General features: G+C 38.0%; 3 protein-coding genes across 5 annotated transcripts; 2 read left to right on the forward strand and 1 right to left on the reverse strand.

Annotated features, from left to right (window-relative positions):
* The first annotated feature begins 3,713 nt into the window (after positions 1–3,713).
* On the forward strand, positions 3,714–8,447 carry arpc5b (actin related protein 2/3 complex, subunit 5B). Of its 2 annotated transcripts, none has more exons than XM_079374911.1 (4): positions 3,714–3,977; positions 4,887–4,960; positions 5,332–5,508; positions 5,598–8,447. In XM_079374911.1, the coding sequence occupies exons 1-4, from the start codon at positions 3,839–3,841 to the stop codon at positions 5,658–5,660; spliced, it is 453 nt and encodes a 150-aa protein (XP_079231037.1). In that variant the 5' UTR covers positions 3,714–3,838; the 3' UTR covers positions 5,661–8,447. The 2 variants fall into 2 exon arrangements, with proteins under 2 accessions (XP_079231037.1, XP_079231038.1); XM_079374912.1 differs by having other exon boundaries at positions 3,714–3,958; positions 4,862–4,960; positions 5,598–6,755.
* LOC306843417 (hemicentin-1-like) lies at positions 7,346–89,547 on the reverse strand. Of its 2 annotated transcripts, XM_079374909.1 has the most exons (107): positions 89,028–89,547; positions 74,393–74,463; positions 71,820–71,978; positions 71,434–71,556; positions 70,215–70,386; positions 70,015–70,121; positions 67,666–67,786; positions 66,813–67,076; positions 66,562–66,706; positions 65,754–65,875; positions 63,224–63,493; positions 57,385–57,526; positions 57,168–57,295; positions 56,854–56,967; positions 56,588–56,746; positions 56,083–56,277; positions 55,666–55,761; positions 51,983–52,110; positions 51,709–51,853; positions 50,774–50,886; positions 50,282–50,441; positions 49,927–50,104; positions 49,060–49,187; positions 46,859–47,125; positions 46,670–46,765; positions 45,881–46,075; positions 45,653–45,783; positions 44,686–44,833; positions 44,442–44,568; positions 43,774–43,928; positions 43,388–43,666; positions 42,963–43,244; positions 42,296–42,404; positions 42,045–42,214; positions 41,713–41,867; positions 41,063–41,186; positions 40,548–40,649; positions 40,260–40,436; positions 39,985–40,136; positions 39,743–39,866; positions 39,182–39,357; positions 38,789–38,885; positions 38,567–38,689; positions 38,286–38,441; positions 37,707–37,982; positions 36,167–36,334; positions 35,071–35,184; positions 34,803–34,889; positions 34,522–34,713; positions 34,273–34,446; positions 33,968–34,081; positions 33,715–33,860; positions 33,468–33,618; positions 32,932–33,114; positions 32,683–32,796; positions 32,370–32,557; positions 32,071–32,167; positions 31,800–31,961; positions 31,558–31,671; positions 31,203–31,405; positions 30,986–31,067; positions 30,628–30,759; positions 30,397–30,546; positions 30,157–30,316; positions 29,890–30,014; positions 29,589–29,772; positions 28,869–28,966; positions 28,433–28,711; positions 28,153–28,349; positions 27,917–27,998; positions 27,689–27,825; positions 27,072–27,213; positions 26,822–26,966; positions 26,606–26,733; positions 26,221–26,377; positions 25,929–26,050; positions 25,682–25,846; positions 25,482–25,589; positions 25,141–25,278; positions 23,835–23,969; positions 23,478–23,747; positions 23,055–23,245; positions 22,755–22,968; positions 22,486–22,620; positions 22,195–22,385; positions 20,524–20,605; positions 20,092–20,361; positions 19,836–20,006; positions 16,309–16,479; positions 16,056–16,226; positions 15,694–15,864; positions 15,435–15,605; positions 14,489–14,659; positions 14,046–14,192; positions 13,693–13,830; positions 13,486–13,607; positions 13,137–13,374; positions 12,670–12,732; positions 12,442–12,561; positions 12,208–12,342; positions 11,943–12,056; positions 11,720–11,845; positions 11,420–11,548; positions 10,157–10,519; positions 9,158–9,277; positions 8,900–9,026; positions 7,346–8,813 (listed from the first exon to the last, which is right to left on the reverse strand). In XM_079374909.1, the coding sequence occupies exons 1-107, from the start codon at positions 89,275–89,277 to the stop codon at positions 8,447–8,449; spliced, it is 16,872 nt and encodes a 5,623-aa protein (XP_079231035.1). In that variant the 5' UTR covers positions 89,278–89,547; the 3' UTR covers positions 7,346–8,446. The 2 variants fall into 2 exon arrangements, with proteins under 2 accessions (XP_079231035.1, XP_079231036.1); XM_079374910.1 differs by lacking the exon at positions 10,157–10,519.
* An 18,573-nt stretch (positions 89,548–108,120) lies between these two features.
* LOC306844377 (influenza virus NS1A-binding protein homolog A-like) lies at positions 108,121–119,217 on the forward strand. The gene is made up of 15 exons (XM_079376464.1): positions 108,121–108,259; positions 112,662–112,913; positions 113,150–113,274; positions 113,675–113,844; positions 113,955–114,030; positions 114,111–114,284; positions 114,374–114,499; positions 116,449–116,556; positions 117,376–117,502; positions 117,587–117,814; positions 117,899–118,020; positions 118,102–118,228; positions 118,404–118,535; positions 118,696–118,869; positions 118,944–119,217. Exons 3-15 carry the CDS (start codon positions 113,164–113,166, stop codon positions 119,198–119,200), a joined length of 1,932 nt encoding a protein of 643 aa, XP_079232590.1. The 5' UTR covers positions 108,121–108,259; positions 112,662–112,913; positions 113,150–113,163; the 3' UTR covers positions 119,201–119,217.
* The last annotated feature ends 3,959 nt before the right edge of the window (positions 119,218–123,176 follow it).

Below are 123,176 nucleotides of genomic sequence, written 5' to 3' on the forward strand. Positions count from 1 at the left end.
AAAGAAAAGTTGTTAATCCTCAAACCAACACTTCGATATCAGGATGACACATATGCACCTTTTTCACACAGTACAATGGTAGATCATGACACTGACTTTATAAAATTGACTCCACTATACCTGCTGCAACTGTGAACTTGGTAGATGATATAAACTATTGAGGAATGACTGTTTAAGATGTAAATGTCCTGCTCTGTCTTACTATGGAGCGTATTTTAACCTTTTTTGGGATTTGTTGACAAGGTCATCAGCAGTTTGTACGTGCAGACTCGCTAAGTATTAATTTAGTGTTTTATTTGTATAACCATGAATTCTTATGTTAAATGTGTATAATGTTTTATTACAAAGCATTTGTATGCATTGTTTACACTTAATATAACATCTTAAGATGGTGAAGGAATAATAAATCAGGCTTTAAATAAATGAACAATGATTTATTTTTTTGTCCTCATATTATGTTTTGAGACAAAATACCTTTGCAAAGGGTTAAGGCATTATAATGTCCTATATAAGAGGATCTGTGTTTAGTTACATTTTAGGCTAAATGTTAGAAAAACATCTGAATACTTTAGCAGATTCACATATTCTCAGCACTGATATACTTTAGTCTCATCTTTCATGATCACTTAAAATCATTCAAAACATACCATAGTAGTAATATTATGTTTCAATACGTATATGGGCCATTCTACAGAATTGGTTCAAAGTTAGAGTTGGAAACATCTTGAAAAAAATAGTGCATGCAAATTGTATAATTATATACCTAAGCTACACATTTCTAGTAACTGTGCAGTTAATTCACATTTTGTATTTTCAGAACGTTTTGGAATATTTTTCCTCTCCCCAAATTTGTCACTACCGAAACACAATAATATATAATTTATTAAGAATATTTCAACAAGACATTTTCTTTTAACTGTATTTTCGATCAGACAGAGACCATTTACTGGCAGTACTTGTTAGGTTTTAACTTAGAAACATAGCAAATATGCATTTCAGAGTCTAATCATGGCACAGAAACTATATAGTCATTCTTACTGCACAACTCTCAAGGTTTCATTATTAAGTAATCATATATTGTATAACTGAAACCACAGTATATCAGTGTTACATCCATTTTCCCTTCTACACTTCCCAAAAAGCACTTCAGCACACTGTTAGTGACAAGCAGGCCAATAAGAGTTATGAGTCTCTGCCGTCAGAGAACTAAATTAACCAATCTAATGAGTGTGCTTCTGATATTAACTTCCAGTTTTCCACTGTTAAAATTCTCAAATAATAGCCCATGAGAGAATCTATTATACGCTCCAACACACTAAAATCATTCTCATCTTGGGTTGTACCATGAGTCAATGAAAGTGTTGACATATATCAATAGCAAGGTAATTAAAAGAGAGCCGATGACCAACTTTTATAGCCTAACAGACATAGAAACGTGCAGATAAAACGAGGGTTGTTTATTAGGACTCGTGATGTTTTCTTTTAATGAAAAACATCATAAGGAATGCCTTGTGTTTATGTATGTCACAGCCCACATAGCAAACGGACTTGGCCCAAATGTGGCCTCAAGCTGGCACTGCTGGCCTCCTGTCGGCAATGGCAGATCAGTCCGGTGATCATGTGGGCCAGATCAGGCAGTGACCTGACAGCATATTATGAGACCCATGAAAAACAAGATAAATAAAATATGATAAAATGATCACAGAAATTTTAATTAAGTGTAGTATTGTTTTAATTTAATCTTTGAAATAGGAAGTCAAAACAACAACATAGTGTTGGCCCAGATCCGGCCCACATTTGGCCTGTGTGAAATCCATGGGGGCCAGATGTGGGCTGGATCTGGGCCAACACTGCTTGCTGTGAAAAGCAAATCAGTAAATCAGTCAACTGCATTAAACTGCACTTAATTATAATTTGATTATATATTATTATTCTCAGTACAAATAATCTTAGATATCTTTACATAAAGAGAGAGAGAGAGAGAGAGAGAGAGAGAGAGATCATTTAATCATTATCATGTTATATTTATTTGGTTTACCATGGGGCACATAATTATTAATATACTGAAATATCAAATATAAGATTTCTGTATTGGATCTGGGCTATATAAGGCTCGGGTATGGCTCAGATTTGGGGATTTTGGTTTACTTAAGGCTGAGAATTGGTACCAAGAATAAAATCTGTTTTGGCCCAGTTCAGGGCCAGTTAAGGGTGAATACTGGCTGAGATTCGGGCCGGTTATGGCCCACTTGTGGCCCTTGTCTTTAATCCAGTTCTGAGCCACTTCAGGGCCGTCATTCTTTGCGGTACTTGGGCCGAGGGAAAAGTGATTGTCTGGCCTGGAGCTGGGCCAGAAAACATTTGCTATGTGGGAGGAGGTGAACAGTTTGTAATTAGAAGTATGAAACATCCGCTGCCTACACAGTTATTGCATCACAAACACATTACGTCCTTGTGTCACTTGCAAGGAATATAATAGGATTCTAAAAAAAGAAAACAATACACTGAATTCCTCGTGTCTTTGAGATTAGTCTTAGTATGCGGATGAGTGAGTCTTCAAAAGCTTTTTAACCTTTTGTGTGCTTGTCCAAAACAGCATCAGATCAAGTTTTAACCCTTGGGTTAAGCAACATTTCACACTTGTAATTCTGAAAAGAGCCCACACTGCTTTTACCCTTGTGTCAATTACAGTGTGATGTTGGGATGCTAAAAGGAGGTCTTTAGCAACAGACAACCAATAATGAACTGCCTCAGTGCTTACCTTAGGCTATTATCCATGCTGTGTCTACGGTTGCAGAAACATGTATTCACGCAGTTTAGTATTCAAAACTGAGGTGAAAATGCCGATCAGTTACCAATAACAGCAGTGCGAGAAAGTTACATTATTATTATTTTAAGTTTCCTAAGGCTTAATTCTACCAAAGTGAACTTGGCGATATTTTCAAACGGACCTGCAGTTATTAAACAGGTCACATGGCATGCCAATCAGGTATTAAACTAATAAATATGTAAACCTTGGGTTTACGTTTACAGTGTGGAATATCAAAATAATTATTAATTGCTAACCGAGCAACAGCGTGAAACATGGGACAAGATAACCTAGGATTCAGTTTACCTGCGGTTTTGAACGGGTTAAAGTTCAGGTGTGAAAAACGACAGCCAATGAAATTGTGTTCTGTCGCCCTTTACCGTCACGTGACCAGCACTGCATATTAAAACATTACATCTAAAATCTGATTAAATAGGCAGACAGACTTTTTACAAATATCAAGTAATTTGAAATAATTATATATTATATAATACTATTTTAACATAAAATTATTACATTTTAATATTGGACAGAAGCAGAAAGATTTTGATACTCAAACTTTTTATTTATTTATTTTATATGCTTTTTTTTTTTTTTATCTTAAAAGGCCCCTCATTGTTGATAACGGAAAGTGAAATGAAAAGTGTTAATAGCCACAACCACATCTAAATTTGTTATTACAGAAATTTCAAAAACTTTTATATCAACAGATATTTGTGGCCAAATTGAACATTGTGATTTTGTAGTAATTGAGTTTATTTAATTATAAATTACTTTAAACAATTTTAAGCTGTTTGCTGAGGCCCCCCAGTGGTTGAGAATCGCTGGATCCGGATTGGAGCGCTTCAGTTCACCGGTGTTCCCGATAGAGGGCGCGCTATGCGGAAGTGATGGAAAACCACCACTGACTACCAGACAGTACGCTGCAGGAGTCGCCAGCCTGGTTTAGCAAAGACGACTGTTAAGATTGTGTTCATGCAAGACATAGCGTTTAGCTGAACATCAGACGGGGAATAAATAGCCTTCATCATGTCAAAGAACACGGTGTCCGATCGTTTCCGTAAAGTGGACGTGGATGAATACGACGAGAATAAGTTTGTGGACGAGGAAGAGGGAGGAGAAAACCAGCTGGGTCCAGATGAGGCAGAGGTGGATTCTCTCATCAGACAATATCCTTCTTTATTCACCAGCCGACATGTGCATGATCTGAAATAGGCTTGCATTTTCAGTGGCACTAGCTCATATAAATAATTTCCGTGTGCTTTATGCTTGAGTGGGTAATCATGACATCAGCAATGGATATAATACGGCTAATTAAATATTAAGTAAAAGTGCTTATTAACAATTGGAAGGAAAGACGATTTCATTTTGTTCGCAGCCAGTTTTACGTCAACATTATATGCACTGATTTGCTGTTCATAATTCATGAGTAGCCTGATACACCAGCTGGCCTGCAGAAGACTCCACACAGACACAACTGGCTTCTTTGCACTATTCCACTCATTTACATTTATTTTACTGGACAGGCACCGATCCAGTGTCATGTAATATTGACGGCGTTGTCTATTTTTAAGCTTTTATAGTTTAAAAGTGAAGCGAAAATCGTCCCAAACATGCTTGTCTAGTTTCGTTGTCCGCTCGTGCTGCATTAGGAACATGCATTAGCGCATATTCAGTCCTCTGAAATGTCCAGGCCTGTCGTAACATTCCAGACATTCCTTTTAACAAAACTGTTTGTGAAAAAAGATGCTGATTACTTAGAATTATGCTGATGGTGATTGTTAACTACAACGCACTAGTTTCAAACGGCGTGGGGGTTGTAAATATTAGGTTCTTCTGTCATTTGAAACTGTTGCATTATTTAGTATAAGGAAGTTGAATTCATGTCCTTATATGTCAATTTTGGAGTACCCAGGGCCTTATTTCCTGTTTCTAATTTTTCCCCCTGTGGTTGCCTTGTAATATGTTTTCTTAAAGTGCAGCATGTCCGCAGCATTTGGATATTGTAAAGCGGCATGTATTCATGCATGCATAGGTGTTTAAATTGTGCAGGTGTTTTTCTTAACTCCACTCTTCAAAGGGAACCTTATGGGTGCACTGCAGGCAGTGTTAAAAAACCCACCAATCAACACAAAAAATCAGAACGTCAAGGTGAGTCATGCCACCTTTTTCCCTAAAAAGGATACTCTGATATCATAGAAAATCACAAAATTTAGTTGTCAGATTCAACATAATTTTGGATATAAAATTGTATAGAGAATGTTGCATTGCTGCACATGGTTTTCCTTTAATTAATAATTTATTTTTTTTACATTTTGCTTATTCCAAGATGTCATTTAATATAGTACAACATTCCACAAAAAGGATAGCAATGAATGCACATGCACAGCTGTCCACTGTAATAACCACAAGGAATTTCACTCGCCTAACTGTAGTGGGCTTCAAAGTCGAAAAAATACACAAAACTACATACAATTGCTTTGATGGATCAAACTTGCATTTTTCTGACATTCTGGATGTAGGATCGCGCTGAAGGTCTAGTGCTGAAGGTGCTCAGCTCCTTTAAGAGTACTGACATAGAGAAGGGAGTTCAGTCTCTGGATAAGAATGGAGTTGATCTGCTCATGAAATACATCTACAAGGGGTTTGAGCGGCCTTCTGAGAACAGCAGTGCTGTCCTGCTGCAGTGGCATGAAAAGGTAGGGTTACTAGCAATGGAATAGCAATGTTCTAATAGCAAAGCATGTGGGAGGTCAGTAGTTAAATTCTTGCTCTGTATTCTCCTCAGGCTCTCTCTGCAGGTGGAGTGGGCTGCATCGTGAGGGTCCTAACAGCCAGGAAAACAGTGTAAACTGCAGTGGGTTAGCATAGCGCACAAAAAACACAACCCAGCAGCGGGAAATCCTGCTGAGACACTCAGAACAAAGCGATGACTTTCCACAGGGTACTGAAGAGGACCTCTCATCAGATTTCAATGCGTTTTACCCTCTTCTGTTATATCACTCTTCACTCACATAGTCAAAAACGCATAACCATGCCATCAGTTGTATGCTAGATTTACAGTAGCTTCTCTCAGGAATACTTTTCTATGCTCTTCTGTATTGTATTCAGCAATCTGAATACAAGAGACTTGTTAGAGTTTTATAAAATCTTGCTTAAGTTTATTATAACCTTTTTATTATTAATAGTAATTTACTTGCCGATCTTCATGGAGAGAAATGCATCCTGTTATTTCAGTCTGCATGTGTGAGAGGCTTAAAATGAACAGTCACAGATTGGTCGGTGTGTCTTACTGGCACTATGTCTGTCCACAGTGACTGTGTCGGATTATGAATAATACTCTCCGGTGCTTTAAACCTTCCCATCACTGATCCCTTCTCATTTATTCTAAATCACCAGGCGTTATCTCCATAGTATTTATTTTTTCATAACCAAAGCGCATTAGCTTAAATACTCCTATAAGACATTGTTACAACGCCGATCTTATGCATCATCTGAAACATCTGTTTGAATTTCTTGGCAGATGTAGCCATCTCACTAATCATGACTTTCACTAATGCTGTTATAAAGTATTAATATCTTGTCTTAATGTATCTGTGTCAGCATTCCAAAGCACTTATTGAAGTGGACCATTGTTATTGTGTGTGTCAGAATGCATATGTCTGTATCCGGTCTACGTCAGGAGGCATTTTTAAGCCAATCATGTTAAATACTGCCTCAAAGCAGACCGTTACTGTACCAGTCCGATCTGAGATGTATTGTCTGATCACAGGGACCTGCCTCTACAATGCAGTAATACAGAATACAAAGTGTAAGCACTCAATAAACCAAACCGGTATAACGACTGCCTTACAAAATATTCATTTTTTATGTTTGTGCTTTTGTGATTGATTAATAAAATATGTTAAATATACTCTTGAGGACTTGAGCTTTATATTTAGAATTTATTTAGGAATATCATCTATTCACGGCATCTGTGGTAAAAATGCCGCACTATAGATGTCAACTTTGGTTTTCTTTAGTTTTTTACAAATGTTGGGTCAAAATTATTGTTTCTGGTCACTGATATTGTCAGCATTTAACCTACAATATTTCCTTCCAATATACACTACCATTCAAAAGTTTGGGGTCGGTAATGTTTTTTTTTTTTTTTTTTTTTTTAAAGTCACTTATGCTCACTGTAATCAGAAATACAGTTACAATATTGTGAAATATTACAATTTAAAATGTCCATTTTCTATTTTAATATTATTTTAAAATGTAGTTTATTCCAGTGATGGGAAAGCTGAATTTTCAGCATCATTACTCCAGGCTTCAGTGTCAATGGATCATTGTAATACACTAATTTGTTGCTCAAGAAACATATCTTATTATAATCATTGAAATTAATATTTTTTTGTAGAAACCGTGATACAATTTTCCAGGATTCTTTGATGAAAATAAATCTTTTGTAACATAAATGTCTTTACTGTCACTTAAAACAAAATGTACTAACCCCAAACTTTTATGCAGCTCTTAAGTGAATATGTCATAATGAATGGATCGTACAATTTATTGCTTTTTTAAAAAAGGAATACAACATAGTATTACAAATAAAAAACCCAAACACTTATATACATATCATTAAAATAGAATACACCTTGATTACTGACACAGTTACAAAAAATACTCCAAATGTGTATGAACCTGTAATGATAATGAGACATTGCTATTATGTGCATAATTACTGATTGACAGTACTCTCTTCTAGAGCAAAAACTAGGGCTTACCTGAGGTGGATGTCCATTTCATTTTTACTGCAGATGTGGCTCAAACCCAAACCTCATCATGTTGAAAAGCACGAAATTTCAACCAATAAAATGTTCCCCGTCTCATTTCATAGAAAGCAATGGAGGGAATTGAGTTTCTTTCATATATTCAAGCAATTCCCAATAAGTTAATAGGTAGACATATACGCAAATGTATTCTATTACACCACCCATAGTCCTGCTGTACATTCTGATGAAGGATTCTTCTGGCCAAATCACTAACCCGCCAGCGGTCTTACTACTGGTTTCATGTGAAGTCTCTTGAAGCAGGACTCTGCGAAGGCCTTTTACATGTCTACATGACCTGTGAGAATCTCTTCAAGTGGCGGATCTGCACTCTCACATACACACTCTCACAAAAAGACCAATATAGCTCAGTCACACTTGTACAAAACTGCACCATTCTCAGAGGTTGCGCTATAAAGGATGTTATCTGGATGGATTGCAAATTTTCCATCATCCTCTATTTTTATCTGTCAGTAAAAATTATCTTCTGTGCCAAGAGCTTTTTAGACTTACATCTTTGACTTCCATAATGTGAAACAGACGACACTTGTTTATCTCCCCAAACCTCTGTCACATCTCTGTCCTGGTTTATTTTCACAGGGATGCTTTGAAAATTTATTGTTTCCCCTTTTCTGCATTTCTAATCTTGTTTAGAAACCCTTCATGTGGGAATATTTCTAGCATAGGGAAATTTAGGAAACTGGATTTCTTGTTTATCTGTCAAAACAATGGAAAACTACGATTTCAAATTACTGATTTCTTTTGTTTAGCGCAACCTCTGATCATTCCCTCTCTTCATAGGCTGTGGGATGTAGTAAAGTGCTCAGTAGGGATAGGCTGAGACAGCGATGTAGACAATAAAGGTGGTCTGGTACTCTATGCCTCCGTCAGCGCTGTAAGACAGGGCTCGCACCTTCATGCGGTACGTGTGAGGTTCACGCAGTGGCCGGGTGGTGAACAGAACACCTTTGAGGTTTTCGTCCCGGAGGGCAAAGGGCAGAGTCGTGTTCTCGTCGACCACTAAGAAGGAAGTGCGTGGGTGGACGACTCCATCCTGGGTGTAGGCAACCAGCCGGATCAGGTCCTGATTGGCAGCGATGCCGAAGGGCAGGGACAGCAGTTTGTACTCCAGTGCATAAGGGCTCAGGGCGCACTCCAGATCATTGGGCGGACAATTCTTCAGGCAGAACCTGAGAGGAAAGGCAGAACTCAATTTATTTTGAACAATCAACTTAACAAAAGTAGATAATTGCAAAGAAAAGAGTGGCAGTCTCACCCTGTGGCTGGATCTCTCTGATAGTTAGGAGGGCAAGGTGTGTCGATGCACTGGTAACTCCCTCTCATGTTGAAACACATCCTGTTTGCACCACACTGAATGTTCTGCTCCAGGCATTCATCTATGTCTATTCATACAAAGAGCAAAAGTGAGCAATGCACAAACCTCTTAAACTTAGTATCTTTAGATTTTTCACCCTCTAGAGAAGTTAGCACATGTATTGTCTGTGTTTCTTATTGAATGTCTTAAGTTTCTTACCTTGGCAGGTTTTGCCGTTGGTCATAAGGTGATAGCCGCTGGGACACAAACACCTATGGCTGCCTGGTGTGTTCATACATTCGTGTTGACATGTATCCCTCTGTTCACACTCATTAATATCTAAAACACAAGACAGGTAAGTAAGTAATTCATTGGAAATGGTGCAATTTGTGTGTCCATGTCTTACTGATATGATAAACAGGACATTAAACATCCTGTATTGACATTACAAAATTTTTATATACTATTAAATAACTTTTAAAATGAAATATTAATCAGGACTACAGGCAATTTGTATGCACCAATTCATTACTCTTATGTCTGAATAATAATTTTAAAAAAGTATACATTTAAATAAATTATTGCTTTTACTAATTCCTTTTTTCTAAAATGATTGATGCAACTTATTGTTTCTACGGAGCCCCTAAAGGGAAGGTGATGGAAATAGAAAAATGTTTGTGTTCACTTTGTTCACTTGCAAAACATTTGCATTTCCCTAAGAAAGTTTGTGTGCAAGTTCAATAAACTTTTGTATCCAATGCAAAACTTCTCAAGAAAATACAAAACTTTGTTGTGTGGACACAAAGAATTTAGAATTTATTGCCATTTGCACAGGTACATAAATTCAAAATTCTTTGCGTCCACACGACACAGTTTTGTATTTCAAAATTTCTAATTTCAAAAACAATGAAAATTTCACATTTTCATAGCTGTGTCCCCTTGGGGGCTCTTTAGTGTTCAATCCCATTTCCCTGCTTAAAAAAAATAATAAAAATATATATATATATTTCTGACATTATATATATTTTTCCTGAATTCTTCTGGCACTTACCGCACTATTGTCACATAATATTACAAAAAAAACATACTTTATAATCCATTAGATTATCAGTGTAATAGCTGCGGTTCTATTCTTTTAAGAGCAAGAGTGCTATATACATATACATCTGGCCGTGCATATAACATGAAACCCAAATTCTACAGCTCAATAGTAGTTACCTAAACACTGGCCATTGTTTGCCTTAAACCCAGGGGGGCAGGAATTAGTATCCCTACGACTGCGTGATTGGGTATTGTTTGGTCTGTTGGTCATGTGACGCCCCCCGATGGGGAAATATGAGTGGAAACTCTGGGAGGTCAGGCTATGGTAACGCTGCTGGTAGGAGCTCCGATCAGAGGAGGACTGGGATGTTCTGTACCCATATGAGAAACTCTCATAGCTGGGCAAGCGCTCTAGTCCGGCACAGGACTTGCCGTCGCCCAGCAGGTGGAGCCCCGGTGGGCACAGGCACTTGTAGCTGCCAGGGCTGTTCACGCACTGATAGGCACAGGGCACCGGTACCAGCTCGCACTCGTTTATGTCTGCTCTCACAGCAAGGCCAACACAGGGAAAGAGAAACAGGGGGAAAATAAAGCAAAGGGGGAAAATAAAGGAAATACAGTTGAAATGAAAATAGCAGGTCAAAAGAAGAAAATAAAAAAGAAGGGGATGAGAAAAAAATACTGCACATAATTAGCTATCCCTCAAAAGCATGTTTCTTATGCAAAAATACGTATTGTATTTTTGTTGTAAAATATTAAATATAGTATTTAATGATTCATCACAAGGAGCATAATTTCTATTAATAAATTTAATTCAGTTAACCCAGTTAATTTATTATCAGCATTGAAACTCAATGGGAACAACTGAGAACTGAAGAAAAATTCCAAATGCCAAAACGGCACTTCTAATCCCAACTGAATGTCATTAGAGGACATTCAAAAAATGCCACCGCAAAGCATAGCACTTCAGGGGAGAATCCCAAGCAGAAGGTTGAAGGGTAAAGACACAGATAGAGGAAGGTCATAGTCATGATAGTCGTGCTGGCCTTGCTGTAAGAGTGAACCTGCTTACCGGTGTAATACTCCAAAACTCCTGTCACTCTTAACAACTTGCAACACCTTACTGACAATTACATCTGTAGCAGCTTAGAAAGACTTGGCTCCTCGATTTGGTATCAGTGACTGACTTCTTTGTTTCTTAAGGTTATATGTTGGTTAGTTTTAAAGCGCTGTGGCAACATAAGCAAGCTGTGCGGAAGGAAGTGACATCACAGGTTCTGAATGCTGTTTAGGTAAGAGTTGGTTCACAGAAATGAAATGCAGCAAAAGAGTGAAGGAGATGAAAATGAAGGCAGGGATGCAGGTTGGTGTTTGGCAGGAGAGCAGCCTGGGATGTTGAGAGAGGATTAGAGTTAGGTGTGGGCGAGTTAGACTACGTACCAAGGCAGGGGCGGCCCACACCCTGAGAGCGGTACCCTCTTGGACAAGTGCAGTGGTAGCTACCTCTGGTGTTTTCACAGATTTGGTTATACCTGCACTGATGTGTGCCGTCTTGGCATTCATCAATGTCTACAAACAGAATAAAAATGCATTCCTCTTTGATCATAATGCAATTATGTAACAATAAATGTATAAATAAAAACACACACACACACACACACACACGCATAGCACAAATATATATATATATATATATATACATAGTCCTCAGCCCAAAACATAAACAACAACATTACAAACCTATGCAAGTGCCATTGCCTCCTTTGGTCATGCCAGTAGGGCAGAGGTCAATGCAAGTGTATCCACCACGTGTGTTTTTACACTGCTGATCTGAGCGACACACTCTCTGTTTGCATTCGTTTATGTCTGAGGAGAAACAAGCAGCACTTCAGTTGCACAAGTGCATAGTTTTACAGACCTAGCAAGACTGAGCTATATGCTACGTGACAGGTTTTAAATGTACCAATACAGCGCCGATTCCTGAGTTGGTACCCTGGCTCACAAGCACAGCGGAAGCTACCGATGGTGTTTAGACAGTGCTGATGGCAGGGGTTGGATTCCTGACACTCATTCACATCTGCAAAAACAAGATTAAAACAATTCAAATGTATGCTAGAATGAAGATACTGATAAATAGAGAACATTAATATACATTACAATATGTCATATACAAATATACATGTAAAAAATATGCAAACAAAGTTATAAAACTAGGGACAACTGTGCACCTGAGCAGCTGAGCCCATCTGCTGTCCTCCTAAAGCCCCGCCCACAGCGCATCACACAGCGATAGGAGCCAATGGTGTTCTCACAGTCTTGTCCATCATGGCACATGTGACCACCCAATGAACACTCATCAATATCTAGGGTAAACGTAAAGGAAAGCAGTTGTTCAGTTGAGATTACAGAAAATCAAAATCATACACTACTATTCAAAGGTAAACCTTTTTAAACTGTCATACCCTGACATGTTCTACCATCAGCTGAGATGGTGAGTCCTCTGGGACAGGAACAGTAGTATGTGCCTATAGCATTGTGGCAGGCATGTGAGCAGGGGTTTCCCTCCGCACACTCATTCTCATCTTCCTCAGCAAAAAAGCACAAAATCTCATCAATGAAACTTTGTATATTCACAAATGAATAATATTATCTGTATCACAGTAAAAGCAAGAGATACGGTCTGACTATACCTGAACAATATGGCCCAGTAGGGTTCAGTTGAAAACCACTGGGACACTGATTACTGCGCTCTCCTGAGGACGAAAATACATCATAATTGGAGAGGGATAGTTTTTAAAAAATTATATAAACTATTAAACATAACAGTTTGAAATGAATAAACAATTAAATCATAATGATATGCTACAATTTTGTTTATGATGTTTAGGGATGCATATAATGTTTGCATTAAATTGAATTAATTTTAAACTAGACATTAAAACACTGTAACAGACAGAAGAAAAACTGAAAACAGTTTAGTATTTTAAAAACTTTGCATTAAAAATGCTTTTTTTTTAGCCATGATATTTGCTTCCAATACCAGCTTAATCAGATGCTGTAAAATAAAAAAATAATTAAATTAAATTAAATAAGTGACTGATACATCATTCATACCTAATGAAATTTTTCCCTAATGTATCCTGTATGTGTATTGTACCTTTAGCAATGGTGGCATTGATGGTAAACTCCAGCATCTCTTCTAGTGGACGGTACAGAGCGCTGATAGCCGAGGCGTGGAGAGTCTGCACCAGATAGGGCATCTTTCCTTTGGAGGATCTGTATGTTATGGTATGATTCCAGGAGTAAGGCACGCTCACCCTGTCTATACTGAACATACGTGTAGACAGAGCATACAGCTGACCAGGACCAGTCTGGATGTAGTCTTCAGTGTAGTCCTGGAATTTAAAAATTATATTTTAATGTGAGAAAGTTTATATTGTATAACATCACATTTTCAAAGTATAAAAAGGTATAATATTCGATGAATTCAGTGATGAAGGTTCTACCTTAAGACTGATGTCAGCATTGGTTGGCAGTTGCAGTATGTGTCCATTTACTACAATGTCCAGCAGAAGTGCTCCATCTGAGTCCAGCCCTCGTGCCACATGGGTCATTCTGAGAATCTCTCCTTTAGTCAAAACACAAATTTAATTAGGAAAACTTAGAGGATTTTTTTTAAAAAGAACTCTGTACATCAATGTGATGCCTCATACCTGTGGCAAACTCCACCTGAGTCTCACGTCTGAAGATGCCATCTGTGAGAGTGTAACCGTTGACGGCTTCACCCAGCTCCTGTGCTGTGGTCCAGTATATGGGGTTCAGGATGGAGATCAACTTCCTCATAGCAGGGCCTGGATGATTTAGCAGAATATATACATACAAGCATAGACTCAAATTAAAAAATGTTCAAGTTCTTGATGAATAGTTTGAGAACTACAGCCTCACTGCCACAAAACAAAATAATGAATATACTGACATATACTATATAGCATGGATTTATAACATTTTGGAATAGAAAATATGATACATTGCTGCTCATAACAAAAACTCAGTAGCAGAGACTGACCAAGACTTCTGGGTATGTTAGTGATGGTGGCTTGTATAACTCTCCCTCCAGTGGGACTGCTGGAGATGGTGGCATTGAGGATGGCAATGCCAAACTCCACATCATTAATGTTCCCGATGATGCTTCCTCTGGCTTTCTGAGGGCCACCTTAGAGAGGAGTTTAGACAATCTACACTCATCAATCATATCTTGTGCAGTTAACTTAAGACCAAGGTCAGACATTAACCAGTGGTTAGGGAAAGTTGTATAAAATGTGTCGTAAAGTTCTCTCATTATACTATATGCTTAATAAGATAAGGGTTTATATTGTATTTGATTTGATTTTATAGGTAAGAGTCATCATCTAACTGAAAGTAAGTAATACTGAAAAATAAATAAATTAAAAAATATATATTATTTGATAAAATTTCTTGATTAACAACCATACATAGCTGTAAATGTACCTGGACATGGCTGTATATTACATCTTGATAACTGGGTGGAGTCTCCTGGGCAGGGACGGCCGTTGTTGCTGGGTGATGGATTGTTACAGAGTCTGACACGTGTCTGTTCTCCACCTCCACAGGATGCTGAACATTCACCCCAGGACTCCCATGAACCCCACTTACCATCAACTTCACACACACATACACATACACAGAGCACAGAAATGTGTGTAAGCAGTTATAATAAAAATGTATCCAGAAAATGTCATTCAAGTTCTAATTAAAATAATCTTGTAAATCATAACCTAAAGAGTACTGGATGTAGCATCTCTTGCATATTTATTAATGTATAGGAACTATGTGTTTGTGTATTGTACAATATATACTACCATTCAAAAGTTTGGGGCGAGTAAAATGCATTAAATTGATCAAAACAAAAGGTGACAGTAAACACTTACACATCGTTATAAAATGTCTGTTTCAAAAAATTATGTTCTTTTGAAATATTCTATTCATGAAAGAATCCTGAAAAAATGTATCACTGTCTCAACAAAAATATTAAGCAGCACAACTGTTTCCAGCATTGACAATAATAAGAAATGATTCTTGAGCACCAAATCAGCATATTAGAATGATTTCTGTAGGATCATGTGACACGGAAGACTAATGGCTGCTAAGAAATTCAGCTTCGCCATCCAAGGAATAAATTTGAATATGTTTTAAAACATTTTAAAATACATTTAAAATAGTATAATATAAATAGAATAAAATAGTATATATATATATATATATATATAATGTTTTAAATTGCAATAATATTATGTCACAATATAATTTTTTTACTGTATTTTTAATCGAATAAATGTAGTCATGTGAGAGCATCAGAGACTTCTTTCAAAAATATTATTAAAAATTCTCCCTGACTTCATACTTTTCAACTGTAGTATTTGTATGAGTGCCATACCAGGGCAGTTGGCTGTGTTGCACTTTTGGATTTGGGAGTCTGATCCAGTACATGCTCTGCCTCCATTCGCTGGTCGAGGATTGTCACATGTTCTGTAGCGACGCATCTGACCACCGTTGCAGGTTCTGCTACAACTGCCCCAGCTGTTCCATGGGCCCCAGTTACCATAAACTATGAAGAGAGATTATTTGTACTTGCTGCTTTCATTATTACACTAATATGTCTGCTAGTTCACCATATATGAAATGTGTTTACTCACTGGGACAGGGTTCATTGTTGCAGAAATCAATGTGGATGTCATTGCCCTCACATTGCCGTCCTCCATGCTGGGGGGCAGGGCTTGCACAGATACGTGTCCTTTGCCTTGTACCACCTCCACAAGAAACACTGCATGCCCCCCAACTTACCCAGGACGACCACTTGCCATCCACTGTTGAAGAAGGGAAGATAAGATAAGCCAATGCTTGTTAAACCTGGATTTGAATAATCATGAAATAATGGATGTGCGCAGCCTAATAAAGTTAATCTAGTACCAAGATCCTTCAGAAGAAGGCTATTATTTTTTTTTTCACCATTTATTAATTTACCTGTATCTATTATTACTTTGACCAAGATGCTTACCAGGGCAGTTCCTCTCACTGCACACTTGCGTCTGTGTGTCAGGTCCTTCACACGATAGTCCTTCAAATGAGGGTGGAGGGTTGTTGCAGAGTCTCAGCCTAGTCTGCATCCCTTTGCCACATGTTTCACTACAAGGGCTCCAAGGCAACCAGGCACCCCAGTTCCCTGCCACTGACACATAAGAAGCCAGTCAGACTGATAAAGACAAGATATGTCCATGCATAAACAGGAGCAGGTATATTCCTCTACTAACCTGGGCATGGCCTTATACTACACATGATGGCCTCCACTGCTTTGCCCTTACAGGCTCTGCCCCCATGCTGGGCAGGAGGATTACTACAAGTCCGCACCCTAGTTCTATTACCCTGACCACAGGTACGAGAGCACTCTTCCCATGAAGACCACTCAGACCAATTACCATCCACTATAGGGACAAAGAGATAGATGAAAACATGACAAACAGTTTAAACATGTCTCTACACTATATTTGTTGTTAGTTAGGAAAACGAGTTTGTTTATATATATATATATATATTTATTAGGGGTGACCCCGAATAGTCGAAGACTCGATGCTTCGATAGGAGGAGCCTGATTCGACTCCCAATCTCACAGTCGAATGTTCGCTGAGGTGTTTTGATCATGCCATTTTGGCTAAATGGGGGTGCTCAAATCTTTGATTTCACATAAAACTACCAGTTTTCTCCCTACAAGTTAATATACAGCCTATTAAAATAATGCTGTAAATAAGAATCTGAAAAGAAAGAAGCTTCAAATAAATATTTTAACGTGTGTGAATAAATCCAATCACCCCTATAGATTTAAGTTTCACTTTTCATAATCCGTGACTGACAGAGGATCTTGGCGGCAGGGATTTAAATCTTTAACAAGACTAAAATTGACACAGGCATGTGAAACGCTGGATTTTTTTGATCAGGTAAGGTACAACTTCCCGATTTCAAAACATTTCAGCTGGTTTATGTGTATATCGTTTATATATTATTTATCTCGTATAAGATGTATTTGAGTTACGCTGCAGTAAAGTGCTTAATTGTAGTATAGGATGATGATCTCTTCAGCGCACGCAGCGCGAGCAGGACAATCAACAATGAATGCAGAATATTAATAGAACACTATCATAATAAAACGCTGTGAAGTTTTAGAGTTTAGCTGCCGTGTTTCTACACTTTGTTGCGTGAAGAACACGTCCACAAAAGGAGTTCATTCAGATCCGCGCAGACACGTTCACTTATGCATTCAGGGCATTTTGTGCAGATAGCCTATAAGTTGTAATATAACGTTATGTTGTATAAATAATGAAGCGCATTCGATACGAGATAAATGATTAGTTAAATCCATTGATTAAAAACCTGCTATCAAAGGTTTCATTCTACTGGTCATCTTCAGCGCGCAGCTCAAAACAGAAATGTAGAACATTAATAACTGTCATATACATAACGTTATAATGAGAGCACTATTGTAAAAAAAAAATGTTGTGAATTCGTTTCGCTGACGTTTAATGTTAATTATCTTTTAATCAAAACACAAAACATTATTTACCCCGCTTGTATCTGCGAGTCGTCCATTACACATTTTCCCTGTGTGTTAACGTCAGTAATTATGACTGTCTGACTGTCTGACTTGACTCATGGTAATGTATATTGACCACGCCCCCAAACATATTATTCGACTGTGAGTCGAAGTCAAGTCAAGTCAAGTCACCTTTATTTATATAACGCTTTTAACAATACAGATTGTGTCAAAGCACTTAACAGTATCAAATTGGAGGATAGAGTGTCAGTAATGTATAATAATAAGACTAAACACTCAATTTTCAGTTAAAGGCATTTCATTATTGAATTCAGTGATGTCATTGTCTAGCTCAGTTTAGTTTAAATAGTATCTGTGAAATCAAATTGACGATAATCGCTAGAAATCAAGTGTCTCCAACTGAGCAAGCCAGAGGCGACAGTGGCAAGGAACCAAAACTCCCTATGTGACAGAATGGAGAAAGAAACCAGGCTCAGTTGGGGGGCCAGTTCACCTCTGGCCAGGATATTATTGTTTAATTATTGATTTAATTAAAATTTTAAATGTATAAATGTATTATATTGCTATTTTTATATTGTTGCAATTTCTAACAATAATAGTATTATGTAGTTAGGTATTTTATTATATTTTGTTTTATTTTTAGTCGAGATATGTCCCCAGATATGTATAACAGTGTAAATTTGCTGTACCCTCAAAATAACTCAACACACAGTCATTAATGTCTAAACCGCTGGCCACAAAAGTGAGTACACTCCTAAGTGAAAATGTCCAAATTGGGCCCAAAGTGTCATATTTTGTGTGGTCACCATTATTTTCCAGCACTGCCTTAACTCTCTTGGGCATGGAGTTCACCAGAGCTTCTTCCACTCCTTCATGATGACATCACAGAGCTGGTGAATGTTAGAGACCTTGCGCTCCTCCACCTTCCGTTTGAGGATGCCCCACAGATGCTCAATAGGGTTTAGGTCTGGAGACATGCTTGGCCAGTCCATCACCTTTACCCTCAGCTTCTTTAGCAAGGCAGTGGTCGTTTTGGAGGTGTGTTTGGGGTCGTTTTCATGTTGGAATACTGCCCTGCGGCCCAGTCTCCGAAGGGAGGGGATCATGTTCTACTTCAGTATGTCACAGTACATGTTGGCATTCATGGTTCCCTCAATGAACTGTAGTTCCCCAGTGCCGGCAGCACTCATTCAGCCACAGACCATGACACTCCCAGTGGCTGAATGAGTGCCGGCAGCACTCATTCAGCCACAGACCATGACACTCCCACCACCATGCTTGACTGTAGGCAAGACACACTTGTCTTTGTACTCCTCACTTGGTTGCTGCCACACACGCCTGACACCATCTGAACCAAATAAGTTTATCTTGGTCTCATCAGACCACAGGACATGGTTCCAGTAATCCATGTCCTTAGTCTGCTTGTCTTCAGCAAACTGTTTGCAGGCTTTCTTGTGCATCATCTTTAGAAGAGGCTTCCTTCTGGGACGACAGCCATGCAGACCAATTTGATGCAGTGTGCGGCGTATGGTCTGAGCACTGACAGGCTGACCCCCCACCCCTTCAACCTCTGCAGCAATTCTAGCAGCACTCATACGTCTATTTCCCAAACACAACCTATGGATATGACGCTGAGTACGTGCACTCAACTTTTTTGGTCGACCATGGCAAGGCCTGTTCTGAGTGGAACCTGTACTGTTAAACCACTGTATGGTCTTGGCCACGTGCTGCAGCTTAGTTTTAGGGTCTTGTCAATCTTCTTATAGCCTACGCCATCTTTATGTAGAGCAACAATTCTTTTTTTCAGATCCTCAGAGAGTTCTTTGCCATGAGGTGCCATGTTGAACTTCCAGTGACCAGTATGAGAGAGTGAGAGCGATAACACCAGATTTAACTCACCTGCTCCCCATTCAAACCTGAGACCTTGTAACACTAACAAGTCACATGACACCAGGGAGAGAAAATGGCTAATTGGGCCCAATTTTGACATTTTCACTTAGGGGTGTACTCACTTTTGTGGCCAGTGTGTTATTTTGAGCTTTGTCACATGAAAAGATATAATAAAATATTTACAAAAATGTGAGGGGTGTACTCACTTCTGTGAGATACTGTATATATATATATATATATATATATATATATATATGTGTGTGTGTATATGTAGATGCATATGCAGATGCTCACAACGTAGAGACCTGCTAAAGTAGCAAAAGGGATGACAAACTAATTTACCAGGGCAAGGTTTGCCTTGACAGCTGCGTGTTTCTGTTGCTGAACCTATGCAGTGGCGGCCTCCATTCGCAGGAAATGGTTTATTGCACTGTCTGAGCCTCTTCTGCACTCCTGTGCCACAGGAAACACTGCAGGCTCCCCACTCCATCCATTCAGAGAAGCCTCCGTGAACTGCGAAACACACACAATTCAATCTCTCATTACAATACATCTGACTGCATACTCTCTATAAATGTAAATGTGCAGTTTAGCTCACCTCGCACTGTGAGGGTCACGCGCACCAGCACAGAGCCTAACAGATTTCGGGCCACGCACTCATACTCAGCTGTGTCCTCTTTCTGAGCACTACTGAACCGCAGAGAACCATTATTCAGCATGGTGATGCGCTCATTACCCAACAGTGGCCGTCCCTGACGGGACCACTCGATAACAGGCGCAGGCTCTCCCTCTGCCTGGCAGTTTAGCACTACTGTGGAACCGGCGTCAACCACCGTCTCCACTGGCTCTACAGTGATGGTTGGAGAACCTGTGGAACAGCACTGATGTTATTACAGTAACACAAGTTATTGCTATTTTAGCGTTTTTATTGCCTGTGTGATTATTCTTTGTGACTTTGACTGCAGATTACTAACTTTAAAGGATAATTTTACCCTAAAGTTTTCATTTTTGGTTTGAACTGTAGACTTACGCTGTAAGGTCAGTGTGACTGTTCTCTCCACCACTCCTGCATCGTTTGTGGCCACGCACATGTAATTTCCAGCATCTTCGCTCTACAACAATACAAACAAACAACACAAACATTAATTATTTATGAATTTTAAATTGGGGAAAATACAAAAAATTAAGGAATTTTGGGTAACACTTTATTTTAAGGTGTCATAATACATAGTAATTACCTAATTAAGTACTTAGTAGTAGCCGTTGTACTTACATGAAACAAAATGTACTTACCATGTAACTAAGTTATGGAACAGCCTGTAATTACAGTTTGTAATTATGTAGATGTAATAGGCAGCTACTGATATGTAACAAGCAGAGTCTGTTACACAGCTACGCGTACACTTAAGTACAATCTTGATACACTTTATTTTAAGTATCTTATGCCTGTGTAATGTTCTGTAATTTTAATGTAATTAGAAAGGTATTACATATATTTAAGCTGTGTACTGGTGGGTTAAATAAAACTAAGGTGCAGCTGGATAAGGTGTACAGTATATATACACATGAGGTACACTTAAGTACAATCTTGATACACTTTAATTTGAAGTGAAGTGAGGAAGTGAAGTGACATACTGCCAAGTATGGTGACCCATACTTGGAATTCGTGCTCTGCATTTAACCCATCCAACGTGCACACACACAGCAGTGAACACACACACACACCGTGAACACACACCCGGAGCAGTGGGCAGCCATTTATGCTGCGGCGCCCGGGGAGCAGTTGGGGGTTCGGTGCCTTGCTCAAGGGCACCTCAGTCGTGGTATTGAGGGTGGAGAGAGCGCTGGACATTCACTCCCCCCACCTACAATCCCTGCCGGCCCGAGACTCGAACCCGCAACCTTTGGATTACGAGTCCGACTCTCTAACCATTAGGCCACGACTTCCCCAAATTTAAGTAGCTTATGTCTGTGTACTTCCATTTAAAATTACGTTGTATACAGTCTGCAGCACATATGTAACAATCTTTTGGTTACATAAGTAGCTGTTTAACAGACTCTGTCTGTTACATATGTGTAACAGTAGCTGCCTATTACATGCACATAATTACAAACTGTAAGTACAGGCTGTTCCATAACTTAGTTACATGGTAAGTACATTTTGTTTAATGTAAGTACAACGGCTACTACTAAGTAGCTAGTAACTAGGTAACTAGGCAATTACACTGTATAATGGACACCTTAAAATAAAGTGTTACCCAATTTTTGCATTGAATTTTGTATCCAGGATTCATAGCAAAAACGTTAATAATAACTCTTGTTTTATTGTAAAAATAATAGCCTGGTTTTACAAAAGTCTATATCCTACATTTTTCACCATGATCTTTAAGACATGAAATAATACTTTTTTGGTTTGTGGTTGCGAGCAGTTGAGTATTTTGTGGTAAAAAAAAAGAAAAAAATAGAATTATTATAATTAATAATGTAATATTTATAATAATGTAATAATTATTACACACAGCAGAAAAAATATTGCAGGTAATGGACTCAGAGAGAGACTTTCTCTTTGCTCTGAAATATGATAAGAGTTAAAGAAATAGTTTCTTTTGGAAAAAAAAGAAAAACCTGGGGTAAATCATGCAGTGTAGTTTATATGCTTTTCCATTTTGCTGCTGTATCTGTGACTGCAGCGTTTGTTTACCACTGTGCCGTAGATGGCTAGAGATCCGTTGTCAAGCTGGCGGATTCGGTTGCTTATCTGCACATTGATTCCTTTTTTGCTCCACTGGATGGTGGGCAGAGGGTCTCCTCGTACCTCACAGTTAAGTATGGCATTCCCTCCCAGGGGCTCAATACGATTTGAATGAACATCTCCGTCTATTATTGGTGGTTCTGGAAAAAGTGGACAAGAGATTCAGGTTTTTCACACTGCACTTGCTTTTGATTTTACAGCCAGATAAAGTCAGCATATAATAGAAATGCAGATGTTTACCTTTAACATAGACAAATCCCAGAGATTTGATAGATGCCACGCTGTTCTCAGCCACGCAGGAATAAGTGCCCGAGTCATCTTTACTCACACGCTCAATCACCAACTCGCTGTGGCCATTAACATGATCATACTGGGCTGTGGGTAGAAACAACACTTTCCTTATTTTCACGTAACAGTCTATTGATACATGCAGCATAACTAATAGTCCTGAACTACAGGGGATGCAAACTGAGAATATTTGTAGGCTCAGTTAGAGGGATGATCTATACCAGGGATGATGTTGTTGTTAAATGCCCACGTGATCTTGGGTGGAGGAATGCCGGTGACTCCGCAGGTCAACAGGAGGCGCTCTCCCTTGTTGAGAGCCACATCCCCCAGAAGTTCAGTGAAGGCTGGATGTGTGTGGACAGACAGACCAATGGTGCGACTGTCCTGCCCAACTGAGTTGGTGGCAACACACGTGTAACTCCCAAAATCTTCAGGCTACATACACAGAGAGATGCCTCAGAAGATGCCTCACAGTATGTACATATTTAGAATACATGCAGATTGAAGATTATGACACTGACCTGAGCAGAATCTATGAGCAGCTCTCCCGTGGGCAGGATTGTGTATTCTCCGGTGGTGTCAGTAAGTGAAATGTCATCTTTCTCCCAGGTGATGATGGGCTGTGGGACCCCGTCTGCCACGCAGGTAAACAAAGCTTGGGTGTTCTCCACCACGGACAATTCTGATTTTCCTTCACGGATGGAGGGAGGTACTGGGGTAGAGATGAAGAGGAAAAAAATGTATGTATTATATTGTACATACATCTTATTTATTTATTATTAATCGCATAAATGAAATAAGTATTAAAAAATAATTCAAAAAGCTGTTCTACAAATATTATATTGATTATTATTATTATTAATATTCTACCAGACAGTCAATGCATTAATCAATATTATCAATACGTTCAATTAAATTATCTCAGTTCTATCCTCTTGACTCACTCTTTACAGTGAGGCTCATCTCCAGACTGGTGGTTCCAGCCACATTAGCAGCAGTGCAGGTGTATCTGCCTGTATCTCCAGGTTGGGCAAAGGCGATCTGGAGGGCTCCTGTGCTGAGGACTCGCTGCCGCACAGACTCACTCAGCAGCTGCCCTTTCTTGTACCAGGTGATAGAGGGAGTGGGGAAACCCTCTGAGTGGCACTGCAGAGTTACAGATGCATCTAGTGCCACAGTGTACTCCTTGATGTCAGATGTTATGACAGGCGGCACTACAAGAAAAGCAAAATTTTGAACATTTGTTAGACCAATTCCCACAGACGTTTCTTAATTTTCATCACAGACAAGGTGTGTCTCACCCTGCACTCTGAGTTTGGTTTTCCCCAGCGCAGTGCCTGCTGGATTCTGAGCCACACACATGTAGGTTCCAGAATCCTCCACTCTGGCTTTAGAGATCTGCAGACCGCCATTGGGGAGCACCGTAAAATCACCTCCTGATGATAAAAGGAATACAGTAATTAAATGATTCACTTAATAATTAATCATTACATTTTGAATAGTAATTAAATTACAGCTCACAAGTTTGGTGGCCAGTATGACTTTTTTCATAGAAATTATTACTTTTATTCAGCAGGGATGCAGTAAATAGATCAAAAGTGATAGTAAAGATTTTTAGAAATGTTACTTTAAAAATAAATAAATAAATGCTGTTATTTTGAACTTTTTATTCATCCAATAATCACACACAAAGTCACACAAAAATATTAAGCAGCACAGCTGTTTTCAACATCAATAATAACAAGAACTTTTTTTTTAGAAGGATTATATGACACTAAATATTGGAGTCATGGCTGCTGATGATTCAGCTTTTTAACCACAGAAATAAATTATATTTTAAAATATATTCAAATAAAAAACAGTTTTTTAATTGTAATGTATTTTGATCAAATAAATGCAGCCTTGGTGAGCATAAAAGGCTTTTTAAAACATTACAAAAAATCTTACTGACCCCAAAGTTTTGAATGTTATGTATGTAATACAATAGAATTATTAGTGCTGTCAAACGATTAATTGCGATTAATCCCATCCAAAATAAAAGTTTTTGTTTACAGAATATATGAGTGTGTACTGTGTATATTTATTATGTACATATAAATAAACACACATGCATGTATATATTTTGAAAATATTTACATGTGTATATTTATATTCATATAATGTATATTATATATAAATATATGTAATATATAAACAACATATTTTTCTTTAATATATATATACATGTATGTGTGTGTATTTATATATACACATAATAAATATACACAGTACACACTCATATATTCTGTAAACAATTTTTTTAAAATTTTGGATGGGATTAATCACGATTAATCGTTTGACAGCACTAACAAATAATATATCTAATAAATAACTAATAAATATATATATATATATATATATATATATATATATATATATATATATATATATATATAAAGCACTAATAAATATATATAATTAGGTAGATTAAGAATTAACCATATACATTAATTAAATATTTATTTAAATAATAAATTATTCTTTAATAAAATTTAGCAATTAAATGCTACTGTAAAGACATGGAAATCTTCACAATTATGCCCACAGTGGCACAGCTTTTGTTCTCACCTGCGGTAAAGATGTTGATGCCCTCTTTCTGCCAGGTGATAGTTGGGCGAGGGGAGCCTTTGGCTCTGCAAGGCAGGGTCACATGGTTGTTCAAAATCACATCCAGTGTTGAGGGGTGTGACTGTATTACTGGAGTTTCTATAAAATATAAATACAAACAATTGTTAAATAAAAAAAAATTGACAAAGTGACAAAATTTTTTAAAGAGGAAAATATGTGGAGTCAGACATGGGAATTTGTTATATGCAATCTTATTAGCCACAAATAATAATAATAAAAAAAAACATTAAGTAGCACTTTTAGAAGCATGTTGGGTTTTATTGTTTCTGTACATCTCTTACCATGTACTGTGAGCTGAACGTGTCGCTGAGAGGTGCCTGCAGCATTCTTGGCCACACAAGAGTAACGGCCTGAGTGACTCAGATCTGCAGCTGTGATCTGAAGAGGACCTAAGATAAACCAAGGAAATAGAAACGTAACATTCAGATTAACTTCAAACTTCAATTTATTTTTTTTTACACTGTTACTACATAAAGCTCACCTGATGGTAATATCGTATAGCTTTCTCCATCTTTAGCTAGTCTCAATCCATCTTTGCTCCAGTATAGGACAGGACGAGGCACTCCAGAGGCAGTGCAGCCAATGACCACCGGGGACAGTCTGCTCACCACCAGCTCTGTGGCCTCATCAGCAATAGAAGGAGGAACTGTAGAGGGAAATAAACATTAAGTCCTCCTGAAATTCACATATAGATGTCATGGATATCATATACAGAAGTAGGGATTCACCATGTACTGTCAGCTGAATGGCTCTGCTCTCCTGGCCTGCCTCATTGGATACGACACATTTGTACAGCGCTGTGTCCTCTACTGTGGGTGCGATGACAACCAGAGAGCCTGACGACAACAGCCTGAGGACAGATTGCAAACTGATTAACTGGACGCAATCGTGAATCTCAAGTGTCTTACTGTGCGGTATTAAGCATCAGGGTCCTACTCTGACCCAAACTAAGAGTAATGCTCATTTGGTTGGCGATACAGTGAGAGGTGATAAGAGGAGAGGGAGGAAACCTGGCTGAACCTGTACATATTCTGGTTCTGGTCAGTGTTAAGGGCTTGAGCATTTTTGGTCCAGCGAACGGAGGGTTTGGGGATGCCGGTGGCCTCACAGGATAGCGTGGTCTGGACATTCACTGTCACAGTGATGTTAGTGGGACCGTCAGTGATAGAGGGTGGCACTGGAGTAAAAGAGAACATTTGTGTTTACTGTATGTCAGGACATTTCCTAAGATATTTAACAAAATATTTAAAAACAGTGATATGCAAACGCTTGAACTTATAAACATGTATACCTAGAATGCAATGGATAAAAGCATCTCTCAAATGCATTAATGTGTAAATGTACATGAAAAGCAACAGACATATTTAAGAATCAGTGAGTTCACTGCATATATTTCAAGACTCACCATAAACCTGCAGATCTACTCTCTTACGCTCTGTGCCTGCCTGGTTGGTGGCCATGCAAAGGTAGCGTCCCGTATCGGTCACCTGTGCTGAGAGGATGTGAAGTGAACCATCCTCACCAAACCGGTACCTAAACGTATAGGGTGTTTGTTATTTGCCATGAACAAAACTGAGAGCTGTGAAACATTCTCAAGTGATCTGTGCTGCTGAGTGCTGACCTGGGGTTGTTTCCTGCCAGGATGGCTCCATGCTTCCTCCAGGTAATGCGCGGAGCGGGTACTCCATTCACGACACACTCCAGAACCACCGGTTGATTGATATGAACTGACACAGACTGAGGACCATCCTTTATTGTAGGAGGGACTGCAAATAAAATGTTTATTTTAGCATTTACATATGCTCATACACATAAACCCACAATATTTTTCTTGCTCAGGTGCCTCAACATATATAGAAATTGCTGGTCACCATTGACACTAAGGTTGAAGTGGCGTCTGGTTTCTCCAGCAACATTGCTGGCCACGCAAGAGTACTGGGCACCATCTCCCAGCTCTGCATTGTTGATCTGCAGGTAACGACCACTGGACAAAACACGTACCCGTGGAGACATCTGGAGAAAGCATTGCAAAAGCTATTTAGCATGAAAGCATATAACTTCTTAATAATCAGTTTTGCTATCACAGAAAATTATTATATTAAATTGTAATATTACTGTTCTTTTAAAAACATTACTAAATATTAATGGTACAGTATATGTAAAAAAAAAAAAACATAGTAAAAAAGTAAAGTAAACAGGTAGAATGTCCCTGATTTTGAAACTTCTTCCATTTGTATTTAGGAAGGTTATAAAAGTTATAAAATCTTCTATATACAAGAAAAAATGAATGATTATTGATAATCTGTCTACATTTACATTTTGCATTTAGCAGATTCATTTAGTGACTTATAAATGAGAAACATAGGCAATTTATTATAAAGGTATTTTTATTTCTGCCATTTGAAATTCAAACCTCATCTGTCACATCAGGTGTAAGTGTTGTAACTCTCTCCAGGCTTTAATACTGAATGTTGTTTTCATTGAATACCTTCAGATGTGCTCCATCTTTAAGCCAGGTGAGGGTTGGAGGAGGAACTGCATCTGATTTACATTCAAGGGTCACCTGTCTGTTTTGCAGGACAGACAAATCTTGCACACCCCTGTCACCAGCAATATTGGGTGGAACTGTTGGAAACGATTGTTGTCAAGCAAATTATGTGAGGTGACATTTTAGTCTGAAACAATGGAAAACATTTTAACTGCTTTTAAGACTCACCATGCACTCTGACAAGAAACTCTTTATCATCATCTCCAGCAGGGCTGGTGGCCAAACATGTGTATCTTCCAGTGTTCTCCACCTACATTTGTTTGAAAACATGCAAGTCAGCAGAAGAAGGCACAAACATGAAAGAAGCACAATGGGATTTAGGAACCTGTATCATTTGTGTCATATTCAGCAGCAATTAAGAAAAGGCAGGAACAAGAATGCTACTGCCCATTTTTAGTTCCTACCTGAGCAGAAGCAACTCTGAGCACCTCACTGTCTCTGAGGAGCCGTATACTATCTGTCTGAGGCAGCGGCCGCCCATCCTTCAGCCAGGTCAGTGAGGGTAAAGGTATGCCGTCAGCCTCACAAACCAGCTCCAGGACATGATTCACGACCACAGAGACCTCAGCAGGCACACCAGAGCCATTGATCCGTGGTGGGTCTGAGAGACAGTGATAGATGTCAATGAGTCTGTGACAGAAGGAGTTCAGTCTAGTCATTTTGTTTTGTTGCACATTCTCTCACCCAATACTTTGAGACTGAAGTGTCGGCTTGCGTCTCCAGCCTGATTATGTGCAGTACAGCTGTAGCGTCCGGTGTGGTTGACTCTTGCATGGGAAATCTGCAGGGTGCTGTTTTGGTTGAGGAGCGATAGGTGAGCATCTTTAGGCATTGCTGCACCATTCCTCAGCCAAGTAATAGTCGGACTAGGCGTCCCATCTGCAATGCAGATGAAAGACGCTGTGTTTCCCCTCACAACTGTTACTTCTTCTGTACTGCCTGCCCCATCCAGACTGGGAGGAACTGAGAAAAATGGCACAAGACATGAAGTCATTAATGAATTCAGTACTTCATAACAATAAAATATTAGAAATAGCAGACAAATTTGTCATTTAAATGAACATTTTCACTGTAAATGTACCTAAACTTGATCTTTGGAAATACAAACAGATTAACTCACCATACACTTGTAAATTGTAGTGTCTGTTGTCCACTCCAGCTCTGTTGGAGGCCACACAAGTATAGCTACCTCCATCTGAAACCTGTGCACGCGCAATGCTAACACCAAAAATTACAATCAGATTTTTATAACAAGCATTTAGTGTTATAAAGCATCAGCTCTATTCAGGGTGGGATATAAACACCAGTTTTAGTACTTTGTGCAAGTGTGCAATTCAGTGTTGTTATAGTAACTAAAACTATTACAAGTAGTGTCCGTTAACTGAAATAAAGCTGAAATAAAATAAGACATTATGTGAAAAACTAATTAATAAAATACAGAAATGTTGCCTCAGCAATTAACTGAAATAACTATGTATCAGTTAAAGTACTAAAATGACTAAAACTAATCAAATTTATCAATCAATCCATAAAAAACAGCTAAATAAAAATACAAAAAATACTGAAAAGCACATAACAAATTACTAAAACAACTAAAATTACAATGAAAATGAAAATCTAAAAAATAAAGGTTAATTAAAATTATGAATAAATAATACTAAAATAACACTGGTTTAATTTCACATTTATAATGAAAAACTTTATGTTTGAAATAAAAATGTCTTATAAAATGTAAGCCTTCATCTCAACTTTAAGAAATTTAAGCAAGGTGTGACTGAAGAGAAAAAAATTAATTTCCCACCCTGGGATCATCATGTTTAAAACCTGTCAGATCTCTTACCGGAGGACTTGGCCGGCAGACAGCAGTCGAATCTGAGATGACACTGGAAGCGGCAGACCGTTCTTCAGCCAGTTGAGCTGCGGAGGCGGAGAACCTCTTGCTACACACTCGATATTTATTGAGCTGTCCAGCACCGCGGTCAGTTCCTTGGCAGCAGGCCCGTTCCCCTGGATCAGAGGAGGAACTGGGAACAAAACATGCAGTTATCAAATGTCTGGGAAAAGACTATAGTTGTGTAGTGAAAAATGTTGTTCCACCTCTCGCTCTCAACAGTGACGAGTCCTGTAAAGATACAACTTACCATAGACATTTAGGTTGAATATTCGTTCTTCCTCTCCGGCCTGATTGGTGGCCACACAAGTGTATTTTCCACTATCGGATGTGTGGACGGCTGTCACAGTCAGTGTGCTGCCATCAGGGCTGATTCTGGGAGAAAAAAAACGGACTTATGACTTTTTTTATGACATTTTTGACGATGTCTCATTATACCGAAATACTATGAAAAAGGAGTATGCAGAGAACACAATGGATAGTTTAATTGCATAATGACACAAAAATTTGCTCTCACTTGATGTTCTTCTGAGCTGTTCTGCTAAGTGCCTTTCCATCCTTCAGCCACTGGATCTCAGGGGTTGGATTTCCTTCAGCACGGCAAACCAGCTGAATGCTATCGTTCAGCAAAACACTCATCTCACTAGGTAACTCAGATCCTATGATGTTTGGTGGGACTGAATCACACACAAAACAGATGGTAATTTGGTCTAGTAAAAAAACAACAACTACTATATTTAATAATGATTTCTTGTACCTTGTATTGTAAGATGGTAGATTTTGCGGGCCTTTCCCTCCACATTGGATGCCACACAGGTGTAAGTGCCACTGTCAGATAACTGTGAGCGGGCAATCTGTAGCTTACTGCCCCCGGACAGGATATGCATCTCCAAAGACTCTGAATTCTCTAGAAAGAGAATAAAAACATGCATAAGTTAACTTTAAAAGAAACGTAAAGCTTAAGAAATTTGTAGATTGTCTATCTCACCAATCACTCTGCCATTCTTTAACCAGGTGAGCGAGGGAGGAGGGATCCCTGTAGCATCACAGGCGAAAGTGACTGAATTACTGATGGTTTCCACCACACGCTCCACTGCTGGGCCGTCCAGCCGTGGGGGAACTACACACAGATTGGAGAGACACTTAACATAAACAGTAGTGGGCTGAACAAAATCATAATGCCAAGTGTGATACCGTTTAAAAGTTTTGGGTCAGTAAGATTTTTTTTCTTTTATTCAGCAAGGATGTATTAAAATTACAAAAACAACTGTAAATACTTGTATAATGTTACAAAATATATTTATTAATATATGAAATATTTATAATATAAATGTTTTGTTTCTCACCATGGATGCTGAGATGGAAGTTCTTGTCCACTTGACCTGCTACATTTGTGGCCTTACAGACATACTGGCCTGTATCTGACACCTGACAGAGAGAAAGAGGCATTTATACTTTTTGAGAAAAAAAATAAAAATAATAACTTTATTTTTTGAAGTAAATATAGAGTACAAAACTCACCACCAAACTAAAACTAACACCTGCTAATTTTCCCACACTCACCTCTGTTTCTCTCAGTTCCAGCATTTGTCCATCAGCCAGTAGGCGCAGGTTTGCAGTCTCAGTGATAGGACGTCCATTCTTGTACCAGGTAATGATGGGAGGAGGCACTGCATTAGATTCACACTCCAAAGTAACAGATTTGCCCACCTGGACATTTAACACCACTGGAAGATCCCCACTACTGTGTCTGATAATAGGGGGAACTGGGAAATTGGACATCAGAAATTTAGATCAGTGACTTTTGAGAAATGTTAAAATATTTAGTTTGTCATATTAAAATGTAAATTTGTATGCCCCACTCTACCAAGTATTTTCTTAACCTTTGAAAAGTTTTGCAGAGACATGCTTTACTTGCCATATACAGTAAGATAAATTAGTTTTTGGGCTTCTCCAGCTTGGTTGATGGCCACACAGCTGTATTTCCCACCGTCAGACATCTTTGCTTTCAGGATCTGTAGAGTACGACCACCTAGAGACAGAAAATGAGAGTAAGAGGTGGAGCAGAGGAAAGGCAATTTATGTGGCAATTCATTTATTTAGGCTACACTATGTAGTCCATCTGTAATGTGTGCGTAAGCATATTGTTTGCATGTGTACCAGGCATTATGAGTGCATTGGAGCTGGCCTGTACAGGTTTCCTGTCTTTGAACCAGCTGAGGGTGGGAGGCGGCAATCCAGTGGCCTCACAGTTTAGAGATATGAAGTTATTCACCACCACTGTCACATTCTCCTCTCTGATGCCAACAATGGAGGGAGCAACTGACAACAAACAGGATATCAGCAATTATTAGATAAAAAGTAAACTACTAGGTTGCAGTTTACTGCTGAACAGAGCCATGACACAGGTTTTATTTAAAGATAGACTCACCATGCACATGGAGGTTGAAGGACTTCTCTGCTGTTCCAGCTAAGTTTTGAGCCACACACACATAACGTCCTGTATCTGTCACCTGTGCATTTAAAATCTGTAACACACACACAAAACATATAAATTAATATATATGCTAAAATAAAGCCATTAAAAATCTTAACATACATAAATATTAATATGAATAACACACAAACACACACACTAGCACACACACACTCATGTGTGTGTGTGTGTGCGCGCAAAAATATAATAATGATGATGATGCAACTATCACTGTTGGATCACTGTTGGATTACCTGAAGTGTCCTGCCATTGGACATAAATTTATGTGTGTTGTCTGGGGTAAGGAGTTGACTGTCTTTAATCCAGCTGATTTTAGGAGTGGGACTCCCATCCACCTGACACTCCAGTAATGTGGTCTTGTTCACCAGCACTGTAATCTCATCATGCAGGTAACCATCATCTCCACGAATCGAGGGCGGTACTAACAAAATCCAAGAGCACAGACAAAAAGACACACATATGTAAACATGCACAATAGTTTTTAGTTTTTGCTGTTGTAATGTTTAGCATTTAAGAAAGAAAGGTTAATACTCATATTGAACTCACTCAACACTCTAACATCATACTGGATTGAGTCTTCTCCAGCCTCATTCACAGCCACACAGGTGTATCTGCCAGAATCCTCTGCTTGGGCTCGAGGGATCTGGAGGACTCTTCCGCCTGTGTAAGATATACAGCACAAAAACATTAAATTCTTATGCACTCATATGCAACCTATAGTATCAATGCATCAATAAATTAAACAAACTAGTTTGCCATGCTATATAATCAAAATGTTGCTATTTAGCCACTCACCAGGCAGGATGAGTACTTTATCATTAGAGGTCAGCAGGTGTCCATCTTTGTACCAGGTGAGAATGGGAGGGGGGACGGCATTGGTCTCACAGTATAGGGAGATGGGATTATTTAGTATCACATCCTTCACGTCTCCATTATTACCAGTGTCAGAGTCTCCAAAGCCTTGGAAACTAGGGGGAACTGAGACAAAGACGGGATTTTACTGTTATAGACAGGGATAAAGCCTGAAGATTATGGTACAAAATCCACAGATAAAAGGTTTAAAACAAGCTGAAAATGAGATCCAGACGATAATATATATATAATATAAATAAATATATATATATATATATATATAAAGCAGCCACTAGGGGGAGACATGCTCCTTAAAATTGGTCCTTCTCAACTTTTTGTCTTATTGTATGTACCCACACAACCTTTTAAAAACGGCCCCAAACTTTTGAATGGTAGCATTTATAAAGAAATACATTTGGATGGTAGTGTGTATGTAGACTATTTAATTATGCATTCTGAACTTATAAAACCCTGTTCACCTTGTATATTTACATCAAAGTCCTTCTCATCCTCTCCAGCAATGTTGGTGGCTACACAGGTGTAACGACCTGTATCGGACACCTGAGTCTGTTTGATCTGAACGATACGACCATTCGCTGTGATAGTGAGGTGACCGTCTGCTTTCAAGATCTGCAGAGAGAGAGAAACAGAGTATAGTGAAAACTCAATATTCCCATAAGAGTTAAAAACAGCATGGTTTTTTGATATACTGTACATGTTTTTCACCTGGCCGTCCTTGTACCACACCAGCGTAGGTGTTGGAATAGCCTGAGCCTCACACTCCAGTGTAAGGGTGTTGTTAACTTTTATTTTCACCTCTTTAGGAGACAGACTCTCTCCTGGGATGTCATTTTTATTGATAACTGGAGGGACTGCAGGAAAGGAACATATATAAAAAGGTTACAGATAACTGACACACAAAAAGTGTTATATTCCTCTACGCCAAAAGGTGGCGATGTAAATCAGCTCTCATACTTACTGAAAACTTTGACCTCATAGTTTTTGAGTGTCTCTCCAGCCTCATTAGTTGCCACACATGTATATCTCCCAGCATCCTCTTCCTTAGCATTCAAGATCTGTAAAGTGCGACCACCTGTCACAAGACACATAGTTAAGCTGTAAATTAATTTATAATTAACAATTAATATTAATTATAAATTAGTTAGAAATATGAAGCAGCAATGAAACAAAAAAAAGCTTATAGTAGTAAACCCAAAAATAAAAATATCTTGCTTCAAAGCCATTACTTTATACCAAAGTCCAATTTAAGGGTTGAGATCTGACCTGGAAGAACCCTGACGTTGCGGTTGGATTCAAAGGTTGTGCCGTCTTTGAGCCAGGTGATGATGGCAGGGGGGTACGACTGGGCTTCGCAAACAAGAGAGGTAGGACTATTCAGTGTCACAGTAACCTCTTCAGCTGAACCTTCTGGACCAGAACCAGCAATGGTGGGAGAAACTAGGGACAGAAACATAAATAAGTCCATACACAAGACCACAAAAAGACATTGTAATACCTCATGCCCAAACATACCTAACACATTGAGGTTAAAGTGTCTGCTCCTGTCTCCAGCGCTGTTAGAGGCCAGGCAGCTATACCTGCCTGTGTCGGCAACCTGTGATCCACTGATCTGCAGGAAACGCCCATTTGACATCACCTGCAGCCTTGAGTCACTAGTCAGCGGTTGCCCATCCTTCAACCACGTAATCTCTGGCACTGGATTACCTAGACCACCCAAAAAAGGGTTAACAGGAGGAAAGAGATCAACACAAAATCTAGATAAGCAAAGTAATCTTGTGGTTTGTGTCACTTACCAGTGACCTCACAGGCCAAAATGATGCTCTGTCTCTCCTTCACTTTCACATCCTCCACTGTGCCTTCATTTACAATGCTAGGTGGCACTGAAGTTGACAGAATAAAGATGAAGTGAGATTTAAGATAATATTAAGTGACACTATTATTAATATCAATATGTTTATTTCTGGCAACTGTATTTAGGGTTTGAAATTCATAAAATCTGTTCATTTATGAACACAAAATAACTCAATTTTCGAAACTGTCCCATGTATAGTGCTGCGTTACCAAGGACGTTTAGGTCGAAATTCTTTCGCTCCTCTCCTGCAGAGTTGGACACAATGCAGGTGTATCTCCCAGCATCCTCACTTGCGGCATGCATTAAACGCAGGCCTCGTCCACCTGAGACAATTACAGACATAAATCAGACTCATAGGGGGCTGAATGAGGGAATGGTTTCTGCACATTGAGTTAAAAGGATAGGCCACATATACTTCTCTTAGGGAATTACTTAATCAGCTATAAATCAAGAGTGTGAGATTTACTCAAGAGGAGAGATGCATCTGCAAAATGAATAAGTGAGCAAGCTCAGAGTTTCAATTTGTCTCAAAAAAACAGGCTTCATAAATGTCCCTATTGTTTGGTATGAAACGAGAGACCTCAAGTTAACAGCTGTTCAAACAGAGCTTAACCCATCAACACAAGTCAAACCTCCTATTTTCACTCTTTAAACGAGTAATTATCACTCCCTAGGAGGGAGCTAAGCTGATCACCTGAACAAATACGTATCTCTCTTTCCTTCCCTGGTGTCTCTTTTTCTTATAATGATGAAAAGAGTTTGTGGTCAGCCAGAAATTATATACAGTATCTGTGGATGAGCTTTTCTATATAGGCAATAGGACTAGCAAAACTTGTGAACATGTGATCAATAATGTGCCTATCCTACATATTTTGGTCTTGTTTTCTGTCCAGCTTCATGTCTTGTCTGTGGCATGCAGAGGGACAGTCTTAGAATAGCTCAGCACAGATTCATTTACAATGTGGTTCATTTTGCGCAGGTGATCTCCGGTGGTTTATGATGTCTGAGGTTACAATGATGGATGTACCTCATACTTGCTGCTGGCGGAGGATCAGTCTCTGTTTACACTGGAAGCCGTTATTGGAGAGTCTTTGCATGTGCAAATACAAGAACATCTGTCTAGCTGTTGTTCTTTTCAGTTAACCACTGATCTGTGGTGTTTGGCTGCTTACTGAAGCTCTCTTGTTGCACCTACTACACCTGGTTAACCTAATCCTTTAACTGGTACTGGGCTCTTTACCTAGACTCAGTGGTGTAGACATTTTGGATCAAGACAAATGCATTCATTGAAGAATAAGTTGATACCTGAGATGACCCGAACAGAGCTAGATGCGCTGATCGGCTGGCCATCTTTGAGCCAGGTGATGGATGGTGGTGGCATTCCAGAAGCTTCGCAAGTGAGAACAGCTGGGTTCTTCACAACGACACTCACGTTCTCAGGCACCTGTGTCTGTCCGATGATGGTGGGAGGAACTGAAGAGGTGATACACATTAAATGTGAATATACAGTATGGGAATGACAAAAAAATCACTATACATACTGAATAGGTAGTATTACTTGAATTGTGATCTGAAAAGTGAATTTTGCTAGTATTATAGGAGTGTAACGGTACACGTATGCGTACCGAACATTTTCGTTACAGGTCTTTCAGGTTCGGTACGCATGTACACCAAACAAATACAGCATCGTTTTAACCACTGCATGAGTGGAACTTCATTGGAAACTTTGATGAGAAACAAAGTCTCATCCTATGTCTCAAATTATGTAAATGTTTTCTGGAAATTCAAACAGTAAATGTTGTTTTGATGCTCTTTGATGTGGCGTGACAGATTGGTGTATAAACAACCCAGTTTAAATGGCAGCGCTGAGTGCGATCACCCCTTCCTCTTTACTATTAATTTTAATGTGAAATAAACATGAATGAACATATCATGCCTCATGTATTCGCTCAATCAGTGTTTAAACTGCAGAAAGACATAAATAAAACAGCTTATAAACAAAATGTCACATAGCATTTCATTTACCTCAGGCAAGTCATCAGTGTTCACAGCTCATTAGTTTGCCAGAGAAATTAAGTCTAGAGAAGAGCATTTTGCGAAATATTAAGACTACATACTCATTTTATTTTACTTTACCTGTTAGTTAATCATTTAATATATGTTTAAATAAATCTGTTATGAAACAAGTTATGACAGTCACTGTGCAAATGAATATAGTTCAACAACAAATAGAAATTTACCACAAATAGAAAATAGAAGTTAATTTAAAAACTGTGTTATATGCAAGTTACATGTTTGCATACAATTTTTTAAGTTGAGTGTTATTATATTTAAAAATAAATAGTAATTGAATTTAAGTTTGGTGTCTGTTGTTAATTGTAACCTTATAGTAAAAGGGCTACCTATAGTTTAGAGCAGAAGCTCTAGATTTTTATCTCTAGGAAAAATTTAATTATAATTCAATTTATTTAAAGAAAGAGCAATTTGTTCAGTAAACCACTGTTTAATAAAAAAAAAAGCAATTTTATGTTTAGGTTTTTCCCCCTGCTGTACCAAAACCATACCGAACCGTGACATCAAAACCAAGGTACGTACCGAACCATCATGTTTGTGTACCATTACACCCCTATAGTATTATGAACAATAGTTACAAAAGAATTGATGTAACAGTAAAAAATAAATTAAAATTAAATAATAAAAAATAATTAAAATGCTAAAATAATAAGCATAAATCACTAAAAAGTTTGGAAGACCGGTGGAAATTGAGAAGAGTTTAAAAAAAAACTGTATTTGATGATACTGTTGGCTCAGAAAAACTATACAAACTTTTGACTATTTTTCTCACCATGAACATTTACATCATATTTCCTGTCAGCTTGTCCTGCCAAATTGAGAGCAATACAGGTGTATCGACCGGTGTCAGCCACTTGAGCATCCTGGATGCGTAAAAGTCTGCCCTCGTTAATTATTTGAGCCCTGCGGCTAGTGCTCAGGGGTCTACCATCTTTCATCCATGAAATAGCAGGTCTGGGGACCCCATCTGCCTCACACTGCAGAGTTATGTCTCCACCTCGCGTCACTGTCTCCTCATCCTGAGCTGAGGAGCTGATGGAGGGACGAACTGTTTGGAGTAAAGAAAAATGTAAAATGCTTGTGAAGTCCATGTGGAGTGTCTTTTATATGGTGAGACAGCAGAAACTGAAAACCCCACAAGCTTTATGAGTGCTTATATATGTATATAGTAGATGAAAGTGTGCCCCTGATTCATACAGACACATGCAGAATATGCAGTTTGTGTATATCTAAAATTACTCAAAAGTTTAATATTGATTTTGTGGATTTACTTTTCCATAACAATATTTATTTATTGTCCAGTTCTAGTTTGAGTGCCTGTAATGAATAATGTGAGAGAAAAAAAATGTACCATAAACTTGCAGATTGTACTCTTTCATTGCACTGCCAGATGTACTGGAGGCCAGACAGGTGTAAGAGGAAGCATCTGCCTTCTCAACACTGGAAATCTGCAGCTGACGCCCACCAGAGAGAACACGCACACGAGAGTCTCCCTTTAGCTCTGATCCTGAGACACACACAAAATAATTATAAAACTTAGTTTGTTCAAATACCTTATGGATCATGAGTTTGAAAATTACAATAAATATGATGAGGATAGTGAAGAGGAGGATGGTGAGGATGAAGTCTTACCATCTTTCTTCCAGGTGAGACTGGGAGGAGGAATCCCACTGGACTCACACACAAGAGTGATGAGACCACCCTCAGTCACAGTCAGAGGAGACACCTCATCAGATCCACGGATACTGGGAGGAACTGGGGGAAATCAAATAAAAGAAAGAGAAAGAAAAACAGTTTACATTATAACTTGACTCAAGTTCAGAGTTTATATTCAATTATATTTTCAGCACTCACCCCACACATTCAGGTTATAGTGCTTTTCGGTTTTTCCTGCCACATTGGTTGCTTCACACGTGTACCTGGCTGTGTCCTGGACCTGAGCACTGTTAATCTGCAAACACAAAACAATTATCAAATCAATACCATCCCAAGGTTCTTAAATTAGAAGGACAACAATCCAAAATGCCCTTCACTTGCTATTTTAGAACAGTATAAAAAAACTAATTTTAAACAACCAATAGGCCAAATTTAAATATATAACAGCCAAACTTTGATGCTGGGGTGTTGCAGCTAATTTACAGGGAGTAGTTATATGGTCCCATGATATTTTGGTTGGTTGCTAGGTTGTTGCTTCTTGGCCCAGTTCAAAACTTACAGGCAGCTTATAGGCTGATGGATGTACTGTACCTTCAGTAAGCTGCTGTCCTCTGACAAGCTCAGACCTGGTTTTCTATAGAGCGGTCGACCATCTTTCCGCCAACTCAATGCAGGTGGAGGGATGGCATCACTCTGGCAATGCAGCTGGACTGACTGACCCATCAGAACGGTTTGGTTCACCTCCTCACCCATGATGTTGGGTGGCACTGAAGGACACAGACACAAGCAGATAAGAAGTCTTTTATGCTCAGCAAGGCTGCATTTTTTAAATTTAATTTAATATTGTGAAATATCATTACCATTTAAAATAATTGTTAATTGTTAATTTTAATATACTTCTTGTGATGGGAAAGCTGAATTTTCAGCAGTCATTACTCCAGTCTTCAGTGTCACATGATTCTTCAGAAATCATACTAATATGCTGATTTGGTGCTCAAGAAACATTTCTTACTATTATCAATGTTGAAAATAGTTGTGGTGCTTAATATTTTTGTGGCAACCATGATAGATTTTTTTTCAGGATTCTCAGATAGAAATTTCAAAAGAATCAAGATTTCATAAGGTTTAGGAGTGAGTATCTTCTGAGCTTACCATACACACGCAGGTCATATTCTCGGTGCTGTTCTCCACCTGCATTCACAGCAACACAAGTGTAATGACCTGTGTCACTGACCTGTGCACTAACAAACGACAACACCCTGCCACCTGACAATACCTATTAAAAGAGGAAATTAAAAACTGATACAGCCTGTTCAAAACCTTTAAGTAGAGTTAAGTGTGATTATATATGGCTATTTATGCACAACAACATCCAAAGTTCCACACATACAGACCTGGATTCCATCGGAAAAGCTGGAGACAGGGCTGCCTTCTTTGAGCCAAGTAAGGCTGGGCACGGGAACTCCTGAGGCTTCACACTCTAACCTGACTGGGTCATTCACCACCACTGTTATCATTCCTCCTTTACTAGAAATAGAAGGGGGAACTAATGGACACAGACGAAAAGTGTTAAGATAATCAAAACCAAAAAAGGATTATTTTAAGAAAGAGTTTCACATAGCCAAACGTTTTACTGAAAGGTTGTTTAGTGTTAGTCAAACACACTCACCATACACCTGTAGACTGTATGTGAGCTCAGTGTTGCCAGCCACATTGATGGCCACACATTTGTAGAGGCCTGCGTCTGACACCTGTGCACGGTCAATCTCTAGCACCTGACCTCTGCTCAGTATGTTAACTCCCGCAGCGCTCGTCAATGGACGACCGTCTTTATACCACGTCACAGCTGCAACAGAAAAGGCATGAGAGAAGAAACTACACCACCTGTATCTTTGTAAACTGTTACTAGCCAGTATTTGATATTGCCCTAAAAAAGAGGAAATGTAGTAAGACTCACCTGGCAAAGGACTTCCTGTTGCCTTACACTTCAGCTGAATTTGGAAGCCAGCAAGGATGGTTTCATTGAGCGTCTCTCCAGCATATTGGATGCTGGGAGGTTCTATAAAACACATACATACTTATTTACTGAAATGCACGTTAAGTTAATATATATATATATATATATATATATATATATATAAACACAGATTAATAAATAAAAACAAATAAAATACATACACATAAATAATGTAACTCTCATCACTGTAATAGTCTTTTTTGTTAAATCAGCATAAATTACCATATAGTAAAATGACGTAAACTTGCAATTATACTATTATAATCAAAATTGTTTTAAATTAAAATCATTTAAATATTTAAAATAATGAGATGTTTTTCACATTAATGTAAAGAAATGATGAGTAAATGTGTGTAATTTTGACAGGTTTTCTGAAATACACACAATTAACTTCAACTATTTAGCTAAGTTAATATGCCTGTGCCATCTTGTTTTTTTTTAAGTGTAATTCCTACCATGCACATTGAGGCGAATGTGCTGTTGTGCCTCGCCTGCTGCATTAGTTGCCACACACGTATATTTCCCTGCATCTTCCAGTCTGGCCTTCTTTATGTGCAAAACCCTGCCTGCAGATTCCAGCTACATGCCAGACAGAGAGAGAAAGAGAGAGGAGATGATATATGTGACCCTGGACCACAAAACCAGTCTTAAGTGTCAATTTCAAAATTGAGATTTATACATCATCTGAAAGCTGAATAAATAAACTCCATTGATGTATGGTTTGTTAGGATAGGACACTATTTGGCTGAGATACAACTATTTGAATATCTGGAATCCGAGGAGTGCAAAAAAATCAAAATATTGAGAAAATCGCCTTTAAAGTTATCCAAATGAAGCCCTTAGGAATGCATATTACTTTATGGTAGGAAATTTACAAAATAACTTCATGGAACACGATCTTTACTTAATATCCTAATGATTTTTGGCATAAAAAAATCTATAATTTTGACCCATACAATGTATTTTTGTCTATTGCTAAAAATATACCTGTGCGACTTGTTTTGTGGTCCAGGATTTGTGATACATCACCACATATGTGGTTATGTAAACCTCCTCAAACACTTGATTTATTTTGGAAGGCTTCTGTCATGCTTTAAAGTCTGACCTTCAGAAATTCTTGTGTGGTGTCCACAGGACGGCCATCTTTGAGCCATGTGATGCTGGGAGGTGGAATTCCACTGACCACACACTGGAGGCTGATTGACATGTGGAGAACCACAGACCTCTCAGCTGGACCGGTAGAACGGATAGTTGGGGGGACTGACAGACAAATATTAAATAAATAAATAAATAATTAAATTTGACCATAAAAGTACCTGAAATGTGTCTGTAACTTAGAGGAATTGAAAAAGTCACCTTTGACCTTCCCTCTGTGAGCAGATGAGGCAAACATCAAACACAAACATTAGCAAGAAAAAAAATAAATAAAATTATTACCATGTACAGACACTTTAAATCCTCTCTCTTGTTCTCCAGCCTCGTTAGTCGCTACACATTGAAAAAGTGCTGTATCAGACACCTGAGCACGCGAGATGACCAATCGACGGCCGTTTGACGTGATCCGCACCCCTTCACCCTGCCTCACCGGCACGCCATCCTTCAGCCACCTTAAAAGAGAGAGATACATGCACATGAACTACTTTTCAATTATGTATGTGTGAATATATGTGCATACGATGTGTACTCACGTGATGGTTGGCGTAGGTGTGCCTGTAGCATAACACTCAAGCTCTAGGATATTGTTGAGGATGACTGTGGCGTCTGTGGTTTCACTTGTCCCATCCACAATAGGAGGAACTGAATACACACAAACAAAAAGTATGGTCAGAAGTTACAGCATCTCCGGAATCGTAAACCAAATAATGCACGAATCAACTGTGTCTTTGAAATAATATGTAACAAACTCACATAATGAAAACACACAGAGAGTTAATGAATGCCACATGCTTGGGTCACATCATCGGATACTACCTCTATCATCATCCTTTAATCTCACTGAATCTTTTATATATTTCCTTCATTTGTTGTTAACCAGTTTATAGGCTCATAAAACACTTTGCTGTTGATTTCCTGCAATCACATACCCATGATACAACACAAATGTGGACTGAGTGATTGCAGTGTTCTGTTGGACGCATATAATGGTGTCCAGATGCTCAGAAGATCAATGTGCAGGTCGAGACAAGATCTGTCTGGCTCATGCACACAAAAACACAAGACACCGAACTTCCTGATTTTTGTGGATAGTGAAGGATGAGATCCTTGAGATTTAAAAGTACCTTATGTTTTTAAATCAGGTGACTTCTCTTGACTTTTAATAGATCACTACAAACATGTAAATGTATGTGCATATACCTAAGACACTGACGTCATATTTGATCTCCCTCTCTCCAGCAACGCTGGTAGCCACGCATACATATCGACCAGCATCAGATGGAAGTGCACTGAGGATTTCAAGTTTGCGGCCCTGCTCCAGAACATGCAGGTTCTCTCTAACAGCCACCGGTGAACCATCCTTCAGCCAGGTCAGTGAGGGAGGAGGGTGACCTTCAGCCTCACACTCCAAAATCAGAGATTTACTGAGCACAACCTTTGTGTCTGTGGGACCATCAGAACCGGCAGTGATAGAGGGAGGGACTGAATGATGGAAAACAGAAACATGAGCATGAAGTGTTACTATTTCTAGGCAGATAAAATGTATAACTAAAAATGAACCGTGATAATAGAAATTTACAGGCCTGGAAATGAAACTTTTTTTTTTTAATTGTGAGAGTCCTCACCATAGACATCCAGCTCAAAAACTTTCTCAGCTGTGCCTGCTACACTGGTGACTTTACAGGTGTACTGCCCAGCATCTGACACTTGAGCTCTTGAGATCTTGAGGAACTTCCCTCGGTCCACATACTGGGCCTGTCTGCTGGACAGAATGACCACTCCGTTCTTGTACCATGTGATGGCAGGGAGTGGCACACCCCGAACCTCACACTCCAGAGTCACCAAATTACCAAGCAGAACTGTTACTTCAGAAGTCATGTTTCCTCCCTTAATACTGGGTGGTACTGAGTGGGTAGAATGGAAAGACAATAATTTAGCATGTAGAATTCAGAATTTTTGTATTCTGTTGTTGTTAAAAAACATAATAGATATTATGTACAAGTAAAATTACCAAAGATACTGAGGCTAAAATCCTTGGACTGCTTTCCTGCTGAGTTGGTGGCACTACACTGGTATCGTGCCTGGTCACCTAAGCGAGCACTCTTTATCTTCAACTGCTGTCCTCTGTTTAAAACTTCAATATTGGGGTCACCCAAAAACACAGGCCTAAAACAAAGAGGGGCCGATAACACAAATTCTCATAGTATTGTTTCAAAATATAAGAATCAGGAGTGAATTCACTGAAAATTAATTATGCCCCCACTATTTACTTGTACTGCGTTAACTTAGCATCATAGCAAATAAGGTATTGATGCAAACATCTAATGTAAAAAGCAGTTTTCTACAACAACAATTCCCAAACCTGTGCTGGGTTATGGAGGATGCCAAAATTCATTTACCTGCTTTCCCTGAGTGCTAAAAGCACAACATTAATTGTGTCAGGTAGGGGTTTTGTGGAACTGTAAGAAGCCTAATTTGCATAGTAAAATATTTACACTTGAAATACTGACAAGAAACTCACAGCAGAGCACAATTTCAGTGCATTTAGTGCATGGTTAGAGTGGGTTTTGGGTGGATAGTGAACAAGATGCAAAAGAGGCACACATTTTTAGTGAATTCCCCCCTTTGTTTTTTCCTGATCACAAAGTGATCTTTACAAAGCTTTGTGGAGTAACTTACTTCCTGTCTTTGTACCACTGAATTGTGGGAAAGGGTTCACCTTTGACCCTGCATTCCAGAATGATCTCCTGATTGAGCACGGCAGAGAGGTCACGTGACCCAACTGTCCCAATGATAGTAGGAGGAACTATGAGGAGGCAAACCATATAAGATGTAATACCAGCTTGTAAAAAGACAACGAATCCACAAATAAGTGGATGTTATTACAGAATAACTTAAAATGAAACAATTTTTTGCAACATACCCAATACATCTAAGTAAAAGTCTCTCTCTGTGCTTCCAGCAATGTTGATGGCCGTGCAGGTATAGCGTCCAGCATCTGCAACAGCCGCTTTCAACAGCTTAAGAGTTTTGCCCTTCTGAAGAATCTGCACGTCGCTGCTAGGAACCACCTGGTTAAATGATACAAATAGCTATTTGACAAATTATAAACAACAAAATCAACATATATTAACATATATCCTTTTATAATGCAGAGGAATTTTACCTCTACTTATCAACCTCTTTTAAAAATATTGATCAGAATAAATCACTCCAAAACATCAATCAATAGTAAAAGGCTATAATAATTTTTTTCTTGTGGGAAAAAATCCTAGAAATATCTGCTATTCCAACATTAATCTGAATCAGCAGCCTCTGCTCTCCCTGCAGTGTGATTAGAGATTTCCTAATTGTTGACTTCATTCTGAAATTGATTCTCGTAAAAGCACATTTATAAGAAGCACTGGGGCTTTTTATGACCTGTTCTTGGAGCTCAAACCCAGTGATCCGAGGAAACTTATTTGTGATTGGCCTCACTGAAGGAAATGCCACTTTTATTTCTCATTATGCTTATTTTAACTGGTTCCTGCACATTTAACAATGTGAAATGGCATACGCAATCTGCTTAACTTCCATAATGTGACGTAATTCCAAACAGAATATATATTTAGTGGGAAATAATGTAGAACTGGACTTGATTTTATCCAGGGGGAAGTGATTGCATTGGAACATATTAGCCAATAATATATTTTTATTATTACTTATTTATTTTATTATTTTATTTTTTAAATTATAGGCCTTTAGTAAGAAATAAAGTTTTTGGATAAGGAGAAAAGTAGCTTCAGAAGCAAAGATTTTTTTTGTCTTTATATTTTTTTTGTCTCTAAATCACATGCAGTGATTACACAGAACAAGACCATGAGATTTTCGTTGAATGTCATTGCACTGACCTCAACTTCATCTTTGTACCAGGTGATGACAGGTACAGGTGTACCCGTGACATCACACATCAGGTTGGTTGGTTGATTCATCACTACAGAGACATTGGACAGCAGGCCATTGTCATGAATATCAGGTGGGACTGGATAAAGGGGAAAGAGGAGACAGAGAAGAGAAAGGTTGTGCAAGGTGCTGAAAGAGAAACAATCTTAATAAATGTTTTTAAATGCTGCACTAACCGTTGACCTTAAGTTGGTATTTCTTCTCTGTTGTACCAGCATCATTGACAGCCATGCAAGTATACTCCCCATTATCCAGAGGGGACACTGAGGCCAGGATGAGAAGAGTGCCATCCTCCAAAATGGACACACCCGGCTCATTCCCTGTCAACTCCTGTCCATTCCTAAACCACTTTATTACTGGCTCAGGAGTGCCTGATACAGAAAAGATTAATACATGTATTAAAAAGTCACAATAATTTTGAATTTGATATTGAAGCAACATTGTGAATATCGCAATAATTTAAATGCAATTTTAACCATTACATTTCCTAAATACAGCAAAAATCTTTCTTTCTTTTTTGCAACTCACAAGTGTGGCAGTGTTGTTTTATTTCCATGAACAAAAGTACACTAAGGTTATAAAACAGTATTTATTTGGAATAGAAATCTTTTGTAAAAGTCTTAACTGTCCCTTTAGCTAAACTTAATGCACCCTCTCTGAAAAAAATATGTATTTGTTTAAAAAATATTTTTGAAAGTTTTTGTATGTTGATAAATACCTGGTAATGGTATATTGGTGCATACAGATGAAAACTATATAATTCTTTAGTTATTTAATTCTTTATATATTTAACCAGTGTTTTATGTAAAAAAAAAAAATTTAGATTAAACACACTTTCAGAGTCATTTCATGTTGATTTGGTGTCACTTGTAGTTATAATGGCCAGTTCTAGGAACACAGTTACACTGTTACTGGTGACCTTGATGAATGAATGGTGATTTCTAATGATTCAGATGCTGGTTCACCTTTGGCAGGACAGGGGAAGGCGATCTGCTGGTTTGCCACTCTCTCCTGTAAGGGACTGTTGAAAGGGGGCTCAGAGACCTCTACCACGGGAGGGACTATGCAAAGACGGAGGCAATACATGGGATTTTTAGTTCATTTACAGCCAAAATAGCTGTAATCACAATTGTAAATGCCAGCATCCATCTGACCTTGCACGTGGAGCTTAATAGTGGCTTCATCTTGTCCAGCGATGTTGGAGGCCACGCAGGTATATACACCCTCATCTATAAGTCCCACCTGGTTCAAAGTCAGAGCTTCATCTGAGATCTTGTACTGAGACCCATCCAGCAGAGCAGAGCCATCCTTCAGCCAGGACACAGAGGGTTCTGGGACTCCCTGTGCGACACAGGGCAGGTCTATGGCATGTCCCACCTGCACTTTCATGGCTCGAGGACCTGCACGGATGCTGGGAGGAACTGAGAGGTCAAAAAAGAGAAAGGAGTATTGGGAGGAGAGTGAAGAAGTATAAGTGTTAAACCTATGCTGTAATAATGCATTCTTTCATAACATTTCATTTGGAGTGATTAGTTGCTCATAAAGCAATGGCCATGCACAAAAACAGCAACCTGTCCCTTATTTGCCCTTGGAAGTTACTGAAAATTTTCTTGTATCTTTTTTTTTTGCTGTTAATCTTCCAGATTGCAGACATTTGGTAGCTGTGATAAATCAAACAGCAAATTCCCTTTTGCTGTAGCTCTCATTTCTCAGGCTGATTTCTGCTAAAGTATCTGCTCACAGTCTTACGGAAAACTATAATCCAAGATTAAAATGACTAAGAGTTTAATTGTAGTCATTATAAATCCCTCCATTCCAATTTTCACTTGCAGATGTGTCTGAGTGTGCTCTGAGAGCAACTTGTGTTTATGAGACTCTATAATTATTATCACGCTATGCTCCAAGTGACTAGCTGATCTCTCCTTCAGTACTTTCTCATACATTGCGCCAAGCCTGCTAAAGCTCAAAAGTGGGTGTTAGGAGGTCAAACACACTCACTGTGCACAGTGTACAGTCACTGCACAGCAAATTAATAGATATTTAAGCATAATAAATATAAACAGCTCTATCTGTGTTTATGCGTCACAATACAATTTATGTTAATTGCTGTTCATCTCAAAAATATTAAATTTTTTCTTTTGTAGTTTTGTGAAAACAAATAAAACTTTACTTTTATTAATTTAGCAGATGCTTTTTTGCAAAACAATTTACAATAGAGGAGCATAAGTAATTTTCACAGAGCCAACAGTTACACAATGCCAACAGCCAACAGTTACAATTCACAGTATACAATGCCATGTTTATTAAAAACCTAGATCAGGAGACGTGCTAGAGCAGAAGAGAAATGTAAAGAAGCTTTTGTTTTGCAAATGCATTAGTTTAGGGTTGTGGAGTGGTTTATATATCATATATAAAGACATTTGTGCTTAAAGACAACACAAATAATTGATTATCTGGTTTCTGTCACCAATGATGATGTAATATATTGCATATTATATGATTATAGAAGTGTTTATTTTTGTATTACCCATCTCTTTAACAGTTGTGCAAGAAAAACAAAGCGGAAGTTTTTACGATTATCAATTACCCCTCTCAGAGCAGTTACATCATCTGTTTAAACAGAGGAGAGACAGTTTCCTGAACCTGCTGCTTTTACAATCATCTATTATTTACACAGTCATGCTGTGTCCGAAACAGTGAATGCCTGGTTCAACTCACTGTGTGGCTCAACTCACTCATTTACAAAGCATGTTTAAGCACTATTGTGCATTGTTTATAACAATAGTCACATCATGTCCTAAATGTGAAAAAACAAATACTTGAGATCCAAAAATAGCATACGGATGTTTGAACACTAATCTGAGCCAGATATGGTAAAAAAAAAAAAAATGGTACCTGTCTGAACAAAGCCTCAGAGACGCATTGATTGTTTGGATATGTGTCTGTCCTGGTAAATAACACATCAGCATGTGTGAAACGTAAAAACATGTGGAGGCACTTACTGAGTTGATGGTGGTACGTGATGTGAAATTGACTATCAAATATGCAATAATCAGTCATTTAATGATGCTCACGCAGCGTTGTTTTACATGCGGTTTTCAGTCGAAATATTTATTTTATAGTTGTGGGTACAAGAAGAGCTCTTGAAATACAACTGATTGAAGCCTCGTGTCTGAGACTGAGGCAACGTGATGCATTTATGCAGATGGGACCTGTTTTTAAGACCCCGGGGCTGATGTGTGCTCATATGAACTTCAATGGCATGAGATAAAACCGTTGCTGCTTTGATAAATTTCACATGCAAGCATAAATTGCACCAGCATCCAAGTAAATAAATGTGATCTATTTCTCTTACCCAGCACACTAAGTTTGATCATCTGAGTGAAGTTTCCAGCTATGTTGGCAGCCACACAGATGTACATGCCACTGTCCGTTACGCGTGTTTCTGTGATTCTCATGGAGCCTGATGGCAGCTGAATGTGTCTGTAGGAGAACAGGTTAAATACATTAAGGAACGATAAGAAGAGCTGTTCTTTTGTAGGTATAAAACCACACAGGTGCTCCTGGTTTACAGAGAAGCTTCCGAAATTATACCTCCGTTTACTTTCATGGTGAGCAGAGAAAGGAGAGTTTAATTACTGTGTAATTTTAATCTGACCGCAGTCTTTCCGCCTTTAGGCTGTACCGTAAACATCAGCCCTTGAAAAACAATGCAGAGAAGAGCAAGCTACACACATAAAAGTAGGATACAAGGGCCTTATTCATAAAATGCATGTAGAATTAAATTTGATTCCATACACCTGTTGAAAAAGCTGTGGTCCATTTTCTAGTGACACAAGTGTATTTGGGGTAGTGTATTTTTCTTTTCTTTTAAAAAAAAAAAGAGGCCTCTTATGCGCACCAAGGCTGCATTTATGATCAAAAATACAGTAAAAATGGCAAGATTGTAAAATATTATTACAATTTAAAATAACTGTTTTTATTTATACTTATATATATTATACTGTATTATAATTTATTCCTGTGAAGGCAAAGATACATTTTCAGCAGTCATTACTCCAGTCTTGAATATAGCTTGAAGATGATTTTATTAAGTGTTTTTTCATGTATAAGGACATCTCATAAATCAATCCAGAGTAACAATCAAGAAATCATTGCATGTTCACATTTATTATCATCATATGCATTCATTATAAATTAGGTTTTCAAATGAAACTGATACCTATTAGAGAAGGGGGAGATGAGCTGCTTATCTTTGGCCCAGGTGATGATTGGAGGAGGTATGCTCTCCACCTCGCATGGCAGTGTGACATCATCACCCACTTTTACCGACATCTCCAACAGCTTGCCGGAGTTATTTAGCATCTCTGTTCCACCAATGCCGCTCAGCCTGGGCTTCACTACATGTTTACAAACACATACAGTATGCAAGTACAGCAGGATGAGATTGGAGGAAGCACCAAACTAATAAATAGGAAACAAACAAATAAAGCACACACAGAAATAATGAAAACACAAGAATCAAAAACACAGAAGACAGGTAAAAGAGCAGAGCAAGTAGATCGAGCTGCTCTAACCATAGACAGTGAGCTGAACCTTCCTGGAGCTATATCCAGCAGCGTTGGTGGCTGTGCACACAAACTCGCCAGACTCTTCACCGCTGGGGGAGACAATGTAAAGACTGCCATCCTCACTCAGAGAAAAGACACTGCCACTCAGATCCAGCAACTCTCCTCGCTGAGGAAACATTTTCACACATGCATATAACAACATGAGGGTGCAATGTAAGGCTGAAATTTATAAATTAATTACATTCATTTATTGTAAATTATTGTATGTAAATGTAAAAAAACAGTGGTCAAAAGATCAAATTAGCTCTTAACAAAATATTGTAATAAGAAAAAAAATCACTAATATTACTTTAAAATTACATTGGAAAAGAAAACACCAAAAACCAAGCGTGATGGGTTTTGTGCAAGAAAGTTAAATTGTTGTCAGAAGTCAGCATTTTCTGTCCGAATCCCATTGTGTGAGCATGTGTGTCAAAGACAGAAAGGAGACACATTTACCTTAGACCAAGTGATATCTGGTTTGGGGACTCCATGTGCACGACATGGCAGATAAATGGGCGTCCCCTCAATGGTACTGAATACTTGAGGGCCATGCTGAATAGTGGGCATCACTACAGAGAAAAACATGTTTAAACACTTATATAAACACTGAATATGATGTAGGATTTAGAAATACTGCACAGAGTATTTAAACATTTTTACAGGTTACTGTAAAGACAACATACAGTATTGTATCCTATAATAATCTTGTCTCAGACTTTCATTTGGGCTGATTTCCATTAGTAAAAGTAGACTGCATCTTTAAGACTGATCACATTTGAAAAATGAGAGTTTTTGTATCTCTGTTATTTCTCTGCAGAAGTGCTTTGCTCACACTGCTGGTTCTGTTTTTAATTCTCAAATGAATACATGAATGATGAAGGCATCTGTTGTGGGGAAGAGGGAAATAAAGGCTTATTGTATACAGTCATGGAATGGAGGAAGCAGAGGACTGGACTATGTCATATTGGTCCACAGAAAATAAATCCTTTACAATTGGCCTGATTCTGAATGGTCTTTTAAAGAAAAAAATTGGATGTCCATTTTGGTAGGTATAATCCTACATGTTATTGATAGGTATGATTATCTTCTGTTTAAAAGGTTGATTCGTTTTGGTGTTTCAGTTTGTTTGGGTGGTTCATGTTGCAGATTTTTTTGACTACCTGTGTGTAGCAAAACATTTTGTATTAAAACTCAAACTGACTCAAATACACCACATCTGATTCTACCTACTCCAAACTGTTGCAGAATCACAGAAATGTTGTTTTGAAAGCAACATTAATTTGATCAAAAATACAGTAAAACCAGTAATACTGAGAAACATTTTTACAGTTCAATTTAACTGCTTTAATATATGTTAATAGAAAGTTCAAAAAACAACTTTTAAATCTTACCATACACATTTAGTATGGTTGTGCGGTTACTGGATCCCACCACGTTTTCGGCCAAACAGGTGTACTGCCCTCCATCCTGCTGACTGACCCGTTCTATATGTAGACTTCCGTCACGTCTCACAGTCACATATGGACTTGATGTAACCTGACAAGTGGTCACACACATACATACATTTAAATCAAATTTAATCATTGTGACTGTGTAAAATACTTAACGATGATGCACAGGCTTCAAGGCCTATGTGTATGTGTGTGTGCACATGTGTTAACTCACTAAGCTATTGTCATGCAGCCAGTGTCTCTCAGGAAGGGGGTTTCCAGCTAGTAACACGCAGGGGAGGGTGACCTGCTGGTCCTCTATCACACTGACCACTGTTGGACTCAGAGCTATCAAAGGAGACACTGCACACAAAATACACACATTAGGATGGTTTTTTATATATATATATATATATATACACACACAGTTTCATTGAAGTATTACAGAAATAAACACTACCATTCAAAAGTTTGGAGTGAGTAAGATTTGTTTTTCAAAGAAAATAGTACTTTTATTCATCAAGCATGCATTAAATTCATCAAAAGTGCAAGACATTTATAAAGATACAAAAGATTTCTATTTCAAATGAATTCTGTTCTTTTGAACTGTCCATTCATCAAATGTTTTCAACATTGACAATTATAAGAAATCAGTATATTAGAATGCTTTCTAAAGAATCATGTGACACTGAAGACTGGGGTACTTCCTGCTGAAAATTCAGATTTGCAGAATAAATTGCATTTTAAACTCTGAACTTTTAACAGTAGTTTCATGTGAATGCAGTTTCTCAAAGACAGATATGGTCGTTTAAAAAAGCCCACCCATTACGTATACTGTACCACCACACTGACAAACATTTGCCATTCACACCAAAACCTGAGGTGCCTCCTATGAACCAAGAAAAGAGATTTTTAAATCCTGATCCTGATTATTTTAGATGTCATTCTCCTGATTCAATCAGACAGAGGATGTTTAAGTCTCCACTGGAAACACTGACACTAAAAACTCAGTAGACTGGCTGCACCTCTGATGTTTTGCTTGTTAAATTTCCATGGATACCTTGGAATACACATAAAAAGTGTCACTGGGGTATTAGGGCTCAGCAGAGTAGAATTATGGGACGGGTGAGACACATTGCATGACCGCATTAGTGACCTTTAGCTTCAACTTGGTGTTATGTTGTTTTGACAGGACCACAAAAACAGTCACTCCCTCACATACTGAGATACGCTTACACTGGATCTCACACACAGTGTGTACTTCAACATGACTAAACCAATTGACCCTTGATGAGGATTTTGGGATTATACTTAGACTTTAAAGCTTTTGGTGTTTATATGAGTCATAGTGTAAACTGTTTGGATCAAAAATGTATTTCTTTTTGCCTTCTCTTTAAATATACACATTAGGTTATTTATTTAACCTACTAAAGTACACAAACATGTACTCTGATAATATAGACAAGAGGAAATTACATCATACATTTCACTTATTTTAGCTAAACTCTGGCCTAATATCAGGCTAAATGATTTCAAAGTTTCTGCAAAAACCTTGGAATGAGCCATTTTCTTAGATGTAAGTAAAGACGGTCATTTTTGCCAAGCTCACATGTTGAAGTTTCAAGCAGGCCAGTGCGGTAAGGTCTCAACTGATTGACATCATCCTGCGGGATCAGAACGCATAGAGTAGAACTTCCCAGATGCTAGAAATGGACTGTGAGCCACTTCTGGGTCTCCAGCACTTTGATCAAAAACAAAAGTATGAAAGGATGCCTGAATTCCTTTGATTCTTTAAGGGTAAAGCTGACACGTGCCCACTGTATTCTTAAAGGCACGCATGCGCTCCATCGCACACATGCAAATACATTCATCTAACATCTACAATATAATTAAACAACCTCAAATACATAAATATAATCTAGTAACAAAAGTATACACACTGCAATGCATTATGCATACAAACCCGATTCCAAAAAAGTTGGGACACTGTACAAATTACGAATAAAAAAGGAATGCAATAATTTACAAATCTCATAAACTTATATTTTATTCACAATAGAATATAGATAACATATCAAATGTTGAAAGTGAGACATTTTGAAATGTCATGCCAAATATTGGCTCATTTTGGATTTCATGAGAGCTACACATTCCAAACAAGTTGGGACAGGTAGCAATAAGAGGCTGGAAAAAGTTAAATGTACATATAAGGAACAGCTGGAGGACCAATTTGCAACTTATTAGGTCAATTGGCAACATGATTGGGTATAAAAAGAGCCTCTCAGAGTGGCAGTGTCTCTCAGAAGTCAAGATGGCAAGAGGATCACCAATTCCCCCAATGCTGCGGCGAAAAATAGTGGAGCAATATCAGAAAGGAGTTTCTCAGAGAAAAATTGCAAAGAGTTTGAAGTTATCATCATCTACAGTGCATAATATCATCCAAAGAGTCAGAGAATCTGGAACAATCTCTGTGCGTAAGGGTCAAGGCCGGAAAACCATACTGGATGCCCGTGATCTTCGGGCCCTTAGACGGCACTGCATCACATACAGGAATGCTACTGTAATGGAAATCACAACATGGGCTCAGGAATACTTCCAGAAAACATTGTCGGTGAACACAATCCACCGTGCCATTCGCCGTTGCCGGCTAAAACTCTATAGGTCAAAAAAGAAGCCATATCTAAACATGATCCAGAAGCGCAGGCGTTTTCTCTGGGCCAAGGCTTATTTAAAATGGACTGTGGCAAAGTGGAAAACTGTTCTGTGGTCAGACGAATCAAAATTTGAAGTTCTTTTTGGAAAATTGGGACGCCATGTCATCCGGACTAAAGAGGACAAGGACAACCCAAGTTGTTATCAGCGCTCAGTTCAGAAGCCTGTATCTCTGATGGTATAGGGTTGCATGAGTGCGTGTGGCATGGGCAGCTTACACATCTGGAAAGGCACCATCAATGCTGAAAGGTATATCCAAGTTCTAGAACAACATATGCTCCCATCCAGACGTTGTCTCTTTCAGGGAAGACCTTGCATTTTCCAACATGACAATGCCAGACCACATACTGCATCAATTACAACATCATGGCTGCGTAAAAGGAGGATCCGGGTACTGAAATGGCCAGCCTGCAGTCCAGATCTTTCACCCATAGAAAACATTTGGCGCATCATAAAGAAGAAGATGCGACAAAGAAGACCTAAGACCGTTGAGCAACTAGAAGCCTGTATTAGACAAGAATGGGACAACATTCCTATTCCTAAACTTGAGCAACTTGTCTCCTCAGTCCCCAGACGTTTGCAGACTGTTATAAAAAGAAGAGGGGATGCCACACAGTGGTAAACATGGCCTTGTCCCAACTTTTTTGAGATGTGTTGATTCCATGAAATTTAAAATAAACTTATTTTTCCCTTAAAATGATACATTTTCTCAGTTTAAACATTTGATATGTCATCTATGTTGTATTCTGAATAAAATATTGAAATTTGAAACTTCTACATCATTGCATTCTGTTTTTATTCACAATTTGTACAGTGTCCCAACTTTTTTGGAATCGGGTTTGTATTTTAGTGCTTACATCTGGTGTGGTACAGTATATCTCTCGCCAGAGAGAATGAATTAGAGCTTACTCTGGTGTTGGCCTTCTATTTTAGCATCCTATCTCTTTTAACCAGAAGCACATGTACCCCTGAGTTTAATAAAATAATATGGACTCAAACATCAAACTGAGCTTCTGAGCACCTTGCGAACTCAAGCGTATGGGCCTCAGGCCGAGAAAATGTACATGTGACTAAGACAAAGGAAGCACAAAACAATTAATATTCCACATCGGCTTCTTCCTTCAAGTGTCCTGCTGACAGACGGATCAGTATAAACATGAAACATATGCTGCAGTTATGATTAAACAGTTTTTTCAGATGTCGTACCGAGTCCAGTAACAGTGACTTTAGCCTTGGCCTGGATTTTGCCAAAGTGGTTTTGAGCTTCACACACATAGGTGGTCTCATCCTCTACCCACAGGTCTAAAAGACAAAGGACAGGAAATCACATGAACCTTGTCAGATGAATATTTATAGTTTTAATGCCTCAAATGCTAAATTTCTCTGAAACATCTCTTTATTCAGGCATTCATTTTAAAAATAAATAAATAAATGCAATGAAAGACAAATGTATTTACAGTTTAACATTTTTAAAGCATCCTATGCTGAATTTCACTGAAAATATATATTCTTTAATAAATAAATGAATAAATTAAAAACATTCATAGCAGTTTTTGGTGATAGAAATTCAAATCTGGTGTTTTAAACAGGCCTAGAGACAGAAAGTAAAAGGAAGACACTGACTGGTGATGAAAAGGTCCCCATTAGTTTTTTGAGTGACAGTACTGGGACCGCGATGCTGAGAGAATAGTTGGACGTTGTCCTCTCGCCTCCAAGAGTGCTGGGGTTTTGGATGGCCTTGTGCATGACATGGCAAGGTGATGTTTGTGCCGATATCAGCAGACAGATCTGAAGGCTTTTGTGTGAACTGAGGAGCAGCTGTGGAATACAGAATAAAGAACTAAACAGTAGTTTGATTCATTTATTCATAAACTACAGGTCTTCAATAGGCAGCAGAAAAAAACAAAACTATGTTTTAAACAAAAATACAATCAAATCAACTTCAACCAAAGCTAAAAAAATCTAAAGTTCAGGTAAATGTTTCACAGTCCCTGCTACATTGAAATGCATTAAAAGTACATAAACTACACTGTACATAAATAATGATTAATAGTTATGCAATTTAATCGGAGGATTTTGCAGGAAAGGGGACTCTAATTCAGATGAGGGATGTGTAACACAGCCTTACAGCCCACGTCCAGAGTGATGTACCCCTGTGCAGAGCCGGCTGAGTTTATCGCCACGCACGTATACTCCCCTGCATCTGTGTCCTGAGTCTGCTGAATGCTCAGAGTGCCATGCTGAGGGTTCATACTTAAAACTGCAGACGGTTTCAACTGCACGTCACCTGAAGATCAAACACACAGTACATTAGGGCTGATGGTGTCTATTAAAATGGAAACAGTGCATAAATGCCAGAAAGTTGTCCAGAAGTTAAGGCGTACACTAGCTGACCTTTATACCACAGGATGTCTGGATGTGGAACTCCTGTGACCCTGCACTCTAAAATGGTCGTCTGTCCTAAACCAATCAGCAGGTTAGAGTGAGGGACTGTCACCTGTGGAGACTCTACAGAGGAGCGAAGATCACAGGAAACTTAATTAAAGACTAGTGTATAACCACAGGGTGGGACTGAATACGTCAAATGTCTCACTTATTCACAGTTGTGAGAAGTTAAGAATTTGTTGAGTAAAAACACCATCTTAACCTTCGGTTTGGGATATATTGCTTTCATTTAGTGATGTTACGCAATTGTTCTCTGTACTGACCGATGTAGCTGACGATGGCAGTTTGAGTGTCTGTTCCTGCAACATTACTCGCTAAGCAGCCGTATGTCCCAGCATCCTTCGGCCCCGTGTTCCTGATGACCAATGTGCCATCAGGGGTCATTCTGTGCCTGAGTAAGAAGAGTACAACAGACTACAGTAAAGGTTAACACATAAATACCAGATTCAAAAGTAAGATTTTTTGTGGGTGGGGGTTTACCTGCTAGAGCCCATAATGAACATATCATTGTGTGTCCACACCACCATGGGTAAGGGGTAGCCTTTGGCTGAACACCTGATCCAAATTTCTTGACCTATGCGGAACGTCTGGTTTCGTGGGTCAACCGTCACCACTGGTGGTTCTAGCATAGAAAATGAGTCGATCATGATCTTTGGTAACAGAACTCCCTAGCATCTGCTGTGCAAATGTACTGTGGCAGCAAAACAAACACAGCTCAGATTTACTAAAGCAGTGATTCTCAACCAGGGAACCACAGTCCACTTTGGGGCCTCAGCAAACTTCCAAGGGGGCCTGCTGACTTAATATATAATAGGACAAAACAAGGTATTTCTTATTTTAATTACTTTTTTATCTTTGAAGAACCATGATTATCACAGACTTGGAAAACCTTTATTTACCATTATTTTAAAAGTATGATTTCTAGGTCAGGAAAAGTTAACAAATACAATTTTATGCCCAGGGGCATTTTTATAATGAATATAAATTTTTACATTTAAAATATTTTATCGGGTATAAACTAAAAATATATTTGAAAAAAAAAAAATCCTTAAGCTTTATGCCTATCCAATAAATCAATAAAAACTGGAAAAGTCACAGGGCATTCAGTTTTTTTGTGAATAATGGAGGGCCTTAGAGTCAAAATGGTTCAGAACCACTACTTAAGGATGAGAACTGTACTAAAGGAAATGTATTATTTATCTGCCCAGTCATATTTAACCCATCAAATGGTTGGATGAGATTCACAAACATACAGCTCATATAATTACATTCATTAACAAATATTTAGTCATTGATCTTAACTATACAGATGTGTTTGTAAAGAACATAACTGCATCTAATGTTCACATGTGGTCTCCACAATACCCCTATAAAATTGTCCTGCTTTATACCCATGATATGATTCTAGACCCAGCCAACCACATTTCACAGCAATTCTCCTATCATTCCTTCTTCTTATTTACAGAAACACTAAAGTGGGATTATTGGTTCCAGATTCTCTGAGCTGCTGAAGTCAAGACATGCTCTTGATCAATTCATGATGTGCAGCCCCTGTTGAATGAGAGTGTTTTCTCACTGCTGAAACCAATCTGATGTGTGTCTCCACTGTTCTCTGACCTCCAGTCTCTGCCTGTCCCATATTCCAGCAGAGCAGGATGTGTGATATCATGGCCAGAGACAGGAAATGCACATGATAACTCTGTTCCATAACCAAGTAAGCTGCCTATATATCTGCTTTCTAAGAGAGCATCCTAACATAGGGGAGACTTGACTGATTTCAATAGAGCATGTTGCCAGATAATGGCAAGCATTAAAAAACAGAGCATCACATTTTCCACAAAAAGCAGCACTATTATTTTAAGCACTGATAATAATAAGAAATGTTATTTGAGCAAATCAGCATATTAGAATGATTTCTGAAGAGTCACGTGACACTGAAGACTAGATTAAACACTGCTAAAAATTCAGCTTTGACATCACATGAATAAATAAAATTTTAAAACTTTAAAATAGATAAGGGGTCGTTTGAATGGTAGTTTAGATTTCATTCAATACTGAAAAGTATTGATTAAAAAAATTGTTTATTTATAATTAACATTTCTCTCACACTGTCCACCACCTTTTTATTTTTCAACTGACCTTGACACAGTGTACTCTGTGACTGCCTTCTCCATTAAGAATACATGCAATGCTGCCTTAGAATAAAAGGTATATTATAGGTAAAATTAGATATCTTAGTAGGCAGAATAACATAGTTGCCTACCTTTTGTAACAAGATAAAATGTGGCATCTGTATGCAGCTCACTAAGTTTCAGAACTGCTTAAGTGATTGAGTATCCGTAACATGACTAACATACATAATGGTAACAGAGGCTTCCAGGTTGTCTACTGTATTTCAAATGGAAAACTTGTCTGGAATGAGTGACGTAATTTCCAGAACCCTACTTTGTCATGATTAAAATGGACCCAAAACGAGACCTGGCAGACAAAGAGTGTCTGTTGTACACGGGAGATCCGCTGTGTGTTGCATGCTTAGGTGGTTAAAGCATTGCAGTCGAGAGTTCACTTTGTGTCTAGTAGTAAAGCTGTAATTATCTCAGGTCTTACTCACTAAATTGTACTCTAATAGACTTGGTCTGCCTAAAGGCTTGGTTTTAACAACGCACTGATGCTAAACCTCGCAAACACCTCCTCATCTAGGCTTCTTTGCCCGAGGCTACTCTAATTCAAATAGTTACAAATAGTTAAATATGTTTCTCTATAGTTTGAGCAAATTGGATGCCTACAGGTCTGGTATATATATTAAGACATTTTTAGCATGCAGATTCCACACTTAATATGCTTAGTGTGACTGCAGTAGATTGCAACAGTTGTTGCTATTTATTTTTGTAGTAACATTAAATGGTTTTCTAATGTAAATAAACAAAGGAACAAATAAATACTTGCAAAAAATGTCATCTTTAATCTATTTATTCTGTTACGGGAAAAGGAAGGTCATTGGAGGAAAAGTTTCACTTAAGTTCTAGACATTCTTTGGGTCTCTCGACCTTCTGAACACAACCTTCTGAGATGTGCATCTGACAGGCACTGAGGCTGTAAACAGTGTGTGTGGACAGTGCAGCTCAGAGTAATGTTCTGTAAAGGATTAGGGCAGATGACTCAGTGGACTGGCCAGGCATCACTGTGTCAGCAGTCCCACTTCAAAGGGCCCATAATGACTAGGGCAGCACAGGAATCCCAGCAGGTGGTGATTACCCACAACACACACATACATATACATGCACTTTGTCAGTACAACAGTGACAGCTGTTTAAAAAGCCAAAGACTGACACCAAAAAATTGAAGTGGCTTCAAATGTAGCAGCAAGACAAAAATAAGAGAAAAGGAAGCAGATTGATAGAGAAGGAATGAGAGAGAAAAACAGACTGTAGAAAATATATCATTTAAAATTATAAAAATGCTACTTCATTTAAATCTTAGTTTGGGAATTTTAGTAATTTTTATTGCATTTTTTAATGCATTTTTTGTGTATATGCGTGCAAATGTGTATGCATTGCAATAAAAGCTTTTGTAAAGTAAAAAAGTAAAGCATTTTTACAATGTCTATAAAGCTACTTCAATCATAAATATAGAATCTCTAGAGAAGACAGAAAACAAATGACACAAACCAAGTTTTCATCCAGATTTTGCGCTGTTTTGTTATCAACAAAGAGAATATGCATTTTTTTAAAAAAACTTTGCGAAATTTGCTGTCTACAGCCTGTTTCCATCCAACTGGCCTTTTACCGATAAAATGGTGTGCGTGATGACGTCATCCCTAAAAAAACTAATTGTGGCATAAGTTTTGGTGTATCGCAAATAAAAATTGCCCTTGAGCTGTTTCCATACATAATTTCTCCTATTGCGTAAATTATAGGCTTTAGTATATTTTTTTTTCTGTACTTTGTTATAGACTAGATAGATAGGCCACTGTTGATAATCAAGCATTGACCATAAACAGGTACAGTTGTATTATTATTATTTTTCTGATTAACGTTTATAGGAAATAGGAATGTTCATTTCGGTTATTTTAATCTCGTATTTGTCGTTAAAGGAACACTCCACATTTTTTGGATATAGGCTCATTTTACAACTCCCCAAGAGTTAACCAGTTGAGTTTTACCGTTTTTGAATCCATTCAGCCGATCTCCGGATCTGGCGGTAGCACTTTTAGCTTAGCTTAGCATAGACCATTGAATCGGATTAGACCATTAGCATTTGGTCATCAAAAATGACCAAAGAGTTTCATTAATTTTCCTATTTAAAGCTTGACTCTTCTGTAGTTACATCCTGTACTAAGACCGACGGAAAATGAAAAGTTGCGATATTCTAGGCCGATATGGCTAGGAACTATACTCTCATTCCGGCGTAATAATCAAGGAACTTTGTTGCCATACCATGGGTGCAGCAGGCGCAGTGATATTACGCAGCACCTGAAAGTAGTCCCCATTATGTCTATGAAGGTAACTAGTAATGATATAGTTGGGGACTAATTTCAGGTAAGATAAGTACGTCTGAGAGGTAACTCGTCTTTTTCTTGCCATGCATAAAATAATTTTAGATGGTATTTAATAATAATAATAATATGATTTAATGCGCTTTTGAACTACAGGAAAATGGTGCTTAAACATGAGCAACACCATGAACATGGACGCTGCCTATAGGCTAATTCTGTCATGTGACACCACATTTATTTGCGTTAAAGCCAATTTTCTCCAAACAAATTTTTGCGACATTTGAAGTATCGATATAGAATTTATGTGCTAAAGTTAAACGGAAAAAGATTTTGACGACACATGAGAAATTTAATCGATAATTGGCTTATCGATTATATCAGCTATATAATAAATATTTTAAAGCGCTAAATATTTTTTTTCAAAAAAATACTCGGATGGAAACCTGGTTACAGACGCAGGAAAATAACCCTAAAGAGAGACAGAAATGAGACAGGACAGAAACAGAGACAGAAAGAATTAAAGTGGGATGCAGAGAAAACCCGTTCCTCAGGTCTTGGGAAAGAATGTTGTGAAAAACTAAGAGACTCATCACTCAACAATGAGGTAAAATTATACATTTAATGTCACTCCCGCTCTCTTGCTAATAAAACTCAAGCCTGGCCCTGCTGGGGCCCTCAGGGGCTTGACACATTTCATCATCAAGGACAATCTCAAGTCACATCTATCCATCAATATTACCTCCAAACTCTATATTTTCAAATCAAAACAGCTTTTTCTAATTCATTACAACAGAGCATGACTAATAAAAAATTGCCTCAATATGAGAAACAACAGACATGTCTTGATTCTGTAAGCGATATGCAAGACAAAAGGTTAGTGAGGACAAGTACTTCATGACCTCTTAGTAGACAAACTGAACTGAAAGTCTTTTTTCAAGTATATATTTGGTTGGGTGTTATGAGATTCTTTCTTATAAAAATGCAAGACATAGGGCAGTTGAATAAATAAATAGGCAAGGTCTAAAAACACGTTTTAATATACAGTGTGAGATGTGAGACGCTACAATCCATCTAGTGTATGTTTATTTAGAAAAACAACTAAAAAGCAGCGCAGTGCAAAGCAAAAACATGTTTTGCATGAACAATCCATTACACCTCAGTTCTGTTCTGTTACAAAAGCCATTTCTCTTTTCATTTGTGATCTCATTTGTAATTTTTCTTTTGCACTAATGAGAGAAAGCAAAGTGATTTGCCAGGGTTGTGTATCGAAGGAAGTCTTCTTAATTCAGTGTAAGAGAGGGGTTTAGAGCCTGTTTCAATGGAAACTACAGGATCGCAAACAGTGAGCAAGCCCAGCATAAATCACTTTCACAAGTGCTATAAAATATTACAGTGAAATATTACAGCAAGGCTGCAGTGAAAACAGATCTTGTGCTAGAGAGGAGCAGGAAAGTGAGCTGCCAAGGGCCCTGTGGCATGGCTTTTTCTATGCATGTATTGAAAGTCTTAGCAGTTTAAATACACCTAGTGGACAAGGAATGTGACTGTTTATTAAAATCATGACCCGTTAACATTTGGGTCAACAACTGGAATTATTATAAAGAGTAAAATGTTTATTATAAAATTGCATTGGTAGAATGAATGTATAAGTAGTATGCTGTTCTTAAGCCTAGAAAATGTTTTATCACCTAATTAATATTCATGAGTCAAACTGGAATATGCATATTCTACCTTAAGCCCTTAAATGTGATAAAACCATTGTAATCAGTCTTTTGTGGCTTATTGATTAATCAACAACACTAAAAGTCACACAGATACACTTACCTTGCACATTTAGGTACACACGAGATGCAGAGACTCCACCCTCATTGGCTGCGATGCAGGTGTACCAGCCGACATCATCAGGAGTGACTCGCTGGATTTCCAAGGATAAGTTGGCGGTGACACGCATCCGACGGTCCAATCTGGCATCTACATCCCCTCGCTGCCAAGTCAGGTTAAAGTGCACCGTGCTGGCAACTAGACACGTCAAAATGACATTTGCACCGGGAGACGCTGTCGCATTGGAGGGCACCGTGATAGCTGGAGGAGGCTCTGCAGAAATACACAGACACAAATGAGTCAAGAATGTGCGCTTATATACCTGTTTATCCCAGAGAAACTGAATTCAACAGCCTGATTTGAATCTGTTCACCTTCACTAACTGTTTTTTTGTCTATGAGTTCTCATAAGGTCTTTGGATGTCTGTGAACTCTACAGATGTATGAAGTCTGTGCAATGAGTCTGAAATGCAAAGGGAAACGGGGAGGGTGTTGACAGATGTGTGGATTAGGGCATAAGTGGGGAATTTATACAGGAAGACACATAAATTTCATAAGGGAGGTTTTTCCTGTCACTCCGGCTAATCATGTCACTGGCCCGGCGACAGCACAGTCGGGGAAACAGCTCAGAAAATGGGACAGGGGATAAACCTTTGGTCAACAATAAACCTAACTTTTAGGTGACCATTCCAGGTGAATGGGATCTTAATCCCAGACTCTAAAGTAACCCTGGGTGTTTTTAACGCTGTATCTCACCATAAAGCCAAGACAGCAGAGAGGAGCCGGAAGACAGGAAGTGAGGCTATTTGTCCAAGAAGTTTGTGTAAGCACGGTTTGGGACAGTGTGGTGTCTGATTTCCAAAACCACACTGCCACATTTTTGCAGTCCTTGTGCAACACAAAACCAAACATTGAAATATTTCTCCCTTATTGAAATGTTAGGTAAAAAAATCCTGTTCTGTCTTCCAAGTACAAAATCTGATATCAAAATCTAATTGCAGTGACATGAGAATATTAGACGTGTCTCAAAACTGCTGCCTACTTAAATAGCATATTGTGCATGAATTTTTGGCACAGAAATTCTGTCAAATTTTGTAAGAAAAAAATTGCAGACAGACTGAATGACTATGCAAATTCACTCTCTAACAGTAGGTGGCACTTATGGAAAAGCAGAAATACCCCATTTACCCTGGTACACAAAGCTCTGTGCAACCTTCAGTTTCCGATGCCCACTTGTCACAGAGCACAAAGGAAGTCAAACAGTATTTACATGCTTTCAAACAGCCATTCAGATTTCTGTATTCGCTATAGTGTTTATCCAACAACACCAAATACAAGACTGTCGCTTAGCAAAATAGACTGTTCTTGAGTGCCACCAATTCGTAGTTATGCAAGAGCAGCAACTCTGGGCAAATGACCAAAAGCAGTGTTATTGGTTGGCCAGTTTTCTTTGCAGTGTGATGGAAAAGAGATTAGAACTCTTGTACATTAAAAAAAAAATTAACAGTTCACAAATGTTACTGCTCGTCTGAATTGCCATTCATTCAAATTAAAATGTGTAACGCACCAAATTTTTGCACCGAATAATCACCTTGGTGTGAACAGTCCTTAACAGTTGCATTTGCTTGCATCTACGATGGCCAAAAATGCTATGTAGAGCAGACAGCTCATTAGATTTTGAGCCACTGAATCAAAATATTTTACTTGAATTTAGTAAAGTTATACAAAATCAACTTAAATGTATTAATTATTTTATATCAAATTATATTAGTTTAATATTATTTAAGTGGAAATTACATACATTCAATTTGATTATACTTAAAAATTTAAGGCAGCAGCTGAACTTAAGTTTTTAAGTTGATAGAGGTTGACATTTTTTAGTGTATTAATCTTCTACTGCTGTAATACAAATAACTACAAATGTTTAGGCTGAACTTTGGCATTTTTTTGCCGTTAGCATCACCAACCTCAACAGCAAAAATAATCATTTCCTGAACTTAAAACCACACTCACTCACACGCATGACATTGTTCATGGGCAACACATGTCTGTTACATGGAGCATGAAATAAAACCAAAGACTATAATGGGCCATTTCATCTGAGGAATCCAGTGCTTTCTCCACTTTGGGAGAAATGGGGGAAATACCAAAGCATTTACATGAAGCAATCACACTGGGATTCTGGCAATGGTAGATTGAACTCACACACGTAAGTTGTCTCACGAGAAAATATAAAAGAGACATTCTAGGCATGTCAGATGTGGGACATCTCAATATTCAGCCTCATATGTATTCCTCATATGTTATCTATTATGCACCAGTGTATAAGGTTGAAATGCCTGACCGTTCAGTCATGCACAGGCAGCATGCTTCAGTGCTCTTCTATTGGTGGGCATCTCTCTGAGTCTTTGCAACTTTGAATGATAGAACTCATTCAAGCCAACTTCGTTATAGTGTATATTGCAACATGTCAGTTAATGTTACTGATAATAACAGGCTATAATGTAGTAGAAAATGAAAGGTGACATTCTAACCAGAAACATCAAGGAAGGTTTGAGCCCGTCCTGTTCCAGCACTGCTGATGGCGATGCACTCATAAAAGCCCTCGTCCTTCAGGGACACCTGAGGGATTCCCCATGATGCATTAGCAGACTCCCTAAAAAGATGATCAAAATGTAAAACTATATAAAATACATTGTTTCCTGAATAAACACAAATTGCAAATATTTAAATGATTAGGCTATGAGCATTGGGTCCTTCAGGACTTCAACACTATAATTTATTTATAATTATTTTATAATTTCTTCTTATTAAAAAACAGCAATTTAGTTTTATTAGAAAAATTCAGTTTAAAATAGCTTTACACAGAATTTAGTAAACTACCATTAAAAAGTCAGTATGATGATTTTTGTAAACTTTTATTCAGAAAAGTTTATGCACTAAATTGATCCAAAGTGACAGCAGAGACATTTATAATATTACAAAGATTTATAATAAATTAGGTTCTTTTGAATGTTCTGTTCATCAAAGAATGTATCTGAAGGATCATGTGACACTGAAGACTGGAGCAATGGCTGCTGAAAATGCATCTTTGCCATTACAAGGATACAATACATCTTAAAATGCATTAAAGTAGAAGTTTGTTATTTTAAATTGTAATAATATTTCACAACATTACTGGTTTTTTTTGTTTTCAAATTCTTCATTTTTTTTCAAAAATAGAGACTTTTTTCAAAAACAAACAAAACAAACATTTACCAGCCCCAAACTTTGGAATGATAGTGTATGCCACATTGCACAACATGTCAGCTACTCATCTACAGTGCCATTAATTAGCACTACCTGAAGAGTTGGTCCACACCCAGGCGGAGTCCCTCCCTGGTGAAGCGCAAGGTATAGGGGATCAGGCTATCCACAAAGCACGTAATACTCCCTTTCTGCAGGTAGTAACCAGGGGTATGAGTGGGCATGCTTACTTTGGGTGCTTCTAAAAGAAGAAGAACAAAACACACTAGTAGTACATATAGTAAAATACACCTATATGATACTTAGATTGACTATTCCGTGGTTTTATCTATCTACACTAATCTGACCTGGCACAATGCTGGAGTAGGAGACACTGGACACTCTTTGGAAGACAAAGCCATCATGGTCATAGCCAGTGACTCGCAGGAAGAAAGCCTCTTTGGGTGGAACAAACTCAGTGATATTCCAAATGCCATAAGGGCGTCGATCAGGAAAGTAGCGGATGGGCAGCGTCTTCATTACATCACCAGTGATGCTCAAGAGTTCCAGGCGATCAGCACGAGCAGGAGGGGAGAGACCAGTGGTGTTCAGCAGGATAAAGGTGGGGATTCCTGTGTGTATGTGTGTGTGTGTGCGTTTGTGGGAAGGAGCATAGAGGTTAAAAAGGTTAACCAAAACATGTTTAAAATGCTCAAGTACACAGCCACTATGTTGACCTCATAAATCTGACAGCGTGTGTGGTCAAGACAGAAACACAAGTTTGGGGTTACTTTTAAGATTTACTTAAGATTTCTTTTTTCTTTTTTTCAAAAAATTAATACTTTTATTCAGCAAGGACACAGTTTAAGAGGGATTTTATTAGATAAGATTTTTGTTTTAAATAAATGCTGTACTTTTGAACGTTATATTAATCAAAGCATCCTGAAACAATGGACCACAGTTTCCACAAAAAAGCAGCACAACTGGTTTCAACATTGACAATACCAAGAAATGTTTCTTGAACACTAAATCAGCATATTACAATGATTTCTGAAGGATCATGTGACACTGGAGTTATGGCTGCTGAAAATGCAGCTTTGCCATCTCAGGAATAAATTACATTTTTATAATATATAAATGACTTTAAATTGTAATAACATAACTGTTTTAACTGCATTTTGTAACTTATATGACTTCAAACTCCTTAAAACACTAACACACCTTGGACTGGCCTGCTGGATGTCATTTTAAAGTCCAGTGTTTCCCTTCGGGAAAAGCCTGCTCGGAAATCGATGGTGCTGAGGCCTGATATACGAACTGAGTGCCTGCCCTCACTGGACGTCTGAGGTTAAATTGACAACAACACAAATAAGTAAACAAATATAACAGATAACAGCATTCAACTTGTGTTTTTCATAGCAAGATGCACGGAAGAAGCACAACAAAACTAATTTATGATGACAGTCGGCTCAAGATCCGCAGAATGACTCGCTTTCTTTCTTCGCTTTTGACAGATGGAACAGTCCGAGTCATTTAAACATGATCCCTGCTGTTCTGCGCTGCCCTTCATGACTGTTTTGGTGCTTAGGGTCTGGCGTACGATTGATGTTGTCTGCAGCTCAGTGCTCCAGGGCGAGCCATGGCAACTCATCCTCTGCTTGCATTCTTTTGAAATTACAACCATCCTAAAGAATTATCATGGGCCATGAAGCACTGCATGATATGACGCCAAGAATGATGAGGAGATGATCCTAAAGGATTCCTCTGAGAGATGTGGAGGAGAGAAGGAAAGACATTGGAACAGTGGGTAAAGGGGCATTCAAGAGGTTCAAGGGAAAGGCCTTCGCAGAGCAATTTACAGAAGATTAAGATTATATTATATCCATTCATCCAGAGGTTTTAAAGCCCGCCTTGAATTAGCCCTGCCAAGCAAAATTCAGGTCAAACATTCACTAATCCAACCTAAAACAACCCAGAGGCAGAAAACCCAGTCAGACGCCACCATAACATGGGAACACTCAGAGATTGTGGTCACAATCTGCATGCTTTCTGACAAACACTGACATTATTTAAACACATTAATTAAAGTTGTATTGGGGAAAATAAATACAAGGAGGTTTTTTCTATCTCAGCTCATGTAAGTGATGGAGCGTATGGGTATTCATGTTTATAAATGCACTGAGGGTCAGGAGAGAATTAAAACTGATTCTGTTAATAATACAAAAGATTTAATAAAGTTGGCGAAGATATCGAAAATGGACCATTAGGGGATTAAAGGAACCTTAGCCATTGTTTTCTATGGCATGCAAAAAAACAATTTTAATAGCCACAGCATAAATAAACTTCATACTCATGTGACAAGTGGTACATAACCTAAAGTTGAAAAATATACAAATTGAACTTAGTAAATTAAAGTTACTGTTCATATATATATGAACTATTTATATATATATGAACTATTTATATAGTTATAACTATATATATAGTGTTTCATATAGATTTCATATTCTTTCATATAGATTTTTAATTTGCCTGGACTCCCTTGTAGATTCAAAGTTTCATAACAGATAGACACTACAGTTTGGGCTAAGACTCAGCAAGGAGGCATTAACTGAATCTAGAGTGACAATAAAAATCTTGACAGTGTTACAATAAATTCTATTTCAATAAATTCTGTTTTCAACATTGATAATAAATGTTTCAAGGGCACCAAATCAGCTTATTAGAATGATTCTGAAGGATCATGTGACACTAAAGACTAGCGTAATGACTGCTAATAATTCAGCTTTGCCATCACAAGAATAAATTTTAAAATATATTAAAATAAAAAACAGTTTTAATTAGCCCTTGTGAGTATAAGAGACATTAAAACAGTAGTGTAAATTATATACAATTTTACAATCCATTCAATCTAAGCATAGCTGAAATAAACCTTTTAGTCATGGGACATATAATAGTCTAAAGAGTCCTGATTTCAGCTTTTCAGATTTTAACAAAACAACAACATACTGAGATTCACATTACTAGTGAATGGAAGAAGGAGAAGAGTTTGGGTGTAAAAAGGAAATAAACTGACAGATGGATTCTGGTGGATTCTGCACGTATTATGCCAGACAACCCTCTCTTCAGTGCAAATGGAGGATGACATGTTCTGTCTTTACATTCCTCTACACATAAATCATCAAGCTCTTCAAACTCAAAGAATTGAGCAGACTATGAAAGGTTTCCCTCTGTGTACACAAGCTACAGGGCACACAAATCAATCAGGCAAAAATGTTGTCCTTTCCTTTAACTGGACCTTTGGGACTTTGTGTACCCTAAAGTCCCAAACCTCAGAATTCCTCATCATGAACGGAGCAACGACATAAATGACTTCACCATACAACCTTGGATTTGATTACCTATCCATCATTTTGCGATCTGTCCTTATTCTGAGGAGATAAAACAGACTAAAAGCAATAACTTTACTTTTCTGGAAAGCCACCAGTTACAGTTAAATCATCAACACTGACACAAAAGACCTATGAAATGTGTATGTGCATCTTGGTCTATGATAAACTAGTCCATCACCTTTATGGTCCACATTCCTGGCGCTGGGTCTTTGAGGTTGAGGACTTTGGCAGAGTTAGGGATGTGAAGGAGCTCAGACAGACCCTCCTTAATCCCGATAAGTTTTCCTAGAAGCACAAGAAGTACATGCTTCAGTTCTATATCAGTCTACACTATGTGTTAGTTCTGGGAATACTGTAATCAGACAATGTTCTCCTTACCCTGAGAATTTCGGATCTCAATATTTGGTGCAGGGCCGCTTAAGGCAACAGTCACTTCCTTCAGGCTAGGGTCAAAGGGGATCTGCCAAGTGTTTGAAAGCCCATTTTGATGATCAGTCGAGAGCAAGTGAACCTTAGAGGACTGCACTGCCTCCTCTACCCATTTCAACACCTGCAGTCAAAAGATACAAAAAATGAGTAAAGTCCAACATAATGATTGATGGATATATAATGTGTGTGTGTGAGAGAGAGTATAGGTATGTATATAGATAAGATCATCAAGAATAACAAAAGATTAAGCTTAGAAGAACTGAACTGAACAAACCTATAGAAAAGGGCTAGGAATATAAAAAGGGAAGAGGAAGAGATTTAAAAATGACTACATTTTGAGGAGCTGAGTTTTAATGGACATTTAAAATTACAACCTCAAATAAAAACTCTTTTTTTTTTGTCTTCTCAAATATTTTAGTTTGCGTTTATGGGCAGTCGTGGCCAGGGGAGTCGTGGCTAGTGGATAGAGAGTTGGACTTGTAACCCGAAGATCGTGGGTTCGAGTCTCGGGTCCGGCAGGGATTGTAGGTGGGGGAGTGAATAACCAACACTTTCTCCACCCTCAATACCACAACTGAGGTGAGACCCTTGAGCAAGGCACGGGAACCCACAACTGCTCCCCAGTCGCCGCAGCAATGGCTGCCCACTGCTCCAGGTGTATGTTCACTATTGTGTGTACACTTGGATGGGTTAAATGCAGAGCACAAATTCTGAGTATGGGTCACCATACTTGGCCACATACCACTTCCCCCCATTCCCTTGATTCTAACATCAAAATTCTGAAGCAGCAGCAACTTGACCGCATATGAAGATTGATAGGAATTTCTTGGAACATCTAAAAAGAGCGAACTCTTCTAAATCCTTGGTTTTCAGAGATATATAAAACAGAATCCTGGACTTTTATCCATGTTTCTATTAATTTGCTCACTCTGTCATCATCGTACATGGGGTGATGTTGTCTAGTGGATAAAAATCTGGGCTGGTAACCAAGTTAGAATATGAAGACATTTAATTATTATTCCTTGGACATACAGTATATAACAGCAGCAGTGTGTTACTGACTGAAACATAAAGAAACTGTAAAATGATATTCTTTGGGTCAAACAAGTAGCCCCAAATAATCTTACATTTAGTCATTTGGCAGATGCTTTTATCCAAAGCGACTTACCTCATTGACTTGTTTCTTGTCCAGATGGAAGACCTGTCCTGAGCTGGTCGAGGCGATCTCCTCATACACCTTATAGCCGATATGCGATCGGTCATCACAGTCACCAGTCAACACAAAAACCACCTGCCCACACACATACATACTGATCATTAGTGGTATTCTGGTACACGATTCTAAATGTCCAGATAAATTATCATCACATTGATTTAATTCATTTAGCAGATGCTTTTATCCAAAGCAAACTTAACAATAAAAAAGAAGTGCTGCAATATTACAATGTTCACGCTAGCACTGCACGTAAGGCAACATTTACAGAGCAAAGCATGGCAGATCTTTTATTAATGCTACTAAATTGTTGCTGGAAATTGAGTGAATGATTGAATTACCTGTGACTGTTTCTGCTGAATGAGCTGAAGAACATCATGAGTCAACTTGTAGTCTTTTGATCGGGCATCCGTAAACACATAAATGTAGGACCCTGGTAGGGAGATTTCAAGGGCAATCTTGATGGCTCCAATGCTCATCTCTGGACAATCTCCTCCTCCCTGAAAAAACCCAACATTATTTGTCAATAAATCAGTGTTAATTATATGAAAAACACACAGAAAGCTGCCTGTTGCTTTATTTCTTTTTTCTAATGCTAGGAGATGCAATGCTTGATTTTATTAGTATACACTACCATTCAATAGTTTTGGAACGGTAAGCTATTTAAATGCTTATAAAAGAAGTCTCTTATGCTCAGTAAGACTATTAAAAATTAAATACAACTATTTTATCCTTAACATATTTTTAAATTCATTACTATGATGGCAAAGCTGAATTTTCAGCAGCCATTACGCAGTGTCACATGATGTTTCAAATATCCTTCAAGTATGCTGATTTGGTGCTCAAGAAACATTTCTTATATTATTGTCAATGCTGAAAACAGTTGTTCAGCTTATATTTGTGGAAACCATGATATTTTTCAGGATTCTTTGATAAATATTTTATTACATTATAAAGATCTTTACATTTTTTACTGGCACTCTTTACATTCATACATTTTGGCAGATACTTTCTTCCAAAGTAACTTACATTACATTCAAGGTATATATTTAGTCAGTTTATATTTTTGTCGTTCCCTGGGGATTGAACCCAAAACCTTGATGTTGCTAGCACCGTGCTCAACTGTTTTAGCTACAGCATTTCCTCTTACCCCTGGCTTGTTCACTGTAATTCCTCACTGTCTATTTTTATTTGCTTTTCCATTTATCTTCTTTATTTATCTCCTCTTTTCAGTCCAGCTGCTTTGGAACTTAAAAAAATGGTACACAAATAAAACAAGATACATTGAAATAAATATGAGCACAACTGTCAAGGTGTTCTGTCAATGGAACATCCAGATTACTCAAAGGCAGATATTTATCTTAATTGCACAAAGTTGGAAAGGACAACGAGCTGGTCAGTAGATTTGGCCTAATCGTGAAAGTAGAAATATACGGCATGCTGTAAAGCTTGCCATGGGAGTCAGTCATGCCTGTAACTGATATTGACCTTGGAATGAAACATGGAGCACAATCTTGGACCCAAATGGATGACTTCCAAGAGTTCTGTTAGATATGAGCCTTCCTTTAAACTGACACGGATAAAAGTAAACCGTTTTCTAATGTTTGTGTACATCAGAGTATCTGTGATATAGGTATGTCTGTCTCTTCTCACATGGAGGGCAAAGAGTCTTGTCTTCATTATGCGTTCCAGGGGGCACGTGTCTGAATGAAACATCTGGAAGCAAGTGATCTTTGATTCTCTGTTCTTTACACAAACACACACATACAACAGTGGATAGCAAACCCAAATATCAAACAGTGGAAAGATTGTAAGAAAGGTTAAGAATGTACTCAGAATCTACTCTTGTAGTTCATTTCCAGTGGCAGGTTGTTCTTTGGACACTGGAAAAGACATTACCAGCAAACGGTGATTTGAATAATTTATCCCTTTCAAGTCAAACGCACACTTACAATGAACTCCAAACAAACTAGACCAAATCCTGCTCTGCTTGAACTTCTGCCTCCGAGACAAAAAAAAAAACATTCTTTGTGCCAATACAGAATTGCACTTAATCAGTGTGTCTGCATTTTCCCTGCTTTGGCCCAAACAGCTGGGACAGATGCTGAGAGTGAGAAACATACAGAGGACACTTCACTCTGAAGACGCCGGTTTCTTAATGAGGTGTCCAAGTGAAACTGTTTGAAACTGTGACATGGCAAATCACCACCGATGAAAATAATCTATACATTTTGATGTTCAAGACTCTCAAATATCTGCTTTTTTATTTCAGTAGCCCATTTCTGAAATAAAAAATAGGAATAATATTAAGCATTATATTACAGACTACATTAATTAAATTAAAAATCGGTGTTGGTATTGTTATTGTACTACAGTGATTTTATACAAAAACCATAAAGATTTTTTTTTTTTTTTTCTTTCTTACAATTAAACAAGGTTTGTCAATAAAATCACAATTAATCTCAAGATTTCCGGCCAGTATTTAGAATATATTATAAAACAGTAAGTGAAAAAAAAATTTGTAAAATAAGGTTGAAAATTATTGTATTAAAGATATTTAACATAAATATAAATTAATAAATATTAATTAATATCAATGTTAACTTTGACAGTACTAAAAATACATTGCTGAATTGTAAAATCTAAATCATCTGGATACCCAAGGCGCATTGCTTTCAAATCACAAAGGTGCACATTCAAATCAACATACCTGCCAGATATTGGAGTGCAATATAAGCCAAAGATACTATCCCATGGGTGCAAAGACTCTTTTTTCATAGGAAATATATAACTTTTGAACAATTTAGCAGAGTGACTCTTCTCTGGCTGTTAAGACTCTGAGCACATTTTTGGACTGAATATGGACCTGTGATCAAATATGTCAACAAACTCAATGTGAAGCACAAGAGCTCACCTGAACGTAAAGCTCCCGCAGCTCATCCTGGAACTTCTTGGGGTCTGTTGTTATTGTAATGGGTCCAATCTCTGCAGAAAACAACAAATTCCGTTAGAGGCAAAAATACGCTGTTGGAATACGGTCAAATGACCTCGTAGATCAAAAGATTAGAAGGAGTTTTGTTTTGTCCACTTAGATGCCAAATATTTATGCTGGCAGTGGCGGATGTCGAGGATCAAGGGTCACAGTTGAACTAGGGTGACAGGTAGCTTAAGGTTTAGTGCCAGGAGGTTTTCTGAGCCCTAGAAAGAAAAAAATCTGAGTTTTTTTTTTTTTGGAACCTTTTATTACATTGAGTTGTGTAATGTGAATATTATGCCTTTATTTCGAGCTACAGGGCCAGAATAAGGTATGGACACACCATATCTAAGTAAATCAGACAAGGCAATATTACAATTTAAATTTAAATTTGTTTAATTGTGCAGTCCAAGTATTGCATTAATTAGCATAGCATGGTGTGGTAAGTAAACCTGCTGGGTCTAACCGGCAGTTGCTCTGTTCTAAAAAACCAGCCTGTTCTCATTATGTTCCCATCAGCTGTTCTCCTTCATAATAGGAAAGACCTTATAACTCAGGTATGCTCTTCTGTCAGCGGCGGGAGAGTCTGGCGTGAGGTCATTGTTCTGCGGTCGCCTGTGTCAGTGTGCATGGGCCAATGACATCATGTGCCGTTTCTGAAGCCATGTTATCTCTGCATTCCAGCTTTCTTTCTTTGTTCAAGGTTTGATGAGCTGTAAAACTGTTAAACATGTTCTTTCTTTCCAAGGAAGCATACAAGATAACTATAGTAGTGCCAAGCTGACACATTGTACCAAAAGCAACAACTCACTCACTCCATTCATACACACTGCCATCAGACACAGATTTCATACAAACAAAATAGTCACATTATCATGATTATTTTGTAAATAGCAGGGAGGACTTCAAACAACTAGCCTATAAAAGTGAAGCTTTTCCCAAACCACTAAGCAAATACATCCTCTTTGAACCAATTCAAAAGCATTTTACATTGAAGAAGTCAGGAAGTACAGTAGCGTCCAAAACCTACAAATTTCTTGACACCAAAAAATATAGGGGCTGCGCAAGAGAGACTCTGAGATCCTTTTGATGCATTCCCCATATCTAACATGTCTCTGAAGTGTATTTTTGTCCGCATGTATTACCCTCTTCAGAATATAAAAAATTATAACTGATTTTTTATGGTTTGCTTTCAGTTTATGTGAACAAAGAAAAACTTCATGCTCTAATGTAACTTCTTGAAAACACTGTATAAAAAAACGCTTGCAGAACTGTAAAAGTTTCCTCAAGAGAGATTCAGATTCAGAGCACTGATATTTTGGCACTATAGAAAACCATTGAAGTGCAGAAAAAGAACATTTGGGTGATCAAAGCTGTGTTTAACAGGATAGTAATTTTGACTGCTCTGCATGCTGAACTGGCTTCAAGTGAATGCTTTCATGAATGGAAAAGTTTAAGTCCTGGGACATTTCTTGCGATTGAGGGATTTTTATTTTAGAAGCCTGGACACTGGTCATCTTTACCTCTCCCTTGACCTAAAAGCGGCATCACAGTTAAGGGAAGCTAAGGCAAAGAGCACATGGAAACATTAAAAATGGGGGAAATGGTGAAGTGCTGCGAGGGCTCTTAAATGCCTGTTGCATTAGAACAACTTTGAAAAGGAGAAAAAAATAATGACAATCAAATTGGAAGACATTTAGGAGAAAGACAGACAACAGATGATGAATTTATGATTATGGTGAATAAAAGCGTAAAAACCTTACAGAAGAGAATGAACGATAATAAAAGAGGAAGCGAGTGATTTATTTGAGCTATCTGATTTTAGGTCAGCTTAGATCATTGAAGGAAACAGCCGCAGTGTTTTCTCATGAACATAGACATATGCTTGCAGTCAGCACTAAATAATGACGACAGATCTTTTAAAACACTAAGTATTTGAAACCATTCAAGGGGTCATACAATGAGGATTCACATTTTCCATGATCATTTGAGGAAAAATGTTGCTCTACTATGAAAACATTGAACGCTCCATAAGTTTCAATTTTAGAATGTCCAGCTCAATGAAAAAAATTCGCATTTATTGAGAGTAACAAAACAGCTCTGTAACTTTCTGACCTTTAAACAGATTACATTTGAACATCTGAAAAGCAAGTCTCAAGAGAAATGTCTAAAGAAGAGAGGCTATTAAACTAACATTTTATAGAAATGCTATCTCTATGCCCCCAGCCTTCTATTATTATTATTATTAAAAGCTCATTTTCAAAAATACATAGCTCTCTTCACTAAAGGACAAATCACTTCAGCTTGTCCGTCTAAATGAAGAATTAAGGAACAATCTTAAAAAGAGATGGATGGAGCCTGGGAAACCGCTGTGGAAGTTAAGTTACTAACCCTCCACCGCATCGCTCCTGCCAAAGACCAAAGAGTTTATATAGATGTGGAAGCAATCATATTAACAGCCCTGAACATTTGTTTTCATCCCTTTTCTTCCAGCAATCAGGAGGTTCTGAATCGAACTCACTATGTACTATGCAAATGAATGATTAAGAGCATCACATGCTGTTTACGCTCCAGGGATAAACATGTTGTATTTATTACAGAGCACTGACCACAATGACAATACTATGATGCCAGTGTAGATAGTAGAAATGACTGTTTCACTGCTGTGGCACTCTATGAGATCGCCCTCTTTTTTCAATATGTTTTAAATGTTGTTCATATATAAGTTTTAAGTAGAAATTTCCAACAACAGTTACAATGGATTCTTCCTCCTTTACGTGTCTTTCCGCTGGTAGATCCAAGATGGACATTTGATGACCAGGTTTATAAAATTGTAGGTACAGCAATCAAGTCCAAGAATAACCAAATAACATAATGAATACACTAAATTACTAACAGAATTAACATCATGAACTATTAAACATGTGGAGGAAATAATAGCAATAAAATTTATTAAAAAGTCCACTGACAACAAATATGTTGCACAACTTCCTCTAGGAACAGAAATATTTCACTGATGCAGGATAATCATTTCAATTACTTCAACATCGTGCCAGGAAACTACCAAAACAGTAAGCCTTTGTAAGAAACCAAGAAAAAAAAAGATGACTGATGAAAAAGAACAGATCAATGAGCCAGGACTGCTTCAACTTGACCACAACCAATGTTCAGGATAGAATCATAACTCTCCACACTCGTTGTGCCATAAAGGTGACAGAGAAACATGGAGTGACATGAAAAGAAAAGTGGGATGTGTCCCAAACAATATGAGAAAAAACTTACTATTACACTGACCAAAATTATAAACACAACACTTTACTTAGCTACTTTTTATGGAAAGTAATGCGTTACGTTACTTTTGCGTTACTTTTTAAATATGAGCAGGGCTTGATTGTTTTTAATACAAGAAATTACATTAATACAAATGTAAAAGCCCTGTATCTTGTGAAGGAAAAGTAAATTCACGTCTGTAAAGTAAAACTCAGGATAAGAAGTTTTAACACTCTTCGGCAATAAAAAAACAATGAAGTACAATTGTTAGTTTATCTAAAGTCATTTTTGCTTATTAGTATGGTTGAACCGGATCATTAAAGGTCAGCAAAGACATTGGTTAATAAAATGGGATTAGATACATTTGTGTTGTTTAACATATTTAATTATTGCAGTTTGCGTCATACTCTGAGTTTGCATTTCACTGTTTTAATTCATTTTGATGAATACTAAATCTGTTTTTTGCGAGTGGGATGAGTTCATGCACATTCACATTTAGATCTATAGTAACAGCATGCTCACACAGCGCACTGTCAGTCAATAAATGGGGAAAAAGTAACTGGCGTTACTTTTTTGAAAAAGTAACTCAGATATTTTCTTGTAAATTAAAAAGTAATGCGTTACTTTACTAGTTACTTGAAAAAAGTAATATTATTACGTAACTCGCGTTACTTGTAATGCGTTACCCCCAACACTGGTAATAGGCCTTTTGTGTACATAGAAAAAGTCTTAGATCTTTGAGTTCAGCTCATGAAAAATGGGGGCAAAACCAAAAGTGTTGCGTTTATAATTTTGTTCAGTGTATATTAAGTGGTGGACTCCATATCATTTCTCAAGCAACACTGCAACTTGTCACATTAATGTAGAATATAACTGATGTGTGGTTATTGGTACGCATACAGTTTATCATTCATTTACCTTCAAATGTGGCTTACCAATCAGAATTTAAAAGGCAGAACTATCCATTTCGTAATATTATTGTAATAATACTGTTTTGAGTCAGCCGTTATTAATTATCCAAACAGATCTTAGTGTATGTTTGGAGTCATTAAGATATCTATCTGGTTTGAGACCAGCTGTAAACCTACCAGGATGCTTGACCACAAAACCAACAATGTGCCAAAGTGTGTCGGAAAAGTAAGAAAGAACATTGCAAGGTTTTGCAAAGCATTTGTGTGTGTGTGTATGTGTGTGTGCATTGGACTGTTAATATAGATGTGATCATGAATGTTTATTGGGTTTGAATGTGTATGTAATGCTTCAGTATATATGAAAACTGTTCAGTCAAAAAAAATATTTCCCTGACACTGAAGTTTTCATGGAAGAGAATCCTTACAAAACATATGTTAATGATAAGTTTGCTGATGTCATCAGAAGGCAGGGTTAAACTTGACTAATGGGTCTAAAGCAATTCTGTTTCTAATTTAGGCCAGTAGCATGATTGGTTTGGCCTTGGGTATGTTTCATTGGCTAAGTAAGTCTCAGGGTTTCCAGTAGGAGCCCTCTGGAGGAGTGTCAAAGTTTGACTGACACCATCGAATGGCTGGTAATGTGACAGCGCCCCCATAAAACAGTCAAAACGAGTCAAATTGTTTCCCTCAGTATGTGACTACAGCTGCCACCAGCACAACAAAAAAACTTAAAATAATCAGAACAGAAGGGCATATAAAACTTGAATGGTTTGGACTGAATATCAAATAACTCTTATGGAAGTTATTATTCCCACCAGAGAGACTTGTAATCAGTCATCATCCAGCTATAATGGTGGCAGTGTTTCTTGAGCACTAAATCAGCTTTTTAGAATGATTTCTGAAGGATCAAGTAACACTGAAGACTGGAGTAATGGCTACTGAAAATTCAGCTTTGCCGTCACAGGAATAAATTACATAAAATATAGTAATATAATTTAATTTGTAATAATATTCCAGAATATCACTGTTTACTGTACTTTTAATCAGATAAAAGTAGCCTTTGGGAAAATAAAAGACTTCTTACTAGGGGTGGGCAATATGGCAAAAATATCATATCACGATTTGTTTAGAAATATCACAATTTTATCATGATTCTTTGTCATGTTGGTTTTACTATTTTGTCTGAGCAGTATAGCCACACTAATTTCCCTATTAAAGACAAATCCTTTCAAGGTAACAGAATATAAAAAGAATGGTGGATGTTTATGCCAAAGTGGGCAAAGATTAAAATCTTTGTCATTATTTTATCTTTGTTATTAAAAAATAAGAACAAAGATACACAATACAAATGCAAATAATATACAAATAAAACAAACAGTGTTTAATTTTCAGGTACAATAGGAATATTTAGCTGGAGCATTCAAGAAATGTAATGAACAAATATAAAAATAAAACACTAAATAGATTGATTCCTATTAAAGTAACTATTTTTTCAGTCAAGAGTAGCGAGTTATTTTTTTCTCTCTTTGTTGTTTTAACATTAAAGAATAAAAATTCTGTCATCTGTCTGTCGATTATGTCTTTTATATTTATAATCATCATTTACTCACTCAAAATTAGTTTTAAACCTGAAATGCTATTAGGTACACAGTGACTTCCATAGTATTTTTTTTTTCTACTATCAAAGTCAATGTGGACCAGCAAGTGTTTGGTTACCCACGTTCTTCAAAATATCTTCTTTTGTGTTCAGCACATGAAAGAAATTAATACAGGTTTGAGACAACATGCGAGTGAGTAAATAATGACAGAAATTACATTTTAGTGTGAACTATCCCTTTAAATACAGTCGGCAACATGTTTAGTTCTGTCCCTTTAAGACCTGCACGCATCTAATATACAGGCACGCATCCGTTTTCTCTCAACTGTTTACTTTCATTTTAGACATAATCAACTGAGTCTATATGTAAACCTTGTGTGTTTTGACATTATTAGCTCAAAAGATAACTTAGTTGAGTAATCAGGCGCTGTTAGACAGGTTTTTTAGTTTGCGCGCTTCGGGTGTACGGCTCAGAAAAAGTGCACGTCAGACCAGCGCGCGAATTAAACGTTTAGGCTTTAAGACACACGCAAATAATGTACTGCAAATAATGCAGTGTCCCGTGAATGTAACTCTAACGCTGAGTTAACACTGAATGGATGTGGCGTTGTACAGTACGGCAGCGCCAGAACTGCAGCTGAAAGAATATGTGCTGTAGCACGATACTACGATATTTCTTCAAAAGCAGATCGTGGAGACATTTTTATCGCCCACGATCAAAAATCGTCATATGGCACAATCCTACTTGCTACAAATACATTTTACTGACAATTTGATTCAACGTCCCATATTTAAAAGAGATAAGTGAGAGGAAGAAACTAAAGTCCTTTTTACCAGACAGTTGTGTTATCATATGCAAAAAATGGGATAAAAATACAAAAATAAAATACAAATACATCAAATTAAGTTTCTTACTTGGTTCTTTCTTAAGTAATACTTCACAAACTATTAATCAACTCTTCTCAGCTACTTAATATGAATGCTATCTACAGCTACAGTATGTAACATATGGCTTCCATTATTCTCAGCATTCAATCATTTAAAAACCAGAAACATCGGCTATGATGTAAGACTGTTGGCCCTAACGTATAGAGCGTTGGTTGATGTACATTTGTTTTAAGTCACTGCTTGCTAGTCCATAACTTTCTCATGACATAACTGCATTTAGCGGAATTGTATGATTTAAATCCTGCTGGTTTACAAGTATGACCAAAGTAACAATATCTATCTATATAATACAGCTACACAAGGTTTTGTAAAAAATATGAGAGCTCTAAACAGCTCAAATGTACCATCAGTTTTACAGCAAAAAGTTTATCCGTTTTTGGTACGGTATGAGCTTTGAGGATTTAATTATGGTAACTCAAACAAAGTCATTTAATGGAAACCAATTGTATATTGGTGCAAAGCATTACTCATTAGTCATATGAGTCCAATAGGGCCAACAAAAAACAATGCAGTCCTGAACCACTTTATAAGATGTAAAGTACACAAACTCTTCCAGTACACAATAAATGTTGCTCTGATGTAGAGTACATTTGTTTAATTGTGTCAGATATCCTATAGACAAAGACCCAGCACCATTGGCCGAATCATTGACCACACACATGCTTCACTCACTCAAAACCACAAACCCAGAGAGAACTGAGTCTAACTATCCATTTCCTCACACTTCTCTCATGCGCACACCACAAAACTTTCAGCAGGTTGGCCTCTAAAGAAAAGCCTGAACTGAAGGTCAGAAGGTCTCCATCGCTTGCTCTGTAAAGCCAAAAATCAGACCAGAGATCCTAACACAGACACAGCAGATGCTGGTATGCCAGCTGGGAGCTGCCTGGCGTTTTTTCAGCCGCTCAGGAAATGTTTCGGCAGTGAGACGGTGACTCCCCTGGGAGACAAAAAAAAATGGGGAGACACAAAGGGATGAAGAAAGACAGGAATAGACAGACCCAGATAGGAATGCAAATCAGGGGTCGAGAGCAGGGTAGAGATGAAAAAAGATATGAAAACTAATAAAATCTGTGAAAAGGTGAAAATTATTTAAAATAAATATCTTACTATGCCTAATATTTCAAAAAGTTTTTCTCTGAAAAAGAGACATTTGAATTAATGTAAAAACAAATATTTAATTAAAATATTTTAAACATTTAAAAACAAGAACTTCTTGACAGCACTTCAGCTGTTGTCTGTAGTGAACTACCCATGTTGTTTCACTCGGAGCATAAAGTCGGATCTCATACAGATGAGGTCAGGTAAATGAGCGTATACATACATCAGATACATACTTAATCACAAATTGAACATGCCAGGGTTTTCCCTCACACAGCCTCTATAAAATTTACCAAACAACTTACATGCTGTTTTTTAGCTAATTTAAAGAGAAATTTAACCATGGTTGGCTTTAGGACTGTCTGTGATTGTGTATATTAGTTTTTCGTTCTCATTTATTTTGACCTTTGTAGAGCTGTAACTAAAGCTAAATGTCTTGTTCTGTTACATTATAGATTTGGAACGTTTTCCCAACTTTCTCGGTTAAAAAAAGAGAAAAGAAATTTGGTGCTGCAGGTACTGCTGGCTTCACATCCAATGAAAACAGACAACTGAATATATAACCAGATTCTGGGCTCCTCTGAATGTTCATTAATACTGAACTTAATTAAATTCTCAAGTAATTACATTCATAATTGCATAATTCTATAATATATATAGGACTTGGTTTTATTTCATTGGGTTATGTGATTCATACATCAAGCAACAGACACTCGCATATTAATTTAGTAATCAGAACTGATTTACTGTAATGTTTTTAATGTCCAATATGTCTTAGAGAGCAGGGTAGCCGAAATAAAGCTAATACATATGATGTTACATTATTTCATTGCATTATTATAAGGATGCTGCAATTAAATAATTTATTTTACATAATATTTACTAATAAAAAAAATATTATTGTGATGACATTTTCTAAAATAAAGAAATGAATAAAATGGATGCAAATAATACTGTAACCAACCATACATTTAATAAGACTGGTAAGTCTGTGCAAACTGGAAATAATTTTTTCACAAATAAAAACCAGGGCATGCTCATTTTACATACACTACACAATGACTATGCCTTAGTGACAAATTGGATATAGCATAATTTAAAGTTGAAAAATGTTTCAGCCAATGCAATATAGGCCTTGGCGATATATAGGTCAACCACCATAAGTAATAATTACAGAGATCCTAACCCCATCCAGATCAGTACATGAAATCACCAGTGTCCTCATGTATGGTACAGTAACTCAAATGTCATTCAAAAAATTAATCCTATCAGAACAGCACTTAAAACAGCTCTAAAGATAAAAAAGAAGCATGTCACATGCCACATTTCACTACAAACAAAAATTTACCCATTTCGCATGCTTGATAGGAAAAAAATTGCTTTGTTTTGAATAGATATAGAGTCACATCATCCAAAATCATGTCACTTAACAAGACTGGCACAAACAGACTTCATTTATGCAGACCAAATGTGTTTCCCCAATCAGAGCCAAAAACTGAAGAAAGTTCTGAATGAAAAACATAATTGTTCACAAATGATCAAAACAGCCTGTCCTCTCATCTAAATATTGTAGCAGAGTCCAATTTTGATCATAAACAGTGCTGAGTAATTACCTCCTTAGAATATAGTAGTGTTTTTTGAGAAATGCTTTCACGTTTGACTACTTTTGACTGAGAAATGCACTAAGCCCTGCATGTGCAAATTTGTTTGTATATCATTTTTGTATATGATGCCCCAGGGCTGTCAGAAAATTCCCAAAACAAATCCCCTCTAAAGAAGACAACAATGAACTGGTGGGTTTCATATTGATGTAATGTTAATATTGTCTTGATACTTCTCTCCAGATCTCAAGAACTAAACTTTATGTACAGTAGATCTTCCAATTTGGACCTTCAAGACTATTTAGGTTGCCTAAAACCCTGCTTAAGTTGTGACATGTTTACACATAATCCAAATAAATTAATCAGTGTCCCGTGAAGCTTTCGGGATAGGTAACTGTATCATGAAGTACAGTCCAGTAAACCCCCTGACCCTCTCATGCATAATTATGCTTTACCAAACAAAGGTACATTTTTGAAATTCATAATTCACAATTTGTAAAGATCTAATTCTACAGTGCAACAGGCCCCATCTCATATTTAGGTAATATTAAACATACTTGAGCATCTAAAATTGGTTATTTTGCTATAATTGAGCCAAGTTTTATGTCAGATCATATAAGAGACCCAGGTTCAGTCTATATTGTGTGCTCTTATACAGTGTGTTTTGTCTTTATCTAGTCATATTTAAATAATACAAAAGAATGTGTGACATCAAAGTAATGAAAAAGCATAAGCAATTATTTGGCCTGGAGCAATCAAAACTTTACTCTACATCATAAACAGAGGCTTTAATTTTTCACTGACTTGTAGCTAATGCAATTACACTCTAATAGTATCCATGTTTGTCTTTCAAACATCTGAAAATCATACACAGGCCAAAAGTCATATTTTGTCATTTCATCTTTCATTCCGAACTCATCTCAAGTTCAACTTCCCAGCAGACTTCGACCTTTGTCCAGCACCAGTCACAAAAGGTCAAAGAATCTCTCCGTGTCCAATCAAAACAATTCCTACGACTCAGCGGCCAAATACACTACCAGTCAAAAGTTTTTGAACAGTAAGATTTTTAATGTTTTTTAAATAATTCTCTTCCACTCACCAAGCCTGCAAAAATTAATACTTTTATTTAGCAAGGATGCTTTAAATTGACCAAGAGTGATGATAAAGACATTTATAAAGTTACAAAATACATTTATAAAGTTTCTATTTCAGATAAATGCTGTTCTTCTGAACTTTCTATTCATCAAAGAAACCTGAAAAATTCTACTTTTTTCAACATAATAATAATAATAAATGTTTTTCAAGCAGCAAATCAGAATATTAGAATGATTTCTGAAGGATTATGTGACTGGAGTAATGATGCTAAAAATTCAGCTTTGAAATCATAGGAATAAATTAAGGAAAAACAGGATTTTTTTTAAATATTCAAATAGAAAGCAATTATTTTAAATAGTAAAACTATTGTAATTTACTACTGTTCAAAATTTTGGGTTCAGTAAAATTTGGTTTTATTTGGTTAAAAATTTTTAAAAACTATATTATAGTGAAATATTAATACAATTTAAAATAGTTCTATTTTAACATAAATGTAATTTATTACTGTGAAGCAAAACTGAATTTTCGGCAGCCAGGCTTTGGTGTGGTATGATCATTCAAAAATAATTCTAATATGCTGATTTTGTGCTTAAGAAAAATGTCTTATTGTTTTCTGTTGAAAACATTTTTTTTTTTTGTAACATGTTAAATGTCTTTAATTTTGATCAATTTAATGCATCCTTACCAAATCCCCCACCCCCACAAAAAAAACACACTTTTGATATATGTCATGAGTCCCCATATAAATATATAAGGTAAGTGCTTACAGTAACTACTGGGTATAGTAGCACTTTTTGGAAAATGGCTCTTTGTGTAACACCTTAGGCACTGGAATCAGTGCATGCACTGTTCTCAAATTAAAGAGTGTTATATTATTCTCTCTTCAACATTAAAGAGATGAAACAGAAGAATTACACCATACTCCACCGTACTCTGAAACCCTATTTAACCCACCCCACCCACCGTCACAAATTCCTGCCTAATGGCATCATTACGGGCCATGTTCACGCCAATCCCCTTGTAATCTAGGGGTATTTCGAGATGAATGTAGTTTCAGAGGACAAGAAGAAAAAGGGTCAAAGAGCTGTTTAGTTAAGCAATGAGCTTTGGAAATGTTAAAAGCATTGAAAGCATCAATGTTCCTCCTATCCTGTTTTGAGAGCTTTGGTAAAAGGTCTAACTATAGGGATCAGATGACCAATCAGAGTGAAGAAAGATAAAATGCTCCTTAAAAATGTCAAGGTGATTATAGCTCCAAAGATATCATATCAAAAAGTTGTTAGCATGTCAATGTTCATTTACCAAGCAGGCTGTCAAACTATTTGGTAGGTTCAGCCATTTGAAACTGTGACAGGATGTAGAAAGAGCTAAATAAATCTCATACAAAAATAAGGGAACTTTTTTTCACTGACTACAGAAAGACAAAGGGAACTATTTTCTTTGGAAAGCTGACTGATATTCATATCCACCCAGCTGCTATCATCAGGATCTTCAGGAACCTGGAAAATTCAGCCAGAGTAGTAATGGTCCCTTAAGAATACCCATTCTGCTTGTCACAGCTTTTCCTGACAGTTTTAGGATGACAAGAAAGAACTGACGATGTATTCCTGTTCGTCTCTACGATTCTCCAGCTCCCTAAAGCCAGTCCAGAAGCCAATATTTGGACAGATAATATGATATAAATAGTACTAATAAAGAGCAAAACCCTTGAAAAGTGTGTGAGAGATGTAGTTGAAAAGTGTGTGAGAAATAGTTTCCAAACTCAGTCTGCTCTAAGTAATTGACAGTGTTTCTATGCCCAAAATCACACATTTAAACACATCCAAGTTCAGGAACTGGATTACAGGGGGCCATATTTACAGGCCTGTGTGTGTGTGTTTGAGTATGCATGTATGTGTGTGTGGGAAGTACATCACTGGAGTCTTAGGAAAGCAGTAGCACAGGGAGCCTGTGGCCACACACTGCTCAATGGGCCAACTGCTCTTTAAAAGATCTCTGGACATCTGAAACTCATTGAAGCCTCCACTGACTATTAACCCTTATTCAGAGCCCAAATGGACTTTCTATTTCCTCTTCCAGGTCGCAGTCGAAGAGTTACCAGAGGATTAAACTTTTAGTCTCTATGTATGCATTTATCCACCAGTATAGTCTGAATGAACCAAACCTATTCTTGAAAAAGAACTCCGCTAACCGTTTTTATCTGTTTACTTGGGTTAGATGGGTAATCAAACCAAAAAATAAATAAATAAAAATAAGTAGGAAAACTCAAAAGGCATGTTTCCATACTATTCTAAATCAAAGCAAATAATTGATGATTATTTAGATATCAATTTGCTACAGAAATTCCTCAAGAATTTTGGTTGAATCTGAAGCCAAATATGCTAAATGATCTAAATTAAAACAAATTGAAAGGGATTAAAATCTGTTCACAGTTTGATCTAGTCCTTCCTTGCCTGAGAGCAGGGTTGTTCTTTGATTTATGCAATAAAACACATGAACACTATCCAAAAAAGCCAGACGCAGATTGACAATTTCTTGACAAACAAGCTGCTTGTGTTATGTGATGTCTAAATAATGCATATTCCACTCCTTTGGCTGCATCTCGCATCTGCAAGGCTTCATAAAACGATCTACAATAATGCAAACAAATAGGCGACAGCCCGATTTCAGTACATGATTGCACAAATCTGGAATACTGATTTACCCATTTTTGTGCAGGAACAGGCAATCTTGCTCTCCCTCTCCCTCTCTAAGAGTCTTCTTTTTTGTTGCAAATCTTTCGGTTTAGTTACAGTGGACAGCGCATTCTGAAGCAATAACCAGATACAGCGTGCATCTTGAAAGAAATTCCTGAGCACCCCAAGGAGTGGATGGAAAATGTATTTGGCATGCTGTGTTTGGACACTTTAGGTCAAATTCAGGTTGGAAACGTATAAGGGGGTGGCTTAACATTTCTTGAGACGATACTTTCTTTTGAGACTCTCTCTCACTCTTCGAATGCGTTTGAAGAGTTTAGATGCATAGTTTTTCATCCTTACTAAGAAGTTGCTTACCCTGCAATTATTTTATCATTTGTATGCCATCATTTTGTTTCAGCTTTTGTAGTTTAGAGAAGTGAACTTGCCCTTGTACTTGAACTAATTACAAAGCCAAAGCTCTGCCGTGTTCAAAGTTTTGCCCCCAAAAAAGTGAGTCTGTCATTTATTATTCAGGTCCTCATATCATTATTCAGTATATCAGGTATACTTTAGAAAAATCTAAATTTATTAAATGTACATGCAACATATTGACTCTTCTTAACCCATGTCTACTCAAAAAACACCAAATTATTGGAGCTGTTAGAGGACTCTAACTATCGTGTACAGTCAGTAAAGTATCTTCCATGGAAAAAGGCTGCACTAGCAGGCATTCAAATGCTTCCAAGGTTGTTCCGCCTGGACAGACGGAATGATAATGACAGTGAATTCAGTGCACAAAACATCTGGGCACTACAAACAATGCTTTGATACCTCCTGTAGGTGTAAGACACTTCGGCATGAAGCAGCTCACAGCAAACTAACAGATTTGTCATGTTTCTGGCAACAAGTCCCTCTTTCAGATGAGCTACATCTGTAAACATCCTTAAAACAAAATACATTTTCTTAAGAAGAAAAGTTGTGTAACAGAGATTCTTTTCTTACCCCTTGGCAAAATGATTTATTTTTTTCTTGTTTTAAGAATAAACCAAATTGCATTAGATTTATGCTTAAATCAAGAAGAAGAAAAAACATTTACTTTGAAATATGTATTAATAACAAAGTAAAATGGTCTAGTTTGGTGTTAAGACAGGAAAACACAGTACATGAATTGTAGTTAAAGGACCTCTAAGGGAACAAAGGAACAGGCTATACTTATCAAACAAAACATAATATTCCCAAAAATGCTATGAAGGAGAACTTTGTGCAAAAAATAAAGAATTATATTTTAATGCCACCATTAATGTCACAGACTTACTGTGAAATAGATAACTTTCATTAAGAAGAAGAAAAGCTCATTTGCGTTGTTTTATGTACCTGGGTCATGAAAAGGCACCAACGCGAAGTTGTACAGTGGTCTCTGAGGTCTGCTGAGAGACGTTTCCAATATCTTCGATGCTCCTTCAATCACTTGCACTAAATCATCGTACATGGAGCCGGTGACATCAAACACAAACGCCAAGGTGGACGCTCCCTCAGGGATTTCTTCATTTGTGTCCTGGGCTGCTGACAATACGTTAAGCACTAATATCAGACCAAGAAAAAACGGCGAAGGTCTCAAGTCCATCTTGAGATTTCCAACTGCTCTTCGTCAAAAATAACCTCGACAGAAGATTCAGCGACGAGTTGAGGGAAAATGACAAGACATTGGTTCGAAATGTCAACGCAGGCACTACTTGGGGGAAAAAAATAAAGTTTTTAGGGAGACAAAACAATGTGAAGAAAAGATTCAGAGTCAGATTTCTCCTGGCGTCGCTTGCGCGAGGATGCTTTGAGTTTGCTTTAGTGCGCGCGCGTCCTGCTCCTCAGAAGTTTCTCAAGACACTGTCGCCGTCACAAACGCTGATCCACTTTAAAGTTCTTTTCACCAGAGCGACACAGCAAGCAACTCAGGCAAAGACGCTGCGCTCTGATTGGTCCACAGCTCTTTTGGGGTCGCGAGGGGGTCCTGTGCGTATTGACAGACCATATATATTACATATAAGAAACAAATCTCACACAATACGTTTTACAAATAAAAAAAATCAGTGTTAAAACTAAACACCATTGAAAGAAATATAATAGGAACGCAAGGAAATAAATGGAAATATACCTACTGTCCCAAAAGGAAATTGTCTTGGATACCATTACACATTAATAAACAAATTAACACTCATTATAAGGCAATACAATACATTTCAAACTTTAAAACAATAGAATAAAAAATAATACGAATTAAAATTCAGTTTCCTTGGACTTCACACACTTTGGGTTTTCAGTTTTATGGGGACTTTCCACAGACATAATAGGCTAATGATTTTTATACTGTACAAACTCTATATTATATCCTCTAAACCTCACCTTATCTCTAAAACTTACAGAAACCTTTCTGCATTTTTACATTTCGAAAAAAATTCTTGATTTATAAGCTATTTCCAAAAAAAAAATGTCCCACAAGGTACAAAATTCAGGTTTTACTATCCTTGTAAGGTCATTTGGTCCCCACAATTCAGGATTTACCTCACTCACACATACAGACACACAGTTCATGCAGAGCTCCGTTGCTTGAGGTTTTTTTTTTTTTTCTTTTACCACCACCTAATGGTAGGCTACAGAAACTGAGATTATTGTCTTTTCTATATTATTTGCCAACAAAAATAAAGGTGTCCGGTGAAGAAAGGGCAATGTAATTGTGAAACGTCACCCTTTAAATAATTACCTGATGTATTTTTGTTGGCGGTAAGTTTTTTATGTAAAACGTTAAAGTCAGTTAAGTTTGCTTGTAAGCTTAAGACTTTGTAAGAAAAAGGATCAGGGTCAGCAGATTTTTTGTGAGTAGGCCTAATGGAGTAGTAAAAGAGGAAAAGAGGAGCCAAATAGACAGCCATTCATGGTAGAAGAATTAATGAACATGGCCGCCTGTCAGACCACAACACATAAATGCCATTTGGGCTGATGAGATGTTAATATTAAGTCGTTTGGAAAAAGATGCAAGGTAATAGTTTGCCATTAATTCAGTCCCATGTTGATGTTTTACAACACTAGATGTCACCAGAGCAATTATTTAAACATTTCAAAGTGTGTTTTGCATGAAAACAATTATAAAATCCTTACTCTAAATAGCAAGACCTGTTTAAGTGTTTCTTACCTTCAAAATCAGAATACTTCATATAAAAGCCTTCTTCTCTGAACCTTCTCCAAAAATATGCAGTTTTATTTAAAGGATTTAATCTATTTAACAGTTGGATACAGTATGGATACTGAACATCCTTTAACCCTTAAAAATAATAATAATAATAATGAAAAAAACTGTGATCCCTTTAAAACCAAGATCAGAGTTTTCCCTTAATTCAATCCATGCTCTTCCTTGAACCACCTGATACTTTCCAACTGCTAAAAGGAAAGAGGAAAAAGATTATTTTGAAACCCAATTAGCACCCAATTTCCTTTGGACTTTGGTCCATTAGTCCAAGTCAAGACTAATCGAAACTTCAATCTCCATGTTAATGGTAGCTCAAAGCAGAGCTGTTAAGGGCTTGAGTGATTACAAGGGTGACTTACTCTCCCACACACCCTCCCAACAAACACAACTGTCCACTTAAAAAAAAAGATTTTGTCCACTAGAGTGCGCCATGTAACATGCAAAAGTAGCATCACAAACTCCAATGAACCTTTGTTAAAAATTATCCAATAGCATACATTATATCAAGAGAAAAAACACAAATGATGTTTTTAATTATAATATTTCCATTATTTAATGTTTATTGTATATTTATTTACAAATAAACATACATTTACATTTACATTTATTCATTTAGCTGACGCTTTTATCCAAAGCGACTTACAATTGCTATATATGTCAGAGGTCGCACGCCTCAGGAGCAACTAGGGGTTAAGTATCTTGCTCAGGGACACATTGGTGTCTCACAGTGGATTCGAACCCGGGTCTCTCACACCAAAGGCATGTGTCTTATCCACTGCGCCATCACCACCCCAACATGCACCATGCATTATAGCTAAAACATACCACCGCTGACTAATGAAGGAAAGAAAATGAATGCAGCTCAAATCAAGAATCTACTGAATTACACTCTGAATTAGATTTTAATAACAGTAAACATTGAAATCCCAACAGTCACACACTTTGCATGATAAAGTCTCATCTTTGCGTCCTGGCTACTTGGCATTGACAGATAATTAACTCTCTCAAACTGTCCTCTTTTTCCATGTTGACACAGGTGTGTTGATTATAAATCTTTGGCTTGAGCTGATGGTATGGAGGCAGCTTGTTTATGTTGGATATGCCCACTCTTCTGCTGGTTGCGGGTTTGAATCAGGGCCCCAACACCAGCAGGCTGTCCGTGTTGTTGATGCTAAAGATCAAATACACACAGTGGTAGGAAAAAATTACCAGAGCAGAAATTGTACTACCAGCTACACATTACTTGCCATCCAAACATCAACACGCACTACTTAAGGGAACTGGGTTTTACTGATGTGATTCGTTTTGAGGGTTTTGAGTGCAATCAAAAGATTAAAATCATGCATCTGAAATTTTTGCAGGTAAATTTTTACTCTAATTCTGTTTTACTCTGTTTTGGTAGAGACAAATACACACATCTGGACATAGCTGATACAGAATGTGTTCACCTACTCATGACTAAAAACTGACCTTAAACCAACTTTATATCTAACTAGTTTGGAATTTCAGCAGTGAGGTGCCAACTACAATAAATGCTGTTTTTATGGAGAGGAGCAAGGGAAATGCAATATTGCGCAAAGCCTAATTGCCAAATGGGGCCTGGATACACAACCAAGCAAACCAGTTCTCTGCCAAACCCAAGAGAAAGTTGTTTGACTGTGTCTTCTGCAAAAAACTTCCAAATCTTATGCAACCTACGATAGGACATTAGTGCAACTAAGCAAACTGACACAGAAGTTCTGTATTTATTGTAATGTGTTACACCACCCTGTGTACCATACAATGTTTTGCAGCTATTGCACCATAATTTACTCAAGGGGCAATGAATCACATTCCTATCTATCCATCCATCCATCCATCCAGCCATCAATCCAATGTATGAGAATATCTACATTTTCATTCTATAAAAGGTTAATGTGAAGCCCAGTTCAAGGCTATGACACAAACCAAGATTTAATTTGGCAGATCTGAAGCGCTGTCATGATTTACAGTGTTTTTATACCCCCTTGTTACACCCAAATTATTGCTTCAGTATTTATAGTACATTAAAAACTGTCGCCAACCACCTGAAGGACATCAACAATGGGAATCAAGCATTTTCGAACATGAGAATATGCTTTTCATCCTAAAAACAGGACACATGATACCCCAGTCCATCCTTCTCCATATCCAAACACAAACGGAACAGGAAAGAAGCCCCCTCAGCTCTGTAATTCAATAGGCCTAATCCCAGGATTATATTGTACCTAATCCCCATAGAGACCCTCTTTGTGTCCTACTACTATGAATCAATCCAGTCCAGAGCACATGCACAAAAGCACATAGATATACACTTATATCGTCATGTAAACCACACCCCAATAGAGAATAAATATTAAACTATTTTTCTATTTTAAAGCAGGTTTGTGAGAAAACTATATTTAGATAAAGATATATAATATATTTAATAAGTAGTACATTCAATATTAATTATGAAATAAACACTATGGAGAAACAATTTAGGAAAAATAGAAAAGAGATCTACACAAATAAAAAGGAGGCAGCATGGGACACGAGATTGGTACAAGTGGCACCCTAATGAGGCCTGCAGGAATGTTGTGTAGCCATGTGAATGGCCACCAGTGGCGAGATAAAACCTCTCTCTGCTGTTTTTTTCTGGGCTTGCCATTCTGTGCCGTCTGCATATTTTTCAGACCAGTAATGACGCACCTCACAATGCTTTGTTTGGCACAGAAAGAGGTGCACAGAGTGCACAGGCCACTGGATAATGAAGCGGGCAATACTGGCTGGATGTGACAAGCAGCAGAGGGAGCCCTGTGGCACCCACCTAAACCCATATAAGAGAAGACTTACAGAGGGCAAACTTTTGTTTAGTTTAGAGAATTAACAGACTTTGAATTCAATTAAATAAATTTATTTTAATTAATTCAGGTATTCAAATCAATCGAATCAAAGTGGGATTTTAAAATGCTAAAAATTTGCATGTTGAAAATTGCATAAATATTTTAATAGCAAGCCTTAAACAGCGACAAATTTGCAAGCAGTGCTGCGGACGGTTATAGATAATGAACTGTTAGTGATGAATAAAACATTATGGCTAGTATATTATCCTTAAGAGGCACTCATTAAAATGTCTGTAATGAAATGTGCTCATCAGATTACGTAAGCAGAGACCAACAAAACGATTTATGGCAGTAACTGGGCATGTAAATTATATATGCAGTGTGTTTATAAAAATTACATGGGATTATTTATTTTGTTTAGTCAGCGTTGGAGGAAAACTGATTAAAATCCCATGATCCATAATATAACCAAATAAACAAAGAAAAATTGAAATCAGATGTAATCTGACTAACAGTTCCATAATCTTTATCTAGCATGGCCATGACATCCTCAAACAGTCACTGTTGTTATCATATGCCCACTGCTGCTTTGTGTTTACAATAACTCTCTTTCAAGGGAAATGTGTGTCATTCCGATTGCACAAAAGCCCAATTGCACACTCACTGTACAATAATAGTCATTCATAATACTATCTGGTCATCTGTATGCTTCCTTCAACACACATGCAAACAGAACAACCGATCAATCTTCTTACAAATTCCACTGTCACCCTCCCGTTCAGACAGGTGAATAGAGGGGCAGATTCTGTCTCCAGGGTAACTAGGAAGCAGTGTTACATAACCTGGATGTGATGTGAGGAAGAACGATGCGCTTATTTACAAAGTGAATGGGGGAAGGGAAGAGCAAAGATTGGCTGTGGCCTTTTTCAGCTGAATGAAATATACACCTGGGCATACATGGTTTGAATGAATACAGCATTAATCATGGATGCACACAATTTCTTTTGGTAATACATCACATATACATATGGGCTGGGTTGTAGTCTGTTACTGATGACAAATTACATGATGAAAAATCTTACATTTTAAGCAAATATTTCAGGTCAAATGGTTCAAGCTGACAAAATAAATAAATAAATAAATAAATAAAAAGTTGGAAATCCGTGCATTAAGGTATTCATTAATCCAAAAACACACATCCTTCAATGCTCATGCTAATTTTATATATCATCATATATTGCATAATACATCAAGTTCATCCTGTTTGAAGGTGCTGATTGGGTCTCCATGTTTGTGAGTCCATCTCCTGTCTCAGGCTGGAATGTCAAACAGGAACACTGCATATGTGGGAACAGCACTCGATGACCCTGTTTCCACCAGTCTCACACTATTTGTGACAACAAGGGATGGAGCACAAGGAACAAACAACCTGGGAAAAAGATGCTATTTCCTTCCTAACAAGTTTCTGAGGGTCATTTACAACACAAGCATACTGAACATGAAAATCTTCTCTGATTTATTCTAAGGGAGTGGATTAGAGTCACATGTTTTTACTGTAAGCAGAGCCGATGTGTTTGGATAAAAATATATACATATTTTTTTAATCAAATGGAGGTAATTCATTATCAAAGTAAATAGAAATCATGGAATGTCTTTAGAGAATTACTTCTTTTGAAACCCTCTACACATAAACAGACCTTCTGAGGACTCAAAAGTTAAAGGATTGTCTGTACTTGTGAAGAACAAATCTTGATCAAATTGAAAATATTCTCACAGGGAAACAAAAAAACAACAACAACAAAAAAAAAAACCTGACTTGTGTAGACATTTGAAGCGTTTTTCATCATTCGAAAAGCTCCTAAATTATATTTTCACTTATACTGTAGCTACTGATATCAACAAGTTTGTCTGCAGGTTACATTCAGGGTGAACTTTATAAAATAAAGGACATCTATGAGCTTGGCTCTCAGAGTGTTCTGAACCCAAAATAAGACGATAAATCAAGATAAAACAGGCTACATAATGTCTCAAGATGCTCTGGCAGCTGTGTGTATGAATAAGACTGGACAGAGCTGGTGCAGATGTCCTCTGCCAGCACCTGAAATACAAACAGCAGGTTGTAATTCTCTCTGCATGAATTGGCTTAATGTTTAATAGAATGACATAGAGCTCAAAAATGGGTGCATTTAAAAGCTGATCATCTTGACAGAAGAGAGAACTGGCATTGATTAACTTAACCTCTTTTCTGCATGTGTCCTTGAATAAACTCTCTTTTTTACTGCCTCAAAATACTTTTGAGGCACTTTCTCACCCTCTTTTCTGTTTAAAGCCTCAATCCTTAAAAGAGCCCTCTCAAATCAATTGTTTCTTTCTCTCCACATCACTTGCTTATTTTCTCCAGATTTGCTCGACATGAAGAGATAATGGTCCTCAACATTAAATGCAATTCACTAAAGCGCAGCAAGTAGATAACACATAGACCCTCCAAGATAATACTTTTCAAAACAAAGAACGTCAGTTGAATCCCACTGTAACATTTCAGAGAATGCTGTAACTTTATAAGTAAATCTCTAACAATATATAACTCATGTTTGCCCTATATTTTTGTGTCCTTGGTGAAATGACTTTGTGTGCGTGTCTTTTAATGCATCTGTGAATTTTTTGTGTGCTGTTTTGTATTCTGAGTGTGAGCAGCAGTCAGCACATGGCTTTCAAGAGCTTCACCATGTGATTCCTTCCTAAGGGCAAGAACACAACCCTGTGTCAGGATAGCTGTCTGTCTTTGACGGATAGATAGTTGGACAGAGAGATGGGTAGATAAGACAGAAAGACACAAAGGATGGACGAATGGACAAACAGAAACAGAGACAACAGACAGACAGACAGATAAAAGGATGGACGAATGGGCAAACAGGAAGAGAGACAACAGACAGATAGACAGAATGATAGAAAGATATTTCTTTCACACGCTGTTTCTCCTTTCCGTTTGAAAGCAATGACCTGCTACATCAGTGTGCACACACTTTGAGTGCTTTCAAATGGAAAGGAGAAACATCTCAGACGTCATTGAAATTATTATTACACATCCATAAAACACACACAGCTCTTTGCTGTCAGTCAAGGCAGACAGGATGAGGTAAAATACATTATCTAAGCTTAGATGAAAGTCATTCTTATCATCTGTAAACTACTTTAGAAGACATTTAATGCTTGTTTGTATGAGCATGTGAGGAAGTCATAATAGCAACTTGAAGCACTTGTGGGCAGCAAAGAGAAAGGGCACCAAGACTATGAAGCTGAGGGGAGATGTTCACATACAGCACTGCAAAGCAACAGATAACACCTGCACCAGCATTCTGAGGCAGCAACAGTGAGGAATGTGTGAACGTGGTCAGTGTTCCAAGAAATAGGCTGTGTTTTTGCAACACAGAAGGTGAAGGTAGACATAACAAAGCACTGTGTTGTTTAACATGGTTGTTTTTTATAACACTGTACCAGATTTGGGTTAATAGTATTTAGATTTCCTCATCTATGAGAAATCACTTTTTTACAGTATAAACAAATAATAAAAAAGAAGACCAAGAATCATTAACAATGGCCAAAAAAACATATATAATATTTGGTGCCAAAGGCCATATATATCAAATACTAATTGTTCAATACATTCTAATACATATGTTTAGTGTAGTGATCTTCTCATGTTCAGAAAATAACAATGATAGCAAAGATTAGCATGTCTTTTATAGTATTCCCATTTTTAAACTGAAGATTTTAAAAAAAGAACATTTGTTTCACCCTGTTTTAAGCCAAAGCACAAACTTCCTTAAGTGATGGCTCAACAACAGAAAATGGCACACTTTTATGTGCTTTACATTATTTGACTGTCTGTATTTGTTTTCCATTAGCCACCGGCTTAATGCATGACAGGTTTGCATGGTTTTGAAAATGTATGTGTTTGTGTCTGTTTGTAGAATGTATTAAGATGGATTTGTTTAAAACATGGTGGCATTTGATGAAGTACAGAAACTTTAGACAGTGGAGCGTCGTGAGAGATATTTGCCTACATGAACAACACTTTCCATTGAAAGAGAGAGGCGGAGGGATGGAGAAAGACATCATAAAATGATTTCTAAATGATAAAGCCTGGTTAGCTCAGCTTAAATAGTGTCAGTAATTCTAGAGCAGATAACAGCACATTGATTGCCTATAACGCCTGTCTGGACTAACTGAGCATGTGCAAACAATTAGCACACAACTGAGTGTCATTAGCAAAACAATCCAATATTGCAAAGGTGAACAATGAGGTTCAAAAGTCTAAGTACAATTTTGTTTTATGTAATTTTTTTTCTTTTAATTTACTAGTTATATGTCAGTGAAATAAGCATGAAATTATTAATAATCTCTAAAACGAATTATATCAGTTTCAGTTTCTATCATAATGTGTCACATGCTTGTCATATATTTTTCAAAATAAAAAAAAATTATTAATGTGAACTCTTACTTTTAAACCCCATATATACAGCCTACTGTGTCAAGAAAAATTACATCTCGTCTTTATTCAATCATAATGTGTTACTAGACATTCAGTTCTCAGAAAGCACCTAATGATCATGAGAGCATAAGAAGTTATCTTGCTCTGATATCTGATACCGCCCTTCTACCACTACAATATGCAGTGTGCATTCACAAACAGGAACACAGGCATTCATACAATGGCCAGGCTGCTCTGTTTTCCTTTTTCAAAGCAGCAGCTTTACATATTCCCAAACACTAAGCAAATGAACAGGCTTTTCCATTACTAAAACACATTCCACACGTTCATCCAATCACAGATAGTTTGGTCAAACCATGACTGGCTTCTTGCCATCAGTGAAAGATTCTATCAAACTCATAAATTCCCCTGACTCAACAGCAGATATAAGGGGTAACAGAGATATGGCAGGCTCTCAACTTGTCGAATTTTGGTTAAAAGTTAATCTCTTTATTGACATGGTGCCCACTATTTGCTGTTAGTCTGAAGCCAGGTCAGTCAAAGGGACTCACGTGTTACACAATTTGCACGGTTATGACCCTGAGCCACAGGGTCTTCACTTCACTGAATGTCACTTCACAGGCTTCAAGCAGTTCCAGAGTTTGATCCCATTCACAACTCAGCAAACAGGTAATGGTTCAGTGTTACTGCAGCAGTTAAATGTTTACATTACCTGTATGAGATCAGCTGATGCCCTTTGATGCTGGGTCGAGCATGAAGGCCACAAATCTCATTACAAAAATAGTCATGAAAGTAGCATTAAAACTCTTTAAAACTTCTTGTGTCGTGTACGTAATTTGTGAGTTTTATAAAAGCAAACATTAATATTGCACAATGTACATGATTAGAACACGATGTTCTAACCAGAAGGCAACAATAAGTGCGATTGCAAAACTGATTTGCAAAGCGATCTCAGCCAATCAGTAGCTATTTAATGTGTAATGTATAGTTATGACAAGCAGGACTTTGGACCAATGAGATTTCACAGTAGGCGGGGCTACCATCACACCCCAGACATAGAAACAAGATTTACATGAAGGAACTTTTATTGCTTGGTGCTGTATCATGTCAACACTTGCTAGGACACAGTGTACATTCAGTGTGTAAAATTTACGGCTCACAACATGAATTATACCTCAAATTGTGCTGCTGGTTGAGGAGCAACGTGATTTACTATGTATGGGAAAATAAAAAGAGATAAATAAGACTTTCTTCCAATTTTGCCAGCAAGCAATTACTTCGAGAACACCTTAGCTACCGCACGGCAAGCACCTGCAGCATCAAGCACCAAAATAATTTTTTATGAGAAAATATTACCTGTTATTCATATTACTAATTCATCTACAACAGAATTGTATTCTTTGTCAAGGGTGTGCGAGTGAACAAGACCTGAATAATAACATTAAAGACCAGAATGCATTTGAGTGTGGCTTCGCTCTTCATCGAAATTCAGGGCTATTGAGGAGTACAGATATTATTTCCTTCTCCATTTCCAACTCACTAAACAAGAACTACTCACAGACACAACCTAATTTAGAGGCACTCATATCGAGTGAATGTTCAGGGACTGGCTTCATTAAAGGAGAGAAGGATGAAGAGGTGGTGAAAGCGCTTTGAGAAGTGCCTGCTAACTACCACATGATAGCAGCAGAAAATGATTAGCCGGTATTTTTCATTCACATTGTTACATCGGCTTTTTTATGGCTGTCTGTATTGAGTACAGCCCATCTCTCTGTGCTATTTTAAATTTCATTGGAATTATAATTGCATTAATGGCGTGTCATTCCTATTCCAATGCTTTAAAATTAATGCTGAGACAATGTGGTGGCTTCCGCTTAATAAAACATACTCATGAAATATAAGTTATGTATCACATTAAATCAACGCTCTAAATAAATTTACTTCAGAGTGTACACCGGTGCACATTTGAGAAAGCATTTCCTGTGTTTGTACACATGTGGCATCCTGAATTACATAACCACTCACCACATGATCTGACCTCACCCTCTCTGAGATGGGGAATGACATCTATATTGGTTAACTATAGAAATGGCTGGGCCCCTATTGAACATTGATTTATTTGGTTGGATAGGAAATGGCCAATGCTGTAACACATTGCGTAAATGGCTGATGACAAGCACAAGTGTGTCCAATGGTTGGACTGTTGAACTCTTACAAATCCCAATGAAAGCATTCCTAGTTTCCTTGAGTGTGTAATTTCTACAATCATCTTTGGTTTGATTGATCTGATCATTGAGGTGATCATGGTTTGCCTAGGAATACCAGTTTGGTTTGCCCAGAGTACCAGTTTGGTCTTTACTGCTGCTTTGAGCCCTGACAGATTTAGGACACCTTTCAATGGGGCGTGAAATCCGAACACACCACTGAGATTTGGACAAACAAATATTCCAACAGTAATCTAAAATTTTTTAGTCATCTAAGGATTTAGAAAAGGGATAATAAGGCTTGGATCATGTAACATGAGTTGCATTTGTTCTTCACCAAATGTCACATATTGTTTTCCTAAACATTGCCATTTCTGCGAGTAGAGTAGATAACTTGCAACAAATATTTATTTGATGTTATTAAATGTGGATACATGACTAAATTATAATTAATATTTAGTTTAATTGTGCAGTTCTAGTTAATTCAAGTGTTAAATGTATTGTTGACTAAAATTAGTTGCCAATCAAGTCAGAATTCATGAATAATTACAAAATATTGACAAATGTAAAAATTACTTGTAAAAATACAAAACGTGACTTAACCAAGAAAAACGGCAAAACATCAACACTGGCTAAGACAAAGACTATGTCTGACCAATTTACACTCATTGCTGTGTCAGACTGGTAAATATTGAAATACATTATTGTGAACAAAATCTCTTAATATCCAAACTCCTGTTATGTCGGGAGATGTGAATGGAAGAATGTAATACGAATTAAATGAATAACAAATCCTTTGTAAAGTCCCATGATGGGCATTTAATTATACTGTCATGTTAATATTAATGAATTTCAAGTTCAAGCAGTTGAAGAACGACAGGGAACATCAAGAAAAGGGGTGAGCGAGCGAATATGGGAAGAAAGAGAGGGAGAAAGTACAAGTAGAATAAAGATGGCAGGCGAGAGAGTTTGTAATTGAATTAAAGGCTTGGCGGCTACATGCATTCTCAGACTTAATGAGTAGAACTAAATCGAAATAGCAAAATCGAAAGTCTTAATGTCATGGAGATATGGAGCTCTTAATGGAGCTCTCAGGCCTCAATGTTTTTCTGTAAGTGAAGGTTCTCTAGTTCTACTATAGCGGTCTGGCAAGGTAAACACGTCTGATGGCTCAAGGCCAACAGCGAGCAGCACAGTTCTAAAGTGTGTGAGCAAATGTCTGACCCACTTACCACGGTCAATGGAAAAGGGAGGGGTTGAGTAGAACAAGGATGCTGGCTGGACCAAGGGCATCTGAGGGAAGGTGGACACAATAAACTAGACAAATAACCACAAAAAGAAAACAGGCTCTGTCTGAAATCTAAGGACGCTAAGCTGCTGCCCAGTCAGTGAGTGACTAAACAGACAACGTTTCTATGAAGGTTGGGAAATAATAAGTAAAAGTTAACTGCATTTTCAGCAGTGTTAGCTCAGCTGTTGAAAAAATAGTGTAGCTGCTCAGTTAACAAGCCACTTTTTTCCCCAAGCAAACACTGTATCACTGTTTTTAACCTCACCTTGAATTGCATGTGCAACATCGCGGCCAACTAGACAGAGCTGAGCCAAATGAACACTGTGTGCTCTTCAACTCAGTTCGATTTGTTCTCGTAAACCAGTTATTTGAAAGCAATTCTTATTATATTTAGTTATCTTTAACAATTTAAAGCTTTAGAGACAATATAGTAAATATTTAGTGACTACAATGCTTATGTCACAAAAACTGAGTAATAATTTGGACAAAATATATATATATTTAGATGTAAACATGGTACATGCTGCCTGCATATTCCAAACAGATGAACACAGCAATCATCTACAGTTTCAGAAATGCAGCATCATGGAACAATCACTGCTCTGAAATAGTGAGTCAAAGAGAGAATGGAGAGAGAGATTGTAAATTCAGCAAAGACACACACGCACACACACACACACAGTATGTTTCACTGCAGTATTCCTGAAGGGGAAGGTAGTGTCTTGAGACAGCAGCAGTGACTGCAGACTGATTCCTCCACAGTCCAATCAAATCAGCTACGAGCGAAAATAGAATTTAGTATTACTGCAGTAACTCACATGATTTCTAATTTGACAAATTCACCTCTGTTAAGGTCCCCAAATCCCTTTCTTTTTGTCAGACGAAACACACAAACATTTGATAAATATTTGTATTCAGCAAAATATATCATATTAAAGCATGAAGGTTTCTATATCAAGAAATATAGACTCTCTGACCCTGACTCTCTATATCAAGTGAAGTGAAGTGACATACTGCCAAGTATGGTGACCCATACTCGGAATTCGTGCTCTGCATTTAACCCATCCAACATGCACACACACACACACAACCGCTCTCTCTCTTTCTAATTGCAATGCTCCTCTTTCCCTACAGCTACTGTTAATTCACAATGTGCCCTGTCAACATGAGATTTTATTAACATAATATAAAAACAATATAATTAACGAAACAGATTAAACATTTTTAAATTATGTATAATGACTAGTTTACAATTTCATTACATTAACTTTTGCTATACACTTAACATGCTTATGTGTGATAATTAGTTTGACACCCAGGAAGGCCAATGCAGGAACGCAAAATAAATACATAAATTACTTATTTATATTCTTTAAGCAGTTATGACCCAGTTAAAGAATCTTCTACTCTATATAAAGGATATGCATTCATTAGTAAGTAAACAAGCTGTGCTTATCCCATGTCTTTACATCAGCCTTGCTTTCATAAAAGAGTAAAAACAAATGTTATCATTAAAAATTGAGAATAAAACTGGCATCAACCCTCTCAAATGTTTTTTTAATGAACAAGGCTACTGGTATAAACGTATATAGACTTCTAGAAAGATTAGTGAGAAATCCTTCATCTGCAAATAATGATGTCAAGATATAATTTCATTGCGAGACAGGTTCATTTTCTTCTATAAGTCAAAACTGACACTTTACATTTCGTTATGATTACTCTCTGATATCTTCAATAAAATCCTAAGTGAATAATGACCAGCCCTGCAGAATAATGAAATTAGACGAGCTACATTCAACTGCTCAATATGAACAATAAATGTGTCAGATAGTGGTTACTGCTGAATGAACGTCCAGGCTGCAGACATATCAGATCCTAGCAGACAGGATGCCTGCAACTCATAAGTCTAATGAGCCATTTTAAGGTGTACAACAATACGGATAGTTCCTACATTGCTGATTTATTTATAGTTCTCAATTGGTGGCAATTTGGAAATAGCTCATGCAGTTTGTATCCGAGTAATGAAGCACACAAACCATTGGCTGGAATAGATTTAACGACTACAGAGTATTACCATGAGTTACTTCAGGGAGATTGTTAAGAACATGTTATGCACTGCTTTTGTATCCATAGGGATATAACAGGCATGGATGGGGTGTTCAGTACACCCTGGAAAGTTATTATCTTCCATCTATCGACATCACTCATAGTGTTATTGTTATTATAGTGCTAATTTAAAAAAAAAAAAATATACAATAATGTAAGCCATGAACCTGTATGGAAAACAGCAAGAATGACTCAACTCTGATGTGTATTAACTCCCCCAGCATCCCTTTTAACTCACCTGGTTAGGGCTGGGCGATAATTCGATAACGATAATTATCGCGATATAGTTTTCCTCGATAAAACGATATGAAGAGTTCGATAAATGTTCGACATACTGTTTAGCCTATGCGCCAAAAGCGGAACGAAACAGCGCGCCTCATTTGAATTGCGCCAGGATCAAAGTTCAAACTGCCGCGTGGCGCGAGCTCTCTAGAGCAGATGCGTCTACTCGGTCACGCGAGCACTAAACAGCGCTGTGAGATCCAGTGTGAAGCGCTTGAATTCAGCGATGAACACAAATGACTCCGTGATTTAAACTAGTTTATAGCCAAACAGGAGAAACACTGTGGGCAACGAGACAGTCAGAAGGCTTTTCAATCTACACATTGCCATCATTTACCATGGATTTACTGTAGTAACACTCACTGCACCATGGTGGCAGAAATGTGGGATATTCACGTTGAATTTTATTACAGGAGTAATGGTGTATAATTATAGTGTATGTATTTGTGATTAAGCTATAGCATGTGTGCATTTATACAGAATGTTTTAGACTACTGTTTTTCATACAAATAGGCTACCTAAAAACCATATAGTTATATTTTTTTACCATGGTATTGAGGTGCTATATGTGTGGTTTTAATTGTGTTAATTGTGTAATCATGATTTAAATGTATGCTACTATGGGAGATCATATGCTTAATAAAAAAAAATAAAAATAAAAACTTGGTCAGAATAAATTTAACCATATAAAACTGAGGTTGATACAATTTTTTACAGATGTTACTGATTTTAAAAAGGAACAAAAATGTACCTCTGCATCCTAACTCGAGCTACTATCAAACGTGCCTTTCTAAGAGACAAAACAAAGTGATATTATTAATATTATCAGGCAACCCAAACCTATTTCTTGATTTGAAACAATATCACTCATTAGAAGATGCAGAAACTAAGAAATATTTTTTTCTATTTAGATAATTATTTTGTTATGGAAAATTAGCAAATTGAGCAAAATTCTGGCTTTAAACTGGAAAGAAATAAAATTTGACATTTATCGTGATAATTATCGATATCCACTGATATGAAAAAAATTATTGTGATCATTTTTTTTTTGGCTATGTTACCCAGCCCTACCTGACATCATTACACTTCAATAGAAAATACAGGCAACCCAGCTTCTCTAAGAGTACAGTGCAGTACAGTAAGCATTCATTAATTATGTATTATGCCTTCACACAGTACACTGCATGACCTAGTTTTTACAAAACCAGTTTATGCATATAGGAGCATAACCGTCTTTTTGTATTTGCACCTACACTTAACATTAAAGTGCCTAATATTCTGGATTTAAAACATTTTTTATATAAAACCTTAGTCTTACAGACTAAGACTCATTAATTATTCTAATTATTAAATACAATCATTTTAAATGTTTTAAACAAATTCTCTTATGCCAGGTTAATGTACAGTGCCACCTAGAACTAAATGACTTGCAGGTTGATTTACCTAAAAAGTATAATCCTGGCTCTAGCTTGAGCATACTGACAAGCCCAAAATGGCAACACTGGCTGAGCATGATTTTAAGACGAAGCCATTTGTTTTGTGCAACTAATGGAAGAAAGAGGGACTGTTCTGGAAACGTGTTTGAAAAACAGTCATCATTTTGTCAGATCCACTTGGAAACTACTTGTGGGCTTCATTCACAAAGTAAATGGTTCATAATACCATTGATGTAAAATTGTTTTGTGAATGTGAAAATCACACGCAAACATCTAGCATGCTACTATGACTGACTTGCAAGTTTTCATTCTCCACAGTCATATTTCCTTTTAGAGCATTCCTTCTGCTGAACAAATTTTTTTTTTTGGAGCTGAGCTGATTCAAATGTCCTGCAGGCAACATTCCCCAGACGCCTCTCGTGTTAGTTGCAGTTGTGAGACGTTGCCTCTCACCTGAAATATTAATACTGCTGCTGTCAGAACACATCTGTGCCAGTAGACTGAGCCTGAGGATTTCAGACGAGCCAACCACACAACACTCACATACACACACTGTGATTAAACGATCCAATTATGCATGAGGATTCAGATTGGCCGAGTATCCGTTTGAAACTTGAGGGGACAAGAACATGGCAATAGGTCAAAACCGACACAATAAATCTCATCAGTCTCAAAAACGTCTAGAGGGCGATACATATGCTTCATATCTGCTCTCATTAATAAGTGTTATGCAACACAATACATTAAATTCATTATTCCAAATTCACATATATATTACACATATTATGTCAATGTTTTTTCTGATATGTTGCAAGTATAAAATATTTGAAAAATATATGAGATCCTGCATTATTTGTGCAAAGCAGCATTATTCTGGACACATGATCAGTCATGTTGCTTAGGAATGGGTCAACACTTTAAATAACCACAAATTACAATAATTACACCACAACAAAGAGAACAAGACCAGAACAAGTCCAATCTCTGGCCCCTTGGACAGACACCAATCTGGTCCGCTGAAAGGGCCATAACGGCTTTGCGTGTAAACAGGTTCTCTAGTTTAATCCTGTCCTTTAGTTATGCCTACAACTTTGTTTTAAAAAAACCTGATCTGTATGTCGACGATCGCTTGTCAGTTCAGTTGTTGGTGAGCATTTGCACACAAAGGCCAGGATGTTTCTAGGGCCTCTGTTACTGGCATTGTGTGGTCAGTGCATTACACTGTGTGGCAGTTACAGAATGGGCAGCTTAGCATTGCATTGGGCTCATGTGTCTATAGTCGTGCCGCTGATCCATTAATCCAATTAAGATTTACAACGCTGGCTAATGGCTAAGGCAGAGAGTCTTACCTGTGCAGGAGAGAGAGGATAATGAGGAAAATTTGGCTCTGACGTCATGCACTCCTGCATCACAGAAAAAGCTAAGCTTCTTTGCACATGGGGAGGTGAAGGAGTGCAATATCTGATATAGTATTGGAGTTCTCGACATCTAAAAGCCATAACCAGGACACTCATCATTCACTCATTTGTGACCATATGCAAAAGCTTTCTGGCCAGTGATCACATGCAAAGATGATCACCTTACAATCACTGAACTTGGGTGTGTAAAGCCTAAGGCAAAACAAAAATGAGAGCGAGAATGCAGGTAATGTTTGTTTCATAACCATGAAGTTCTAGTCTTTTTAACCTAAGGTCCTCTAAGAAAATATTTTTGAATGCCTCGCCCTCAGAAATTAGTAGTGTCAAAAGATTAAAACAATTATGATAAATTTCATAAGATAAGTTTCAAAAATGGAACGTTTATCATTAAAAACTACAAGAGCTCATTTCTGCTCATTAAAAGATGGTAATTGTGAATTGTAAAACATGAACCTGGAACTGCGGGGGAAAATGTCTGAACTGCGAGATAAAAAGTCACAATTATCTGTTTTATTTTTTATTCCATGGCAGAAAAACACAGTATTGGCAAAATGTAAACTCAGAATTGCTAGAGAAAAAAAGTTAGAATTGCTAGAGAAAAGTCAAAATTACCTTTTATTATTATTATTATTATTATTTTCCCCCATGGTGGAAGCAGATTTCCATAAAAATAACTATGGTTGAAGGGATAAAAATATTTAGGAAATGTTTGCATGTTTTTACCTGAAAAATAGAGAATTATCCATTTACATTTTGTAAAACTACACCTTGATTTTAATGAAGTTTAAGCACTTGAAGTTAAATTTATTTATTAAAGTTTATGTTAAAAATAATCTAAGGCCCCTATGACGTTTACTGTTATATCGCCTAGTGGACCACGCCCCTCTGTTGGAGAACCACTATTCACGAATGAATGAGCACGAAATGCCTGAAGCAAACGAGATAAATGCAGTGAAAAAAAGTTTCAAAAGCTATGTATCAATCAACCCAGACTAGTTTAACTAGCCGTTCTCCCCTGACTCCAGGGCCCGTCCTCACCTCACAGTCCGTCGGTACTTTTCCGCAGGCGGAGCTCAAGCTTTACGTCACGCGCGATTCAGCCCCGTGGCTTTTGTTAAGCGCGTGCTCCAGCGTCGCTGTCAAAGCTCGCTCACCGATCTAACAGTCTCTAGACCCGGAACGACAGGGTTGTGCGGACGCAAAAACGTGCCATATCTGTTGCTTTTGCAATCCACAACCAACAGCTCTGAATTGACCTTAAATATGTCTACTATCGTCTACCGTCAAACAGATCAGGTAAGAATCGAGCTTATCAGTATTGTGTGAAGCTTCACGCCGTCTGTCCTCCTAGGACCAAGGATTTTTTAATACTACGTGTTTCTTTTTTTAATGATTTTTTTTAAAGATTATTTGCTTGTACGTTGATTTTTTTTTTTACTTGTACATTTGTTTCACACACGAAAATAACGTACATTTAAAATAAATCTCTAACGAAGCACTGATTATTAAATAATTGTTTTTTATTAGTAACGAATAATTAACGAAATAAAAAATACAACATACTGTTACAGCAATTGTATAGTCACCATTTGGCATTTATAATATTGTAGGGGGTTAAATATTGCACATTCAGTATTCACTGGTCAGGCAGTTCATTTATCCCAGACTACAGTCATGTCGTTTTTATAATAAAATGGGCTTTATACACTTTGAAATCTAGCTGCTTTTCCCTGTAAAATTTGATTGTGCGGTTGTTCTGATTATTGTCTGCTTACAAGGCAAATATTTTTTCCATTCTTAAAATCAAATAATTCAGTATAAATGTACTTCACCGTTAAATAGAACCGAAGATGACGTCCAAGGCATAAATGTAATAACAGATAAATGAAAACCAGGACAGGACAGTTGTCAAGGTTAAAACCGAGTGACTAGTGTGCTTCATAGAAAGCAGTGCTCGTATATTTTGACGCAGAACGTAAATTTTACCTCATTGTTGACCTTTTGTAAGGAAGATGGAAAAATAACGACCAGGTCCTACTGACCTAGTTTTGGATTTTACCGTGGGCTAGGACGAGGGGCTCAGGGACGTTTTGGGCTCTGTATGATGCAAGCTTCATTGTGCTGGAAATGTGGATACGAGGCGTGTTGATGGACACTTCTCGTAGCCAAGCGTAGCATGCGTGCTGGCCTATCAGGTTTCGTGAATTTAATGGGGCGTAACCCATAGAAATTTGCCCCTGCATCGATATTTGATTGCATATACCATATGGTCACATGCCTTTCATCTGGTATCTAATAATTGTATAGTTTAAATTATTTAAACATTTGGCATACAGCAGCAGTTCTCAAAAATTATGGTTTTAAGTTTTTTATTATTGTTTTATCTCTACATATGTTCTCTCTTCATCCCTAAAAATACCTGCAATCGTTTCCACAACCTAACATTGTGCGCGCACCTCCACATCTAATTTACTGTGGTTTTACACACAAAATCTCTAGTCATATTTCACAATCTCATTTGCAAGTCACAGGAAGCAGCCGTTTCACTTCTCGCAAACCCTTTTCCGTTCCATATCTCCACATCTGCCTATGGATGACCTAATTGTCACCGCAGTGCTTCATTTGTAAGGGAAATGAATGCAGCAAATCCCATGCTCCTTAAACTAAGACCTTTGCTTGTGTATTATGATGCATAGATTCTTAAGAATTCAGATGCTGTTTTTGTATGCATCAATTATTTTATATTTCTTTTTAGAGAATTACTTTCCTCTGTTGCATGTTGTGGTTAATGTGAATCACAGGGAGACATTTTCTGTGACAGCCACTGTGAATAAAATCTGTGTTCTGTCTCTTTCCCTTTCAAACATTCTTTCTGTACGTGGTGAAGGATTATTACATTTTCCAGCCTGTTCTCATGCGTGAGCTCAGCCGGTGGCTTGGTTAGCTCAATGTTTAAATTGTGTTCTCCCATTAACCTTTTTCCATAAAGGTTAGCGTTTCATTAGAGAGGGGCAAAGATTAAAAACCAAGAAGCCAAGATGAAAACAGCAGCTTTGTTGCCCTTTGCTCTCCGAATGTAATCTATTAATTCACAAAGCAATTAAAAAACAGAATATATAAAACAGTACTGAATTGTAAGTATTTTGATGGAATAGCCATAATGTGTGTCCTTTCTATCTTTGTAATTAGGAGTTTAAATTACATAAGCTCTTCTGCTGCCTGCAGGTTTATGGAAAGAGTAGCAGTGTGTTTTAGTTTGGGCTGAGAGAGAATAAATCACTGATTTTGCCAGGTGTTATGTAACCCCTGCAAATGCAGCTCAGATTTTAGTGCACATCTGAATATGATTTTACGATATAAATTTTCTGCATGCTTTTTCCACAGCCTCTTGTGATCTTGCACAACCATTTGACCATAATATTAGTTCTTTAGTTGCACATCCACTTCTCTTCCTGCACATTTTATGCAGATTCACTGTTGTGCGAGCCATTCATGAGCTCAAAGGTACATTGAGGGATTTGTCAACTCCATAGAAGACGTATGTTATTATACTATACATTCAAGGCCATTATTTACAATCATTATTTGTAAAGCATGGCATTAACAATGCCAAAATATTGATTCCTGGTAAAATTAGCCATAAATAGCTTTGCAAAATCGGGCAAATATCTAAATGTTAGCAAGCCTGTGTGTTTCTGACTAATGTAGTTCACCTTTTTCTCAGAGCTGGAGGACATCCCAGAGAGAATGCGTGACTTGCAAGAAAGGGGTCTTATGACGGAGACCAATATAATTGCAAATGCTGCTTGTCATGGGGTAGACTAAGAGCAGTTTGAACTATACAAATGCATGCAAGGAATTCAATGTCCTCTCTAGCCTCAATTTTATTTTTTTGTATTTTCTTAAGGGCTGGATTAAGTTGCTGCTCAATCTGGGTTATTTGTTGAGACTTCTGCAGAGTCAATAGAACAGCTGTTGCAGTATGTTTCAGCCCATTCTCCTCTTTCTCTCCCGCCTCGCTGTCTGTCCCACGCTTACCGACTGAGCATGCTGTTTGCTGCATGCCAGAGGGGGCCAAAAAGATTATATGCACAAAACAGTCTTTCAGAGTGTTTTCTGCCACCACGCATTTCAGTATCTGCCCATCTTTGTGTCTTTTCACCCTCGACTCGAATTGTGTGAGGATGCTGTGGTTGCCGCTACACAATGGACAGATTCGTGAGTCTGTCTGAAGCTGCAAAGTCACCATAGGCTTTATCTGCTATCTGACCCGTGAATGCCTCGGTTTAAAGTATCAGTCCCTGATTCCACTCCAAGTGGACCAACGGCTCTCAGATTAAGGTCACTAGTTTGAAACTGGACAGTTCAGATTTATCAATGAGTGGAACGTTTCATGTTTTAAGAGTCAGTGACATGAAGCTGTTTTTGTCCTAAAATATGTCAAGGTTATTACATAAAATATGACAAGACAAAGTTAATTCAGGTTTTAAAATGAGGTGTCACTCCAAAAAAATTATTTCTGAAAGAATAATTTTTTTTAAAGAATAAAACTTCCATGTATTTTTTTTTTTTTTTTTATAATTAAATTTAATAATTTCTTGAAAATAAGTTTAAGGTGTATTTTTTTTTTTTTACTTTTTTATTTAAGTAATAAATTTGAGATCTTTTGACTTTTTTAAGCAGGAAAGAGTTTTGTTGAAACAGGAAGGGCATTAGCGAGATCTCACATAAAAAGCATAATTCAGTGCTTCCGTGGTCTTTTGTTTTTTTACTCATCCTAGTGCTTGAAAGTGTTTCTCCAATGCCACTTATCTTCAAGAGGAAGCATCCCTATGATGAGGTAAATTAAGGCCTAGCGTTTTCCGATTGCTGTTTTCAATAATCAGCCCCTGAGGAGGATAGAGCAAGAGAGGATGAGAAGATTATCCAAAGGCCTCCACTGTCTGCTTGGAGCATTTGCGTCGACTGAGGCTGAAATGGATAAAAGGACGCGAGTGGAAAAATACTAGCAGGTTTTCATGTAAAACATGAGGATTCCGCACACTGGAGCTCATTTGTTTTTTGCTTCTGCATTTTTCCATCCCCACACAGCTGTAGCCACATCATTGTGGGAATGTGATAAATCCATCAAAATTCCTGACTAAGTACTTCTTCTTTTTTTTTTGGTTGTGTGACCATCCTCCACCCATAAAATTTGACCTTCTGCTAGCTAAAAGGGTTTTGAAAGACCTGTGGCGCATTCCAGAAGCATGTGGGTGTGGTAAAGCCATGTGGTTAATGGGGAAGAAGATGGGAAGAATCTGTGCGGGTGTTGTACAAATGGTCTGACCAAGAGAAGGGTTAACGGAGGGTCAGAAAAGCATGCCCTGAGATTTAGGCAGCTTCTTGAATTAAGTCTGTATGAGACCAATTCTATCCGGATTAATTTGAACTGTCTGTGCAGCAGGAGTGAAGGCTGATCCTGAATAAGGCACGTGTTTAACTCCATGAAAGCGATCAGTAGCGCAAAGCTGGGTCAGTCTGTGATCGGCAGTGCTTCTGCCCTTGGGCAACATGTGAACCATTCATTTCTGTTAGTTCATTCCAAATCAGTATTGGATGTTGTGGCTATTGACGTTCTAGTAATTGCCATTGATGTGATCAGTGTTCCTGACATCAGTCATCACATCCCCTTGTTTGTTTGTTATTTGTGTTGCAGGTTATAATGCATGATCAACACAGAAAAGGTTTGAGTCTATAGCCAACGGGACACGCGAGGACTTGATTGCAGTCACTCTAAGCCACCTCTGACCCCCTGCCGTGCCCACTGGTTGCCTGGCATTGCCTTTTCCATCCACTTCGTAGTGAAGGAGGGCCTAGGCACTCCCATTCCTGGTTCTACTTCACTTGTGCCTTTTTACGGCTTTCCCAAGTAATCTATCTCTCCCAGACGTACGTCATTCGGTATTGGGTAAGCGCATGACTTATACATGAGGCTGACTGTTATGTGTGCACAATACGATGGATTTAAAGTGATTATAAACTGACAGCTTTTTAGCCAGCAGCTAAAATGAGTGATGCATTGTATTTCATGTTTAGATGTATGCGTTTGTGAGGTGTTTATGTAAGATACACAGTGTAGGATAGATATTTTGAGGCAAAGTCCTAAAACTGACTTAAGCATGTTATTGTTTCACTTTTGCAAAGGCTTAATTTCCAAAATGATTCCCAACGGATATTTGATTTTTGAGGACGAAAGTTTCCTGGATTCCACCGTGGCCAAGATGAACGCCCTTAGAAAGAACGGCCAGTTCTGTGATGTGAGACTACAGGTAACACACCCTTTTTTAACCTTATTATTCTCTGTGTCATTATGAGACGGCTGAAACATGACTCGGGGAAGAGTGTGTTTCATTATACGTGGGTCCTGGATCTTTGAACGGCCTTTAGCCGTGTGATGTTCATTAACAGACAAAGCCAATCCTTCTTTGTTCAGAATATTTCAAAGACTGAATGGAAGGTTTAACATTATCTGAAGAGATTTCATAGTTAATTTTCAAGATTATTTTCTTTTGATTAAAAAATACTTTGACATTTAAATGACCATGCACCATATAAAATCCAGATTAATTGTAGGCAATTTATTACCTGTTAGTAAATGAAAAAGGAAATGGTGCCTGTTTCTTTGTTACAATGATAATAGGCTTAACCTTTGTCCTTTTACCGCTGCAGGTGTGTGGCCATGAGTTGATGGCTCATCGGGCAGTACTGGCTTGTTGCAGTCCATATCTGTTTGAGATCTTTAACAGTGACCTGGAATCTCATGGTGTCTCTCATGTGAAATTTGAGGATCTGGACCCTGAGGCTGTGGAGATCCTTCTCAACTACGCTTACACTGCCCAGTAAGAGACACACAACGTGCAATCAACCAGTTAGAGCCATCATAAGGCACTTGTTCTAGCATATTAATGGCTTTCCAATGATTTCTGATATTTATTGTTACTCTCTGCAGGTTAAAGGCAGATAAAGAGCTGGTTAAGGAGGTGTACTCTGCAGCCAAACGGCTCAAAATGGACAGAGTGAAGCAGGTAGGTTAATCAAATATGTATTTTTGTGACCAATTTACTTGAGATGAAGATCTAACCAACTCTTTTGTACTTGCTCCCAGATCTGTGGCGACTATCTTCTCTCCAAGATGGATTCCCAGAGCGCTATCTCCTATCGCAATTTTGCCAGCTGCATGGGAGACGGGCGTCTGCTGGGCAAGATCGACAGCTATATCCAGGAGCATCTTCTGGACGTGTCTGAGCAAGAGGATTTCCTCAAGCTGCCACGCCTTAAGGTGAGCTGACCTTTACCCTTTCAGGTCATGTACTACTCTTTATTGCGCTCTTGTGCTAAATATACATTCTCGTTTGGTCTGGTATATAGTTGGAGGTGATGCTGGAGGATAACTTGACCTTGCCTAGTAATGGCAAGCTGTACTCCAAGGTGATTGGCTGGGTGCAACGCAGCCTGTGGGAAAATGGCGAACCCCTGGAGCGACTGATGGAGGAGGTGAGCACTGCGCTCCACTGTGAGCTCCTCTCTCCCTTCCCTCCCTTCTTCCCCCTCGTAATTCATCCCATTCACAGATTTAACAGGTCACACCAGCCATCTTAATGGTAGGGGTTGGTTGGGTTTGTTCTCTCTGCCTTCCATATATATATTTTTTTTGTTTCCTCTCCCCCTTCACACTCAAATCACCCCGGGCCTTAAAGAATATACATTTAGGTACAGAACGGGGCTGTTACACCCTCCGCAAAGGCGAATGGGTAGTCCAGGTGAGCCAAACTAAAAGCCTCCTGAATGCTCAGTGCTGTGCAGTAACTGCAGCTACTCTGTCTGCTCGCAGAGAGTGACATGACATGTTGCCGTCCCAATGACATCTCTTTCTTCTCTAAGCAGGTGTGTGAGTGTTTGAGTGAGTGTGCTTGCTCTGGGAACCAGCACTAACAGTTCTTCCTCCCCACTGATTTCTCTCTCCTTAGGTTTATTAGAGCAAACATCAGCAGGATTCTCACAAGACTGAAGAAGCCAAGACTGGGGCCCTCCAGGGTAATGAGTCAGTGAATGAAAGAAAATAACAAAAGAACAAGAGGGAGCTGTGGCGAAACGAGCGCTAGGCTCCTGCCTATTAAACAAATGCACTCACCAACAGTACACAGTTCATTTAAAATGACACTTCAGATGTCTGAGTACCACCACGCTGAATACACCAAATCATTCACATATTAAGTCCACTTACTGTAACTCATATATGCATGCGAAGTAAATCAAAGCATGTCACACAGTTCTTCATGCACATACGTATAGTACAAAATATTCAAATGATTGGCACACAGATATGGATGCTTTACATACACAGTATACACCTGAATACTGATTAAGTACGAATGAAAGAAAAGGAACAGAGCCATCGACTTCATAAAAGGCTTAATGATGGCATCTACATTAAGTTTCATCCTAAATAAAGGAAGTGGGAACTGAGTGCATCTTAGAGGAATGTTCTGAAGTTGCTCTCAGTTCCTAGTTCCTTTTAATCTGCTTTTGGACACATTCCCAGCAGGGATGGGCACAGGAAGTGACCGCAACAATCAGTCATGGAAACATGAAACGTGACTTTTTTTCTAATTTAAAAACAATCAAATATCAGTAATCTATAAAACACTACTATAGCTATAGACAAATTCACTTGGCATCAACACTGTATACAGTTGGTCAAGGGCAGCTTACAATTTTTTACAGATACTTTCACATTGTGCTAGACACTTAAAACATTGATGCAACCATGCTTTTACCATTTTATGTCATTAATAAATCTGCAAGTATCCATAGACAAATACACAGAAATGCTATAACATTGATGGACGTTTTTTTTTTTTTTTTTGACAATAATTGTTCTATTTTGTCCAATTTTTTGTGGAATTGTTTTCAGTCATCTGAACTGAATTTTGTATTATATTTGGTTTTGAAAAAACTTTAAGCTTGAAGACAATCCAAGATTTTTTTTTTCTAAATGAAGCACTCATTTTTGAGCTGTATAAGTTGAAAACGGCTAACGAGTGTTGTATTGGAGATTGTGTGATGACGTCTGACTTGACCCCTCAGCTGAGAGGATGGATGACAGCCGAACATGCACTGATGGAGCTTGTTTATCTATTTCCTTCTGCAAACTTGTTGACAAATGAAGGTTCCCAAGATGCTTTGTGGCAAACAGTATTGTGATCCACATTCTGCTGTTTTCAGTGCAGTGAAAAGTCCAGAAGATCTTTGGGAATGCTCCTGAATCCACAACAACACTGTGTTCTTATTCTTTAAGAAGCTTTTTTACCAGCATCTTGCAGCGAACGAGCGCTATGGCCTTTCCCTTCTTAACTTTCCTTCTTCCCCTGACCCACATAGTTGGGTGCTTTGTTGTCATGGAGACAGCTACATGGGTTCTGTTGTTGCTGTGTGTTTTGCAGGTGCAAACGCTGTACTATTCGGCCGATCACAAGCTGCTCGATGGGAGCCTGCTTGACGGGCAGGCTGAGGTGTTCGGCACTGAGGATGACCACATCCAGTTTGTGCAGGTACACAACCAGCGCCGAGCTCTTCTCAGGCTGGACCGCAGCAGGCCCGTAGCGATCGCAAGATTTAATGCTAGCAGAGCAGCTGCTTTGTTGTGCTGGGCTGTTGAGTCTGAGCGTTTTGAGCTAGAGTGATCACGATGTGTGCGTGATGAGTGTGTGGATTGGATTTTAGTGCTGCTTTTAGTGTGGCTTTCTTTTTTGGATTAAAGTAGATATAAGGTTAAAAGAATAGTCCAAGGTTCAGTACAAGCTCATTCGAAAGCATCTGTGTTGTGCTGTGGTTTATCACAAAAATTCATTTGCATATGTCCCTCCTTTAAAAAAAGATAAGATTCTTCTTAAATAAGTCTTTGCATTGCCTTCCTTCTGATCCCAACGCTAGGAAAGAGTGGATGAACTTTATTTTTAATGACATACCAGTGGGCATTTACTTCATCCATCACGCCTATTCAAAGAGAGCATTCTGATGAGGGGGGTTAAAAGCAGGACAGAAAATAGCCTATTACTTCTGATGTTGATAACATTATAAGAGGACCTCAGAGAACAGTACAAAATAATAAAAAAGGCAGTTCATGACCCCTTTAAAAGAAAATTAAGCATGAGTCAAAATTATTTTTGTGGTATTCAGCATTATGCCACAGTTGCTGTCGATTGAGCTTAACTTGCATTGAACCCAGAATATTTCTTTAACCTGATGCAGGCTAAGCATCTGGTAAGTTGTTGAGTCAGGCTTACACCTAGACGGGGTCTGGGACTGTGTGAGGTTGTGTATATGTGGACCATGGGCTCGGAGTCTGTAGCTGCGCTGTGCCTTTACAGAAGAAGCCCCCACGTGAGAATGTACACCGACAGCTGAGTACCAGCTCCTCTGGCAGCCTCTCCCCTGGATCCGCCAAACATTCCTGCAAGCAAGAGTGGAAATACATTGCTTCCGAGAAGACCACCAGTACGTGTGCACCTTTGATGTCTTTAGATTAAGACATATCTACAGTTCCTAAAAGTCACCTTCTTCCTCTTTCTCTCCCCACAGACAATACGTATCTGTGTCTGGCCGTGTTGAACGGCATGCTGTGCGTGATCTTTCTGCATGGGCGCAGCAGTCCCCAGGCCTCGCCTTCGGCCACACCTTGTCTGACCAAGAGCCTGAGTTTTGAGGGCCAGCCACTGGAAGAGGAACCCGACAAGCTGCTGGCACCCATGCACTATGCTCGCTCCGGCCTGGGAATTGCAGCTCTGAGTGGCCGACTCATCGCCGCAGGTTAGTGGTCATCACAAAGTCCAAAGAAACTTGTGAAAAGCTCTCTTACTTTCATTGAGCAACTCTGTCTGATCCATTATTCAGGTGGCTACAATCGGGAGGAGTGCTTGAGGACTGTGGAATGTTATGACATGAAGACAGACAGCTGGAGTTTCATTGCTCCAATGAGGACTCCACGTGCTCGATTTCAGATGGCTGTGCTTATGGTGTGTACATGGTCAAATGGGTGTTTAAAAAGTACAGCCTTCAAAAGCACGGTAAAGAAACTGTTGTTTCTTTCCAAACAGGATCAGCTTTATGTAATGGGTGGGTCCAATGGCCATTCAGATGAACTAAGTTGTGGGGAGACGTACAACCCTAGTGCTGATGAGTGGACTCAAGTGCCAGAGCTCAGGACCAATCGTTGCAATGCAGGTAAAAACTTTACTTGTTGGTTATTGGCCATAACATATATAAATAAATATCAGTTTCAGTTTGAATTTGTGCATTTCTTTCAGATAATTTCCTTCAGATAGATTTTGAATTTGTCCATCTAACAAAGAGAATATATTGGCTTCAGATTTATCACTGCTTGTTTGACTTTCCTCAGGTGTCTGCTCTCTGAACAACAAGTTGTATGTTGTTGGGGGATCAGATCCTTGCGGACAGAAAGGTCTGAAGAACTGTGACGTTTTTGACCCCGTGAGCAAGGCCTGGACCAGCTGTGCCCCTTTAAATATCAGTAAGTCACGTTGACATCAAAAAATATCCCTATAATTGCTTCCATAGGGGTTTTGGGCACTTTAAAGTTCACAGCTTAAGCGTACAGCGGGGATTGCATTGATAAAAAGCCAGATGGATCTGCAGATACCGTTCTCAATGTTATTTATGTGCATCTACAGGGAGGCATCAGGCCGCCGTGTGTGAGTTGGATGGCTTCATGTACGTGATCGGAGGAGCAGAGTCTTGGAACTGTCTGAACAGTGTGGAACGCTACAATCCAGAAAACAACACTTGGACACTTGTTGCCCCAATGAATATAGCTCGCAGAGGAGCTGGAGTGGCCATCTATGAAGGTAAGCAAAGGACAAACGGTGGGATATGAACATACAGTTTGTAGAAGGAGGTAAACAATGTGCGTCTCTCTCAGGTAAACTGTTCGTGGTGGGCGGCTTCGATGGCTCTCATGCCCTGCGTTGCGTTGAAATGTACGACCCCGCCCGCAACGAATGGAGGATGCTGGGGAGCATGAACTCGCCACGCAGCAATGCTGGTGCGACCGTGCTCGGTGACATCATCTATGCCGTTGGTGGCTTTGATGGAAACGACTTCCTCAACTCGGTTGAGGCCTACAACCCTAAAACAGACGAGTGGAGCCCCTGTGCAGATGCCTTCACCAATTCCTAAGAGCCAGGGGTCGGGGAACCAATGGGGGTGGGGGGTTATCTCACTCAAACTAACAGGCTTAGTGACGTAATCGTGCTTTGTGATGTTATGTATGCGGGAGGGTGGGTGGGTTTTTGAGGCATGAGGTGGGGGGGGGGGGGGGGTCTTCTTTACAGGAGTCACCCACGATGAGGCTGACTTTTTTTTTTTTTTTTTTTTACAGTGTTTGGGAGGAGGTGGGTGGGGGGGGTGGTCTGTTCGGGGTTGCCGAAAGCAACATTAAGCCTTTGCATATTGCATACTTTATTTTTGTTGTTGTATATATTGTTTATTTTTTTCCATTTTAAAAAGAATGCCAGCATTTATTGCACACCGAGTGTACCTTTTTGAGTAGTTTTGAAATTCTCCTTTCTTTTTCAGCAAGTTGAAGACAGGATTGATTGGTTGAACCCATTAAGGAAGTGATTCAGGTTAGGTTGAATGTTTGCTTTATAGTTTTTTTTTTTTTGTTAGCTCATTTCATTTAAAGCTCCATGCTTATACAAAGCCTTATTTTACAAAACATTCAAACACATGGCTTTCCTTTTTGTATCATTAGCCATGACGTAGGATGGCTAATAGTACCAATCTTTAAAAATGGCCTTTTTTATATTTTTGATACACTGCTAAGTAACCAATAGATAGATGGATGAGCTAGTCGACGCACAACACCCATGAGGATATAAACTTTAATCAGTGCCAGTTTAGTAACCCTCATATGCGTATAATCGACCACGCATCAGTGCTTCTGCTCATTAGATCTTTTGTTACTATTTATTTTGTTTGACTTATTCAAGCAAGTGTGGTGATGCTCATTTCCTTCTCAATACCAACATTTGTAATATATCCTGTGTTTAGGGTTTGGAAAGAAACAAAAATATTTTTGGCTCCATGGTTTTGTTTTTCTCAATAAACTTGATCGGGGGAGAAAATCCTGTAACACATTTGTTTTGAATTTATGTTTCTTTACTAATAAACCATTTCAACCTGTAAAAGTATTGCTGTTTGTGTCTCTAGAAATTATGAATTGTGTATTGTTTTGCACATTTTATCTCTAGATTTGAATTTTGGTGTGATTACATTAAATGTCATATTATTCTGGTGCATATATAACGCCACGGTGTAGTTGATCAGTGAGTTTAGGATCAGATAAAAGTAAATAAATAAATTGTGAATTTACATTTCTTTCATTCTGTGCCATTGGCCATGATGTTGGATTACCGTATTTTATGGTCCACATGATAGTTTATTATAAATCCATTTATTACGCAGGTTGATTCTTGGATTTGTAATCCAACATTCCCTCATCCTCAATCCATTCACAAAAACTAACCTGTCTTAATCCCAGACAAATCTGGATCGTCGTGCTGAAACCAGGGGGGATTATATGTATTTTCTGCCAATGGATTTAGGCCATGATCATGAAGTTGCTGCAATGACCCTCTAGTAATTACCTGTCATTTCTACTGAGATGATGAGAATTGACAAAGATGAGGAACTGTTAAATATATACCAAAAGAACTACACCATACATGTTAGTTTTTGCATTCCACTGAGCTGCTTTTCCATTGCTGTTCTCTTTATTAGATTAGATTAGATTCAACTTTATTGTCATTTATGCAGAGTACAAGTACAGAGCTAATGAAATGCAGTTAGCATCTAACCAGAAGTGCAAGAATATAGTGTTTTATATACATATAAGTGCAGAGTAAATGAAGATATGATTTACAGAATGTACAGTGGAATTGCTATATACAGTATTGAGCAGAGTATATACAGAATATAAATAGGAATGCAATGTAGGGATTGTATGTACATTATGAACAGAGCAATGTAGGATTATATAGATTACAGATTATATATACACATTATGAACAGCAGAGACGTGAGAACAGTGGTAATAAATAAATACAGCTGGATGACTGTGCAAAATATTGATAGAACAATGTATTCTATGCAAAATAGCAGTAGTGCAATATTTTATAGAAATAGTTTACTGTGCTTTGTATAGTAACAACTTTATACAGTTTATAGTGTAATAATTTTAACAATGTGCAGTCTGTGCAAAATATGAGTAGTGCAAATGCATGTGTGTAAAGTACTGTGACCAGTGCAGTAATAAGCAGGTGCAGGTTAGATTGGTGGTGTGGCGTTCAGAAGTGTCACAGCTTCGGGGAAGAAGCTCTTCCTGAGCCTACTAGTGCGAGAGCGTAGGCACCTGTAACGCCTGCCGGATGGAAGGAGGGTGAAAAGTCCATGGTTAGGGTGAGAGGCATCCTTGATGATGTTTCTTGCCCTGCCCAGACAGCGCTTATGATAAATGTTCTCAATGGAAGTTAACTGGGTGCCGGTGATCCGTTGAGCAGTTTTCACCACCCGCTGGAGTGCTTTGCGGTCAGATGCGGAGCAATTGCTGTACCATACAGAGATGCAGTTCGTGAGTATGCTCTCAATGGTACAGTGGTAGAATTCCACAAGGATCCTGGGATTCAGGTGAACTTTCTTAAGGCTCCTTAAGAAGTAAAGGCGCTGCTGTGCCTTTTTGACCAGAGTGGAGGTGTTATGGGACCAGGTGAGGTCATCAGAGATGTGGATGCCAAGGAACTTGAAACTCGACACACGCTCCACTACAGCTCCGTTGATGTAGATGGGTGTGTGTGCATGACTCCTAGTCCGCCTGAAGTCCACAATGATCTCCTTTGTCTTCTGGGTGTTTAGTTGTAGATTATTGGTGGCACACCACACAGCCAGGTGCTGCACCTCATCCCTGTAGGCTGATTCATCGTCATCCTTGATCAGACCTACCACCGTGGTGTCATCTGCAAATTTAATTATGGTGTTGGAGCCATAAACAGGAACACAGTCATGGGTGAAGAGGGAGTACAGGAGAGGGCTCAGTACGCAGCCCTGTGGCACGCCGGTGTTCAGGGTGATGATGGAGGAGGAGAGGTTATCTAACTTAACGGACTGTTAGTCAGAAAATCTAGAATCCAATTGCAGATGGGTGTGCTGATTCCAAGATGGTTGAGCTTGGAGATCAGCTTGGAGGGGATTACTGTATTAAATGCAGAACTGAAGTCTATGAACAGCATTCTCACATGTGTGTTTTGACTGTCCAGGTGGGTGAGGGCAGAGTGAAGTGCTGTTGAGATGGCGTCCTCTGTTGACCTATTGTGGCGATAGGCAAATTGGAATGGGTCTAGTGTAGCAGGGAGACAGGATTTTAAGTGGGATGCAACCAGTTTCTCAAAACACTTGGCAATGATGGGGGTGAGTGCAACAGGACGGAAGTCGTTAGGGACCGAGGCAGTGGAATGTTTCGGTACTGGTACGATGGTGGAGGTTTTGAAGATAGTGGGGACAGTTGTTTGGGCCAGGGACAGATTGAAAATGTCCGTGAAGACCTCAGCTAGCTGCTCCGCACAGGCTTTAAGCACACGACCAGGTATTCCGTCAGGGCCAGCTGCCTTCCGTGCATTCACCTTACGCAGAGTGGAGTAGACATCTGATGTGGAGAGTGTGAGAGGCAGTTCACTGGGTTGATGCTCAGCTTTGAGTGAGATCTCATTATTTTGATCAAAATGAGCATAAAAGTGATTGAGCTAGTCTGGGAGGGAGGCAGAGCTGGAGGGGGGCACAGAGTTAGGTGGTTTGTAATCTGTGATAGATTGTATGCCTTGCCAAATACGCCGGGGGTCTGAAGAATTGAAGTGATCTTCAATCTTCTGTTTGTGTGTGAATTTGGCCTGGCAGATACCCTTCCTCAGGTTGGCTCTGGCTGAGCTGTAAGCCTCCTGGTCTCCAGACCTGAAGGCTGCATCTCTTGCTTTGAGCAGGAGGCGAACCTCTCTGTTCATCCAGGGCTTCTGATTGGGGAAAATGTTTATTTTTTTGTGTGTGGTCACTCTACTCACACAGCTGTTGATGTGCTCCATGACAGAGTTGGTATAAATGTCAA

This window comes from Barbus barbus (assembly GCF_936440315.1).
Source record: "Barbus barbus genome assembly, chromosome: 24".
Taxonomy (NCBI): domain Eukaryota; kingdom Metazoa; phylum Chordata; class Actinopteri; order Cypriniformes; family Cyprinidae; genus Barbus; species Barbus barbus.

Excerpts from the sequence above, each read along its gene's own strand:
- arpc5b (XM_079374912.1), top strand. The coding sequence starts at position 3,839 with ATGTCAAAGAACACGGTGTCCGATCGTTTCCGTAAAGTGGACGTGGAT. Across the intron at positions 3,959-4,861 it reads TGGGTCCAGATGAGGCAGAG|GTGTTTTTCTTAACTCCACT; the intron begins GTGGATTCTCTC and ends TAAATTGTGCAG. Across the intron at positions 5,509-5,597 it reads TGCTGCAGTGGCATGAAAAG|GCTCTCTCTGCAGGTGGAGT; the intron begins GTAGGGTTACTA and ends TATTCTCCTCAG.
- LOC306843417 (XM_079374909.1), bottom strand. The coding sequence starts at position 89,277 with ATGGACTTGAGACCTTCGCCGTTTTTTCTTGGTCTGATATTAGTGCTT. Across the intron at positions 28,712-28,868 it reads CTACAATTTACAAGTGTATG|TTCCTCCCAGTCTGGATGGG; the intron begins GTGAGTTAATCT and ends CATTTTTCTCAG. Across the intron at positions 20,362-20,523 it reads AGTCACACTGACCTTACAGC|GTTCTCCAACCATCACTGTA; the intron begins GTAAGTCTACAG and ends GCTGTTCCACAG.
- LOC306844377 (XM_079376464.1), top strand. The coding sequence starts at position 113,164 with ATGATTCCCAACGGATATTTGATTTTTGAGGACGAAAGTTTCCTGGAT. Across the intron at positions 117,503-117,586 it reads TGCTTCCGAGAAGACCACCA|ACAATACGTATCTGTGTCTG; the intron begins GTACGTGTGCAC and ends CTCTCCCCACAG. Across the intron at positions 118,536-118,695 it reads CTGTGCCCCTTTAAATATCA|GGAGGCATCAGGCCGCCGTG; the intron begins GTAAGTCACGTT and ends GTGCATCTACAG.